At 52.0% G+C, this 142,936-nt stretch overlaps 1 non-coding gene and 1 pseudogene across 2 annotated transcripts; both read right to left on the bottom strand.

The window, feature by feature from the left end:
* Positions 1–12,311: 12,311 nt before the first annotated feature.
* On the bottom strand, positions 12,312–101,865 carry LOC140898046 (C-type lectin domain family 2 member E-like; annotated as a pseudogene). Its single transcript, XR_013634598.1, has 7 exons — positions 101,847–101,865; positions 91,624–91,787; positions 89,595–89,844; positions 88,942–89,040; positions 86,215–86,400; positions 85,365–85,468; positions 12,312–12,465 (listed from the first exon to the last, which is right to left on the bottom strand). The product of XR_013634598.1 is annotated as a C-type lectin domain family 2 member E-like (transcript).
* TRNAN-GUU (transfer RNA asparagine (anticodon GUU)) lies at positions 79,935–80,008 on the bottom strand. Its single transcript has one exon. It is a non-coding gene; the product is annotated as a tRNA-Asn (tRNA).
* Positions 101,866–142,936: the final 41,071 nt, after the last annotated feature.

Consider the following 142,936-nt stretch of genomic DNA (forward strand, 5'->3'; position numbering starts at 1 on the left):
CCTCAAAAGCAATGGTCCCCCAAAACCATGCTCACATGAGGATGGAGGGCACAGAGGGTGGGGTCAGAACTACAGAGTTGGCCAGGGCCCTCCCCCCTCCCCCAGATCCTGCCACTCGCACAAGGGACAGGCACACATGGGAAGTTTTAGGGAAACAGGCTCAGAACCCTCAAGGACAGGCCAAGGCCTTCCAGCTCCCAGATCCCATGGGGGTGTCAGCCATATATGGGCTGGGAGGTGCCAGATCATGGCCCACACACCTCTGCTCCTATTCTCCCCCAGTCCCCATCCCACACCCCCACTCCTCCCTTCTCAGTGCCCCACTTCACCTAGCCCCCAACCTCAACCCCTCTCTGCCCCTATTCCCAGCCACTCTTCCGTCCTTCTCACCCTCCGCTCCCAGCAAGCATTTGCATGTGGAATTCATTGTCATTTCAAAGACAGAGTTAGCACCTTCTGAGTATTCTGCTGTATTTGGATTAAGTTTCCCCCAAAAAAAACCCTTGGAGAGAGGCAGATTAGAGCAAGATGCCTCCTTTTTTTAAGATACAGATTTCCTACCAAGGCTTGGATTTGAACTCCTAAGAGCATAAGACTTCCCACACTGGGTCAGCCCAAAGGCCCATCCAGCCCAGTGTCCTGTCTTCCAACAGTGGCCAGGGCCAGGTGCCCCAGAGGGAATGAATAGAACAGGGAATCATCAAGTGATCCATTCCCTCTTGCCCATTCCCAGCATCTGGCAGAGGCTAGGGACACCATCCCTGCCCATCTTGGCTCATACCCATGGATGGACCTGTTCTGCATGAATTCATGGTGCCCACTGCGGTTCAATGGCTGGACCATTCCCCCTGGGGTCATAACTAGTTTTCAAGCTCCTTCCCCTCTCTCCCTGCACGGGCACAGTGTGATTTGCTTGGCGTGTGAGTCTCACACCGGCTCAGCAGCCGGCCAACCTAGAATCAAAGTGGTTCATAACGTGGTCATTTGATCTCCCCGAAAGGGCTGGGGGATGCCCTGCACTCTGCTGGGAGAACTCTCAGCCGTCTAAAAAAAGAACAGGAGGACTTGTGGCACCTTAGAGACGAACACATTTATCTGAGCATAAGCTTTCAGGAGCTACAGCTCACTGTGTCGGATGCATTTAAAACCCTGGTGCACTGATCTCAGCCCTGGCTGTAAGGAAAGCAGGTCAACTTTAGCTGGTTGGGGGCTTTGTTTGGGGGAGGAGGGGATCTCAGAAATCCCTTGTCCAAATGGCCCTGTGGGCCCCCACCCCGAGGCACACAAACTGTCAAGGCTCCAAGTCAGTGGATGGATTTCAGAGCAGGCAGGAGATCGGTGCTTCAGGCAGAGAGCTGGCGCTTTGCTAGAATAAAATCTCTTTAGCTGCCCTCCACTAAGATCCCGTCCTTCAGCGCCTCATCCCCAGGGCTCACTTGGGACCCCAAGTGAGGGTCAGCCCCAGACCCCCCCACATGGCGGGCTGAGACACGCGACGCTGCCAGGATGCAAGTTCAGAGGGGGTGTTAGGACTCTTTGGCCCATCAGTTAAAAGACAAAGAAACAAAGTCTGCCCTGGGGACCAACGGAGACGTCTTCCCTCATGACAGGGAAAAACCACTTCCCCTTCCACCCCAAAACAATCCGCGCTCATGATTTGCTGCCCAGCAGCGGAGTTCTTGTCTCGGGAGGCAACTTCAGCTCCTGCAGGTTACCCGCCTATTTTGCCCCCCTTTGTTGGATCATATTAAAGAAGTTCTGTATTAAAATCACAAATGAGTTTGATTCCCCAGAGTTTAAATTCCAGGGTATTACTAATTAAGAGGTCTCTTGGTTTTTGGTACTGTTTCTCTCCCTCTATGTGTGAAACTTGCAAGCTGCTAACTGTGTTAGTACATTCTAAGACAGAGTCTGTTCTCAAAGCAATTCACAGAGAGAGAGACTCAAAGCAATACTCTAACAACAGAAACAGCACCCAGAGACTCCCCTCCCTTTTGTTGTATTAACAATTGTGATTAAAATAGAGATAGAGGATGTATGTGGATGGATGCTTGGTGTGGATAATAACTGAATGATCAGGGAGGTGCCAGCCTAAGAATCCAGTGTCCATCAGCTGAAGAAGGCGTCAAGTGGAAATAACCAGAGGACCCCCCCGGAGGGCAGACTGGAATCCACCCAACAGCCTCAGGAATGGGAGAACCAAAGAACAAGATAACATCCTGGAGCTGTCAGGAATGTGCTATCTGCTGATTGATTCAGCAACAGCATGATGAAGCAATTCCCATAGACTGGCATAGGAAGAAATTCCTATAAAAATAGACTCTAAAAAGTGAGAACTTTGGGGGTCTGATTCTGCAAACCAACTTCCAGGAGCATCAGATGAGCATCTGACAAGGCCCTGCTCCCTCCTCATGTCCAGGCCACCTGGCCAGTGGCTTGGCATGAGCAACTCTAAGGCTGGTAACTATGATAACAACCTTGCAGAACCTGTGTGTGTGTGTGTTTGTATGAATGAATGTGTGAATAAATATGAGATTGAATGGAATGTTATAACTATAACTAACTGCTTACTATGATTCTTTCTGTATTCACAGTAAATGTGGTATTTTGCCTTTTTCCCTTTAATAAGATCCTGCTGGTTTTTATTTTATTGGTACAACATTTTGGTGGAGAATTGCGAAAGGGGGAATATTGGTAAAAAACCTCAGTTATTGTAAATATTGGTGTGCACACCGCCAGCTCTAGTGAGCTAGGCATTTCTATTAGGTTAACCAGACCTGCTGGCCTCCGAGAAGGTAGCAGGGGACCTGATGGCCTCCGAGAAGGTAGTAGGGAAAACAGATTAAACCAGACCTGCTGGCCTCCGAGAAGGTAGCAGGGAGAAATAGGTTAACTGGACCTGCTGGCCTCTGGGAAGGTAGTAGGGGACCTGCTGGCCTCCGGGAAGGTAGCAGGGGAAAAATGCATAGATTAAGCTATGATTTCAGAATCTAGGCTGTGTCACTTGCTAAGTAATACCAGCAGTGACAAAGAGATTGAAATATCCATGTTAAGATGTTTAAAAGAAAACAGGGTAAGCCAGTACCAGAGGGAGGAATGGAGTCAGAAGGAACTGCAACCTCACCTTTTGTTAAAGAAATTACACCTTGTAAACAAATCCTTCAAAAATTTGGGCACAGTCCTTGGACTAAACAAGCCCTAGCTGATGTCTGCACTATTTCGGACCTAGAGGATAGATTGGCTCAGTATATCCTCATATACAAACCTTCTAGTGCTGCCAAAAGAGATGCAGCAGCAATTTGGTTGTTGTGGGAGGCATGTAAGGATTCTTCCCTCCGCTTGTCTTCATGTAAAGAGGAAAAGGCACAAATGGAAAAGGGAGCAGACAATTGGAAGGTGCTGGCTACAAATACCCAAAGCCAGCTGAAAATAGTGAAAGAGGCACTCCAGGAATACAAAAAGAGTGAAAAAGTTAACTCTGCAGAGGCTGGAGGGACACAGGTAAAGGGGGAGAAGGCCCTATGTACGGTACCCCCAGGCATAATTACAAAGAGAAAAGAGAGTTTAAAAAAAAAAGTTAACTCTGCTGAGGCTGGAGGGAATTAAGCAGCTAAACTTTATGAAAATGTTAAAAAGGAAAAGTGTTAGAGAAAGAGCATTCTTGGTTGCAGCCATTCTGAAAGAAAAATGGGCCCTTTTCCAAAGGAATGTCTGTAAATTAGCCAGGCAAAAATAAACTATCTGATTAAAATCATTTGACTGGACAATTTAGTCAAATTTGCTAAAAGAACATAAGAGGGTTCTATTGGAACTTAACTGCCTCAAATGTATAAAGGGAATGTAAGATGTAAAAAACAGAGCAGTGTGGAAGGGATGTTAAGGAAAAGAAAACGTGTATGTATCTGTCTGTGTGTGTGTAAATATGTAAAGTTCTAAGGACCAGTTAGTTTTGTTTTTGTTTTAAATAATGCCACTAAAAATCCATTTGACTCTTTAATTCAAAGTTGCAAAACTGACAGACCTTTTTGCTAGACACAGGTAATTAGTGTTGTTTGGCTTTGGGATTTGGCATTTAACCCTTAAAAGGTAACTCAATGCTTTACAAAATTTAAAATGTTTTAAAGTTGTGGCTGCAGCAGGGCAGTCAAAATCAGGAGAATATAAAAAAAAAATTTGGATTCTTTTTGTTTGTTTGTTTTTTGTTTGTTTGTTTTTGTAACAAAATAGCAGATGAGAGTTGTAGTAAAAAAAAATTAAAAAAAGACAGTGCCTCTCTGAAGCAACAGCAGGGGTGAGGTGCACAAAACAAAAAGAAGCAATGTTAGAAACACTGAGTCTTAAAATGGCTCTGAGTAATCAGACTGTCACTTTGATAAAGGTACATGAAAACTCTGTAAGCAAAAAAAGAAATAGTGACACCTTATGTAAAAATGGATCTGGATAATGTTATAGAAGTTAAACTATGGAAGGAATGTGCATTTGCCCCAGAACATGTGCAGGGTATATTGTAGAAGGGGCAAAAGAAATGCAAACATACCATGCTACTTAATTAAAATGCTATTAGGGCTCCAAAGGGAGCCACAATAGGTTGGGTTTTCTTTTTCAGATTGCTGTGTGTTTTGGAAGCAGAAGTTAAAAGTAATCAAAACTCTGGTGAAAGTTGATTGTGTCCCTTTTAAGATAGAGTCTCTGAGCTGCTGATGGCTTTAAATCCAAAAGCAGGAAGTTTCTGTGAAAATGCAAATTACCTAAATGATAAAGGAAGGAAAGAACTAGCAGCACAAAGGAGCTGCAGATAAAGGACATACCTGGTCAGCAAACAAATTGTCTAAATAAAAGGCATGGGATAACAAGATAATTTTAATAAATTTAATGATAATAAGTATCCCTGTAACAACGTATAGTGTGTATGATTTTTGGAAAAATCCTTTAAGGTCGTATGGTAATGATGCTTCTCAGTTATTACCTGTAAATAAAACTTAAAGCTTAACACAGCAAGAAAAACATTATAAACTTGGTCTGCTGTATAAGAAGGAAAACTCAGGGATTTAATGACTAAACAGTCGGATAATTTCCCCATAACCCTTAAAAGATAAAAGCCATTGAAACCTGGCCTGCCTATAGAACAAAAACAGGAAAATATGGGGGCAATTTCTCTGTTTTGTCTGCAATCAGCAAGGGTATTTGTAAAAGAAATATTTTAAGCAATAATCTGCCACCCCAAAAGGGGTAGAAACATGTTCTTTTTGTCTTTCAGAAAATCAGGAAAAGCTGATGCCAGCTGAAAAGCAACCCAATACCATGAATCTACTGTCACAATAGAAATTGTGTTCTGTGTTCTATGTTTTGTCTTGTGTTTTGTCTTGTTGCTAGCACTGTTGTGTGTTTAAAAAAAGAATGCTGAAGACCTGCAGGAACTTAAAAATAAATTAAGCTTTCTGTCCCAGCTACAGGACAGCCTGATACAAAAACAAGTACATGCCAATGTAGACTTGGTCCAAATTGGTCTGGGTAACCTAAAAGGCCGATGGAATCTTTAGTAATGGCTTAATACTACCACATGGCTTATCCATAAGAAAAAAAAATATTAGAAATAGGAAACTACACAGCCATAGCTATGGGATGCACTGAAATGCAGATACTTGCACTAGCTACTTTGGAACACAAAATGTTCTGGGTCATATTGGGAAATATTAAGGGTTTGATGCATTTGTTAAAAAAGAAAGAGATCATTGTTTGACACTTATCAATATGAATGGATGCAATATGTTTCCAGTATTGTAAACCAGACTTGTTAATGGGAGAAATTGTTGTCAAAATTGCACACCAACAGTCCCTGGAGGCAAAGGTATTGAAGGTTAACCCACTCCCCATATTACACATGGGATCCTTTTGGCTACCCTGGACCTTGAGCCAGTGGGCTGGGGAGGGAGGGAAGCTATTGGACACTAGAGGTTGTACCGAATGGACTCCTCAAAAGTGGGTGTGCCTCACCTTGCCTGTTGCCCCAGAACCTTGTAGTAAAGATACATCACTAGGATCATGTATGTGGCATGAATTGGAATCACAAACTCAAATTGCCTCACAGTACTTTCTCTTGAATAGGCTACATAGAAAGTGACACTGACGATTATAAATCTTAGTGTCAAAAGGGGGATTATGTTGGATCATATTAAAGAAGTTCTGTATTAAAATCACAAATGAGTTTGATTCCCCAGAGTTTAAATTCCAGGGTATTACTAATTAAGAGGTCTCTTGGTTTTTGGTACTGTTTCTCTCCCTCTATGTGTGAAACTTGCAAGCTGCTAACTGTGTTAGTACATTCTAAGACAGAGTCTGTTCTCAAAGCAATTCACAGAGAGAGAGACTCAAAGCAATACTCTAACAACAGAAACAGCAACCAGAGACTCCCCGCCCTTTTGTTGTATTAACAATTGTGATTAAAATACAGATAGAGGATGTATGTGGATGGATGCTTGGTGTGGATAATAACTGAATGATCAGGGAGGTGCCAGCCTAAGAATCCAGTGTCCATCAGCTGAAGAAGGCGTCAAGTGGAAATAACCAGAGGACCCCCAGAGGGCAGACTGGAATCCACCCAACAGCCTCAAGAATGGGAGAACCAAAGAACAAGATAACATCTTGGAGCCGTCAGGAATGTGCTATCTGCTGATTGATTCAGCAACAGCATGATGAAGCAATTCCCATAGACTGGCATAGGAAGAAATTCCTGTAAAAATAGACTCTAAAAAGTGAGAACTTTGGGGGTCTGATTCTGCAAACCAACTTCCAGGAGCATCAGATGAGCATCTGACAAGGCCCTGCTCCCTCCTCATGTCCAGGCCACCTGGCCAGTGGTGCAACTCTAAGGCTGGTAACTGAGCAATTACCATGAGCAACTCTAAGGCTGGTAACTATGATAACAACCTTGCAGAACCTGTGTGTGTGTGTGTGTGTGTTTGTATGAATGAATGTGTGAATAAATATGAGATTGAATGGAATGTTATAACTATAACTAACTGCTTACTATGATTCTTTCTGTATTCACAGTAAATGTGGTATTTTGCCTTTTTCCCTTTAATAAGATCCTGCTGGTTTTTATTTTATTGGTACAACAACGCACCCAGCTGTCTGCCCCCGGGGAGCGGGCGAAGAGCAGAGGCTCCAGCCGCTCAGGATCCCGCAGCACTCCCTGCTCTTGTGTCGCCGCCTCCCGGGCTTATGGCTATCCCTACCCCCTCAAAGCAGGTCCGCGTCCCTGGGTGGGCTCGAACCACCAGCCGAATGCGCTAACCGATTGTGCCACAGAGACTGGGCAGCCAGGCCCCAGGCAGGGAGCAAGCGGCCATAGCCAGCTGCTGGGGAGAGCCTGGCTGGGGAGGGGCGGCAGCCCAGTCCCCCCCACACTCGGCTTTCCGGGGCAGTGGAAGTACTTAAAAGTGTGTGTGTTGGGGGGTGGGGGGGGAGCACTGATGCCCGAACCGGGGCCCCGCCCCCTGCACCACCCTTTCCCCTGAGGCCCTGCCCCCTCTCTCCTCCCCCCCCCCACACCTTACAATGTGGAAGTGGGAATACAGGCGCTGGGAGGGGTGTGTGTCTGTCTGTCTGTCTCCTTCTCTCCCCAGCTTGCGGAGAGGCTCTGACCCACCCCATCCCTTCCTCTCCCTCCCCCCAAGTTGTCTTTTGCCCCCTCCCCCAATACTAAAACAGACAAGTTCTTATAATAAAAAAAGGGACTAGGGGCCCCCCCCTTGAGCTGCTGGGGGCCCCAAGCAATTGCTTAGGCTGAGCCTCTCTGTGTATACCCAGGGCTCTGAGTGTAGGTAGCCCAGCCCGGCACATGTGCCTCAGTCTCCCCGTACCCTGCACCACCACCTCCAGCTGTCAAAACTGAACTCACCTGGGCCTGGGCCCCCCTGCCGCCCTGCCCCGGAACTGTACACCCTTCTCTGCCCCGGCCCTGCTGGCTCCCCCTGGGGACGACACTACTCTTCCTGGTTCCACACTGGCTGGGCCATGGAGCTGCCCCCACAAGAGTACCCCCACCCCAAGATCAGGAAAGACTGTGACCAGTGAGGATCTCTGGGCGCTGACCCCGCTGAGCTGAGCCCTGGCCGGTGCAGCTTGCCCGGCACTGTGCGGATCCCCCGATGGGTCTCCGGGGGCACAAAGGAGCCAGGCAGGGGGCACATTAGTGTGTGCAATGGGGGTGGGCTGAGGCTGCGGCTGGACTTGGGGAGAAATGTGGGGAGGGGGGTTCCCTGGTACATTTAACAAGAGGTTAACATGTGTCCAACTTTTTTTGAGGGAAAATTTTGCTCTGGGCGAAGGATTTGGGCTGTAGCTACGTAACCCCTCTTCCAGGTGGTGTCGGCAGCAACAAGGACGTGGTTTAGTTTCCAGGGGTTTCCCTTAACAACTCAAAACAGAACCGGCTCAAGCCCCCAGCCAGTAATCTGAGAAAACTAAACACTCCCGGGGGCACATCTATGAGGCAACACTTTCCCCCTCACCAGCACAGAGTCTGTGTAGTAGAACAAAAATACCCTGACTTCTATTAAAAGTTCTCACCTCTTCCTGAAGGGGAGAGTTAACCACAAAGGAAAGGAGCACAGGAGACGTGCACGGCAAAGCAGAGCACGGAGAGGAGCAAAGGAATCCTTTGCAAAGGGATTTCCTGTCTTGCACCCACCCAACCATCACAAAAGTTCTCTTGCTCGACCCTGTTCCATTGGGGTTGGGCTTCCCTCCCCTCCAGGTTAGGTGACCCAGAGCTGGGAGGCAGAAGCAGAGTATAATCCACGTTACACCAGGAGGGCGCGGGACTCAGATACACCTCCAACACACAGTTCCTCGTCTGCTTCCTTCTGACTTCTAGGGAGTTGCACTTTCTCTAAACCAGCTGTAACTTACTGCCCATTCTCCCCTTATATGGCTCATGATATCTGGTGTTTTTCTTAAAACCCCAGCTCCTAGAGTCCTGTCAGCAGGCCAGAATCTCAGTTCTCATGGTTTTCTTAGGGAGGGCAGACAAAACAAAGTCTTTAATCCTTGCAGAGCATGCTAGAAACCATGACCGCCAAAGGCTCGCAAACCAGGAAATAAAAAACTCTGCATTTAGTATTTTAAGTCTCATGATTTTTAAGTGGGTCTCACAGTTTTGAGGCCCGACTCATTTTGAACTCTTGCGTTTATCAATACAGAAATTATCTAACCCCTCTCTCTCTCTCTCTCTCTCTGTCACACACACGCGCATCACTTAGTCTTGCACACCTGCTGTGGGCGCTGACTCCCTGGGCACAGGAAGAGGGGGCGCGAGGGTGAGGCCTTGGGGGAAGGGGCAGAGTGGGGATGGGGCCATGGGACAAATCAAACTTCCCAAGAGCCTGTCTGTGCCCAATATAGTTTTAAGGGGCTCCTACCTCCCCTCTCCTGCCATGGCTCTTAAAACCAACTGAGTATCTGAACCGTCTGCTGCCTAAGGCCCTGTGGTGAGCGGAGCTAATGCCAACCCCAGTATGGCCTGATACGGCCTGCACCCTATTTGTGAGACTAAGGGTGAGAATTTTCACCGGGAGTGGGCTCAAGACACTGCTGGGTAGCAGGCCCGGTACAGCCAACCAGAAATGCCCCCTATCATCACTGGGGTTGGGTCCAGGCGAGCAAGGAAAAGAGAGACGTCTGGTGCACCCCCCTCCTTGCATTGCAGGCTGACATACGCGGTGGAGTGTGAACTACCGCCCTGCACCGCCTCACATACTTGATTTGCCACGGCTTTCATGGGACGGTGGAGGTTGATGCTTCCCTAAACCCTCGGGATACAACTTTCCGACTCTCTTTTCCCCTCCCGCAGCCACTCACACGCTAAACCCCCTGAAAGTAGCAAACACTGAAAACCCATCGCAGGCAGCCTAGCTCCGGGCAAGCAGCAGGAATGGGACGGAAGGGCAGAAGCTCACGAGTTCTCCTCGCCCCTGGCAGAATGCCTTGTGCGGGTTGTACCTGGGGGGTGCAGGGGTGGAATGAGCCGGGGACGTGTGCCCGTTTGAGCGATTCATAGCAGGCAAACGAGGCACCTTTGGGGGAGCCTTGTCCAGGCCTGCCATGGGTCAGCTCTCTCAAACCACCACCCCTGGCAGGGCAGGCCTGACCTTCCAGCCCCCTGCAGGCCTCGCTCTCTGTGTACAGGTTTGCGATCGACACCCCCAAAGCCTCTGAGCGTCCCTCGGGAGTGCTCAGCCCGTTCCACTGAGCACACGCAGAACTGTGACTCTATTCCCTCAGGCGCGGTCCACAGCAGCTTGTAAGATTCAATTCAGGCCAACCACTCTATTGAGAACCCAGCACTTAGATATACAGAAAACAGGAACGAGTTTATCATCAAAGAACAGAGATGCAAGCGAGAGTGAATAAATACTGGAAAGTAATGGTTACATAGAAAACCAAATCCTCACACTTTCTAGAGCCGGGGTTCTCACAAATTTTTGGCAGCCTCAGCATGCGGCTCTGACAATACTTAACTAACTGTAGGGAAAACAAACAAATAAATTACATGTGCATATTTACATAGGGATTTTTTGCAGACTCAATAATAAATATAAGGTACAGTTGTGTCCTATCTTTACTGGACCTAAACACAGAACAAACCAGTGCTTTGCGCAGTCTTGTCTTTTTTGTTGTTCTTTTGCTTTTTTGGTCAAAGGTGGAGGGCTGTACAACAATTCTGAACTAAATTTAAAAATCCTTTACATAAGAGAAGTCCAAATAATAATGAGAGAATGTATCTGCCAATATGTCCAAAATTTCTTTCACAGACAAAAAAACCCAATCCACCTAGCCCAGTAATAATAATAATGATAATAGGAACAACAAAATCTGAGCCGTTGCTGTTGTCTTTTCAGCTTGGTTTTTGCATCATTTAACAGCTTGCGCCTCTGAAACTCACCGTGGTAATTTGGTTCAACTTCCCTTGCACGAGTGCTGTAGGGACGTTGCACGACATACGTTTCAATTTGATGAATTTCTCTCGCACACTGCAACTTGCTCAGAAACGGAATCGGGTGGCTTCAGAAACACAGGAAACTGCCTTTCCCCCTGGTGCTGAAGTGTTCCTTTTTCTTTCTATGTTTTGTTTTTCTTCGCAGAAGGTCCCAGAGGAGCCACCTGCTGTCACATTCAAGGTCATGTTCTGGCACTAGATTATTTGAAATACTTTCTGATACCTAGTCACATTTTTAACTCTTTCACCTCCCCCCCGCCCATGAACAATCGCAACCTACCCAAACACCACACTGAGATGGCCCATAGCCACTTACAGAGCTACAGTAACATGAGATGTAAACACAGTGGTTAGAGGTCTATAAAATCATGAGTGGTGAGGAGAAAGTGACTAAGGAAAAGCTATTTACTTGTTTCCATAACACAAGAACTAGGGGCCACCAAATGAAATTAATGGGCACCAGGTTTAAAACAAATAAAAGGAAGTTCTTCTTTACACAGCGCACAGCCAACCTGTGGAACTCCTTGCCTGAGGAGGTTGTGAAGGCTAGGACTATAACAGGGTTTAAAAGAGAACTGGATAAACTCATGGAAGTTAAGTCCATGAATGGCCATTAGCCAGGATGGGTAAGGAATGGTGCCCCTAGCCTCTGTCAGAGGGTGGAGATGGATGGCAGGAGAGAGATCACTTGATCATTGCCTGTTAGGTTCACTCCCTCTGGGGCACCTGGCGTTGGCCGCTGTCGGCAGACAGGATACTGGGCTGGATGGACCTTTGCTCTGACCCAGTCTGGCCCTTCTTATGTTCTTAGCCAAAGAATACACTTTGCGACTTCGAAGAAAACCACACCGATGTAGCACAGCTCCGCCAGCATGGTACTATGTAAAAGGGAGCGCGCATTAGGATTTATGGCATTTAGAAGGCACCTTTAATACCTAACATCTCAGCGATTGTTGGGGCACTTTGGAGGCTCTTGTGGCTGCAAAACAATCAGCTGGTGGCTGCATTTGAGAAATGCTGTTCTGGAGTCTAAACGAACAAGGCCTTCCCTTCTCTCATTTCCCCAGCGTGTGGCTGAGACTCCTTCTCATGAGATCACTCCCTCTCAGCTGCAGAGAAAAGCTTGACAATGTGACCCTGAGTTTAAAGGTTCAAAAGCAGAAGGCACATACGAAGAATCCACAGTTTAAACGAGACACACTTAATGCTTGAGGGCCCCGCTGCCTGATTTTGAGATCCTGGCCAGGCTGACGAATGGGGACTTGGCTCGTTCAAGTAGGTGTGAGTTGAATCAGTGTCACTTCTAGGAGTCTCATTTCGAGCCCCCTTCCAGTGCAGTCTCTTTTCCCATCACATACACCTCAGGTTTGCTACAGATCCACCGTCTTTCCATGTAGCACCGTGAGCTGCTGACCCCTTTCTCCTCGTTCAGATACGCGCAGTCACCTCCTCCTCTTATCTGAAACCTGCAACACAGAAGCCAGGGAGCTGCAGTCAGGCAGAGGCCAGGCATTTCACACCAGTCCCAGCCAGGGGAGCCGTTCTCCACAGTGCAGGCCTGAGTGCGGAGCAGCTACTCTCCCAGCCCCTCAGGAGCAGAGCTCAGGACAGCGGGGACTTTGCAGAACCACTGATTGTTTGTGACCCTCTATGCTGAGCAGCCCACAGGGGTACTGGAGAATGGAAAGTCCCCAGCAGGATGGAGAGAATTTCTTAGACTGATTGTCAAAAGGGACCGGTCCTCTAACAAGAGGGGTAGACCATCACCAGAATCAGACGACCGAGCAGGAAAAGCGGGGGGCAGGAGGAATCTCCCCTCCTTGAAACACACGGAGCAGAACCAAGATGACACTGAAAGAGGAAATTGCATTCAGGGGTTTCCTTTTCCATTGATCTATAACTCCTGAGCTTTCCATTGGGGATGGGGGAAAAAGAGAGTGTTGAAGAAGTTCCTTTGTGAAAGCATGTGTGCCCTGTTTGTAACCCTCCCGTGACCCTCCCAGAGTTCCTCTGGAGTGGAGGGTGGAGCTCTAGGGACAACATGCCTCTTGGGAGGTTTGGGAGGGTTCAGACCTGGTTTTGGGTCCTACAGCAGCTGATCTGCAGGGTCCCACCTCCTAAGGAGGGAACCAGACAGGGAGTCTGTACCCCAGGAGAGGGCCACAGAGGCCCGAACTCAGGACAGTGTCTGGTGGCTATTCAGACCCAGTGAGGCTGGAAGCAGGTGGGATCCAAAGGTTGGGTCCAATACAGCAGAATGGGGACTGTCCATTGGGGAGCCCTGACCCAGCGCCATAACAGCCTGAGTTTTCAAAGTACTGAAGTAAACCAGACCAGGGAAGTGGGGGGTCTCCATCCCCCTCTAATGGCTGGCCTGCATAAGAGCTTTATCAATCAGGGGGGGTTTCAGTTAAAGAAGTGGATTCTTTCGCTCCTATGGCAGAGGCTCATGCTTCTAGTGCTGAATTCCGGGGTTCAAACCCTGCTCCAGGCTCAAGGTTTTGTGATCACACTTGGAGCCCACTGAAACCCATTGCGGGGTGTTGGCTGGGCAGCCATCACTACTGTACCCCATTCCAGTGGGAGCCCCAGGCGTCCAGCACCTGTGAACCGCAGGCTCCTTTAACATCGGTGCCTTGCTGCGGATTCAGAGGCCTCACCAGCCAAGTCACTCAAACCTGCCGGCTGCAATCCCCAGCGGGACCTGCACCTGCCATGCACTGCTCGGCATGCTGCCCTCTCTAGCAGCCACTGTTAACCTGAGCTCCCTGCTGCCTCCTTTCCCCGGGGGGGGTCAGACACCCCAGGGACCTTGCTGAAGAGGGCTGGGGGAGAACAGCGAGTGTCCCAGCTGAAATCCCAGCGTGCTGCGAGGGCACCTCTGGCTATGGCGGGCTCTGTCTCCGGCCCAGCACCGTGCTGCGGGGAGGAGCCGAGAGTTCAGGGACACGCCGGCTCCCATCGGTCTCCGATACACGCAGGACGCGAACGGACCAGGGTCGTGTCTGGTGGTTTCACTAGCACTGAATGGTGGATCTACCTGAGCTCAAACCGCTCAGACACCAGAATCCCCAAGCCCAGGGAATTAGTCCAGAGGGGTGAGAGAGACTCACAGGTGGTTGAATTTGGTGCTGTTGGCCCATGTCCAGGGCTGACCCTGCTCCCTCCGGAGGCCGATCCAGTGGTCATAGACACCCTTATGGCTCAGCAGGAACGCCTTAAAGAAAGCCGAGGGACAGCAGGTATCAGCCCCAGCTCCCATGCTCCCCCCACCGCCCCTCCAGGGCTCTGTGCTGCAGAGAATCCCAGTCGCATATTGAAGGGCGCTCAGTTTATTTTCGGGGGGGATTTTCCCCTCCCTCTTGCAAAGCACAAGACCACCCGGGCAGTCTTAACGTTCCCACCGCACACAGCAGCCCGGCCCCAGTGCTCCCAGTCACCCACACCCCAAGTCCCCCTGGGCTGGGGGCAGCTGCTGGGTCTGAACTCTCTGCAGAGACGTCTCTTCTCACAGAGCAGCCCCCACTCACCACAGCAGGGTAGGAGGAGGGAGCAAGTCAAGCTAAAGTGGGAGGGGTCAATGTGACAGGTTCCCACCCCCACCCCACCCCACCCCCCACAGCCTCACCTGGCTGCTCTTTTCCCTTCCCCCAAACAGGAGCACTGGCTGGGTTCTCAGTCCCACTCCCGCAGCCAGTAGATGCCTGAGCCAGCCCTGCCCTAGAGAGGGGCTGTCTCCCTATTTGGGGAGGGGGAAGCTGAGAATGGCCAATCCTCGTGATCACACACAGACAGTAGGGCCCTGGGCCCAGCCAGGGCTGGCGTTCAGCCGCTGGAAGTTCATTCACTCTGGCCTCCCAGCACGGGAGGGGGCAGAGCCCAGGTCCTACTGTAGCAGCCGCCGCTGAGCCAAGGCCAGTGTCTGGCAATTCGAGAGTCTCTCACCATTTCCTGCTCACTGTCGATCCCAGCCAGGGAGGCACCCGGTGCAGAGCAGGGCTCTGGCTGTCGGTCCAGCTCCCTTCCCTCTCGGAGAAATAGTAGCGTTTCCCTCGGTATCCCACCCAGCTGTTTGGGCACGAGGGTCCAGCAGGGGGGCACAGATCAGCTGATGAAAGCTTAGATGCCAGCACTGAGAATGAGACAGTCACATGGAGGGTAAGAGTTGCACCTAGAACTGGGCATTTGACTGGTACCTCAAATGTGTCATAAAAAAAACCAATGGTCAAATATTTTAAAATACCAATTTATCAGAACAGTAACAAAAAAAGAGCAAGACGTCATTGTCTCCAGTAGGTTTAGCTTAAGGTAGATACTTATGCCTAATTTTTAAAAAAATTATTGAACTGAGTTATTTTAACTCAGATTAAAAAGTGAAACATTGAAACCAAGTTCTGAAAAACACAAGTGAGGCTGCAAGACGCAATCAAAAATCATGCTGCCTCCTACCCCCAGGGCTCTTGCTGGAGTATTTGACATTATTTGACTGAGGTCAAACAGGCAGTCAATTGACCGGCCTGCCAAGCCTACTGGGACCTCCAGCTGGGGCTGGTCCACGGCAATCAGACGCAGGGTGAGGGAGATGTTTGTCACAGTAAATTTGCCTGGCAAGAAGGCTTCCAGGGACACTCCCAGCCTGGGAGGGACTGACACAGCTCAGAGCATTTCACCCCAGGCACAAGATCAACAGCTGGATGTTCAACCTCGCAACAAACAGCAGGTGAACAACTGAGAAGAAGGTGGGAACTTTCACTCAGGGACATGAAAGCCACAAGGGGGCGCCAGACACCACAGCCACAGGAAGTGACCTGTTGTACTGTGGGCCAGGAATGATGGAACTTAATTCACCTCTGTATCCGAGCAATCTGCACCCGTATAATCACAGTGACGCAGTGACATCAGGGCAAACACCTCCTGGAGATGCGCTGGAGCACTGCGGCTCGCTCTGGTAACTTCCTGCAGCGAACTGCACCAAGGCAAGCTGCTTTGTGCACCAGTGCGATGCGTCTCCTTTAGCGGTTTGCCCCAATTCAACGGCACGGATGTCATGACATCGGCACAGAGGATTCCTAATGCAGACAGACCTGGATTCAATCCCCTCTGCCAGCTGCTAAACCCTCCTGGGGCCCAGTGATCGGATCCCAGGGCAGTAGAGAAATCCCACCCCCAACAGCCTCCAGCACGCCCTGCCCCAGACGACGGGGGGATACAGCAGGGTTCATGTTCACGGCAAACAGAAGCCCTCTGCACGAGCACACGCTGTCTGGGCAGCCCGGGGGAGTGAATGGTGCTAAGGGACCCTTCATGGCCAAGCTCAGCGATTGGTGGGTTTTCACACTGCGCTGGTGGAGGGGTCTAGACTGAGCTCTACGGCTCCTTTCAATAACACGGCAGCACCTGCCGCCCGGCCACAGGCGTGACCTGAAGATCCAGGAAGGCCAGGCTGGTAACCTCAGAGCAACACAGGGAAGGCAAAGGGCTCAGGGTTGCACTGCACCCTGTCCCACTGGACACCCTGGTCAGGGACTGCTTCACGGCGCGTGGCAAAGGTGACTTGGACCCAAAGTGCTCAGAGATGGGCTGGGAGGAGGGGGGGGGGGGGCTAATGTCAGTCAGATCGTCCCGACACAGAGAGTGCCCAGGTGCAGGGGTCTGGGAGGGAGCAGGAGGAGGGTCGGGGAGGAACATCCCCCAGGAATCCTCTGTCCCAGGGGCAGAAGCCAGACAGGCCGGGAGGAGAGAGGGACCGTGGCAGGTCACGGGGAATGGGATGCACGGAGATTGTAGATGGAGGGGAAGGGAGCAGGGCGGAAGCTGGGAACTCACCTGCCAGAGCAATGATGGCAGCGATCAAAGCAGACGATACAACTCTCAGTGCAACCACAACTCCACAGGTTGGGCTTTTCTTGCAGTTACAATGAGGTTCTGAAACAGAAAGACCCGTCAAGCAGGGCTGGGAGGACACGTCTCACTGACAGCACCAGGGCTGGAGCTGCCCTGGAACATGCACCGTTCTTGTCTAGTTTTTGTAAAGCTGTCCAACACCACTTTCTACAAACCATTACCCTCTGATCCCACTGAGGGTTTCCAAAAGTTAGTGCCTGTCTCACCCCCTCAACTTGCAAGGTCTCGTGCCAGCAAAGGGAAGCTGCTCCCAGATCTGGAGCTGCATTCGCATGTGCTGAGGGCTGTCCTGCACCATGGTCACCATGGGCAGGTAGGTCATCAACCTCCATCTCTGTCCCAGATGCAGGATGGCCTTTGGTTCCTGCTCCCTCAGGCACCTGGAGATGCTTAAATAGGGGTGGGGTTGGCAGAACAGGAGAATACCCCATGAGGTTAAAAAATGGCAGTGAGAGCCTTTTCCCGCCCTGGGAGATTACGGTGTCCCTCTGTGGGGACTCCCTTCCTGGCAGGCGCTAGTGAGCTATTGAAAGAGCTCAGCCTGTTTAGATTATAAAAAAGATCGGGAGGTGACATCATTGAAGTGTTGAAGTGACTTCATGGAGAGAAAATATCGGGTATTAAAGGGCTCATTAATCTAGCAGAGAAAAGCATAACAAGACCCAGTGGCTGGAAACTCAAAAGAGACCAATTCATATGAGAAAGAGGGCACACATATTCAACCGTGAGGATGAATCACCAAAAGAACAAACTAGAAAGGGAAGTGGTGGGAATTCCCCAGCTCTTGATGTCTTCTAATGAAGACTAGATGCCTTTCTGGAAGGTGTGTAGTCAAAAACTAGCTCCTATGCTCTACAGAAGGCATGTGATATGCAGGGGGTCAGAAGACATGCTCTAATTGTCTCTTCTGTCCATAAAGTCTGCTAATTTATGAAAAACTGAGCGTAGCACAGGGAGAAGTTTTACTTCTGATGTTTTACTGTGTTCGGCTTGAGCCCACAATGAACGCTCATTGAGAGGGGTGATCCAGGGGAAGCAGCTCAAACATCCAATGTGGCTGGACAGGGGCAGGACATCAGCACTGCAGCAGCAGGGTGGGTGTGGCAGTGACATCACAAGGGCCTTTGGCAGGACCTCAGCCTATTGGACAAAGGTGGTGGGGAGGCGATGACCTCACAGAGAGATCTTGACATCAGCCAGGCAGGACAGGGGAGCAGGACAGGGGCAACCTCGGAGATCCCTGTGGCTTTGCTTCAGCACGTCTCCTTCTCGAGGTCTCTCCTGGAGGACTGAGAGAGAATTCACTTGCACGTACGTGAGCGCAAGGAGGACCCTCTTCGGAGTTTTCTCCTTTTCTTTTTGTGGTTTTGCTCGAAAACAGACCTCCCTGTAGAGAAGGTAAGAGCCTCGGAGAGGTTTGGAACCTGTTCAGTCTGATCCATCAGGTGCCGGCTGATTTTTAGGAAAGGAAAACATTAGCTTGTGGGGGCAGTATTTTATTTCCGACCTAGGACTTTGTCCCTTAGAATTACTGGGGACATTGGGGTTTCTCCTTTTTGTTTTCCCTTTTCCTCTGTCCCTCCTACCTTTCTCTTCTTGCTTCCTTTCTCCTTTTCCTCTGTTCTCCTCCCACCACCAGGAGCTCTGTGTGTGGAGAGGAGGCTGGGGGGGGGGGGTTGTGGGAGGCCCTCACAGAGAGGTGAGACTGGACTAGTGCTCCGAGAGTGATCCCCTTGGTGGTGACCAGGGCCATTCTTTGGGCTATTTGATGAGAACCCTTAGCCTCCCACCCCTCAAAGTCCCAACCTTGATTGGCTGAGGAGGGGGCTATTGACAGGGAGGAAACTCTGGTCTTTGTTGTTCTCTTTTATGACCAAGCAAATAAGTCACAACCAGTTAGATGTCTGACCAATGTTGACGCTGCTCTCCATTCATTGTCTCGGAGCAGTTCATGATCCTCTCGAACATTCCAATTCTTCTGAAATAATTGCTGAATAATTACTAGGAACAATTGTTGGTCTGTAGCTCATTTGAGAGCAACTCTGCTACTGACTGGTTGCATCAGCTAAGACAAGTCACTGTTCCTTTCTCAGCCTTCGTTTCTCCTTCTGTCAAGTACAAATAACAATCCTCTCCCACCTACCTCACCATGGGTGGATGCTGGGGATGCACTGAAGAGTGTCACTTGGAGCAGTGCAGACTAGGGGGTGTCCTATCACACTGAGCCATAGCAGATTATGACCTAATATTCAATCTCATTTCTATTTTATTGTTTTGAAATTGTGAAGAGCAGCAACTACTTAGCTCAGACTGAAGCATCTCATCTAATTTTCTAGAGCATAGTGTCTCCCCTTTGTGTACGACGAGACAGTTTAATGCACTGGGACGGAGAGGAGATGCTCTTGTTTTGCAAACAAATATTTTTGCAGAGAATTTTCATCCTACTTGTTATGCTTTCAAGAAACAAAGTGGTTTCGTCTGAATGGATTTTCTGACAGAAAACGGTTTCCATGCAAATGTTCACACCTTATTTCCTGGACTTTATCACTGCCTCCGGGGGGGTTGTTGTCTGTTAGAACAGGAGTCAAGACTGTTGTGATCTCTTTCTGGCTCCGTGACCGCTTTGCTGTGTGACACCTTGGGTAGGTCCAATGGGAACAGGGTCAATTCTCTAACTCCAGGCAGCAGGGAGCCTGGGTGAGATAAGGGATGTTAAGGCCATCTGCGAAGGAGAAAGGAATGTTTCCAGGTGCTGAATGTCAAGAACTCTAAACTTTGCTAAAATGGCTAGTCTCAAGAAACAAGAACTAGTTGGGGCCAAACTTTAACCATTGTCTTTTTTAAAGCCCATTCAGGGATGTGAGTCCCAGAGAGCCATAGAGAGGGGGAGCAACTTGCCCAAAGTCCCACAGATCAAGAGGCAGCAATGGAAGCAGGAGTGACCCTCCCTCTCAAAGTCAGGGGGACCAGCCATTAGGGCCTGGTTGCAATTGCCAGCTGTGGGAGGGAGTGTGCGGCAGTGGTTAGTGAAGGGGTCCATCCATGGCTCTGACACTCAATGTGACCCTGAGCTGGTAGGTGACGCCCGTTTGCTATCAGTCGGGTTGAGGTCCCATCGCTACAGCCCAGCAGGGTTGGGAGGCTCCAGGAAGGTGGGTAAAGTGCTGGGATGTCAGGATCCTGGAGGCGCTGTCACCTCCGCCCTAGGGCCGTGTTCGGCACCCCCCTGCTGCTGGCTGAGTTTCTCCGTCCCTTGGCAATAAGACAGACTCTTGTTTTTACAGCCAGTCGATCGCCCTCGTGTCATCACCCTGCCTGCTGGCTGGGCAGGGAAACTCCTGAGGTCACCACCCTCTCCAGCCTGCCTTGGGCTTGGAGAGTGAGGAGGAGGGCGACGGACGTCTGCTGACCCTGAACATCCGCCATCCATCATACCATCACTGAGAGCAAGTGAGTGGCATTCAGGTTCCTCGGTGTCTTCCCCTGTCTGTCTGGGGAGAGGCAGAAACAGGGGGAGAGACTATCTCCAAAGGGGGATTTCATTTGCAAACAGCCCCCAAGAGCCCCTCACTCTTAGGCCAGGCAGGGGCTTCTTCAGAGCCGTCTCCAGTGTGTTTGGAAAGGTTCCAGCAAAGGGGCTCCCAGCCCTTCCCTTGTGGGACACTGTTCCCCAGGCTGAGGGTCTCTGAGCTGGGCCAGACCCTGTGAGCTGCTGAGCCTGGAAATCAATGGGGAACGAGGAGGGCTCTGGTCTTCCTGTGCTTACGGTCTTTGTGACTTTGATGTGGAGAATGGTTTCTCAGGAGAAGTCCGGGCTCCTGGGTTCTGTTCCTTCTCTAGCCTGGGCGGGAGAGTGGCCTGGGACGACAGGAGGGGGCTGCTTGTCCAGAGTAACCAATGGTCTTTGGGACTGACCCCATTGCTGGAAAAGGATGACACTTCCTGGCTATTGCAGGAGCAGGGATTACGAGGGGGAACGTTGGGAGCAGATCATGCAATGAACTCCTGCCCGTGTGTGTAGATGGCACTCCCTAACACTGCTGTGGGGGCAGAGGGTGCGGCTGTGGTTGGAGCAGGGAGGAGGAGGGACGGAAAAGGCCCAGGAGTGAAAGGCTGCCTTGAGCCCAGACTCACCCCTGCTCCCCGCTCGGTTCCAGGATGGCCAGGCTCCTGCGGATGTTGCGGAGGAAGGCTCTGCAGGTGGCCCCAGAGCCTGATGGAAGCAGCTGCCGTCTTCCCAAGGGGCAGAGCAAGCCCTGCGTCCCCGCTGGCGGGGAAGCAGGTCCCGTCCAGGCCAGACGGCGGAAGTGCCCGGCCTTCTGGAAAAGGACCCCGGCTCCCGGCGCAGGCGCCGAGCTGGGAGAGGCCCCGACCAGGCCCCAATGGAGCTGGCCCAGGCTGCGGTTTGGCAGACAGGACCCAGCCCAGGAGGGGCGCCGGGCAGGGTGGCTCTGGGGCTTGTTGTGTGGGCAGCAGCGGCCCCAGGAGCCCAGCCCTCCTTCCCATCAGGAGGCCTCGCCCTGCCCGGTCTCTGAGGACCTTCCAGCCCCCGCCGGCCAGGAGGGGGAAGGTCCCTGTCCCAGCACCGGCAGCTCAGCCTGGGACAGCGGCAGCACCTGGGCCTCTGGCAGCAGCCAGGCCGACGGGCGCCACTGCTTTGTTCCAGGTGAGGAGCCGGGCTGGGCTCCGGGAGGGCTGAGGACGGGATGTGAACACCCTGGGCCCAGATGCTCTCCCAGGGGTACGGGGGGTCCCCAGCCCAGATGTCTGGCCTGAGCCGCGCGAACCCCACGGACAGCAGCAGCCGTCACACAGCTGCCCCTTCCGCACGGGGACCTGGGGGTGGGGGCGTGAAGAGCTGCTGCCACTCTGGTCCTTGCTGCTCCGGGCGGGGGGAACAGGCACCTCCCCTGGAGTCCTGGGCAGGGGAGGGGGGCTCTGCTGTGGGCTTCTGCAACTGTTGGGGGCTGAAGGCATCCCTGAGAGGGAGGTTTGGGGCCCGATCTGCCCTGGGGGCCTGAGGTGGGAAGGGGGGTCTTGAATCCTGCTCTGCCCACCACTCCCCTGTCCTTCCCTCCCTGGTGCAGGGACCCCCCTGGATTCGGAGCAGGAGGAAGGGGTGGACGTGGCCAAAGATGAAGCTGCTCTCAAGGTCATCCGAGAGCAGCTCCAGTGCAGAGATAAGGTACAAATATTCCCCACCTGGGCTGGAACCAAGATTGCCCTGTTCCTTCCCAGCATCCCCACCCCCTGCCGAGGGTCTTGTCCCTCCTGATCCACCACCCCTAATGGGGCCCTTTTACATCCATTATGTGGGACCCCCAAGATGGGGGTGTTTATCCCACAACAGCTGAGGTCGTCTCCCCCGACAGGCACTGTCCCAGTTCCTGATCCTGCTTGTGTAGGAGTGGTGGGGGATTTGGACAATCGGCGGGTCCCCACAATCCCCCATTGAGGCCTGAGCCCTGGAGCTGGTGTGGGTAGGGCAGGAAGGTCCCTCGCTAACAGGTTCTCTCTCGCTATACCCCACTCCTGGTGGGTCCAGGATGAGGGGCAGCAGCTCCTGTTCCTTCAGGCCATCTACCCCGCATGTCTGGCTGCACGGGAGAGAGGGGAGGACACGCTGGAGCCGCGCTGCTGCAAGGCGGCTGTGGTGAAGAGGATCGTGGTGAGTGAGACACTCCATACGGCAACTGGAGGGAGGGGGGGAATTGTGGGGCTGAGGGGCAGCTGAGAGTGGGGGACAAGGAATCACATGGTCCCAGCTTGGTCGTCGGGATGGGGCTGAATGGGTGCAGTTTTGACAGGGAGGAGGAGAGAAGGGGATTGGGAGTGAGCTGGGCAGGAATCCTGGAAGGGGGCAAGTCGGATGGGCAGGAAGGAATCGTAGGAGCGGGAGGTGGTGGGGGATCCTTCTGGCCATGTGGGGCACTGGCTGTGTCATCTCCTCCCTGGGAGGTGTCCGTCGGGCCTGAATCTCACATGCTCCTTTGTGTCCTTCGCGTCTCACAGGAGCTCATCGAGGAGCTACCCGATGACTCGTCACCCAGCGCCGTCCTCGCCCACTCCCTGGCTGCAGTGGGCAACCTCTGGTACCGAAACAGCCCCACCCCCCCACCCTGCCGGCTCCCCTCACCCCAGTGCTGCTCAGGCCCAAGGCTGGGAGTCACCGTCACTGTCCCTCCCAGAAAGAAAAGGAGTACTTGTGGCACCTTAGAGACTAACCAATTTATTTGAGCATAAGCTTTCGTGAGCTACAGCTCACTTCATCGGATGCATGCCGTGGAAACTGCAGCAGACTTTATTTATACACAGAGAATATGAAAAAATACCTCCTCCCACCCCACTGTTCTGCTGGTAATAGCTTATCTAAAGTGATCATCAGTTGGGCCATTTCCAGCACAAATCCAGGTTTTCTCACCCTCCACCCCCTCACACAAATTCACTCTCCTGCTGGTGATAGCCCATCCAAAGTGACAACTCTTTACACAATGTGCATGATAATAAAGTTGGGCCATTTCCTGCACAAATCCAGGTTCTCTCACCCCCTCACCCCCCTCCCAAAAACCAAACACACAAACTCTGGTGCCTGGTGCCTCTGGCAGAGATGGTGGGGTGGGAAGGGTCACTCTCTCCTGGTGGGGCTCTTCTTTTCACTCCCATAACATGACAGGGGCCTTGGGGAGGGGCTCACTCCCGGGCTCAGATACAGGAGGGGCAGCAGGCTCCAGAGAACAGGAGCTATTCCTGTCCTGCCACTGTTTGTCTGGGACGCCTTGGCCTTGTCATTCTCAAGCTCAGTGCCTCAGTTCCCATTCTCGCCAGCCTGTGCCTCTATCCCTGTGGGTTGGTGTCCTTGTTGGAGACAGTCCCACCCCCATACTGCACAGTCTAATACCAGCTCCTCTCTCTTGCCAGCACCATGAAACCTGCCCTGGAGCCAGCCCTAGAGACCCACCTCTTGCGAGCTGCCCTTCACTCCGTCTTCACCCTGGGCACAGAGAAGGACACCACCGACATCCAGGTACCTCCTCCTCCTCCATCCTCTTACTTTTCCAGAGTGGTCCTTGGTCCCTGCTCCCTTGATTAGCTGGAGCTCCAGATTTAGGGGTGGGGTAGCGGAGATGGAACAAGCTGCAGGGTTGAATCCTTGCCTCCAGCAGGAAAGAGATTGCCCCTCCCTGGGGGATTTCTTTCTTTCTTTCTTTCTTTCTTTCTTTCTTTCTTTCTTTCTTTCTTTCTTTCTTTCTTTCTTTCTTTCATAAGCCCTGTTTTGCCCAGAAGCCCAGCTTCCATCCATAGCAACTTGGCTGTTTCATACTCTTCTGCCTACAAGGCCCTCTGCAAAGACCTGCTAAGCTCATGGATCAAAGGTCCAGGGGTCATCAATTCTTGCGAATTGCCTGCAGTGGGATGTGAAGGAGAGAGTCCAGGAGATGTGTTTGGGAGTCTCCCCAGTGCTTCCCAGAGACCCCTCTTCCCATCCTGTGTCAGGTGTAGGCCCAGGTTTCCTAACTCTGACCCATGCTTTGCAGGCTCTGCACAAAGTCATCCCAGAGGTCCTGGATGCCATGCTGGGGAACCTGCTGGCAGAGTCCCCAGACACAGACAGGCTCCACTTCATCTTGGAGGTGAGCCCCATTTCACCTGAACTCTTTGGAGGACTGGTAAGGAGAGACTGGAAGATCCATTTTCTACTGTGTCCTCCTAGCTGGGTCCCCAGTGGGCCGTCCTTGGTTGGGGAGGTCAGTGCAAGCAGTATCAGGTCCTTCCTTCTTGAGGAACAAAGGAAGGAGCTGGGACTTCAAGCCAGAGCTCTGCCTGGTTCTGCTGAGCACTAACCACACGGCTCCTGGCTGTCTTGGGGAGTGAGAGTCTGAAAACCCACCTTTCCCCCACCCCTCCAACACACACACCCCATGAGATTTGGGAGATGGTTCTCAGAGAAGAGGCACACGCTCCTTCCTAGAGAAACAGGAGGATCCCAGGGAATCAGCCCTTCCCTCTGATCTGCTCTGAAATTCCTGGGGGGATTGTGTTCTCAGTCACTCCCTCCATCCGCCCAAAGATTTTCGTAGCAGGGAAGGGCCGAGGGTTCAGTCTCCTTTCTGGTGAACTGTTCAGGAATCAGGAGTTCTGGGAGGAGGGGACCAGCCCCGACCCCGAACATTGTCCGAATCTAGAGAGACGCTGACAAGTTCTGACCTGCAGGGTACAAGCTGTGTCCTGGGGGAAAGAATCCCTTTCTAAAGCTATGCCATCAAGGCCTCAGATATTCCCCCCTGTGCAGAATGTCTCAGGCCCCTGGGGCTGGGAGCGTGGGGGGCTCATTTGCAAAGCAGGTGCACCTGGCCACTGAGTCTGACCTGCCTCCTTTCCCCACAGGATATCAACTTGTGGGTTGTGTCCAGGGTGTCGCAGGAGCGAGCCAGGGCCATCAGGAGCAGCACAGCCCTGCTGAGATACACAGTCACCCTCCCTGAGTTTGACGTAAGTGACCTCCAAACCCAGCTTGCTGGCTCCAGGCGGAGGCGGGCTGGCTCCAGCGGGCTGCAGGATCTGCTGCTCCCGGGGCTGTGGGTTAGGAGGGTTCTTCATGGGGAGGCAGAGTCAGAGCAGGGACTGAGCTAGGCTTGAGTCAAGTTCTTCTTGTCCTGGTTCAGTGTTGCCCCTGGGCCTTTAAGGGGCCCATGCTCCAGCCCCTGCTTGGCATCCCAAAGCAGCTCTGTGCTCCCTTGGCAGCAGAGCAAATGAAGGGTCGATCTCAAGCTCCTCTCCCCCAGCATCTCCTGCAGAGGAGCTAAGGGGAAGGAGCCCTCTGGCCCAGGGGAGCTGACAGGAACATGCTGATGGAGTCCCCTCTCCTCTCTCTTCCATTAGATCTCTGCCGAGTTCCCCAGGATGGGTCACCATGTGGCCCAGCTGGCTCTGTTTGTCAGCGATCCAGACAAGGACATCAGCCGGCAGGCCAGGGAGGGGACTTATCGGCTCTACCAGCTGCTGCTCCAACAGAGGGGTAAGGAACCCAGCTGGGACACAGAACCCAATAGGGGACTGAGAGTGACCACAGGTGGATAATGGGACCCCAGACCATTTCTCTCAGACTGACCCAGGCTGAAGGACAAGTCTCTCTCTGCCTCTGTTCTTCTCCACTCTACTGTGGAGCCACCAATGGGATTGGAAGGACACAGAAACTGCAACCAGAATGAGGAGAAAAGTCTCTCTCTCTCTCTTCCAGGCCTGACCATACATGATGCAGAAGATCTCTGGTGCTATGACTGGCACCAGGACAGAAGGCTCTTGGGCTACAAAAATACAGCCAGAGTGGGGGAGGTAAGGGCACTGTGCCAGGGCATGACACAGCTCAGGGAGTGTGGCTGGCTGGGTTCCCTGCAGTGGATGCCTCCTGGAGACAGGAAAAGAGCCCACTCCTTATTTCCAGCTCAGAGTTCCTCATCCAGCAACCAGTGGGACAGGCTGGTGCTAAAGGTCCCACATTGGAATCTCGCTAGTTGCCGTGATTTGAGTGTCTTACATGGCTGCATTGCTCCATGGCATAAGGAGGATCCCCGGGTGGGTGAGTTAATATAGGATTATGGCTTTGGGTGTCTCTCTGCTCCTTGTCCCCCTGGCTGATCCCCAAGTGTCTGAGAGGAGAGCCCTGAGTCAGTCAGTCACGATTGCTTGATCAGACCCTTGTTTAATTCCCTGCACCCTGTAGAAGCAGAGAAAGGAGGTGGGCTTTGCCCAATTCCATTGCCGGTCAGGAAGCAGAATGCCCCAACCTGGGAACTGGGTAGGGGACATAGTGAGCTCCAGAGCCAATATGAACCACATGCGCCCCCCTCATGTCTCCAGACCCGGCCAGGGAATGGCAGAGTATCTGGACCTCAGCCACTGTTCCAAAGAAGCACATTGTCACTGACCCAAGTTGCGGCTACTTGCTGCACAAGTAGAAAATCAAAGACACTCCCCTCCCGCCCCCGTCTCACAACTGTGGTGAGAATATCCAATCCTTCGAACACACTGTAACACAGTGTCCCCAGCCTGGAGTCAAAGGTGAAATGGGTGATTGCCACAACATCACAGAGGAGGCCCTGGAGCGGCTCCTGGATCGACAAGGGCATCGACAGAACGCTGCTCCACAGACGCCCCGTGAGAGAGACTGTGTGAGCTTGTCCCGCCTCCCACAAGCTGAATTGCTGTCGTGGAAGAAAAGTCTCCGAGGAGTGTCTGGGATGGGGACTGGGCCATGAGTTTCCTTGTCCTTGTCAGGCTGCAGGTTGGATTCCCTGTGAAGAAACCAAGGAGATGCAGAGGCCATTCCCAGCAACGAGAGAAATCACTAAGCTGCGGGGAAGAGACCTTTGGTCTGTCAGCTCCAACCCCCTCCCTACGTCCCCCCACATACACTCCTCTAGCCGCTGAGGTGCAGGAGATCTCTCTGCTGGAAGCAACACAGGGTCCCCTGTCGTCTCTGTTGCCCCTGCACAGCAGAGTGGGCCTGCTCACACACATTAGAGATCTATTTCCAGCCCATCCTGGCCCCTGCCATAAATTGCCTTCCGAAAGAGCCAATGGAGGCTTTGGTCCCTAAGCATCTGCGATCTTTTAATAAAGGGGCTTCCCTGAGCCCTGGGACCCTGAAAGCCTCCTGTGGAATGAACTGCCTTGGCCACAGCAGCTCTCTTCCCCGCCCTTTGGGGCACTAGACGCCATTGTACCGCCAGGACTTGGAGGCTGGCTCTGGCCAATCTGCTCGAGCCTCGTGTCCTCTTGGTTTTAGGTCTTTGGAAAATTCTTCTCCATTGGTCAGAAGAGATCCTTCCTGCAGACAGCAGTGCTGGCCATCCACGACCCCATGTTGCGTGTCAGCCAGGCTGGGCTGGTGCTCGTCTACTCCCTCCTGGGGGAAGCCCACCAACTGATGGGGGTCACGGTAAGCAGCTGCAATCGACTCAGGAGCTTGGGGTGGGGGCCAGGGCCTCATTCCCATCCTACCGCCATTCGCTGGCCCGTTCACCAGGGCTGCCATCCTGTGGCTTTAGCTTTTGTCACTGGGGTGACTTGGGGAAAAGTCTCAACCTCTCCCCATCCCACTTCACTGCTGCCAGAATCCCTTCTGCCCCCGCCACCCTGCTAGAGCCCCCTCCCTGCGCTACCTGGGTGGGGATGGAGGTAGGGGTGGAGGAGAGGGTTCTAGGAACTTGAGCAGTCTCCCCAGGTGGGTTGGAGGTGGAACAGCTGTCAGGGGCACGGATGGGGAGGTGGCAGGAGCCCACCCGACAAGGAGGGGGGTTGGTACTGGAGGTCACTGGAGAGGACAGCAAGCCTCCATCCTGGGCGTCAGGAGGGTGAATCCACCACTCAGACATGAGCAGTTGCTGGGTGGAAATGATGGTGCTGGTTCCAGGTGCCCTTAATTCTCCCTGATTCCTGGGGAGTGTCTCCGTCTCTGACATGATCTCGTTCCCCTGCAGCACGAGGATGTCACAGCCAAGATCATGTGCCAGCTTCACATCATCCGGCACTTGCACCAGATGCCTGAGGCGCTGCAAGGGCTGTGGCTCGTCTGATGCTCTTAAAGGTTCCCCTCCCTGTTCAGCAAGTCCCGCTCCCTGCTGCAGGTACTGCTCTGTTTCACTGTAAATGCGGGGCTAGTGGAAGCGGATATGGAGGCCACTAGCACTCACAGAAATTCTCTGCCCTCTCTGTGGAGCTAGTCCTTCCCTCGGCCCCCCAGATTCCTTCATCTGGGGCAGGAGCTCTTTCCCTCCCACCCATACCCCTCCCCTCTTTCCTTGATCTCACCCCCATCCCATTCCCCGTGCTCCCAGGCAGAGATCTTCCTGCCGCATATGGCGCAGAAGGACCTTTGGGTCAGGGCGACAGACTGTCTGCCCAACTGAAGCTCAGGAAGCTCCACATTTGCGGAGGTGAGGATGGGACAGAGGCTCAGGGCTAGCTTCATCTCCTGCCCTTTATTCTTCCTTTGGCCCCTCTATGGGCTCTCAGAGTCTGACATGAAGAGGAGCCTCCTCCCCCCGTGTCTTCTAGGCCCTGGGGTGTGTGACAGCCTCCCAGATGGGTGCAGTCAGAAGCTGAACCACCTCAGGGAGCAGTGGGGGCAGGTCCCTTGTCCAAGGAAACCAAGCAGTGGTAGTTCTCAAAGAGGCTGAGAGGGAAGACCCCATTCCCTCATGGAGGTAAGAGCCATTGACTTCTTTGGGCATCTGGGTTTCTTGGGGGAGAAATGGGATCCCTGCTGCATAGCCTGGCTGGGAGCTTCCCCCATCCTTGGGACAGAGACATCTCCATCAATGTGCCACCCTTGTTTTTTTCCTAGCAGGAGGCTCCCCAGAGAACTCCTCAAAGCTGTTCTCTGGGAGCGTTGCTGGGAGGAGGCTCCCATCCCTCAGTCTCCAACTCAATCATGCAGTCTCTTTCACCTAACATCTCCGCTCTCCAGCTCCACTTCCCGCAGCAGGACAAACGGACCTTCAGCTCCTAAAGAACAGACTCTGACCTCCTTCTGATCAGCAATAGGGTTTCACCATCCCCTCAGCAAACCTGTCAGCCGGGCTGGACCGGATTTGGAGTCCAGGGTAGGACTGGGTTCTCTCACCGTCCCTAAGGAAGGGGACACAGAAGACCATGGAAACCCAAGAAGGGCAGGCCGAGCCGAAATCAGGCTGAGGCAGAACTCCCCACGAGGGTGGAAGACCTTGTTTCTGTTCAAGACATTTTTGGACTTTGTTTGGAAGGAGCACGACCCAGGAAGGAGTGGAGTAAAGGCCAGTCATCTGGTTGGAGGGCTGAGTTCTCAGCCAACAAACTGCAAGAGTTAGTATCAGCGGGGTTGCTAGCCCAGCTAGAAAGCGGTGACACGAGGCCTGGCCAGCATCTAGCGGTGAGTGAACTCTGGTACGCACCTGCTTCCATTCTGGAAACAGCCTGGTATTGGAGAGTGGGTGGGGAGAGCAGGGAGGTGGGAGGGGTTCCTGAGGCTGGGGTGGGGAGGCAGCTGTGGGGCTGGCAGGGGAAGGACGCGGCCCAGCTTGTGGGAGGGATCCTGCTGGCTGTGTCTGGAGCCCTGTGTAGCCTCTTCTGTGGGAAGTTCCCATGGATCAGTGGGGCCTGAATCTCTCCTGCTCCTTTGGTCTCTTTGGGCTTCACAGGAGATGTCTGGTGAACTGCCCTTGGACTCTGGGCCCAGCACCGCTCAGAAATTATTCGCTACCTTCAGAGAGACAGGGCACAGCTCAGCCTGTTGGGTAGGCTGGAGACTCACACTTCACTCAAACACCCAACTCTGAGGTGCTTTGGGAAGCACAGTAACAAAGAAGAGATTTAAGTGAAACTAAGCAGGAGAAAGAGACAAATTTCAAACAGACAAAGAAAACAAAACATACTTTGTAGTGACTTAAACTGAACCTTAACAAGTCACAATCTTTGCCTTAGCAGTTTCCAGACTAACATCTCAGCTTTCCTATCAGACCTTCTTTGATGTCCCTGTAGGGTACAAAACCACTCTCTCGAATCCGCTGTTTTGATTGCTTCATCTTCTGGTTTCAGACCCTCTGTTCTTCTTCTGGGCTGCCTGGACCCTGACTGTAACATCTCTCTGGCCCAGCCTCTTACACAGATGTGTGCTGCAGCCAGCCCAGCGCACGGAGCAGTGGGGACAGAAGATCTCATCCGGTCAGACCAAGAAACAGGGGTCCCAGTGAGGCTTAGATGGAAGATCCCAGGCATGTCCTGGAGGTAAGAACTGTCCACTCTTCTGGGCACTTGGGGCTGTTGCAACAAAGAAGGGGCTCCTGTTCCATAGCCTATTTGTCCTTATGACTGTGTTTTTTTATTCTCAGAGGATGCGTCCGGGACCCTGGAGACTGTTTCGTGCAGGAGGTTTGAGCGGGGAGAGATCACTCACTGTCATGTACCATGGCTCATTAACCCGGGTGTGCAGGGTTCCTGGGAGCAGCCACCCTCCAGCACGCCACCTGGAAGCCTACGAAAAACTGCTTACCTAGGACTGACGAAGTCCAGACCCAGTTTGAGGCTCCTATTGGCAGAGTCCCAGAGCAGCTAATCGGCCCCCAGGACCTCCTTAAACCAACAGCAGGAACAAGAAGCTGTCTGAACACCCGAGCTCCTCCCTGCCCCCTCTGGACCGTGTGTTGGCTGTTCCTGCTCCCACTCCCCAGGCTTGATTTCCCGGCATCCGGACTCAGGGTGACTCATCTGACTTGAGGTGCTGAACACAATTTGGTCTTTTGCTTCTGCTCTTCCAGTGTCCTGACCCAGCTGACTCTCGACTCCTGTCTCGTGAGTGTGGACTCTGCCTCTGCCCACTAGATCTGGCTGCCCATGACTCGGCCATGACACTGACTTTTCTACAATTCCTCCAGTACCCTTTTCTGCTCTCCAGCTCTGCTCTCCCAGCAACACACACCGATCCCTTGGCTCCCAGAGTCCTGCTTGCCTGCTAGTCAAGGGCTCAGGGGGAGAGCTTGTCTTGCCCCCTCCCCCACCACAGCTGCTTTTCCTCAGGGACTCACTCTAGCGCAGAGGAGAATCCGTCCTGGCCGCAATTCAGGAAGTCACAGAACGGACGGTCTGCTCAGCTCCCTCTGCAATGCCACTGCCCGAGACCATTACGAGTGGGTGCCCAGTGACTGCGCCGGCAGCTCCTTGAAAGACTGCTGGGGGCAGGGTAGTCGTGTTTCCCGGTGACCGCGGGAAGCCATGCAAAGAGTGCGGCATTGAGGAGACTCTCCTGCTGTCCCAAAGGGTTTCTGTTCTCCTGCACGGTCAGACCGTGGGGCCGGCTGGCAGAATGGGGAAGAGCTGGTTGGTGATGAGTCGGAGGAATCACCATAGAGTTGGCAGCAGCTGCAGATCCTGGAGTCCCTGTGGTCGGGTTACCATGCGTCCGGATTTTCCCGGACATGTCCGGCTTTTTGGGTTTTAAATCGCCCTCCGGGAGGAATTTGTAAAACTCTCCAAAGGGCCGGGATTTCCCTCCCAATGCAGCACTCTGGGGGCAGGGGGTGGGGAGCTGCGCGCTCTGCGGGGGAGCGCGGCACTGTGTCTGGCTCCGCACCCCAGACACACTGCTCAGAGCAGCAGGGTACGGGGGCTGGGTGGCTGGAGAAGGGCATGGGGTCCCAAGGGGCAGTCAGGGGACAGGGAGCAGGAGGGGTTGGATGGGTCAGGGGTTCTGGGGGGAGCCTGTCAGGGGGTGGGCATATGGAGAGGGGTCGGGGGAGACAAGGGACAGGGAGCAGGGGGGTTAGATGGGTCGGGGGTTCTGTGGGGGCAGTCAGGGGACAGGGAGTGGTTGGATAGGTGTGGGAGACCCGGGGGTCTGTCAGGGGGCAGGGGTGCGGATAGGGGGCAGGGCAGTTAGGGGACAGGTGGGGGAAGTTCTAGGGCGGCAGTTAGAGTGGGGGGGTGTAAGGAGGGTGCAGTTGGAGACAGGGAGAAGTCAGGCTTGGATAGAGGGCGGGGTCCTGGGGGGGGCGATCAGGGGACAAGGAGCTGCGGGGGTTGGATGGGTTGGCAGTTCTGTGGGGGGCAGTCAGGGGGTAGGAAGTGGGAGGGAGTAGATAGGGGGCAGGGCTACAACTGCCCCCCCCCAGCCCCCAGAGTGTCCTCTTTTTTGAAAGTTCAAATATGGTAACCCTACCCTATGGGCCAAGCCTCCACTCCTGAGAGTTCAGGCGAACCTCCCCCTGTTCTCAGGGAGTCTTTGGACAGAGGACTCAGTGTTTCCATCAGGCTGCTCAGTTGCAAATGCAGCCACCCAAAGACGTGAAGAATGGAAGCGAAAGAGCAAAGCTGGACCCTCCGCTGCGCTCCTGCAATCAAGTGAGCCCAGCCTGGGAGAGGCGAGGTGTCTGCAGGGAGCCAGGGGAGGAGAAATAAATAGTTCATGATGAATCCTAAGGGCTTTGTCTTGTGTGGTGAAGGGTTTAAAATGGGTCTAATTACTATCACATTCAACTTTACAATGGCTGTGTCTGATTGAAGGGCAGGTCTGGAAAGGTCAGAGGTCACTCGAGGAGCTTCAAGTCTCCGATTCTGTCCCTATTGCCTGCTTTGACCAGCTGAGCTCAGCCCAACACATCCCTCAGCTGGTCGCAGTGATGAGCTCTTTCCTCCTTTTTCTGGATTAGCCGCCAGCATGGGGACAGGATACATGTGGCCAAGGAAATGGAGGGGCGTGGGGGTCTCTTGCAGAGGCATGCAGAGAACTTGCAGAGTTGCCTGTTTATGCAGCTCCTCTTGGGGGAGCACGGTAGGGTACCGTGCACGCAGGGGCACCATTTCAAATTTTGGTGGTGGGGGGGGAGGATAATTTCACCATGATTCAAAGGGCTACTTCGGCACCTGAAAACTCTAGTGTTTTGGCAGATAACTTAGCAAAGAGCTGACAGGAACACTTGCCAGACTGCTTTCCGGGGAAGACAGCTGTAAGAATGGATCCAGGGAATGGTTCTGCATCTCTGAGCTGTTTGGACAATTTCAGGGAACATTCCAGATGCAAGAGAGAGATTCCCCAAAGTTATCCTGGGTAACCCTGAGAGAAAACGATGGAAAACTAGCAGATACCTCATCTCTGCTGTCACTTTGCACTGATAAACTTGGACTGTCCCAACCTGTTCATGTATTTTACCTGCTTTCACCTCTCAATAACTTTCACAAATAAAAGAAAGAAAATTAAATAAATGACGTAGTGACACTGATATAGAGCCATAGCGCAAACCCGACCTCCGAGTTGTCCCATTGAAATGGAATTATTCACAGCAGTCATTAAAGTTAAACATGCAGGTTAAAGTGTTTCCAGGGCTGAGATTAAGGCCACAGCTTATGAGAGGGGCAGACGCAAGAAGAGAAGAGCGGTGCAAAAACTGAAATACCACGTGGAACGTGGCCCAAACAATGCATCATGAAAAATAAACTCATCTTGTTATACAGTAATAGAGCTGGTTCAAAATGGTTTTACACTGACAATGCAACCTTTGAACTAGAAATGCCACTTTGGATTACTTTGATCATTTGAAAAGAGTTCCCTTTTTAAAAAAAACATTTTGGATTTCTCTGCCCACTTGAGAGAGAACGTGGAGTTTTTCCCACCAAAACTAAACAGAAATTTGATCATTAAAAACATTTGCAAATAAGTCTGAAGAATATGGGGCGGGGGGGGAATTGGTTTCTTCTTCAATTTTCATGACCCTCCCCACCCCTGCTATTTTTGATCAGTTCTAATTATGAATAAATGTCTGTCTGTCCATGAATGATAAATATGTCTGCTCCTGAAACATTTACAACAATGGCTCTCATGAGGAGCACTGAGGTCACATTACGCAGAAAAACACCCAGGCCTGCAGGGTTCACATTCTCAAAGAGATAAACCGCCCCAGGACGGGAATGTAACAAACAACACAGCGTGACTGGCCCGTTTTGTTGTTGCTGGCAAATTGTGCTTTTTTGAGGTGGGGGGGAGTTCTATTTGAAATGAGTTCTTCATCCTCTCCCACTCTCATCCATGGGTACTGGAACAGGGGAGACCAGGGCCCACCAGTTTTTACTGGCCATAAGTGTGAGCGACTGGATGAGGGGGGAGAGAAGGAGCGGGAGGGGGGCGGTGTTTTGGGGGCAAGGGGCAGTGTGAAGTGGGAGCTCAGGGAGAAAGGCGGCATGAGGGGGGGCCTCGGAAAGGGACGTTTTGAGGGGGCCGGACTTCGAGGAGAAGGGGTGGCACAGGGGCTGGGCCACAGTTTGGGTGCCAGCAGCCCCCCCCACACTTTTAGGAAGCTTTTGCCCATCTTGCCCTCATCTCAAATCAATTTGTTACAGTAAGAAAACTTTGAGCAACGAGGAGACTCAGAGACCCACAATATAACCACTAAAATCCTCACCCGCCCCAAGAGATGGGCAAACAGAATTTTTTGGTCGCTGACAATTCCAAAAAAAGAGATGGAAAAAAACTGGTTTCAGGTTGAACAAAACTAAATTTTTTCCAAATTTTTGATGAACCAAAAAGCTTAAAAAAAACAAAAAAAAAACCACAGGAACATTTCAAGGGTTGTAACTTTTTGAATTTTTAAAATAAAACTGAAGGACATTTTTAAACAAAAGATTGTTTCAAACTGAAAAATCAAAATGGATTGTTTGGAAAGTGTCTAAACTAAATGCTTCGACTTTTTAAGAACTCGGGGGTGGGTCTGGACGTGAACAATTCAGCAGACCGGATATGAATTCGCAAACTGCTGAATCTAAAATAGGTTTAGATGAAAAGTTTTGCCTAGTCTAGTCCCCACCGTTGAGGGGCATCGTAAGAGGGATCAGCTCTTCTAGCTGGTTCCCCAGCCCAAGTCTGTCTCCATTTAATGGGTCCCTCCCCCACTCCGGTTTAGGGTTGCCAATTTTAATTGGACATATTCCTGAAGATTTTATCACATGACAATTAATCTTTAATTCCTGCAGTCTCCCGGTCATCCTGGAGGATTGGCAATGCTACTCCAGTTTCCTGGGCCACACCCGTGTCCCCACCTAATGGATCCCTTCCTCTGGGTTCCTGGATCAAGCATGTGTCCTCCATTAGCAGGTCTCCTTCCCCATTCTCCAGGGCTGGGTCTCGATTCCTGTTTCTGGTTCCCTGGGCCTGGTCCCCGTCCCTGTCACGCACTGCGGGGAGCTCAGATTCCTGTAAATCCTGCGGACTTCCAGGCTGCTGGGAGGGATGAGTCAGCAGCTTCTTGAAGATGAGTCGCGAGTAGGCAAACACTTTCCCTCTACCTTTCCAAAACCCACATTCGTATAGTGAGACTAGCACCCCCACCACTGCCACCACTCCACGCACCAGGAGACGATTCCAGGACGCTGGCTCTGAAACAAAAGAGAGAGAAAGGCCCCATGACTAAGGGAGTCGTTAAATCATCCCACTGCTGCCATGAGGCTCCCAGAAGATGAAGACGTTCCTGGGACACAGTAAGAGCTGAGTTGGGTCATGTGCACATGGTCACCACTCAGAGCAGCGGGAATGAGATCTCCAGGCTCATTGTCCTCAATGGCCAACGTGACGGAGGGAGAAAGGTGAGCCCGGCAAAGCAGCCCCTGTTCCAGAGTCTGGGAACTGTGATTTTTAAGATGCTCCGGGATGGGGTCCCTCAGGTCTTAAGGTTAGAGGGGACGATTAGGATCATCTACTCCAGCGTCTCCTGAAGCGTGGGGAAGGGCTAGCCATGGTGGGAAGGGTGGGGTTTGAAGATGTATACAAGAAAATGGGGGGTGGGGTCGCTAACACATTGCTGATGGGTGAGGGGCACGATTGGTTTCTTTGCCTTGAGGAGGGGGCTCAGCTTTTAAAAGTTTTGGGAAGAATAATTTAGTCTGAGCCCTGGCATAAACCAGGCAAGAGAACGTCGCCTACTGATTCCTGCACCCAGTCCAGTGATTTATGGCACTGACTTGGCATTGAGAGGGATTTTATCATATGCTGAAATCCAGCTGCAGAAGGGAAAGGGCATTAGAAGCTGAAAGACCCCAGAAGTGGCTCTGGTTTTCTACTCAAAATAACCACCCAGGGCTGATTTTCCCCGGCCCAGCGCCTTGCAGTCATGCACCCAGCGCCTACTGAGTGTGGTGTGCAGGCAGGCTCCCAAATCCAGACAGCGGCACTTCACATCCCCATTGCCCTGGCGTCAGGGACTGCCCTGAGCGCCCATCCTGCAAACACATACGCAACTGAGCCCTCCCACTGCCATCCAAGGCTACTCCTACGGATGGAGTTAAACATGTGGCTAAAGCATTTGCAGAGGTTCCAAAGAGCTGAGGCTCTGTGCAAAAGGAACATTACTCCAGTTATTCCAAACTTGGGTTTATGAAATGCTCCTGCCCGCCCCCTCCCTTCACAGCTGAGTCTCCCACCCAGTGGAATTCTCCAAGGAACTTCGCACTCCAAGAGACAGAGGTGCCTGAAGTGGCCATTAGCCTCTTAAGTCCCTTTGGGAATCCAGCCCTAATCAGGACAAGTCCTCAGCTCCCTGCAGCTCTTCCGTTACCCAGGCCGCACGGTGCAGGTTTCCTCTCACCCATTAGACTTCGTTTTTAAAGGAAAGCTGAGATGCAGGAGATCAAGGTGGTGCTTCCAGTGAACAAGTACTAGGTCACCCACCCCATGGGATTCAGCCTCGTATGGTCCTTGCTCCAGACCCCCAACTCTGTGGGTCTCAAGCAGGGGTACATGTATCCCTGGGGTACACAGAGCTCTTCCGAGGAGTAGGTCAACTCATCTAGATATTGGCCTAGTTTTACAACGGGCTACATAAAAAGCACTAGCGAAGTCAGTGCAAACTAAAATTTCAGAGAGACACTGACTTGTTCATACTGTTCTGTACGCCACACACGGACATGTAAGTACAATACTTATTTCCAATGGGTTTATTTTATAATTATTTGGTACAAATGAGTCAGCAATTTTTCAGCAATAGTGGCGGTGGCAACATTTGTATTTTCATGTTGGATTTTCTAAGCAAGTCCTTTTTAAGTCAGGAGAAACTTGGGGTACGCAAGACAAATCAGACTCCTGAAAGGGGTGCAGTGGTCTGGAAAGGTTGAGAGCCACTGCCCTAACTCACCTCACAGCCTGGGACGTCTTCTCGACTCACGCTCCGCAGGGAAGTTAGAGATGAAGGACAACACCAAAGCCCAGCTTCCCACTATGGGGAGGGGGAAGAAAGACTCACCCCTGGGCCTTTCCTTGTTACACAGACCCACAATGACACAGACTCTCTCTCACTCTGCAGCTTCTCAGGCTCTGCTGCCGGGAGCAGCTGCGGGTGGATAAAAGGCAGCACGGTTCTGTCTGAGACGCGTGCCGCGGAGCTCAAATGGATCTGCCAGAAAGAAGCGGCCGTGATAGAAACAGTGCAACTGAGGATCCATATCTGTGTATCTGTAATGTGAAGTACCCCCTGTTTAGTCTTCTGGGTAGGACCCTACCAAATTCACCCATCCAGTTTGGTAAATGTCATGGTCATGAGATTTTTAAAAGTCCTTTAAATTTCACAGTTTTAGCTATTTCAATCTGAAATATCACCCTGTTCTAACTGTGTGGATCCCATCCCAGAAGAGGGTCAAGGGGCGGGGTCTCAAGGCTATTGGGCGAGGGGTGTCACGGTATTGCGACCCTGACTTCGGCACTGCTCCTGGCAGTGGTGCTACCTTCAGAGCTGGGCTCCCGGCCGGCAGCCACGGAGCTTTCTGCTGCTGGGGGAGGTTCCTGGCGGTGTCTCTGATCTGGCCCTGGGAGCAGCCCATGCAGGGGACGAGGTCCTGTTCTTCCCCAGCCCAGCCCGAACTTGCAGCTAGAGCCTGGCACACGGTAGGAGCCCCTGCCCGGGACGCTTCCAGCCCTGCCCCTCCCCCATTCCAGAGTCCAGCACTCAGAGGTTAAAAGGGCCTGGAACTGGCGGGTGGTGGGGTTCCCTCCTGACCACTGCGCTCGGGGCAGTTGCCCACATCACCCACCCGTAAGATCCGCCCTTCCCCTCCACCTCTCCCACCATGCCACCCTCACTTGTGCACTGTTGCTGGCAGCAGCGCTGCCTTCAGAGCTGGGCACCAGACCAGCAGCTGCTGCTCTCTGGCCGCCCAGCTCTGAAGGCAGCGTAGACGTAAGGGGGGCAGTACTGGGACATATTCCCCCCCTCCCCCGCCGAGCCAGATTTCACAGGCTGTGATGCATTTTTCATGGTCATGAATTTGGTAAAGCCCTACTCACGGGGCGGGACTGGGGCTTTAGGCAGAGCAGAACTCTGGGCGGTGCTGGGACTCAGGTGCCCCACGCAGTCACAGTTCCTCTCCTCGGTCCTCCTCACTGGGCTGGGGCCTTGGGGTGTAATTTTTAACTGCCCCAAACCTGCAGTAAGTTAATACCCTGCAATACTTCCCAGGGTACCCAGGGCTGGGAGGCACCTCGCCACCACCTGCCCTTTGCCTGAGGGAGCCTTTTCTGTGCCTGCCAGGGGTCAGCTCCAACTCCACTGGCCACACGCACTCGCTGCTGGGCCTGCCGTCACTGCAGGGTAGCAATAGGCCCACTCTGCCCTCAAGCCCTATGAGCATCTCTCTGGAGCGTCCAGTCCCTGGTCCCCTGGGCACTGGCAGGATTCACAGATTCACTATTTCCAAAGGAACAGTAACATCCTCGGCCCCAGCTTACCAGGTCCAGCTCAGATCACTGCTCCACTTAACACACAGCGCTGCCATAGGCTCACAGCGAAATCACCCCTCAGTTCAACAAAGCCAAGCGTCAAGTAGAAGTGTTGGAAACAAATGGTTACATATAACAAAGTCATAACATGTGTTCTAGAGCCTAGAGCAAACTAACAAGGTATTCTCCTGTCTAACCAAGTACAGCTCACCCGAAATCCTTGCAGCACTTCACAGCCAGGCAGGTTTGGACCCTTCTTTCATGAGACATGCGTACGGTCAGTTTGTCTCCGAGGGGATGGATCCAGTAGGTCTCTGCACACCGAGAGAGATCAGACCGATCCTTTGTCTTTATGCTTAAACACCACAGATGGACACACACACAGCCCCCTGCTGTAAGTTTCTTCCTGTAGATTTCCCTTTTTTGTGGATTTTGCAATCTAATTTTGCACCTGGCTTACTGCGCAAAGAGACATCCAACATCAGGCACACAATACACAGATGGTCAGACAGGGAGGTAACTTCAGTTGTCTCCTGTCTGAAAGGAGCATCTGGGGTACATCACCTCCTGTGACCTGCCTTAACTCCGAGACCTTAAGGGCATCATTGTCCGTCTTGAGACACAGCTTCTTATATAGTATCTGTACAGAGGTCTTGCTCCGATTATGGTGACCATTGGGCTACTGGCTCTTGACACAGAGCTGGCAAACCCGCTTTGTGAACTATTCTGTAGACCACTGTGACTATCAGGCATCTCAACCAGGGGAACATGTACTCCTGGCCATATGCAGAGACCTTCCAGGTGATACATCAACTCATCCAGATATTTACCTAGTTTTAAAACAGGCTACATAAAAAGCACTAGCGAAGTCAGTACAAACTAAAATTTCAGATCGTGACTTGTTTACACTGCTCCTGAAAGAGGTACAGTCATCTGGAAAGGTTTAAAACGACTGATGTAAAGATCAGACCCAGGGGATTCCTGGAAAACCTTCTGTGCTGCCTGCCACTTGGCACCAAGGGGTCCCTGGGTCACATGCATCTTTCCCCCAAACTCCATCTCTGGGCAGGCTCAGCTTCTCTCTCCTGCAAGGAGGGAACTGGAGCCAAGGCCGTGCAATAGCGCTGTCTGCAGTGTCTTGAGAGAGTGCGCGCCAACCTCAGGGCAGACTGCTGGGAACCAGGGCACAAATCCAAACTGGCTGAGAATTCTAGACCTAAATTTCACCAACCAAACATGCAGGGTAACCTTCCCCGGCATTCTAACAGCCTAGCCATGCAGTCCCCTTGGGTTCTCCGATCTGTCTCGCAACCCAGGTGAGCCTGCCTTTGAGAGACAGATGATCTCTCACACTCAGAATCACAACAGTATTCAGGTTACTCCCAGTCCCACAGGCCCAGGCATCCCAGGTGAACTGCACCTTAGATGTCACACCAAAGACTGAGCACGTAGCCAGTCTTATTATAGGACAATTTATTAAAAAGGAAATAAGATTTATTTACAAGGCTAAAGCAGGTGAACATACATACCTTTTGAAACTTTGTAGCTTAGTTGTGTAACAGAAGCATCTATAGCAGACATGGGGACTTTGGCATGACCTGGCACCTGGTCTGTCTGTGTGACACCTACCCCCTCCCTGCCCTTTTCAAACCCACTGGGCTTCAGGAAGGGAGAGAACAGACATTTTTCCTCTTACTCCTACGTTCCAGGCCCTAGGTGTCCCACGAGGAGTGTAACAGGGGTCCTACTCCCTTGGCAGGTGCAGCGCTCTTAAAACTAAAAATGGAAAATTAAATTAAAGTTTAAAATGTTCATTCTTTCATCCAAAGCAATATCTGGCAACAAAAACCAGGAACTGGTGGTGTAAACCTGCAAACTTCAAAATCAGTTGGGTTTTCAAAACACCCCAAAAACTGACCATAAAAAAATCTTGTTAAAAAGTTGCTGGGGGGGGGGCGGGAATGGAGAACATCCCCCCTCAGCTCTATTCCAGACCATAAAATGGGAATGATGAATATTTTTAAAAGATTCCATAGATAATTTTCTGTAGTAAAAGGCTTCTGTGGGGGAATGTCAGGGCAGTGAAAGCTGAGGCTGGTGCCTTGCCTCAGTTAGGCAGAGCTCCTGGTCCAGCTGAGGAGGGGTAGGAAAGGCTGGATTTGAGCCGTTCCACTGGCGGAAAAAGAGACGGCACGGGTTGGGGGACAAGATGTGCAAATAGCATCTCTGGTTTTCACCTGAGTCCACAGTGCTCTGCCCAGTGATGCGCAGAGCATTCCCCGATATTCTGGAAGTGCTCAGATGTGATGGTCACAAGAAATCACAGTCAGGCTTTTCCAGGGCTAGATTCTAGAATACTCTTGTTACCAGCCCCCGTCCATGGCAGCCTCCTGTGCCTGTGTAAATGCATCGGGTTTGGTGCAGATCCAGGGTCTCTCACTGGTGCATCGCAAGCTGCTGACCGCACTCAGACCGTTTAGATACGCGCAGTCTCCTCCTCCTCCGATCGGAAACCTGCAAGACAGAAGCCAGGGAGCTGGTGTCAGGTAGGAGTTGGACATTTCCCACCAGTCACAGGCAGGGAGAGACGCTCTCGCACAGTGCAGGGAGCTGCTGCACTCACAGCCCCTCACGATTCCCCTTCCTGCACCTGCTACAGGCCCCAGCTAGAAAGGGGGCAGTGGGGCAGCAAGGCCAGGAAAGGTTCGAAGATCAACAGACCTCCATGGAGCATTTATGCCGGGTGGGTATTAATCCAGTTCCTACTCTCCTCCCGCCCCCCCCCCCCACCGCACACCCAGCTGGGTCTGGATGGGCCCCTGCAGGCCCAACCCACCCAAACTGCCCTGGGCGCAGGTTCCAGGTGACTCTCAGCGTGGCGAGGAGCAGCAGTAACGCCGCACAGAAGAGCTGGGTCCAGCGCTCCCTGGACAGTTTACATCAGCTCTCGGGCCAGAAGACTGTCAGGACAGGCTGTATTGCAGGGGGCGGCTGGAGTGAAATGCCAGCAGCACAAACCCAGCGGCCATGGGGTGACCCCAGCCACTCACACAGAGCTTCCCGTGAGAGCTGGAGGCCAGCGCTTCCCACCTGGGAACAGGGTGGGATCAAGGCCCACAGGCAAATCCTCCCCCATGGTCCCATCCTGGCTACTCACAGTAGTCATGTGCTGGGCTGGGAGGAGGCCCAGCACTACCCTTTGGGCAGGCCGGGATCTCCCTGCCCTCAGGCCACCAGCCTCTGGCTCGGGGTGAGATCTGTCCCAGAGAAGGGAGAACCCAGCTCACAGCCACCTGAGCAGATGGCTGTGGGTGGCTCCCCCACCAGCATCACCCCAGACGAGCTCTGATGTGATCTCCCTCACATGCTCTGTGTGTATATCAATTTACTCACTGTTATTTTCCACTGAATGCATCCGATGAAGTGAGCTGTAGCTTACGAAAGCTTCTGCTCAACTAAATTGGTTAGTCTCTAAGGTGCCACAAGTCCTCCTTTTCTCTTTGCGAATACAGACTAACAGGGCTGCTGCTCTGAAACCTGTCACAATTAAATGAATAGGCAGCAGGTCTGACACAAACAAAAGGAAGTATTTCTTCACACAACATACAGTCAACCTGTGGAGCTTGTTGCCAGGGGATATTGTGAAGGCCAATAGTATAACTCTGTTCAAACAAGAAGTAGATAAGTTCACAGAGGATAGCTGGACCAGTTCCTATCAGCCAGGATGGTCAGGGATGCAACCCCATGCTCTGAGTGTCCATAAACATCTGACTGCCAGAAGCTGGGTGTGAATGGGATGGATCACTCGATACTGACCCTGTTCTGTTCATTCCCTCTGAAGCACCTACCGCTGGCCAGTATCGGAGGAAAGGACACTGGGCTAGATGGGCCATTGGTCTGACCCAGTCTTAGGTACTTACAGCTGAATGGCATTTTTAAAAAAGCCCTTTGCGATTGATGGGAAGCTGGAAAATGTGCCCAGAGGAGGCTTAGAAAACAAGTCAGTTGATGACCTGTTGTTTGATCCCAGTCAGATATTTTCACATATTCGAGCAAGGATGCCCTGATGTCAGCAGCAGTCTGTCTTTGTGATTGCCTCATGAGCCCATCTGTTAGCAGGCCTGTTTGGGGTCTGTCCACACCGCAGCTGGCACCATGCCATTGCAGAGAAACTAAATGAATTCTTTGCAGCAGTCTTCACGGCTGAGCATGTGAGGGAGATTCCCAAACCTGAGCCGTCCTTTTTAGGTGACAAATCTGAGGAACTGTCCCAGATGGAGGTGTCATTAGAGGAGGTTTTGGAACAAATTGAGAAACTAAACAGTAACAAGTCACCAGGACCAGGAACTCAAATGTGAAATGGCAGGACTGTGAACTGTAGTCTGTAACCTATCATTTAAATCCGCTTCTGTACCCGATGACTGGAGGATAGCTAATGTGACGCCAATTTACCAAACTGCATAAACAGGCATCTCAGTGGGGTGTTAACCCTGAAATCTGCCACCCTGCGGGCGCCCACCCCAGCAGAAGGCTCTGGGTGCATCATTGCCATCCCCTCAGAGCTCTTCCAGGGTGATGCTGGTGGGGGAGCCACCCACAGCCATCTGCTCAGGTGGCTGTGAGCTGGGTTCTCCCTTCTCTGGGACAGATCTCACCCCGAGCCAGAGGCTGGTGGCCTGAGGGCAGGGAGATCCCGGCCTGCCCAAAGAGTAGTGCTGGGCCTCCTCCCAGCCCAGCACATGACTACTGTGAGTAGCCAGGATGGGACCATGGGGGAGGATTTGCCTGTGGGCCTTGATCCCACCCTGTTCCCAGGTGGGAAGCGCTGGCCTCCAGCTCTCACGGGAAGCTCTGTGTGAGTGGCTGGGGTCACCCCATGGCCGCTGGGTTTGTGCTGCTGGCATTTCACCCCGGCCACAATACAATACAATACAATACAATGCAATACAGCCTGTCCTGACAGTCTTCTGGCCCGAGAGCTGATGTAAACTGTCCAGGGAGCTCTGGACCCAGCTCTTCTGTGCGGCGTTACTGCTGCTCCTCGCCATGCTGAGAGTCACCTGGAACCTGCGCCCGGGGCAGTTTGGGTGGGTTGGGCCTGCAGGGGCCCATCCAGACCCAGCTGGGTGTGCGGGGCTGGGAGGGGACGGAGTAGGAACTGGGTTAATACCCACCCGGCACATATGCTCTATGGAGATCTGTTGATCTTCGAACCTTTCCTGGCCTTGCTGCCCCACTGCCCGCTTTCTAGTTGGGGCCTGTGGCAGGTGCAGGAAGGGGAATCGTGAGGGGCTGTGAGTGCAGCAGCTCCCTGCACTGTGCGAGAGCGTCTCTCCCTGCCTGTGACTGAAGGGAAATGTCCAACTCTGACCTGACACCAGCTCCCTGGCTTCTGTCTTGCAGGTTTCCGATAGGAGGAGGAGGAGACTGTGCGTATCTGAATGATGTGCATGGGGACAGCAGCTTGCGATGCACCAGTGAGAGACCCTGTATCTGCACCAAACCCGATGCATTTACACAGGCACAGGAGGCTGCCGTGGTAGGGGGCTCGTAAGGAGAGTACTGTGGAATTAGTCCCAGAAAAGCTGGACTGATCTCTTTACAAGATCACATCTGGGCACTTCCAGAATATCGGGGAATGCTCTGCGCATCACTGGGCAGAGCACTGTGGACTCAGGTGAAAACCAGAGATGCTATTTGCACATCTTGTCCCCCAACCCGTGCCGTCTCTTTTTCCGCCAGTGGAACGGCTCAAATCCAGCCTTTCCAACTTCCCTCAGCTGGACCAGGAGCTCTGCCTAACTGAGGCAAGGCACCAGCCTCAGCTTTCACTGCCCTGACATTCCCCCACAGAAGCTTTTCACTACAGAAAATTATCTATGGAATCTTTGAAAAATATTCATCATTCCCATTTGGTGGTCTGGAATAGAGCTGAGGGGGGATGTTCTACATTCCCGCGTGCCTTCCCCCCCCCCCCCCCAGGAACTTTTTAACAAAGTTTTTTTATGGGTCAGTTTTTGGGGTCTTTTGGAAACCCAATTGATTTTGAAGTTTACAGGTTTACACCTCCAGTTCCTTTTTGTTGTTGTTGTTTCCAGATATTGCTTTGGATAAAAGCATGAATGTTTTAAACTGGTTTTAATTTTCCATTTTTAGTTTTAAGAGCGCTGCACCTGCCAAGGGAGTAGACCCCCGTTACACTCCTCATGTGACACCTAGGGCCTGGAACGTACGCGTAAGAGGAGAAATGTCTGTTCTCTCCCTTCCTGGAGCCCAGTGGGTTTGAAAAGGGCAGGGAGGTGATCAGTGTGACACAGACAGACCAGGTGCCAGGTCATGCTAAAGTCCCCATGTCTCAAGGGGACCCTGAGAAATACACAGCTGGGATCAGGCTGGCTCATCTGTGTGTTAAGATAGGTATTAGCGTTATAAGAATGTGTGTTGAGCCTTTATTGAACGCTTGTGAGCTGCTGCAGCATTAATCTCATTTCTTCTGACCTCTGTATCCCACCTTGTGAGGTAATATTGGAGCGTTTGTTTTGGGAGCCTCTGTGACTGTGTAAATCAGCAGACAGGAGAGCGAATTAAGGCATTCAGGAGTGTGAAGTGCTGATCTCCAGCAGCTCAGAGCACAGGGGAGGAGGTGGGATACAAGAAGGAACTGCATCTAGCTTGTTGATGCTGGGGGCAGGGTTTTCTAGGCATAAGCAAGAGATCCCCAGCTGCTTAGCCTGGGTTAGCCCTAAAGGACAGAGTTTATAATGGACCAGTGATACACAGACTGCGGCTCATGAGCTGCAAGTGACTCTTTAATGAGTCTTCTGTCGCTCTTTTTAGCACCTGATATTAAAACACTGTGATTTCATTGTTAACCAGTCAGGATGCTTTTACTATGTTATTAGCCACTAAGTTATTTGCTGCGATCATTTATATAAAAACCTAAATATTTCCCCTGCCCTTCTGTTTAAATATGAGTAATACTATAGTAAATGAAACAATGAATTCCTGCTACTGTGGCTCTTTTGGGTAAGGCTGATCACTAATTTCGCTCCTGAACCACCGAGCTCAGAGCATCACTGCTATAGATGCTTCTGTTACCTTTTGAAACTTTGTAGCTTCGTTGCGTATGTATGTTCACCCGCTTTAGCCTTGTAAAGAAATCTTATTTCCTTTTTAATAAATTGTCCTATAATAAGACTGGCTACGTGCGTGGTCTTTGGTGTGATGTCTAAGGTGCAGTTCACCTGCGGTGCCTGGGCCTGTGGGACTGGGAGTAACCTGAATACTGTTGTGATTCTGAGTGTGAGAGACCATCTGTCTCTCAAAGGCAGGCTCACCTGGGTTGCGAGACAGATCGGAGAACCCAAGGGGACTGCATGGCTAGGCTGTTAGGATGCCGGGGGAGGTAACCCTGCATGTTTGGTTGGTGAAATCTAGGTCTAGAATTCTCAGTCAGTTTGTATTTGTGCCCTGGTTCCCAGCAGTCTGCCCTGAGGTTGGCGCGCACTCTCTCAGGACACTGCAGACAGTGCTATTGCACGGCCTTGGCTCCAGTTCCCTCCTTGCAGGAGAGAGGAGCTGAGCCTGCCCAGAGATGGAGTTTGGGGGACCGATGTATGTGACCCAGGGACCCCTTGGTGCCAAGTGGCAGGCAGCACAGAAGGTTTTCCAGGAATCCCCTGGGCGTGATCTTTACATCAGTCGTTTTAAACCTTTCCAGATGACTGTACCTCTTTCAGGAGCAGTGTAAATAAGTCACAATCTGAATTTTTAGTTTCTACTGACTTCGCTCATGCTTTTTGTGTTCCCCTGGTTCCCCTGGTTTTGTGTTCCCCATGTTCCCCTGGTTGAGAACCAGTGGTCTACAGAATAGTTCACCAAAGGGGGCATGTGAGGTCTGTATCAAGGGCCAGTAGCCCAATGGTCACCATAATCGGAGCAAGACCTCTTTACGGATACTATGTAAGGAGCTGTGTCTCCAGACGGACAATGGTGCCCTTAAGGTCTTGGAGTCAAGGCAGGTCACGGGAGGTGATGTACCCCAGATGCTCCTTTCAGACAGGAGACAACTGAAGTTACCTCCCTGTCTGGCCCTCTGTGTATTGTGTGCCTGATGTTGGATGTCTCTTTGCGCACTGAGCCAGGTGCAAAATTAGATTGCAAAATCCACAAAAAAGGGAAATCTACAGGAAGAAACTAACAGCAGGGGGCTGTGTGTGTGTCTGTCTGTGGTGTTTAAGCATAAAGACAAAGGATCGGCCTGATCTCTCTCGGTGTGCAGAGACCTACTGGATCCGTCCCCTCGGAGACGAACTGACAGTACGCATGTCTCAAGAAAGAAGGGTCCGAGGCTGCCTGGCTATGAAGTGCTGCAAGGATTTCGGGTGAGCTGTACTTGGTTAGACAGGAGAATACCTTGTTAGTTTGCTCTAGGCTCTAGAACGCATGTTATGACTTTGTTATATGTAACCATTTGTTTCCAACACTTCCACTTGACTCTTGGCTTTGTTGAACTGAGGTGTGATTTCGCTGTGAGCCTATGGCAGCGCTGTGTGTTAAGTGGAGCAGTGATCTGAGCTGGACCTGGTAAACTGGGGCCGAGGATGTTACTGTTCCTTTGGAAATAGTGAATCTGTGAATCCTGCCAGGGGACCAGGGACTGGACGCTCCAGAGAGATGCTCATAGGGCTTGAGGGCAGAGTGGGCCTATTGCTACCCTGCAGTGACGGCAGGCCCAGCAGCGAGTGCGTGTGGCCAGTGGAGTTGGAGCTGACCCCTGGCAGGCACAGAAAAGGCTCCCTCAGGCAAAGGGCAGGTGGTGGCGAGGTGCCTCCCAGCCCTGGGTACCCTGGGAAGCATTGCAGGGTATTAACTTACTGCAGGTTTGGGGCAGTTAAAAATTACACCCCAAGGCCCCAGCCCAGTGAGGAGGACCGAGGAGAGGAACTGTGACTGCGTGGGGCACCTGAGTCCCAGCACCGCCCAGAGTTCTGCTCTGCCTAAAGCCCCAGTCCCGCCCCGTGAGTAGGGCTTTACCAAATTCATGACCATGAAAAATGCATCACAGACTGTGAAATCTGGTCTCCCCCGTGAAATCTGGCTGCGGGGGGAGGGAGAGATATGTCCCAGTACTGCCCCCCTTACGTCTACGCTGCCTTCAGAGCTGGGCGGCCAGAGAGCAGCAGCTGCTGGTCTGGTGCCCAGCTCTGAAGGCAGCGCTGCTGCCAGCAACAGTGCAGAATTGAGGGTGGCATGGTGGGGGAGGGGGAGGGGAAGGGCCGATCTTACGGGTGGGTGATGTGGGCAACTGCCCCGAGCGCGGTGGTCAGGAGAGAACCCTGCCACCCGCCAGCTCCAGGCCCTTTTAACCTCTGAGTGCTGGACCCTGAAACGGGGGAGGGGCAGGGCTGGGAGCGTCCTGGGCAGGTGCTCCTACCCTGTGCCAGGCTCTAGCTGCAAGTTCGGGCTGGGCTGGGGAGGAACCGGACCTCGTCCCCTGCATGGACTGCTCCCAGGGCCAGATCAGAGCCACCTCCAGGAACCTCCCCCAGCAGCAGAAAGCACCGTGGCTGCCGGCCGGGAGCCCAGCTCTGAAGGTAGCTCCACTGCCAGGAGCAGTGCCGAAGTCAGGGTCACAATACCGTGACACCCCTCCCCCAATAGCCTTGAGACCCCCCCCCCCCCCTTGACCCTCTTCTGGGATGGGATCCACACAGTTACAACAGGGTGATATTTCAGATTGAAATAGCTAAAACTGTGAAATTTAAAGGACTTTTAAAAATCTCATGACCATGACATTTACCAAACTGGATGGGTGAATTTGGTAGGGCTCTACCCAGGAGACTAAACAGGGGGTACTTCACGTTACAGCTACACAAATGTGGATCCTCAGTTGCACTGTTTCTATCACGGCCGCTTCTTTCTGGCAGATCCATTTGAGCTCCGCGGCACGCGTCTCAGACAGAACCTGGCTGCCTTTTATCCACCTGCAGCTGTTCCCATCAGCAGAGCCTGAGAAGCTGCAGAGTGAGAGAGAGTCCGTGTCACTGTGGGTCCCTGTAACAAGGAAAGGCCCAGGGGTGAGTCTTTCTTTCCCCTCCCCGTAGTGGGAAGCTGGGCTCTGGTGTTGTCCTTCATCTCTAACTTCCCTGCGGAGCGTGAGTCGAGAAGACATCCCAGGCTGTGAGGTGAGTTAGGGCAGTGGCTCTCAACCTTTCCAGACCACTGCACCCCTTTCAGGAGTCTGATTTGTCTTGCGTACCCCAAGTTTCTCCTGACTTAAAAAGGACTTGCTTAGAAAATCCGACATGAAAATACAAATGTTGCCACAGCCACTATTGCTGAAAAATTGCTGACTCATTTGTACCAAATAATTATAAAATAAACCCATTGGAAATAAGTATTGTACTTACATGTCCGTGTGTGGCGTACAGAACAGTATGAACAAGTCAGTGTCTGTCTGAAATTTTAGTTTGCACTGACTTCGCTAGTGCTTTTTATGTAGCCCGTTGTAAAACTAGGCCAATATCTAGATGAGTTGACCTACTCCTCGGAAAAGCTCTGTGTGCCCCAGGCATACATGTACCCCTGCTTGAGACCCACAGAGTTGGGGGTCTGGAGCAAGGACCATACGAGGCTGAATCCCATGGGGTGGGTGACCTGGTACTTGTTCATTGGAAGCACCACCTTGATCTCCTGCATCTCAACTTTCCTTTAAAAACGAAGTCTGATGGGTGAGAGGAAACCTGCACCGTGCGGCCTGGGTAACGGAAGAGCTGCAGGGAGCTGAGGACTTGTCCTGATTAGGGCTGGATTCCCAAAGGGACTTAAGAGGCTAATGGCCACTTCAGGCACCCCTGTCTCTTGGAGTGCGAAGTTCCTTGGAGAATTCCACTGGGTGGGAGACTCAGCTGTGAAGGGAGGGGGAGGGCAGGAGCATCTCCTCAACCCAAGATTGGAATAACTGAAGTAATGTTCCTTTTGCACAGAGCCTCAGCTCTTTGGAACCTCTGCAAACGCTTTAGCCACGTGTTTAATTCCATCCGCAGGAGTAGCCTTGGATGGCAGTGGGAGGGCTCAGGTGTGTATGTGTTTGCAGGACGGGCGCTCAGGGCCTGCCTGCACACCACACTCACTAGGCGCTGGGTGCATGACTGCAAGGTGCTGGGCTGGGGAAAATCAGCCCTGGGTGGTTATTTTGAGTAGAAAACCAGAGCCACTTCTGGGGTCTTTCAGCTTCTAATGCCCTTTCCCTTCTGCAGCTGGATTTCAGCATATGATAAAATCCCTCTCAATGCCAAGTCAGTGCCATAAATCACTGGACTGGGTGCAGAAATCAGTAGGCGATGTTCTCTTGCCTGGGTTATGCCAGGGCTCAGACTAAATTATTCTTCCCAAAACTTTTAAAAGCTGAGCCCCCTCCTCAAGGCAAAGAAACCAATCGTGCCCCTCACCCGTCAGCAATGTGTTAGCGACCCCACCCCCCATTTTCTTGTATACATCTTCAAACCCCACCCTTCCCACCATGGCAAGCCCTTCTCCACGCTTCAGGAGACGCTGGAGTAAATGATCCTAACCGTCCCCTCTAACCTTAAGACCTGAGGGACCCCGTCCTGGAGCATCTTAAAAATCACAGTTCCCAGACTTTGGAACAGGGGCTGCTTTGCCGGGCTCACCTTTCTCCCTCCGTCACGTTGGCCGTTGAGGATAATGAGCCTGGAGATCTCATTCCCGCTGCTCTGAGTGGTGACCATGTGCACACGACCCAACTCAGCTCTTACTGTGTCCCAGGAACGTCTTCATCTTCTGGGAGAATCATGGCAGCAGTGGGATGATTTAACGGAGTCCCTTAGTCATGGGGCCTTTCTCTCTCTCTTTAGTTTCAGAGCCAGCATCCTGGAATCGTCTCACGGTGCGTGGAGTGGTGGCAGTGGTGGGGGTGCTGGTCTCACTATACGAATGTGGGCTTTGGAAAGGTAGAGGGAAAGTGTTTGCCTACTCGCGACTCGTCTTCAGGAAGCTGCTGACTCATCCCTCCCAGCAGCCTAGAAGTCCGCAGGATTCACAGGAATCTGAGCTCCCCGCAGTGCGTGACAGGGATGGGGACCAGGCCCAGGGAACCAGAAACAGGAATCGAGACCCAGCCCTGGAGAATGGGGAGGGAGACCTGCTAATGGAGGACAGACGCTTGACCCAGGAACCCAGAGAAAGGGATCCATTAGGTGGGGACACGGGTGTGGCCCAGGAAACTGGAGTAGCATTGCCAATCCTCCAGGATGACCGGGAGACTGCAGGAATTAAAGATTAATTGTCATGTGATAAAATCTTCAGGAATATGTCCAATTAAAATTGGCAACCCTAAACCGGAGTGGGGGGAGGGACCCATTAAATGGAGACAGACTTGGGCTGGGGAACCAGCTAGAAGAGCTGATCCCTCTTACGATGCCCCTCAACAGTGGGGACTAGACTAGGCAAAACTTTTCATCTAAACCTATTTTAGATTCAGCAGTTTGCGAATTCATATCCGGTCTGCTGAATTGTTCATGTCCAGACCCTCCCCCGAGTTCTTAAAAAGTCGAAGCATTTAGTTTAGACACTTTCCAAACAATCCATTTTGATTTTTCAGTTTGAAACAATCTTTTGTTAAAAAGTGTCCTTCAGTTTTATTTTAAAAATTCAAAAAGTTACAACCCTTGAAATGTTCCTGTGTTTTTTTTTGTTTTTTGTTTTTGTTTTTTCTTTAAAGCTTTTTGGTTCATCAAAAATTTGGAAAAAAATTAGTTTTGTTCAACCTGAAACCAGTTTTTTTCCATCTCTTTTTTTGGAATTGTCAGCGACCAAAACATTCTGTTTGCCCAGCTCTTGGGGCGGGTGAGGATTTTAGTGGTTATATTGTGGGTCTCTGAGTCTCCTTGTTGCTCAAAGTTTTCTTACTGTAACAAATTGATTTGAGATGAGGGCAAGATGGACAAAAGCTTCCTAAAAGTGTGGGAGGGCTGCTGGCACCCAAACTGTGGCCCAGCCCCTGTGCCACCCCTTCTCCTCGAAGTCCGGCCCCCTCAAAACGTCCCTTTCCGAGGCCCCCCTTCATGCCGCCTTTCTCCCTGAGCTCCCACTTCACACTGCCCCTTGCCCCCAAAACACCGCCCCCCTCCCGCTCCTTCTCTCCCCCCTCATCCAGTCGCTCACAGTTATGGCCAGTAAAAACTGGTGGGCCCTGGTCTCCCCTGTTCCAGCACCCCTGGATGAGAGTGGGAGAGGATGAAGAACTCATTTCAAATATAACTCCCCCCCACCTCAAAAAAGCACAATTTGCCAGCAACAACAAAACGGGCCAGTCACGCTGTGTGGTGTGTTACATTCCCGTCCTGGGGCGGTTTATCTCTTTGAGAATGTGAACCCTGCAGGCCTGGGTGTTTTTCTGCGTAATGTGACCTCAGTGCTCCTCAGGAGAGCCATTGTTTGTAAATGTTTCAGGAGCAGACATATTTATCATTCATGGACAGACGGACATTTATTCATAATTAGAACTGGTCAAAAATAGCAGGGGTGGGGAGGGTCATGAAAATTGAAGAAGAAACCAGTTCCCCCCCGCCCCATATTCTTCAAACTTATTTGCAAATGTTTTTAATGATCACATTTCTGTTTAGTTTTGGTGGGAAAACCTCCACGTTCTCTCTCAAGTGGGCAGGGAAATCCAAAATGTTTTTTTTAAAAAGGGAACTCTTTTCAAATGATCAATGTAATCCAAAGTGGCATTTTTAATTCAAAGGTTGCATTGTGAGTGTTAAACCGTTTTGAACCAGCTCTACTACTATATAACAAGATGAGTTTATTTTTCATGATGCATTGTTTGGGCCACGTTCCACGTGCTATTTCAGTTTTTGCACCGCTCTTCTCTTCTTGCGTCTGCCCCTCTCATAAGCTGTGGCCTTAATCTCAGCCCTGGATACACTTTAACCTGCATGTTTAACTTTAATGACTGCTGTGAATAATTCCATTTCAATGGGACAACTCGGAGGTCGGGTTTGCGCTACGGCTCTATATCAGTGTCACTACGTCATTTATTTAATTTTCTTTCTTTTATTTGTGAAAGTTATTGAGAGGTGAAAGCAGGAAAAATACATGAACAGGTTGGGACAGTCCAAGTTTAGAGTGCAAAGTGACAGCAGAGATGAGGTATCTGCTAGTTTTCCATAAGTCTCTCAGGGTTACCCAGGATAACTTTGGGGATCTCTGTCTTGCATCTGGAATGTTCCCTGGAAGTGTCCAAACAGCTCAGAGATGCAGAACCATTTCCTGGATCCATTCTTACAGCTGTCTTCCCCGGAAAGCAGTCTGGCAAGAGTTCCTGTCAGCTCTTTGCTAAGTTATCGCCAAAACACTAGAGTTTTCAGGTGCCGAAGTAGCCCTTTGAATCATGGTGAAATTATCCTCCCAGCCACCACCAAAATTTGAAATGGTGCCCCTGCGTGCACGGTACCCTACCGTGCTCCCCCAAGAGGAGCTGCATAAACAGGCAACTCTGCAAGTTCTCTGCATGCCTCTGCAAGAGACCCCCACGCCCCTCCATTTCCTTGGCCACATGTATCCTGTCCCCATGTTGGTGGCTAATCCAGAAAAAGGGGGAAAGAGCTCATCACTGCAACCACCTGAGGGATGTGTTGGGCTGAGCTCAGCTGGTCAAAGCAGGCAATAGGGACAGAATCGGAGACTTGAAGCTCCTCGAGTGACCTCTGACCTTTCCAGATCTGCCCTTCAATCAGACACAGCCATTGTAAAGTTTAATGTGATAGTAACTAGACCCATTTTAAACCCTTCACCACACAAGACAAAGCCTGTAGGATTCATCATGCGCAATTTATTTCTCCTCCCCTGGATTCCTGCAGACACCTTGGAGCTTTCCCTCCTCTCTCCCAGGCTGGGCTCACTTGATTGCAAGAGCTCAGCGGAGGGTCCAGCTTTGCTCTTTCGCTTCCATTCTTCACACCTTTGGATGGCTGCATTTGCAACTGAGCAGCCTGATGGAAACACTGAGTCCTCTGTCCAAAGACTCCCTGAGAACAGGGGGAGGTTCGCCTGAACTCTCAGGAGTGGAGGCTTGGCCCATAGGGCAGGGTTACCATGTTTGAACTTTCAAAAAAGAGGACACTCTGGGGGCGGGGGGGGGAGTTGTAGCCCTGCCCCCTATCTACTCCCTCCCACTTCCTGCCCCCTGACTGCCCCCCACAGAACTGCCAACCCATCCAACCCCCGCAGCTCCTTGTCCCCTGATCGCCCCCCACAGGACCCTGCTCTCCATCTAAGCCTTCCTTCTCCCTGTCTCCAACTGCCCCCTCCTTAGACCTCCCCCACCCTAAATGCCCCCCTAGAACTTCCCCCCCAACTGGCCCCTGACTGCTCCAACCCCTATCCGCACCCCCGCCCCCTGACAGACCCCTGGGTCTCCCACACCTATCCAACCACTCCCTGTCCCCTGACTGCCCCCACAGAACCCCCGACCCATCTAACCCCTCTGCTCCCTGTCCCTTGTCTCCCCGACCCCTCTCCATATGCCCACCCCCTGACAGGCTCCCCCCAGAACCCCTGACCCATCCAACCCCTCCTGCTCCCTGTCCCCTGACTGCCCCTTGGGACCCCATGCCCTTCTCCAGCCCCCCGGCCCCCTTACCCTGCTGCTCAGAGCAGTGTGTTTGGGGTGCGGAGCCAGACACAGTGCCGTGCTCCCCCGCAGAGCGCACAGCTCCCCAACCCCTGCCCCCAGAGTGCTGCATTGGGAGGGAAATCCCGGCCCTCTGGAGAGTTTTACAAATTCCTCCCGGAGGGCGATTTAAAACCCAAAAAGCCGGACATGTCCGGGAAAATCCGGACGCATGGTAACCCGACCACAGGGACTCCAGAATTTGCAGCTGCTGCCAACTCTATGGTGAATCCTCCAACTCATCACCAACCATCTCTTACCCATTCTGCCACCCGGCCCCACGGTCTGACCGTGCAGGAGAACAGAAACCCTTTGGGACAGCAGGAGAGTCTCCTCAATGCCGCACTCTTTGCATGGCTTCCCGCGGTCACCGGGAAACACGACTACCCTGCCCCCAGGAGTCTCTCAAGGAGCTGCCGGCGCAGTCACTGGGCACCCACTCGTAATGGTCTCGGGCAGTGGCATTGCAGAGGGAGCTGAGCAGACCGTCCCTTCCGTGACTTCCTGAATTGCGGCCAGGACGGATTCTCCTCTGCGCTAGAGTGAGTCCCTGAGGAAAAGCAGCTGTGGTGGGGGAGGGGGCAAGACAAGCTCTCCCCCTGAGCCCTTGATTAGCAGGTAAGCAGGACTCTGGGAGCCAAGGAATCAGTGTGTCTTGCTGGGAGAGCAGAGCTGGAGAGCAGAAAAGGGTACTGGAGGAATTGTAGAAAAGTCAGTGTCATGGCCGAGTCATGGGCAGCCAGATCTAGTGGGCAGAGGCAGAGTCCACACTCACGAGACAGGAGTCGAGAGTCAGCTGGGTCAGGACACTGGAAGAGCAGAAGCAAAAGACCAAATTGTGTTCAGCACCTCAAGTCAGATGAGTCACCCCGAGTCCGGATGCCAGGAAATCAAGCCTGGGGAGTGGGAGCAGGAACAGCCAACACACGGTCCAGAGGGGGCGGGGAGGAGCTCGGGTGTTCAGACAGCTTCTTGTTCCTGCTGCTGGTTTAAGGAGGTCCTGGGGGCCGATTAGCTGCTCTGGGACTCTGCCAATAGGAGCCTCAAACTGGGTCTGGACTTCGTCAGTCCTAGGTAAGCAGTTTTTCGTAGGTTTCCAGGTGGCGTGCTGGAGGGTGGCTGCTCCCAGGAACCCTGCACACCCGGGTTAATGAGCCATGGGTCATGACATTGACTGATCTCTCCCCGCTCAAACCTCCTGCATGAAACAGTCTCCAGGGTCCCGGACGCATCCTCTGAGAATAAAAAAACACAGTCATGAGGACAAATAGGCTATGGAACAGGAGCCCCCTCTTTGTTGCAACAACCCCAAGTGCCCAAAAGAGTGGACGGTTCTTACCTCCAGGAGATGCCTGGGATCTTCCATCTAAGCCTCAGTGGGACCCCTGTTTCTTGGTCTGACATGATGAGATCATCTGTCCCCACTGCTCCCTGCGCTGTTCTGGCTGCAGCACACATCTGTGTAAGAGGCTGGGCCAGAGAGATGTTACAGTCAGGGTCCAGGCAGCCCAGAAGGAGAACAGAGGGTCTGAAACCAGAAGACGAAGCAATCAAAACAGCGGATTCGAGAGAGTGGTTTTGTACCCTACAGGGACATCAAAGAAGGTCTGTAAGGAAAGCTGAGATGTTAGTCTGGAAACTGCTAAGGCAAAGATTGTGACTTGTTAAGGTTCAGTTTAAGTCACTACAAAGTATGTTTTGTTTTCTTTGTCTGTTTGAAATTTGTCTCTTTCTCTTGCTTAGTTTCACTTAAATCTCTTCTTTGTTACTGTGCTTCCCAAAGCACCTCAGCGCTGGGTGTTCGAGTGAAGTGTGAGTCTCCAGCCTACCCAACAGGCTGAGCTGTGCCCTGTCTCTCTGAAGGTAGCAAAAAATTTCTGAGTGGTGCTGGGCCCAGAGTCCAAGGGCAGTTCACCAGACATCTCCTGTGAAGCCCAAAGAGACCAAAGGAGCAGGAGAGATTCAGGCCCCACTGATCCATGGGAACTTCCCACAGAAGAGGCTACACAGGGCTCCAGACACAGCCAGCAGGATCCCTCCCACAAGCTGGGCCGTGTCCTTCCCCTGCCAGCCCCACAGCTGCCTCCCCACCCCAGCCTCAGGAAGCCCTCCCACCTCCCTGCTCTCCCCACCCACTCTCCAATACCAGGCTGTTTCCAGAATGGAAGCAGGTGCGTACCAGAGTTCACTCACCGCTAGATGCTGGCCAGGCCTCGTGTCACCGCTTTCTAGCTGGGCTAGCAACCCCGCTGATACTCACTCTTGCAGTTTGTTGGCTGAGAACTCAGCCCTCCAACCAGATGACTGGCCTTTACTCCACTCCTTCCTGGGTCGTGCTCCTTCCAAACAAAGTCCAAAAATGTCTTGAACAGAAACAAGGTCTTCCACCCTCGTGGGGAGTTCTGCCTCAGCCTGATTTCGGCTCGGCCTGCCCTTCTTGGGTTTCCATGGTCTTCTGTGTCCCCTTCCTTAGGGACGGTGAGAGAACCCAGTCCTACCCTGGACTCCAAATCCGGTCCAGCCCGCTGACAGGTTTGCTGAGGGGATGGTGAAACCCTATTGCTGATCAGAAGGAGGTCAGAGTCTGTTCTTTAGGAGCTGAAGGTCCGTTTGTCCTGCTGCAGGAAGTGGAGCTGGAGAGCGGAGATGTTAGGTGAAAGAGACTGCATGATTGAGTTGGAGACTGAGGGAAGGGAGTCTCCTCCCAGAAACGGTCCCAGAGAACAGCTTTGAGGAGTTCTCTGGGGAGCCTCCTGCTAGGAAAAAAACAAGGGTGGCACATTGATGGAGATGTCTCTGTCCCAGGGATGGGGGAAGCTCCCAGCCAGGCTATGCAGCAGGGATCCCATTTCTCCCCCAAGAAACCCAGATGCCCAAAGAAGTCAATGGCTCTTACCTCCATGAGGGAATGGGGTCTTCCCTCTCAGCCTCTTTGAGAACTACCACTGCTTGGTTTCCTCGGACAAGGGACCTGCCCCCACTGCTCCCTGAGGTGGTTCAGCTTCTGACTGCACCCATCTGGGAGGCTGTCACACACCCCAGGGCCTAGGAGACACGGGGGGAGGAGGCTCCTCTTCATGTCAGACTCTGAGAGCCCATAGAGGGGCCAAAGGAAGAAAAAAGGGCAGGAGATGAAGCTAGCCCTGAGCCTCTGTCCCATCCTCACCTCCGCAAATGTGGAGCTTCCTGAGCTTCAGTTGGGCAGACAGTCTGTCGCCCTGACCCAAAGGTCCTTCTGTGCCATATGGGGCAGGAAGATCTCTGCCTGGGAGCACGGGCAATGGGATTGGGGTGAGATCAAGGAAAGAGGGGAGGGGTATGGGTGGGAGGGAAAGAGCTCCTGCCCCAGATGAAGGAATTTCGGGGGCCGAGGGAAGGACCAGCTCCACAGAGAGGGCAGAGAATTTCTGTGAGTGCCAGGGGCCTCCATATCCGCTTCGACTAGCCCCGCATTTACAATGAGACAGAACAGTACCTGCAGCAGGGAGCGGGACTTGCTGAACAGGGAGGGGAACCTTTAAGAGCATCAGATGAGCCACAGCCCTTGCAGCGCCTCGGGCATCTGGTGCAAGTGCCTGATGATGTGAAGCTGGCCCATGACCTTGGCTGTGACATCCTCGTGCTGCAGGGGAACGAGAACATGTCAGAGACAGAGACACTCCCCAGGAATCAGGGAAAATTAAGGGCACCTGGAACCAGCACCATCATTTCCACCCAGCAACTGCTCATGTCTGAGTGGTGGATTCACCCTCCTGACGCCCAGGATGGAGGCTTGCTGTCCTCTCTAGTGACCTCCAGTACCAACCCCCCTCCTTGTCGGGTGGGCTCCTGCCACCGCCCCATCGGTGCCCCTGACAGCTGTTCCACCTCCAACCCACCTCGGGAGACTGCTCAAGTTCCTAGAACCCTCTTCTCCACCCCTACCTCCATCCCCACCCAGGTAGGGCAGGGAGGGGGCTCTAGCAGGGTGGCGGGGGGCAGAAGGGATTCTGGCAGCAGTGAAGTGGGATGGGGAGAGGTTGAGACCTTTCCCCAAGTAACCCCAGGGACAAAAGCTAAAGCCACAGGATGGCAGCCCTGCTGAACGGGCCAGTGAATGGCAATAGGATGGGAATGAGGCCCTGGCCCCCACCCCAAGCTCCTGAGCCGATTGCAGTTGCTTACCGTGACCCCCATCAGTCGCTGCGCTTCCCCCAGGAGGGAGTAGACGAGCATCAGCCCAGCCTGGCTGACACGCAACAGGGGGTCGTGGATGGACAGCACTGCTGTCTGCAGGAAGGATCTCTTCTGACCAATGGAGAAGAATTTTCCAAAGACCTAAAACCAAGAGGACACGGGACTCGAGCAGATTGCCCAGAGCCAGCCTCCAAGTCCTGGCGGTACAATGGCATCTAGTGCCCCAAAGGGCGGGGAAGAGAGCTGCTGTGGCCAAGGCAGTTCATTCCCCAGGAGGCTTTCAGGGTCCCAGGGCTCAGGGAAGCCCCTTTATTAAAAGGTCGCAGATGCTGAGGGACCAAAGCCTCCAGTGGCTCTTTCAGAAGGGCAATTTCTGGCAGGGGCCAGGATAGGCTGGAAATGGATCTCTAATGTGTGTGAGCAGGCCCACTCTGCTGTGCAGGGCACAGAGACGACAAGGGACCCTGTGTTGCTTCCAGCAGAGAGATCTCCTGCATCTCAGCGGCTAGAGGAGTGTATATGGGGGGAGATAGGGAGGGAGTTGGAGCTGAGAGACCAAAGGTCTCTTCCCCGCAGCTTAGTGATTTCTCTCGTTGCTGGGAATGGCCTCTGCATCTCCTTGGTTTCTTCACAGGGAATCCAACCTGCAGCCTGACAAGGACAAGTAGACTCATGGCCCAGTCCCCATCCCAGACACTCCTCGGAGACTTTTCTTCCGCGACAGCAATTCAGCTTGTGGGAGGCGGGACAAGCTCACACAGTCTCTCTCACGGGGCGTCTGTGGAGCAGCGTTCTGTCGATGCCCTTGTCGATCCAGGAGCCGCTCCAGGGCCTCCTCTGTGATGTTGTGGCAATCACCCATTTCACCTTTGACTCCAGGCTGGGGGCACTGTGTTACGGTGTGTTGGAAGGTTTGGATATTCTCACCACAGTTGTGAGACGGGGGCGGGGGGGTGTCTTTGATTTTCTACTTGTGCAGCAAGTAGCCGCAACTTGGGTCAGTGACAATGTGCTTCTTTGGAACAGTGGCTGAGGTCCAGATACTCTGCCATTCCCTGGCCGGGTCTGGAGACATGAGGGGCGCATGTGGTCCATATTGGCTCTGGAGCTCACTATGTCCCCTACCCAGTTCCCAGGTTGGGGCATTCGGCTTCCTGACCTGCAATGGAATTGGGCAAAGCCCACCTCCTTTCTCTGCTTCTACAGGGTGCAGGGAATTAAACAAGGGTCTGATCAAGCAATCCTGACTGACTGACTCAGGGCTCTCCTCTCAGACACTTGGGGATCAGCCAGCGGGACAAGGAGCAGAGAGACACCCAAAGCCATAATCCTATATTAACTCACCCACCCGGGGATCCTCCTTATGCCACGGAGCAATGCAGCCATGTAAGACACTCAAATCACGGCAACTAGCGAGGTTCCAATGTGGGACCTTTAGCACCAGCCTGTCCCACTGGTTGCTGGATGAGGAACTCTGAGCTGGAAATAAGGTGTGGGCTCTTTTCCTGTCTCCAGGAGGCATCCACTGCAGGGAACCCAGCCAGCCACATTCCCTGAGCTGTGTCATGCCCTGGCACAGTGCCCTTACCTCCCCGACTCTGGCTGTATTCTTGTAGCCTAAGAGCCTTCTGTCCTGGTGCCAGTCATAGCACCAGAGATCTTCTGCATCATGTATGGTCAGGCCTGGAAGAGAGAGACAGAGAGAGAGACTTTTCTCCTCATTCTGGTTGCAGTTTCTGTGTCCTTCCAATCCCATTGGTGGCTCCACAGTGGAGTGGAGAAGAACAGAGGCAGAGAGAGACTTGTCCTTCAGCCTGGGTGAGTCTGAGAGAAATGGTCTGGGGTCCCATTATCCACCTGTGGTCACTCTCAGTCCCCTATTGGGTTCTGTGTCCCAGCTGGGTTCCTTACCCCTCTGTTGGAGCAGCAGCTGGTAGAGCCGGTAAGTCCCCTCCCTGGCCTGCCGGCTGATGTCCTTGTCTGGATCGCTGACAAACAGAGCCAGCTGGGCCACATGGTGACCCATCCTGGGGAACTCGGCAGAGATCTAATGGAAGAGAGAGGAGAGGGGACTCCATCAGCATTTTCCTGTCAGCTCCCCTGGGCCAGAGGGCTCCTTCCCCTTAGTTCCTCTGCAGGAGATGCTGGGGGAGAGGAGCTTGAGATCGACCCTTCATTTTCTCTGCTGCCAAGGGAGCACGGAGCTGCTTTGGGATGCCAAGCAGGGACTGGAGCATGGGCCCCTTAAAGGCCCAGGGGCAACACTGAACCAGGACAAGAAGAACTTGAGTCAAGCCTAGCTCAGTCCCTGCTCTGACTCTGCCTCCCCATGAAGAACCCTCCTAACCCACAGCCCCGGCAGCAGCAGATCCTGCAGCCCGCTGGAGCCAGCCCGCCACCAGCTGGAGCCAGCAAGCTGGGGTCGGAGCTCACTTACGTCAAACTCAGGGAGGGTGACTGTGTATCTCAGCAGGGCTGTGCTGCTCCTGATGGCCCTGGCTCGCTCCTGCGACACCCTGGACACGACCCACAAGTTGATATTCTGCGGGGAAAGGAGGCAGGTCAGACTCAGTGGCCAGGTGCACCTGCTTTGAAAATGAGCTCCCCACGCCCCCAGCTCCAGGGGCCTCAGACATTCTGTGCAGGGGGGAATATCTGAGGCCTTGGTGGCAGAGCTTTAGAAGGGGATTATTTCACCCAGGATGCAGCTTGTACCCTGCAGGTCACAACTTGTCAGCGTCTCTCTAGATTGGGACAATGTTCGGGGTCGGGGCTGGTTCCCTCCTCCCAGAACTCCTGATTCCTGAACAGTTCACCAGAAAGGAGACTGAACCCTCGGCCCTTCCCTGCTACGAAAATCCTTGCGGGGATGTAGGGAGTGACTGAGAACACAATCCCCCCAGGAATTTCAGAGCAGATCAGAGGGAAGGGCTGATTCCCTGGGATCCTCCTGTTTCTCTAGGAAGGAGCGTGTGCCTCTTCTCTGAGAACCATCTCCCAAATCTCATGGGGTGTGTGTGTTGCAGGGGTGAGGGAAAGGTGGGTTTTCAGACTCTCACTCCCCAAGACAGCCAGGAGCCGTGTGGTTAGTGCTCAGCAGAACCAGGCAGTGCTCTGGCTTTAAGTCCCAGCTCCTTCCTCTGTCCCTCAAGAAGGAAGGACCTGATACTGCTTGCACTGACCTCCCCAACCAAGGACGGCCCACTGGGGACCCAGCTAGGAGGACACAGTAGAAAATGGATCTTCCAGTCTCTCCTTACCAGTCCTCCAAAGAGTTCAGGTGAAATGGGGCTCACCTCCAAGATGAAGTGGAGCCTGTCTGTGCCTGGGGACTCTGCCAGCAGGTTCCCCAGCATGGCATCCAGGACCTCTGGGATGACTTTGTGCAGAGCCTGCAAAGCATGGGTCAGAGTTAGGGAACCTGGGCCTACACGTGCCACAGGATGGGAAGAGGGGTCTCTGGGAAACAATGGGGAGACTCCCAAACACATCTCCTGGCCTCTCTCCTTCACATCCCACTGCAGGCAATTCGCAAGAATTGATGACCCCTGGACCTTTGATCCATGAGCTTAGCAGGTCTCTGCAGAGTGCCTTGTAGGCAGAAGAGTATAAAACAGCCAAGTTGCTATGGATGGAAGCTGGGCTTCTGGATAAAACAGGGCTTATGAAAGAAAGAAAGAAAGAAAGAAAGAAAGAAAGAAAGAAAGAAAGAAAGAAAGAAAGAAAGAAAGAAAGAAATCCCCCAGGGAGGGGCAATCTCTAACCTGCTGGAGGCAAGGATCCAACCCTGCAGTTTCTTCCATCTCTGCTACCCCACCCCTAAATCTGGAGCTCCAGTGAATCAAGGGAGCAGGGACCAAGGACCACTCTGGAAAAGTAAGAGGATGGAGGAGGAGGAGGTACCTGGATGTCGGTGGTGTCCTTCTCCGTGCCCAGGGTGAAGACGGAGTGAAGGGCAGCTCGCAAGAGGTGGGTCTCTAGGGCTGGCTCCAGGGCAGGTTTCATGGTGCTGGCAAGAGAGAGGAGCTGGTATTAGACTGTGCAGTACTGGGTGGGACTGTCGCCAACACAGACACCAACCCACAGGGATAGAGGCACAGGCTGGCGAGAATGGAAACTGAGGCACTTCGCTAGGGAATGACAAGGCCAAGGTGTCCCAGACAGACAGTGGCAGGACAGGAATAGCTCCTGTTCCCTGGAGCCTGCTGCCCCTCCTGTATCTGAGCCCGGGAATGAGCCCCTCCCCAAGGCCCCTGTCATGTTATGGGAGTGAAAAGAAGAGCCCCACCAGGAGAGAGTGACCCTTCCCACCCCACCATCTCTGCCAGAGGCGCCACTCTTGGGAGGTGACCTGGGAGGGACAGTGACGGTGACTCCCAGCCTTGGGCCTGAGCAGCACTGGGGTGAGGGGAGCTGGCGGGGTGGGGGGGTGGGGCTGTTTCGGTACCAGAGGTTGCCCACTGCAGCCAGGGAGTGGGCGAGGACGGCGCTGGGTGACGAGTCATCGGGAAGCTCCTCGATGAGCTCCTGTGAGACGCAAAGGAGACAAAGGAGCATGTGAGATTCAGGCCCGACTGACACCTCCCAGGGAGGAGATGACACAGCCAGTGCCCCACATGGCCAGAAGGATCCCCCACCACCTCCCGCTCCCCCGATTCCTTCCTGCCCATCCAACTTGCCCCCTTCCCGGATTCCTGCCCAGCTCACTCCCAATCCCCTTCTCTCCTCCTCCCTGTCAAAACTGCCCCCATTCAGCCCCATCCCGACGACCAAGCTGGGACCATGTGATTCCTTGTCCCCCACTCTCAGCTGCCCCCCAGCCCCACAATTCCCCCCCTCCCTCCAGTTGCCGTATGGAGTGTCTCACTCACCACGATCCTCTTCACCACAGCCGCCTTGCAGCAGCGCGGCTCCAGCGTGTCCTCCCCTCTCTCCCGTGCAGCCAGACATGCGGGGTAGATGGCCTGAAGGAACAGGAGCTGCTGCCCCTCATCCTGGACCCACCAGGAGTGGGGTATAGCGAGAGAGAACCTGTTAGCGAGGGACCTTCCTGCCCCACCCACACCAGCTCCAGGGCTCAGGCCTCAATGGGGGATTGTGGGGACCCGCCGATTGTCCAAATCCCCCACCACTCCTACGCAAGCAGGATCAGGAACTGGGACAGTGCCTGTCGGGGGAGACGACCTCGGCTCTTGTGGGATAAACACCCCCATCTTGGGGGTCCCACATAATGGATGTAAAAGGGCCCCATTAGGGGTGGTGGATCAGGAGGGACAAGACCCTCGGCAGGGGGTGGGGATGCTGGGAAGGAACAGGGCAATCTTGGTTGCAGCCCAGGTGGGGAACATTTGTACCTTATCTCTGCACTGGAGCTGCTCTCGGATGACCTTGAGAGCAGCTTCATCTTTGGACATGTCCACCCCTTCCTCCTGCTCCGAATCCAGGGGGGTCCCTGCACCAGGGAGGGAAGGACAGGGGAGTGGTGGGCAGAGCAGGATTCAAGACCCCCCTTCCCACCTTAGGCCCCAAGGGCAGATCAGGCCCCAAACCCCCCTCTCAGGGATGCCTTCAGCCCCCAACAGTTGCAGAAGCCCACAGCAGAGCCCCCCTCCCCTGCCCAGGACTCCAGGGGAGGTGCCTGTTCCCCCCGCCCGGAGCAGCAAGGACCAGAGTGGCAGCAGCTCTTCACGCCCCCACCCCCAGGTCCCCGTGCGGAAGGGGCAGCTGTGTGACAGCTGCTGCTGTCCGTGGGGTTCGCAGGGCTCAGGCCAGACATCTGGGCTGGGGACCCCCCATATCCGTGGGAGAGCGTCTGGGCCCAGGGTGTTCACATCCCGTCCTCAGCCCTCCCGGAGCCCAGCCCGGCTCCTCACCTGGAACAAAGCAGTGGCGCCCGTCGGCCTGGCTGCTGCCAGAGGCCCAGGTGCTGCTGCTGTCCCAGGCTGAGCTGCCGGTGCTGGGACAGGGACCTTCCCCCTCCTGGCCGGCGGGGGCTGGAAGGGCCTCAGAGACCGGGCAGGGCGAGGCCTCCTGATGGGAAGGAGGGCTGGGCTCCTGGGGCCGCTGCTGTCCACACAACAAGCCCCAGAGCCACCCTGCCCGGCGCCCCTCCTGGGCTGGGTCCTGCCTGCAAAACCGCAGCCTGGGCCAGCTCCACTGGGGCCTGGTCGGGGCCTCTCCCAGCTCGGCGCCGGAGCCGGGAGCCGGGGTCCTTTTCCAGAAGGCCGGGCACTTCCGCCGTCTGGCCTGGACGGGAGCTGCTTCCCCGCCAGCGGGGACGCAGGGCTTGCTCTGCCCCTTGGGAAGACGGCAGCTGCTTCCCTCAGGCTCTGGGGCCACGTGCAGAGCCTTCCTCCGCAACATCCGCAGGAGCCTGGCCATCCTGGAATTGAGCGGAAAGCAGGTGTGAGTCTGGGCTCAAGGTATCCTTTCACTCCTGGGCCTTTTCCGTCCCTCCTCCTCCCTGCTCCAACCACAGCCGCACCCTCTGCCCCCACAGGAGTGCAGGGAGTGCCATCTACACACACGGGCAGGAGTTCATTGCATGATCTGCTCCCAACCTTTCCCCTCATAATCCCTGCTGCTGCAATAGCCAGGAAGTCTCATCCTTTTCCAGCAATGGCGTAAGTCCCAAAGACCATCGGTTACTCTGGACAAGCAGCCCCCTCCTGACGTCCCAGGCCACTCTCCCGCCCAGGCTAGAGAAGGAACAGAAGCCAGGAGTCCGGACTTCTCCTGGGAAACCATTCCCCATGTCAAAGTCACAGAGACCCTAAGCACAGGAAGACCAGGGCCCTCCTCGTTCCCCCTTGATTTCCAGACTCAGCAGCTCACAGGGTCTGGCCCAGCTCAGAGACTCTCAGCCTGGGGACCAGTGTCCCACAAGGGAAGGGCTGGGAGCCCCATTGCTGGAACCTTTCCAAACACACTGGAGACGGCTCTGGAGAAGCCCCTGCCTGGTCTAAGAGAGAGGAGCTCTTGGGGGCTGTTTGCAAATGAAATCCCCCTTTGGAGATATTCTCTTCCCTTCTTTCTGCCTCTCCCCACACAGACGGGAAGACACCGAGGAATCCGAATGCCACTCACTTGCTCTCAGTGATGGGATGATGGATGGCGGATGTTCAGGGTCAGCAGACGTCCCTCGCCCTCCTCCTCACTCTCCAAGCCCAAGGCAGGCTGGAGAGGGTGGTGACCTCAGGAGTTACCCTGCCCAGCCAGCAGGCAGGGTGATGACACGAGGGCGATCGACTGGCTGTAAAAACAAGAATTTGTCTTATTGCCAAGGGACGGAGAAACTCAGCCAGCAGCAGGGGGGTGCAGAACACGGCCCTAGGGCAGAGGTGACAGCGCCTCCAGGATCCTGACATCCCAGCACTTTACACATCTTCCTGGAGCCTCCCAACCCCGCTGGGCTGTAGCGATGGGACCCCAACCCTACTCTAGGCAAACGGGCCTCAGCTACCAGCTCAGGGTCACATTGAGTGTCAGAGCCATGGATGGACCCCTTCACTAACCACTGCCGCACACTCCCTCCCACAGCTGGCAATTGGAACCAGGCCCTAACGTCTGGTCCTCCTGCCTTTGAGAGGGGGTGTCACTCCTGCTTCCACTGCTGCCTATTGATCTGTGGGACTTTGGGCAAGTTGCTCCCCCGCTCTAGGCTCTCTGGGACTCACATCCCTGAATGGGCTTTAAAAAAGACAATGGTTAAAGTTTGGCCCCAACTAGTTCTTGTTTCTCTTGACTAGCCATTTTAGCAAAGTTTAGAATTCTTGACATTCAGCACCTGGAAACATCCCTTTCTCCTTCGCAGACGGCCTTAACATTCCTTATCTCACCCAGGCTCCCTGCTGCCTGGAGTTAGAGAATTGACCCTGTTCCCATTGGACCTACCCAAGGTGTCACACAGCAAAATGGGGACGGAGCCAGAAAGAGAAGACAACAGTCCTAACTCCTGGTCTAACTAACAGTAAACAACCCCCCCCCCCCCCCGGAGGCAGGGATAAAGCCCAGGAAATCAGGTGTGAACATTTGCATGGAAACCGTTTTCTGTCAGAAAATCCATTCAGACGAAACCACTTTGTTTCTTGAAATCGTAACAAGTAGGATGAAAATTCTTTGCAAAAATATTTGTTTGCAAAACAAGAGCATCTCCTGTCCGTCACAGTGCATTAAACTGTCTCATCGTACACAAAGGGGAGACACTATGCTCTAGAAAATTAGATGAGATGCTTCAGTCTGAGCTAAGTAGTTGCTGCTCTTCACAATTTCAAAACAATAAAATACAAATGAGATTGAATATTAGGTCATAATGTGCTATGGCTCAGTGTGATAGGACACCCCCTAGTCTGCACTGCTCCGAGTGACACTCTTCAGTGGATCCCCAGCATCCACCCATGGCGAGGCAGGTGGGAGAGGATTGTTATTCGTACTTGACAGAAGGAGAAACGAAGGCTGAGAAAGGAGCGGGGACTTTTCTTAGCTGATGCAGCCAGTCAGTAGCAGAGTTGCTCTCAAATGAGCTACAGACCAACAATTGTTCCTAGTAATTATTCAGCAATTATTTCAGAAGAATTGGAATGTTCGAGAGGATCATGAACTGCTCCGAGACAATGAATGGAGAGCAGCGTCAACATTGGTCAAACAGATAACTGGTTGTGACTTATTTGCTTGATCATAAAAGAGAACAACAAAGACCAGAGTTTCCTCCCTGTCAATAGCCCCCTCCTCAGCCAATCAAGGTTGGGACTTTGAGGGGTGGGAGGCTAAGGGTTCTCATCAAATAGCCCAAAGAATGGCCCTGGTCACCACCGAGGGGATCACTCTCGGAGCACTAGTCCAGTCTCACCTCTCTGTGAGGGCCTCCCACAACCCCCCCCCGGCCCCCGCTCCACCCACAGAGCTCCTGGTGGTGGGAGGAGAGCAGAGGAAAAGGACAAAGGAAGCAAGAAGAGAAAGGTAGGAGGGACAGAGGAAAAGGGAAAACAAAAAGGAGAAACCCCAATGTCCCCAGTAATTCTAAGGGACAAAGTCCTAGGTCGGAAATAAAATACTGCCCCCACAATCTTATGTTTTACTTTCCTAAAAATCAGCCAGCACCTGATGGATCAGACTGAACAGGTTCCAAACCTCTCCGAGTCTCTTACCTTCTCTACAGGGACGTCTCTTTTCAAGAAAAACCACTAAAAGAAAAGGAGAAAACTTCGAAGAGGGTCCTCCTTGCGCTCACGTACGTGCAAGTGAATGCTCTCTCAGTCCTCCAGGAGAGACCTCGAGAAGGAGACGTGCTGAAGCAAAGCCACAGGGATCTCCGAGGTTGCCCCTGTCCTGCACCCCTGTCCTGCCTGGCTGATGTCAAGATCTCTCTGTGAGGTCATCGCCTCCCCACCACCTTTGTCCAATAGGCTGAGGTCCTGCCAAAGGCCCTTGTGATGTCACTGCCACACCCACCCCTCCCCTGCAGTGCTGATGTCCTGCCCCTGTCCAGCTACATTGGATGTTTGAGCTGCTTCCCCTGGATCACCCCACTCAATGACACTTCTTTGTGGGGTGACACCGACTACACAGTAGAACACAGAGGTTCTTCCCCAGGCCACAATTAGGTTTCACAAGTTAGTCGACTTTATGGCCAGAAGGAACCGTTCGAGCATTTAATCTGATCCCCTGTGTATCCTAAGGCTTCCTGTATGTCAGAAGAGCTGGGCTTTTCTTTTACTCAAACCTTTTCCAGAAAGGCATCTCGTCTTTATTCGAAGAGATCAAGAGATGGAGAAGCCATCATTTCTCTTGGTTCTTTGTGCCAATGACGAACCACCCTCTTACAAATCTGGGTCTTATTGTCATTATACTTTTTCTGATTTCTGCTTCCATCCATGGGGTCTTGTCATGCCTTTCTCTGCGACATAAAAGAGCCCTTTTATACTCAACATTTTCTCTCCATGAAGTCAAGCAACTCACTTCTCATTCTTCTCTTGTATATACTAAACAGATTGAGGTTTTTCAATGTCTCATTATAGGGCATCATCGCCATCACTCAGTTATGAATCTTTTCTGCACCCTCTCCAATTGTTTTAACATAATATTCAAAATGTGGACACAAGAACTGGATTCAACGTTCCAACATCAGTCTCACCAATGCTCTTCACTTCCCTTTCCATCCTCACTACTCTATCCAGCCAAGAATGGCTTTAACCTTTTTTAACACAGTTTCACATTGACAGCTCATGTTGAGCAGCTCGTCCACTATGGCCCCAAAATCCTTTTCAGGGTCACTGCTTTCCAGCGGATTGTCCCCAATTCTGTAGGGTGCCGCCTGACTCCTTTGTTACTGGAGGTATGGGGTTGCATTTGACTTTATTGAAACCTAATTATTTAGTAAGTATTTTAGAAGAACTAGCCCATTAGAGAGAGAATCGTGAATTACTCAAAGACAATGAATGGAGAAAAGCGGCAAGAGCAATCAAATACATATTTGGTTGTGGCCTATTTCCTTGGTCTTAAAAGAGGGTAACAAGGACCTGAGCCTCCTCCCTCACAATAGCCCCAAGCTCCCCCAATCAGCATTGAGACTCTGAGAAGCAGAAAGCTGAGAGTTCTCACCAGATGTCCCGGTCACCACCTGAGGGAGTCACTCTTAGAGCACCATTCCAGCCACATGTCTTTGGGAGGGCCTCCCGCAATGAGAGTTGGAGTGCAACCCCCCCCCCCCCGCCCGTCCCCAACTCCAGACGCACAGACAGGTCCTGGTTGGTGAAAGGAAAGCAGGGGAAAAGGACAAAGATGCAAGAGAAGACGAGAAAGGAGGGAGAGACAGGAAAGGGAAAACAAAAAGGAGAAACCCCAATGTCCCCAGTAATTCTAAGGGACAAAGTCCTAGGTCGGAAATAAAATGCTGCCCCCACAATCTAGTATTTTCCATTGCTAAAAATCAGCCGGCACCTCATGGATCAGACTGAACAGGTTCCAAATCTCTCCGAGGCTCTTACCTTCTCTACAGGGACGTCTCTTTTCAAGCAAAACCACTAAAAGAAAAGGAGAAAACTCCGAAAAGAATCCTCCTTGCGCTCACGAATGTGAAAGTGAATGCTCTCTCAGTCCTCCAGGAGAGACCTCGAGAAGGAGACGTGCTGAAGCAAAGCCACAGGGATCTCCGAGGTTGCCCCTGTCCTGCACCCCTGTCCTGCCTGGCTGATGTCAAGATCTCTCTGTGAGGTCATCGCCTCCCCACCACCTTTGTCCAATAGGCTGAGGTCCTGCCAAAGGCCCTTGTGATGTCACTGCCACACCCACCCCTCCCCTGCAGTGCTGATGTCCTGCCCCTGTCCAGCTACATTGGATGTTTGAGCTGCTTCCCCTTGATCACCCCTCTCAATGAGCGTTCATTGTGGGCTCAAGCCGAACACAGTAAAACATCAGAGGCTTCTCCCCATGCTACGCTCATTTTTTCATAAATTAGCAGACTTTATGGACAGAAGAGACAATTAGAGCGTGTCATCTGACCCCCTGCATATCACATGCTTTCTGTAGAGCATAGGAGCTAGTTTTTGACTACACACCTTCCAGAAAGGCATCTAGTCTTCATTAGAAGACATCAAGAAGTGGGGAATTCCCACCACTTCCCTTTCTACTTTGTTCCTTTGGTGATTCATCCTCACGGTTGAATATGTGTGCCCTCTTTCGAATACGAATTGGTCTCTTTTGAGTTTCCAGCCACTGGGTCTTGTTATGCTTTTCTCTGCTAGATAAATGAGCCCTTTAATACCCGATATTTTCTCTCCATGAAGTCACTTCAACACTTCAATGACATCACCTCCCGATCTTTTTTATCATCTAAACAGGCTGAGCTCTTTCAATAGCTCATTCGCAGGCATTTTTCTCCAGCCCTCAAAACGTTTCGTTGCTTTTTGCTGCCCCATCTCCAATATTTCAAAATCTTTTTTCAAAGGTGGACGCCAAAACTGGATTCAGGATTCCGTGATCAGTCTTCCTCATGGTGTGTCACCTCCCTCTGCGCCTCACTGCTCTTTTCATACATCTAATGATGGCTTTAGCCCCGTTCACCACAGCATCACCCTGGGTGCTCATGTTGAATGGCTTGCCCAGCATGGCCCCGAAATCCTCTTCACAGTCAGTGCTTTCCTGGATACACTTCCCCACTCTGTAGGTGTGGCCTGCATGCTTTGTTGCTAGCTCTAGGACCCTTCCTTTGGTTATTTTCAAACTTGTTTTCTTTGAATGGGTCCAGCTTATCAAGGGATCCGATTTCTCTGTGTCACTGCCCTGTCCTCATCATTAGTTACCACTCTGCTACTATTTTATCACCCACCAATGTTAGCAGCAGTGATTTTTTATTTGGGTTGCAGTTCATTGATATTGATTTTCAAGAATTAGTCCTTGAGAGCCTCTTCATATCCCTAGTGCCTAGAACCTGCTCCACACAGCACAGTGAGAAAAGGCCGCCCGGCCCAGCTGTGCCATAGGGGCTAAGCACAGAACAACCTTAGCAGCTTGTGTCAGGTTTCCAGTTTCAGGCTGTCCCAGGGTGAGATGGCCATGAAAGGGGTAGTAGCGCAACTGAACCTATCCCCAGGTGAAGGGACTAAGTGCAGGGGCAGAAGAGAGGCCCCGAGTTAGGACAGATTCTTCTGCTGGGCTAAGAGTATAGTTGGATGCACTTCACTTCACTTCATCGGATGCATTCAGTGGAAAATACAGTGAGGAGATTTATATACACACAGAACGTGAAAAAATGGGTGTTATCATACACACTCACTTCAGATGAGCTATTACCAGCGGGGGGCGGGGGGGGGAAGAAATCCTTTTGTAGTGATAATCAAGGTGGGCTATTTCCAGCAGTTAACAAGAACGTCTGAGGAATAGTGGGGGGTGGGGGTGGGGGAATAAACATGGGGAAATAGTTTTACTTTGTGTAATGACTCATCCATTCCCAGTCTTCATTCAAGCCTAAATTAATTGTATGCAGTTTGCAAATTAGCTCCAATTCAGCAGTCTCTCGTTGGAGTCTGTTTTTGAAGTCATTTTGTTGTAATATAGCAACTTTTAGGTCAGAGATCGAGTGACCAGAGAGATTGAAGTGTTCTCCGACTGGTTTATGAACGTTATAATTCTTGACATCTGATTTGTGTCCATTTATTCTTTTACGTAGACACTGTCCGGTTTGGCCAATGTACATGGCAGGGGGCATTGCTGGCACATGATGGCATATATCACATTGGTAGATGTGGAGGTGAATGAGCCTCTGATAGTGTGGCTGATGTGATTAGGCCCTATGATGGTGTCCCCTGAATAGATATGTGGACACAGTTGGCAACGGGCTTTGTTGCAAGGATAGGTTCCTGGGTTAGTGGTTCTGTTGTGTGGTGTGTGGTTGCTGGTGAGTATTTGCTTCAGGTTGGGGGGCTGTCTGTAGTCAAGTACTGGCCTGTCTCCCAAGATTTGTGAGAGTGAAATGGCCCACCTTGATAATAGCTGGTAATAGCTCATCTGAAGTGAGTGTGTATGATAACACCCATTTTTTCACGTTCTGTGTGTATATAAATCTCCTCGCTGTATTTTCCACTGAATGCATCCGATGAAGTGAGCTGTAGCTCACGAAAGCTTATGCTCAACTAAATTGGTTAGTCTCTAAGGTGCCACAAGTCCTCCTTTTCTTTTTGCTTAGATGAATGGGTCTGTAGTTGCCTGGATCACTTTTTTCCCTCTTGCTTTACTATCATCGGACACTAGATGAGGAGGAAGAGCCTCACCAGCTCTATAAAACCAGCTGGGGGAAGGCTGGGAGCAACAGGTATCAGAATAAGCTGGACCCGGGCTTCTCAAACTTTTGGTTTTGCTGGCCTCACTTTGAAAGTATTTCAGGGTATGACAACCCCCGACCCCCAAACAGTCATAGCAAGTTACTGTACGGACTCATAGAAACATACGCATGGTATTGCCACCCTTACTTCTGGGCTGCTACGGGCGGGGCACTGCCCTCAGAGCTGGGCAGCTGGAGAGGGGCAGCTGTTGCAGCCCTCTTCCCCTCCTGCCCCCCTCCCCTGAGAATATTTTTGTGATCTCTTGACCCCTCCCTCCCCCCGCCAAAGCCTTGCAACCCCCTTTTGGGTCAGGACTCCCAGTTGGACAAATGCCGAGCTAGACAATCTCAAACCATGAACTAGTTCCCAGGCGTCTCTGGGCCGATTCACAGAGGAGGCAGCTCCCAGAATCAGGCCCTTGATGGCTCTCCCAGTGCAACAGGCCCTGGGTGCAGCGATCTGTTTGAAACAGGAACCCCTGCAAGATGCTCTCTACCTTCGGTTCCTGACCCCTCCAGGAGCCGAGTGCATCTCCCCCAGCCTCAGGCAGAGCTCAGAGCAGAGTCAGCAGCAGCAGCCCCTCCCCGGCGAGAGCTCCAAGCGAAGGCAGGGGCCTGGCAGAGAGAGGAGAGGGGCACAGGCAGGTCAGCGGAGGGGTGGAAGGTGGATCCCACCCCAGGAGATTTAACAGAGAGAGGAAAGCGGGGCTGTGAGAGCGCAGAACAGAGACACCCCCCAGCAAATCCCCCCACCCCCAGACACCGAGATCCCGGCCTGGCAGAGGGGTTCGCTCCCCAACACTTACTCACGACAGCTGCAGCAAGGGGTCCCTGTGGGGCGGGGGGAGCTTCCACCCCGCTCCGGCTGGCTGGATCTGGAGAGAGAGAGAGAGAACAGGGAGAGGAGAGTGCGGTGAGGAGTTGGTGCCCAGGGGTCCCCCTGCCCCCTCTCCTAGCTCTGGACCCCCATTGCAGGGGTATCTGTGGGTGTGTTCAGGGAAGGGCCAGGGGCTCTGCTCCACCAGGGCTGAGAGCGTCAGAGCAAAGTAACTGTAACACTGCTGAGTATTTTCAATGTTGCCTCGTCCTGAATGTCACTGATCCCCCAGTTTATAATGCATCTCCCCGGCCGCTTCTCTTGCTAATTTGAACTTCAGGGAACACATCAAATCTCTCTCCTGTCCCCCACAGCTGCTGGGTATGGGCCACTGCCAGGGCCCTCTACACTGGGGTTAACATCTGGATCCTGGCCAAGCTGGTTCTAGCCCATGTGGCCAACCCCCAGTGAACAAAAATCACAAGTCAGAGCCCCCCAAAACCATCAGATTGGCTGAAACAAGATGAGATTTTGAAAACAACTTTGGGTTCTGTTCTTGATCTTCTGGTGGTGGAGCCTTTAGGGGTCACCTTTTCAAGCTTTTCTCCACAGCCAGGAGGGCTAGAACAAGAAAAACGTCCGACAAAAATGGTCAACCCCGCCAAAATCTTCAACCAGAATCAGAAAAAATTAGTCCAGAATGATTGAAAACAGAACAATTTTTGGTTTTTGAATTTTCCAGGAAGACAGTGAATGTTTTCTATTAAAGCCGACACTTTCCACAAAAACTTGCCTTTAATCAAACACTCAATTTTTCCTAAAAAAAAAGTCAATGGAACCATTTCAGTCCACTCGTTACAGCTGTTGTGAAATCCCTCATCCCACCCACCCCAGTTCCCACAACCTCCCCCGCAACTCCATCCCCTTCACCCATTGCACACACAGCTGCGCCCCCTGCCTGGCCATAGGGCCCCTTCCCTGCCCCCAAAGAGCAGCTGCAGCAGATCCCAATGGGGGGATCCGCACAGGGACCAGCCAGCTGCACCTGTTGCTGCTCAGCCCTGCAGGGTCGTGTTTAGCCTCTCCCTGTCCCTGTCCCGGGCAGAGAAGCGCGGTACCTGGGGCTGTGCCAGGCCCATCCCTGCCATGAAGATGCCCTGTGGGCTGCGGTGCCCCGGCAGAGGGAGAAGCTGCTGGATCCATCTGGGCTCCGGGCGAGCGCTGGGTTGGGATCAGGCCCCTCTGGAGTGGCTGGGCAGCTGGTTTGCAGGGCTGGTCACCTCCTGGCCCCATGCAGATTGTCTGAACGTGGCAAGCTTCTCTCTAAGGGGAGCTCGGACAGTTCCTCCCAGACCTGTCAGTCACGACATTGCCTTCATTGTTTAGAACCGGTTGTGGGGTCCCCATATCAGGATTCCCCCCTTATATCCCCTCACCATGCCCTGGAGGGACCAGATGGAGGGATCTCACTTCAGTCCTTGGCCTTGGCCTGCTGGGATCCCTCAGGCACGTGGTGACATTTACTCGTGTTCATCCACTCCCCACTTACAGGATTGTGACCAGTGGTATCTCTCCCAAGCACCCCTGTCCCAATGCCACCCCATTGGGCTCCGGAGCTGTTGCCGCTCCATTCCCCACCCAGTTCTCTGGCTTCATACCCTCGCCCATGCTCCTGGTGTCACGCCCCACAATCTGATTGGCTGAGAATTCATTCCCAGTGCTTCCAGCCCAGGGTCCTTGTCCCTCCCTTCCCCCTAGCCAGCCTGGGACAGGGGCAGCAGCTACCCCTGCAGCCCCACCAGCCGGAGCAAAACGGAGAACACGAGAAGCAAAAGCGCGTGCGTCTCCTTTTAGGGTTGTGCCTCCAGCCCAAGAACCAAATGGATTATCCAGTGGTTCTCCAACTTTTGTTCTGGTGACCCCTTCCACACAGCAAGCCTCTGAGTGCACCCCCCCCCGTTATAAATTGAAAACCACTTTAATATATTTAACACTGTTATAATGGCTGGGGATGAAGCAGGGTTTGGGGATGGAGGCTGACAGCTCGTGACCCCCACATAATAACCTCACGACCCCCAGTTTGAGGACCCCTGCACTACACTGAGCATGCACAGAAAGAGAGCCAGAGGGTTGAAAGGCTGCTGGGATGGACAAGTCTTGTGGGGCTCCAAGAGACTGTCCCCCCCCGCCACCCCGCAGCAGTGTGAATTCAGCTCCAACCAGGGGCAGGAATCTGAAATCAGTTAAACAGCAGAGACTTCATGCAGGCAGAGGTCCGGCTTGCCAGGCAGGGACAGCTCCTTCCCTTCCAGGACGTGGGCATCAGCAAAACTCAAGCATCAGAAACCTGGGAATTACAGAGTTACGGTCCATGCCCAGGCAACCTCAACTCTGCTCCCTGGAGCAGGCAATAGGCACTGGGATTATCGGCATGTACAGCGGCTGCACTCACTGTGGGACCTGTAGCTGTACTGAAGGGTGGGGCAGGTCGAGAGAGGTGATAGGCGTTAGTTTGAGGAGTGTCCGAGCTGTGACTGGGCTACGAGGAAACCAGGGGTTGCCCCCACCCCATCAAAGCGCAGGAAGCCTTGTACCTTGAGGCTCCAGTCTGCCTCATTTTGTTGCAAACTTGTGTATGTTGTCTCAGTAGCAAGGCACTGGGGGGTCTTGCCATGGGGATTGGCAGCAGTGAGGTGGGATGCCAGAGCAGGCTGTGGGTTGAATGGTGGGTAAGGGAAAGTCTAAGGTTAGATGGTATCCAGTGAGTGAGTGGGAAGTGGTTGGTACATTTCACATGTGCAGTATTGTGCAGGGATTATGCTTAGTGTTTGAGCACTCGGCAAGCGGAGGCAGCTCCTGCCCATGACAGTGAAAAGGCCGAGTGTGAGCGTATGATGGACCTGTTGGGACATCACTTAGAGGGCGCAGTTACGGCTACCTGGGCACGTACCTGTACTTCCTGGCTTTTAGGTGGTTGAGATTTGCTGAACTCGATATTCTGGAACTGCTCCATTCATGGCCGTGGATATTCTCATCCCCACTGCTGGAGAGCCTGGGATATGCACCAAGCGTGCCCGGACTCAGCTCCTCACCCTGGTGTCAGCGGTGTGTTCTTGGTGCATGCTCCCAGTATGCCTGTTCTCCGCTCCACACCCACAGTGGTAGGGCTTCCCCACATACTGGCTCACAGGGGGTGCAGGAAGAGGTGCTCAGACACCCCCAGAGGGGCAGGGACCCACAGAGCCCAGCTCACATGAGGGGGTTGAGGATCATTGGGAGGGAGGGGACTCAGGACCCTCCCTCAAAAGCAATGGTCCCCCAGAACCATGCTCACATGAGGATGGAGGGCACAGAGGGTGGGGTCAGAACTACAGAGTTGGCCAGGGCCCTCCCCCCTCCCCCAGATCCTGACACTTGCACAAGGGACAGGCACACATGGGAAGTTTTAGGGAAACAGGCTCAGACTCCACAAGAACAGGCCAAGGCCTTCCAGCTCCCAGGTCCCATGGGGGTGTCAGCCATATATGAGCTGGGAGGTGCCAGATCACGACCCACACACCCCTGCTCCTATTCTCCCCCAGTCCCCATCCCTCTCCCCCACTCCTCCCTTCTCAGTGCCCCACCCCACCTAGCCCCCAACCTCAACCCCTCTCTGCCCCTATTCCCAGCCACTCTTTCGTCCTTCTCACCCTCCGCTCCCAGCAAGCATTTGCATGTGGAATTCATTGTCATTTCAAAGACAGGGTTAGCACCTTCTGAGTATTCTGCTGTATTTGGATTAAGTTTCCCCAAAATAAATAATAATAATAATAAAAACCCTTGGAGAGAGGCAGATTAGAGCAAGATGCCTCCTTTTTTTAAGATACAGATTTCCTACCAAGGCTTGGATTTGAACTCCTAAGAGCATAAGACCTCCCACACTGGGTCAGCCCAAAGGTCCATCCAGCCCAGTGTCCTGTCTTCCAACAGTGGCCAGGGCCAGGTGCCCCAGAGGGAATGAATAGAACAGGGAATCATCAAGTGATCCATCCCCTCTTGCCCATTCCCAGCGTCTGGCAGAGGCTAGGGACACCATCCCTGCCCATCTTGGCTCATAGCCATGGATGGACCTGTTCTGCATGAATTCATGGTGCCCGCTGCGGTTCAATGGCTGGACCATTCCCCCTGGGGTCATAACTAGCTTTCAAGCTCCTTCCCCTCTCTCCCTGCATGGGCACAGCGTGATCTGCTTGGCGTGTGAGTCTCACACCGGCTCAGCAGCCGGCCAACCTAGAATCAAAGTGGTTCATAACATGGTCATTTGATCTCCCCGAAAGGGCTGGGGGATGCCCTGCACTCTGCTGGGAGAACTTTCAGCCATCTAAAAACAGAACAGGAGGACTTGTGGCACCTAGAGATGAACACATTTATCTGAGCACAAGCTTTCAGGAGCTACAGCTCACTGCATCGGATGCATTTAAAACCCTGGTGCACTGATCTCAGCCCTGGCTGTAAGGAAAGCAGGTCAACTTTAGCTGGTTGGGGGCTTTGTTTGGGGGAGGAAGGGATCTCAGAAATCCCTTGTCCAAATGGCCCTGTGGGCCCCCCCCCCCCCCCCCGAGGCACATAAACTGTCAAGGCTCCAAGTCAGTGGATGGATTTCAGAGCAGGCAGGAGATCGGTGCTTTAGGCAGGGAGCTGGCGCTTTGCTAGAATAACATCTCTTTAGCTGCCCTCCACTAAGATCCCGTCCTTCAGCGCCTCGTCCCCAGCGCTTGGGACCCCAGGTGAGGGTCAGCCCCAGACCCCCCCACATGGCGGGCTGAGACACTCGACGCTGCCAGGATGCAAGTTCAGAGGGGGTGTTAGGACACTTTGGCCCATCAGTTAAAAGACAAAGAAACAAAGTCTGCCCTGGGGACCAACGGAGACATCTTCTCTCACTGCAGAGAAAAATCATTTCCCCTTCCACCCCAAAACGATCCACGCTCGTGATTTGCTGCCCAGCAGCGGAGTTCTTGTCTCGGGAGGCAACTTCAGCTCCTGCAGGTTACCCGCCTATTTTGCCCCCCTTAACCCTCCTTCCATCTGGTCAGCGCACAGCCCCCTCCCCAATAGACCCTGCCCGATCAGCGCACAGCCCCCTCCCCAATAGACCCCGCCCGCCCCCATCCCCATCTGGTCAGCGCACAGCCCCCTCCCCAATACCGCCCCCCCCCGATCAGAGCACAGCCCCCTCCACAATGAACTCCTCCCGACCCCTCCCCCATCTGGTCAGCGCACAGCCCCCTCCCCAATAGACCCGGGGTTCCCCAGTGTGATCGATGCACCCGCCCAGGTCTTCTCCTCCCCGCCCAAGCCGGCACCTCCCTGCTCACCCCCTCCCCGATCCATGCACAACACCAGCCCCTCCTCACCTGCTGGTGGAGACCCCCAGCCCCTGATCGCTCCGTGGGCAGCTGGCGCCTGAATCCTGGCTCGCAGCTCGCCCAGGCTCGTGTCCCCTGGAGCGGGCTCAGAGTGAACCCGGCTGGCAGGCAGAGGGAGCAGCGAGGGGACGGGCTGCCCCGCCGGGAGCCGCCAGGCTCGGGGAGAGGGTTGCGCGGCTGCAGCCCCGCTCAGCTGGGCAGGTCAGCAACACCGAAGGGAAACGCACCCAGCTGTCTGTCCCCGGGGAGCAGGCGAAGAACAGAGGCTCCAGCTGGTCAGGATCCCGCAGCGCTCCCCGCTCTTTTGTGGCTGCCTCCCGGGCTTATGGCTCGGGCTGGGCGTGGGTGTCCTCCTTAAATACGCCGTGCCGCGAGATCGGGGGACACCGACATGGAATGATTCATATGAAGCGCATCGGGGAGCGGGATAGAGCCCCCCCCCTCCGATGCGGCTCAGTGCAGCGTAGCCAGCTGCCAGGGAGAGCGCCTGGCCTGAGGCTGCGGGGAAGTTGGCGAGTCTCCTGGGCCAGCAGCTCAGGGGCCGGGCAGGAGGGTCCCCTGGCCCACGGGCTGTAGTTTGACCACCCCCGCTATAGACTGTCGGCCAGTGATGTATGATACCATATTAGGCGCATCTTCCAGACATGTGGGTGGGAGAGGCGGGGCTGTGTCCTCCTGCTGCTCTGCCCCTCCCCCTGTTCATAGACTATCAGGGTTGGAAGGAACTTCAGCCGGTCATCTTGTCCAACCCCCTGCTCAAAGCAAGACCAATCCCCACTTTTTGCCCCAGATCCCAAATGGCCCCCTCAAGGATTGAACTCTCAACCTTGGGTTTAGCAGGCCAATGCTCAAACCACTGAGCTATCCCTACCCCCCCAAAGCAGATCTGCATCCCTGGGTGGGCTCGAACCACCAACCTTTCGGTTAACAGCCGAATGCGCTAACCGATTGCGCCACAGAGACTGGGCAGCCAGGCCCCAGGCAGGGAGCAAGTGGCCATAGCCAGCTGCTGGGCAGAGCCTGGCTGGGGAGGGGCGGCAGCAGCAGCCCGATCCCTGCCCAGGCTCGGCTTCCCGGCGAGCCGCAGCCCCTCCCCGGCAGGCCCTGTGTGCAGCAGCTGGCTGCAGAGGGGCGACAGCCCAGTCCCCCCACACTCGGCTTTCCGGGGCAGTGGAAGTACCTAAAAGTGTGTGTGCTGGTGGGGGGGGGGGGGGCGGGACCACTGGCGCCCGAACCGGGGCACTGCCCCCTGCACCACCCTTTCCCCTGAGGCCCCGCCCCCTCGCTCCTCCCCCCCACCTTACAATGTGGAAGTGGGAAGACAGGCGCTGGGGGTGTGTGTGTGTCTCTCTCTCTCTCTCCAGCTTGCGGAGAGGCTCTGACCCGCCCCATCCCGTCCTCTCCCTCCCCCCAAGTTGCCTTTTGGCCCCTCCCCCAATACTAAAACAGACAAGTTCTTATAATAAAAAAAGGGACTAGGGCCCCCCCCTTGAACTGCTGGGGGCCCCAAGCAATTGCTTAGGCTGAGTCTCTCTGTTTATACCCAGGGCTCTGAGTGTAGGTAGCCCAGCCCGGCACATGTGCCTCAGTCTCCCCGTACCCTGCACCACCACCTCCAGCTGTTGAAATTGAACTCGCCTGGGCCTGGGCCCCTCTGCCATGCCCGCCCCCCAGAACTGTACACCCTTCTCTGCCCTGGCCCCGCTGGCTCCCCCTGGGGACGACACTACTCTTCCTGGTTCCACACCATGACCGCCAAAGGCTCACAAACCAGCAGATAAAAAACTCTGCATTTAGTATTTTAAGTCTCATGATTTTTAAGTGGGTCTCACGGTTTTGAGGCCTGACTCATTTTGAACTCTTGCGTTTATCAATACAGAAATTATCTAACCCCTCTCTCTCTCTCTCTCTCTCTGTCACACACACGCGCATCACTTAGTCTTGCACACCTGCTGTGGGCGCTGACTCCCTGGGCGCAGGAAGAGGGGGCGCGAGGGTGAGGCCTTGGGGGAAGGGGCAGAGTGGGGATGGGGCCATGGGACAAATCAAACTTCTCAGGAGCCTGTCTGTGCCCAATATAGTTTTAAGGGGCTCCTACCTCCCCTCTCCTGCCATGGCTCTTAAAACCAACTGAGAATCTGAACCATCTGCTGCCCAGGGCCCTGGGGTGAGCGGAGCTAATGCCAACCCCAGTATGGCCTGATACGGCCTGCACCCTATTTGTGAGACGAAGGGTGAGAATTTTCACCGGGAGTGGGCTCAAGACACTGCTGGGTAGCAGGCCCGGTACAGCCAACCAGAAATCCCTCCTATCATCACTGGGGTTGGGTCCAGGCGAGCAAGGACAAGAGAGACGTCTGGTGCACCCCCCTCCTTGCATTGCAGGCTGACATACGCGGTGGAGTGTGAACTACCGCCCTGCACCGCCTCACATACTTGATTTGCCACGGCTTTCATGGGACGGTGGAGGTTGATGCTTCCCTAAACCCTCGGGATACAACTTTCCGACTTTCTTTTCAACTCCCGCAGCCACTCACACGCTAAACCCCCTGAAAGTAGCAAACACTGAAAACCCATCGCAGGCAGCCTAGCTCCGGGCAAGCAGCAGGAATGGGACAGAAGGGCAGAAGCTCACGAGTTCTCCTCGCCCCTGGCAGAATGCCTTGTGTGGGTTGTACCTGGGGGGTGCAGGGGTGGAATGAGGCAGGGACGTGTGCCCGTTTGAGCGATTCATAGCAGGCAAACGAGGCACCTTTGGGGGAGCCTTGTCCAGGCCTGCCATGGGTCAGCTCTCTCAAACCACCACCCCTGGCAGCGCAGGCCTGACCTTCCAGCCCCCTGCAGGCCTTGCTCTCTGTGTACAGGTTAGCGATCGACACCCCCAAAGCCTCTGAGCGTCCCTCGGGAGTGCTCAGCCCGTTCCACTGAGCACATGCAGAACTGTGACTCTATTCCCTCAGGCGCGGTCCACAGCAGCTTGTAAGATTCAATTCAGGCCAACCACTCTATTGAGAACCCAGCACTTAGATATACAGAAAACAGGAACGAGTTTATCATCAAAGAACAGAGATGCAAGCGAGAGTGAATAAATACTGGAAAGTAATGGTTACATAGAAAACCAAATCCTCACACTTTCTAGAGCTGGGGTTCTCACAAATTTTTGGCAGCCTCAGCATGCGGCTCTGACAATACTTAACTAACTGTAGGAAAAACAAACAAATAAATTACATGTGCATATTTACATAGGGATTTTTTGCAGACTCAATAATAAATATAAGGTACAGTTGTGTCCTATCTTTACTGGACCTAAACACAGAACAAACCAGTGCTTTGCAGAGTCTTGTCTTTTTTGTTGTTCTTTTGCTTTTTTGGTCAAAGGTGGAGGGCTGTACAACAATTCTGAATTAAATTTAAAAATGCTTTACATAATAGAAAGAATAATGACTAATAATGAAAGAATGTATCTGCCAATATGTCCAAAATTTCTTTCACAGACAAAAAAACCCAATCAACCTAGCCCAGTAATAATAATGATAATAGCAAAAACAAAATCTGAGCCATTGCTGTTGTCTTTTCAGCTTGGTTTTTGCATCATTTAACAGCTTGCGCCTCTGAAGCTCACCATGGTAATTTGGTTCAACTTCCCTTGCACGAGTGCTGTAGGGACGTTGCATGACATACGTTTCAATTTGATGAATTTCTCTCTCACCCTGCAACTTGCTCAGAAACGGAATCGGGTGGCTTCAGAAACATAGGAAACTGCCTTTCCCCCTGGTGCTGAAGTGTTCCTTTTTCTTTCTCTGTTTTGCTTTTCTTAGCAGAAGGTCCCAGAGGAGCCACCTGCTGTCACATTCAAGGTCATTTTCTGGCACTAGATTATTTGAAATACTTTCTGATACCCAGTCACATTTTTAACTCTTTCACCTCCCCCCCATGAACAATCACAACCTACCCAAACACCAAGCAGTGAGATGGCCCATAGCCACTTACAGAGCTACAGTAACATGAGATGTAAACAGTGATTAGAGGTCTATAAAATCATGAGTGGTGCGGAGAAAGTGACTAAGGAAAAGCTATTTACTTGTTCCCATAACACAAGAACTAGGGGCCACCAAATGAAATTAATGGGCACCAGGTTTAAAACAAATAAAAGGAAGTTCTTCTTTACACAGCGCACAGCCAACCTGTGGAACTCCTTGCCTGAGGAGGTTGTGAAGGCTGTGACTATAACAGGGTTTAAAAGAGAACTGGATAAACTCATGGAAGTTAAGTCCATGAATGGCCATTAGCCAGGATGGGTAAGGAATGGTGTCCCTAGCCTCTGTTTGTCAGAGGGTGAAGATGGATGGCAGGAGAGAGATCACTTGATCATTGCTTGTTAGGTTCACTCCCTCTGGGGCACCTGGCATTGGCCGCTGTCGGCAGACAGGATACTGGGCTGGATGGACCTTTGCTCTGACCCAGTCTGGCCCTTCTTATGTTCTTAGCCAAAGAATATACTTTGCGACTTCAAAGAAAACCACACCGATGTAGCTCAGCTCTGCTGGCATGGTACTATTTAAAAGGGAGCGCGCATTAGGATTTATGGCATTTAGAAGGCACCTTTATTACTTAACATCTCAGCGATTCTTGGGGCACTTTGGAGGCTCTTGTGGCTGCAAAACAATCAGCTGGTGGCTGCATTTGAGAAATGCTGTTCTGGAGTCTAAACGAACAAGGCCTTCCCTTCTCTCATTTCCCCAGCGTGTGGCTGAGACTCCTTCTCATGAGATCACTCTCTCTCAGCTGCAGAGAAAAGCTTGACAATGTGACCCTGAGTTTAAAGGTTCAAAAGCAGAAGGCACATACGAAGAATCCACAGTTTAAACGAGACACACTTAATGCTTGAGGGCCCTGCTGCCTGATTTTGAGATCCTGGCCAGGCTGACGAATGGGGACTTGGCTCGTTCAAGTAGGTGTGAGTTGGATCGACCAAGCAGGAAACGACCAAGCAGGAAAAGCGGGGGGCAGGAGGGATCTCACTTCCTTGAAACACACGGAGCAGAACCAAGATGACACTGAAAGAGGAAATTGCATTCAGGGGTTTCCTTTTCCATTGATCTATAACTTTTGAGCTTTCCATTGGGGATGGGGGAAAAAGAGAGTGTTGAAGAAGTTCCTTTGTGAAAGCATGTGAGCCTTGTTTGTAATCCTCACGTGACCCTCCCAGAGTTCATCTGGAGTGGAGGGTGGAGCTCTAGGGACAACATGCCTCTCGGGAGGTTTGGGAGGGTTCAGACCTGGTTTTGGGTCCTACAGCAGATGATCTGCAGGGTCCCACCTCCTAAGGAGGGAACCAGACAGGGAGTCTGTACCCCAGGAGAGGGCCATAGAGGCCCAAACTTGGGACAGTGTCTGGAGGCTATTCAGACCCAGGCTGGAAGCAGGTGGGATCCAAAGGTTGGGTCCAATACAGCAGAATGGGGACTGTCCATTGGGGAGCCCTGACCCAGCGCCATAACAGCCTGAGTTTTCAAAGTACTGAAGTAAACCAGACCAGGGAAGTGGGGGGTCTCCATCCCCCTCTAATGGCTGGCCTGCATAAGAGCTTTATCAATCGGGGGGGGGGGGGGGGGTTCATTTAAAGAAGTGGATTCTTTCGCTCCTATGGCAGAGGCTCATGCTTCTAGTGCTGAATTCCGGGGTTCAAACCCTGCTCCAGGCTCAAGGTTTTGTGATCACACTTGGAGCCCACTGAAACCCATCGCGGGGTGTTGGGCAGCCATCACTACTGTACCCCGTTCCCGTGGGAGCCCCAGGCGTCCAGCACCTGTGAACCGCAGGCTCCTTTAACATCGGTGCCTTGCTGCGGATTCAGAGGCCTCACCAGCCAAGTCACTCAAACCTGCCGGCTGCAATCCCCAGCGGGACCTGCACCTGCCATGCACTGCTCGGCATGCTGCCCTCTCTAGCAGCCACTGTTAACCTGAGCTCCCTGCTGCCTCCTTTCCCCAGGGGGGGTCAGACACCCCAGGGACCTTGCTGAAGAGGGCTGGGGGAGAACAGCGAGTGTCCCAGCTGAAATCCCAGCACGCTGCGAGGGCACCTCTGGCTATGGCGGGCTCTGTCTCCGGCCCAGCACCGTGCTGCGGGGAGGAGCCGAGAGTTCAGGGACACGCTGGCTCCCATCGGTCTCCAATACACGCAGGACGCGAACGGACCAGGGTCGTGTCTGGTGGTTTCACTAGCACTGAATGGTGGATCTACCCGAGCTCAAACCGCTCAGACACCAGAATCCCCAAGCCCAGGGAATTAGTCCAGTGGGGTGAGAGAGACTCACAGGTCCCTGAATTTGGTGCCATTGGTCCATTTCCAGGGCTGACCCTGCTCCCTCCAGAGGCCGATCCAATGGTCATAGACACCCTTATGGCGCAGCAGGAACGCCTTAAAGAAAGCCGAGGGACAGCAGGTATCAGCCCCAGCTCCCGTGCTCCCCCCACCGCCCCTCCAGGACTCTGTGCTGCAGAGAATCCCAGTCGCATATTGAAGGGCGCTCAGTTTATTTTTGGGGGGGGGAAATTTTCCCCTCCCTCTTGCAAAGCACAAGACCACCCGGGCAGTCTTAACCCTCCCACCGCACACAGCAGCCCGGCCCCAGTGCTCCCAGTCACCCACACCCCAAGTCCCCCTGGGCTGGGGGCAGCTGCTGGGTCTGAACTCTCTGCAGAGACGTCTCTTCTCACAGATCAGCCCCCGCTCACCACAGCAAGGCAGGAGGAGGGAGCGAGTCAAGCTGAAGTGGGAGGGGTCAATGTGAGAGGATCCCCTCCTCCCCCGCCTCCTCAGCTGGCTGCTCCTTTCCCATCCCCACAACAGGAGCACTGGCTGGGTTCTCGGTCCCTCTCCAGCAGCCAGCAGGCCAGGAGATGCCTGAGCCAGCCCTGCCCTAGGCAGAAGCTGTCTCCCTATTTGGGGAGCGGAGAATGGGCAATCCCTGTGATCACACACTGACAGTAGGGCCCTGGGCCCAGCCAGGGCTGGGATTCAGATCCTGGAAGTTCATTCACTCCGGCCTCCCAGCACGGGAGGGGTCAGAGCTGCTCCTCACCCCGCAGGGGCAGAGCCCAGGTCCTACTGCAGCAGCCGCCGCTGAGCCAAGGCCAGTGTCTGGCAATTCGAGAGTCTCTCACCATTTCCTGCTCACTGTCGATCCCAGCCAGGGAGGCACCCGGTGCAGAGCAGCGGCTCTGGCTGTCGGTCCAGCTCCCTTCCCTCTCGGAGAAATAGTAGCGTTTCCCTCGGTATCCGACCCAGCTGTCTGGGCACGAGGGTCCCAGGGGGGCACAGATCAGCTGATGAAAGCTTAGATGCCAGCACTGAGAATGAGACAGTCACACGGAGGGTAAGAGTTGCACCTAGAATTGGGCATTTGACTGGTACAAAAATTGGTCAATTGACCAGTCAAATGTGTCAGATAGTGGTCAGATATTTTAAAATACTAAATTTATCAGAACAGTAACTAAAAAGAGCAAGACGTCATTGTCTCCAGTAGGTTTAGCTTTAGATAGATACGGATCTACCTAATTTTTTTTAAAAAATGTACTTCACTAACAGCCGTGTTAGTCTGTATTCGCAAAAAGAAAAGGAGTACTTGTGGAATCTTAGAGACTAACCAATTTATTTGAGCATGAGCTTTCGTGAGCTACAGCTCACTTCATCGGATGCATATTCCACGGTATGCATCCGATGAAGTGAGCTGTAGCTCAGGAAAGCTCATGCTCAAATAAATTGGTTAGTCTCTAAGGTGCCACAAGTACTCCTGTACTTCATTGAGTTATTTTAACTCAGAAAAAAAAGGCAAAACACTGAAACCAAGTTCTGAAAAACACCAGTGAGGCTCCAAGGCGCAATCCGAAAGGCAGGCTTATTCCTACCCCCAGGGCTCTCGCTGGAGCATTTGATTGCGGCCAAACAGGCAGTCAATTGACCGGCTTGCCAAGCCTACTGGGATCCCCAGCTGGGGCTGGTCCAGGGCAATCAGACACAGGGGGACAGAGGCATTTGTCACAATAAATTTGCCTGGCAAGAAGGATTCCAGGGACACTCCCAGCCTGGGAGGGACTGACACAGCTCAGAGCATTTCACCCCAGGTACAAGATCAACAGCTGGACCTTCAACCTCGCAACAAACAGCAGGTGAACAACTGAGAAGAACGTGGGAACTTTCACTCAGGGACATGAAAGCCACAAGGGGGTGCCGGAAACCACAGCCACGGGAAGTGACCTGTTGCACTGTGGGCCAGGAATGATATAACTTTATTCACCTCCTACCTGCAGACTTTTCTTTCCCCAAACACAGCAGCAAGAAAGGCACTTTCTGGAAGCCCTCACGGCAGTGGAACCCTTTCAGAGCCATGAAAGAGCAGCAGGGGGGTCACCCATAAGTGACACCAAAGAGGATTTGAAAGGCCTGTCTAGTTGAGAGGAGTCGGACTCAAACCCCTCCAGACATTTTTGACCACATCACTTTTCTTTGCACCACAGTAACTCGGTAGCTGGTTTGCAAGCCTTCCCATGTGGTTGGCGCTCAGCGTGGAACAGACACTCTGAGTCGGGAAGAGTTAGGAAACGTGGCAGCGGTGATCAGAAAACGAGCATGTGTTCAACTCACTCACAAGGCATGTCTGACCCTGTAGATTTAACTGTCCAGTGCACGGTAACCCACACCCCTCCCCTACTGAACTGAGCAGAGAAGTCAGTGACTAACAGTTGATGGCACAGGCTGTCTCCACCATCCATCTCCAGGTCAGATGCCACATGTTCTGCAGAGCTCCCTGCACCTGCAGGTGTGTAACCAACCCTAAGCTCACAGATTCCCACCTTACACAGTGAGAGCCAATGCTGCCCATTGCAACAGCCTGCCATTACAGCAGGGAGCTGGGATTCAGGGCCCATCTGTATCCGAGCAATCTGCACCAGTATAATCACAGTGACGCAGTGACATCAGGGCAAACACCTCCTGAAGATGCGCTGGAGCAGTGCGGCTCGCTCTGGTAACTTCCTGCAGCGAACTGCACCAAGGCAAGCTGCTTTGTGCACCAGTGCGGTGCGTCTCCTTTAGCGGTTTGCCCCAATTCAACTGCACGGATGTCATGACATCGGCACAGAGGATTCCTAATGCAGACAGACCTGGATTCAATCCCCTCTGCCAGCTGCTAAACCCTCCTCGGGCCCAGTGATCAGATCCCAGGGCAGTAGAGAAATCCCACCCCCGACAGTCTCCAGCACCCCCTGCCCCAGACGACGGGGGGATACAGCAGGGTTCATGTTCACGGCAAACAGAAGCCCTCTGCATGAGCACACACTGTCTGTGCAGCCGGGGGGAGTGAATGGTGCTACGGGAGCCTTCATGGCCACGCTCAGCGATTGGTGGGTTTCCACACTGCGCTGGTGGAGGGGTCTAGACTGAGTTCTCCGGCTCATTTCAATAACACGGCAGCACCTGCCGCCCGGCCACAGGCGTGACCTGAAGATCCAGGAAGGCCAGGCTGGTAACCTCAGAGCAACACAGGGAAGGCAAAGGGCTCAGCATTGCACTGCACCCTGTCCCACTGGACACCCTGGTCAGGGACTGCTTCACGGCGCGTGGCAAAGATGACTTGGACCCAAAGTGCTCAGAGATGGGCTGGGGGGGCTAATGTCAGTCAGATCGTCCCGACACAGAGAGTGCCCAGGTGCAGGGGTCTGGGAGGGAGCAGGAGGAGGGTCATGGAGGAACATCCCCCAGGAATCCTCTGTCCCAGGGGCAGAAGCCAGACAGGCCGGGAGGAGAGATCGAGCGTGGCAGGTCACGGGGAATGGGATGCACGGAGATTGTAGATGGAGGGGAAGGGAGCAGGGCGTAAGCTGGGAACTCACCTGCCAGAGCAATGATGGCAGCGATCAAAGCAGACGATACAACTCTCAGTGCAACCACAACTCCACAGGTTGGACTTTTCTGGCAGTTACAAGGAGGGTCTGAAACAGAAAGACCCGTCAGGCAGGGGTGGGAGGACACGTCTCACTGACAGCACCGGGGCTGGAGCTGCCCTGGAACATGCACGGTTCTGTCGATTGCTCCTTCCCTCAGACGCTCTGGGAGAGGAGCCCGGAGGGTCAGGCAGACCTCCCCCACCCCCAACGGCAGATGGAGGGTCCATGGCTCCCCAGAGCTGCCCTGGGGCTGTTACCAAGATCCGGCTCTGTCTGGGTAGCAGGGCCTCAGAGCAGCAGCCGGGCCATGATAAGAGCCGCAGCTGTGGGGAACTACAGACCCTCCCCCTGCTCTGGGCAGGGAGCCTGGGGGGAGGGATACGGACAAGTGGAGGCAAGTGGAGGGTCATCCACGGCTCCCTGCAACTGCCTGGACTCCAGCTGCCAGCCAGAGGCGGGGTGGGGGGGACCTCAGGGGGAAGAGAAGGGGGAGGGGCAGGGCCAGTGACAAAAAGTGGGAGGGCCATGCCCCCTTCCAGCACCCCGGGCAGTCTCAGTGTCTCTCTCCAGCCTGCCCCCAGGCAGAGATGCCCCATTACCTGGGTTCCCTCCAGTCTCCAGGTGTCCATTGCCATTAACACACAACTCCTGCAGCGGCTCTTCGCTCTCAGCAACCCAGCTGCTGGCCCCACCGTCTCTCTCAGCGACACTCAGGCCACAGACGCTGCAGCAGGTGCTGGGCTGGGGTCGGCTCCTCTCGGTCTGAGTGAGTCTGATTTGACAGCAGCAAAGCCGAGGCACAGGTCCTGGCCCTGGCTCCCCGTCCCTGCTCCAGGCTCTCCAGCCGATCTGAAACCGAGACGGACCAAGCAGGACAGGTCAGGGGTGGGGGAGGCCATTTGTGGTTTCTCGTTCCCTGCCCAGCAGCCCAACCCCCTGCCAGAGGCGGTGCCATGATGATTAAAAACCCTTCACTCCCATCGGCCCCTCCGCCCCCCAGGGCCTCAGAGACCTGATCTGCTACAGGCCCCGCTCACCCGTGACAGGCACTCAGTTGGGGGGTGGGGGAGAAGACCCTCCTCACACACACAATCCTCCTGGAAGTAAGTGTGAGTCGGATATCAGAAGGGGAGGGGAAGGGGCTCAAAACAGCCCTGTCCCTGGCCCAGCCCCCTCCTTGAAGGACAGGACTTGAACCAGTGTCCTGCACTCCTCTGCCCAGCCCCTCCTTTCCCTTCCGGGGGGTGCTCTCCCGAACCCCCCCCGCCCTTCGGCCCGGGGCCCGCCCCCCAAATCACCCCCCTTTGGCACAGAATCCGCGCCCTTCGGCCAAGGACCAGCCGCCGCGCTGCCCTCCCCATGCGGTCCCCAGGCACCGCTCGAGCCCCGCCCCCCATTCGGAGCCCCGCCTCGATTTGGTCCCCAGCCCCTGCCCGAGCTCGGCCCCCATTCGGAGCCCCGCCCCCCATGCGGTCCCCAGCCCCGAGCCCGAGCCCCGCCACCCATTCGGGCCCCAGCCCCTCCCCCTCCAGTCCCCAGCCCCTCCCCCTCCAGTCCCCAGCCCTGAGCCCCGCTCCCCATTCAGGCTCTGGCCCCGAGCCCTCCCCATTCGGTCCCTTCCCCCTCTGGGCCTCCAGCCCCTCCCCATTTGGTCCCCAGCCCCTCCCCCTCCGGGTCCCCGGCCCGCCCCCTCCCCATTCGGGCCCACGGTCCCCCCTCGTCCCAGCCCGGCTGTGGCTGGAACCAGCCCGCAAACCCCGCCGCGCAGCGAGCGAGCCACCGCCGAGCAGCCAGCAGCACCCACCGGCCCGGGGACCGGGAGCGTCTCACTCCGCGGGAAGAGCGCCCGGCGCCGAAGCAGGGGGAAGGAGCTGAGGTCCCACCAGCCAGGCTCGACCCCGTTACCCACTAAGTTTGCAGCCAATCAGAGCCGACCTAAGAGAACAGCTGAGCCTTCGGTTCCCAAGTTTCATCACAACAAGGGCCAGTCCCCGCCCTCAGTCCCGCCTCCATTTAACCCGGCTCCCCCTTCTCTATTGCATCCGACACAAACTGCTTGTCTTCGCTTTCAAGGCCCTTCCCGTACTGTCCTCTCCCAACCGGACATCTCTCATTCACCGTCCCAAGGTGTTGACTCCCACCTCCAAAACTGTATCTATGGAAACTGAGGCACCTATCCTCCTTTCAGGTATTTTGTTCATCCCTTGACTGGTGACACATGTGAACCTCCCCCCCGCACCCTTCGGCCCGGGGCCCGCCCCCCGAATCACCCCCCTTTTGCCCAGAATCCCCACCCTTCGGCCACAAACCGGGCCCCGCCGCCGCGCTGCCCTCCCCCCCGCCCGAGCCCCGCCCCGCATTCGGCCCCAGCCCCGAGCCCCAGCCCTCCGGTCCCGAGCCCTCCCCCTGCCCATTCTGTCCCCAGCCCTTCCCCCTCCGGGCTCCCACCCGAGGCCCCCCCACTTCCCCCCCGCATTTGGGCCCGCGGTCCCCCCTCGCCCCAGCCCGGCTGTGGCTGGAACCGGCCCGCAAATCCCACCGCGCAGAGAGCGAGCCACCGCCGAGCAGCCAGCAGCACCCACCCACCCGCGGCCGGGGCAGGGACCCCTGGGACCCAGAGCATCTCACCCACGGGAACAGCACCTGGCGCTGCAGCCGGGGGAAGGAGCTGAGGTCCCACCAGCCAGGCGGGCTCGCAGCCGGATCGCGCCGGGTGAGTTCGCAGCCACAGAGCGGCCGAAGAGCGACCGGCTTCCCTGTGACCCCCGCGCCAGCTTCGTTTCCACGTGGGTCTGAACAGCGGAAACGTCCGTGCCCGGGTGTCACCACAACAGCGCCCGATCGCCGCCCTCAGCCCCCCCTCCATTTAACCCCTCGACTCCCGGCCGCTCCACTCCCCACAAACCTTCCCCCTCTCTCCCGGGCTGGCCTGGTGCCCGAGCGGCGTCCCGCCTGGCCCCTGGGCAAAGCTCTGATCGGGGCTCAGTCCTCGCCCTCCCTGGCCTGCCCACCCTGCCAGCCCTCCTCCTGAAACCTTGTCCTCCCTCTGCCCTCCCCTGCTCCCCCCACCCCCGACCCCTCTGATCGCTGCTTCCCCCTCCTTCCAGCTCTCCGGGGCCCTTCCACAGGCTCTGTCCTTGGTCCCCTGGGGCTGACCAAATAGTATATAAACACATGGGGTGGGGAGGGTCCTTACTGGTTTGTTTCGGTGTAACAGTGTGTGACAAGGAGGGGGGAGGTCTTGAGAAAAATAAACAAACAAACCAGTAAATGTGACATGGTTTATGGCCAGCCTCCCTCTTCTGTTCTCTTCTCCCTCTGCCCCTCCTCTCTGGGTTGTCTCCTCTGTAAACACAAATTCAACTCCCCTCTCCATGCTGACAACTCACCCATTTGCCTCTCTGCACCAGCCCCATCTCCTGCTGGCCAAATGAACACCTCAGCCTGTCTCTGGGACATCTCCTTGTGCCTACCTAGCTGTCAGCTCAAGCCCAACATGGCTAAAGCAGAGCTCTCTGTCTCTCCCCTCCTGTCCAAGCCTCTCTGTTACCTCCTTTCTCCATTGCTGTGGACAATGCCAGCATCCTGCCTGTCACTCAGGCCCATAACCTGTCATATTCCACTACACCTCTCTCTAGGTCAGGGGTGGGCAAACTTTTTGGCCCAAGGGCCACATCGGGGTTGCAAAATGGCATGGGGGGCTGGGTAGGGAAGGCTGTGACTCCCCAAGTAGCCTGGCCCCCACCCCCTATCCGCCCCCTCCCACTTCCCACCCCCTGACTGACCCCCATCCCTAACCGCCCCCTCTGGGACCCCAACCCCTAACCAACCCCTGTCCCCTGAGTGCCCCGACCCCTCTCCACACCCCTGCTCCCTGACAGCCCCCACCGGGAATCCCACACCTATCCAACCCCCCATTCCCCATCCCCTGACCGCCCACCCCGAAACTCCACCCCATCCAACTGCCCCCTGTCGCCTGACTGCCCCTTATCCACCCCCCCCACCCCCTTACCACGCTGCTCAGAGCAGCAGGAGCTCGCAGCCCCACCGCCCGGTAGCAGCAGCGGGCCAGAGTGCTGGCGGCGCAGTGAGGTGAGGCTGCAGGGGCGGGGGGACAGCAGGGGAGGGACCGGGGGCTAGCCTCCCCTGCCGGGAGCTCAGGGGCCGGGCAGGACAGTCCCGCAGGCCGGATGTGGCCCACGGGCCATTCTTTGCCCACCTCTGCTCTAGGTCCTCACATCCAGGGCTGTGCTTAAGTCTTGTGGAGTTTTCCTGCATAACATCTCTAAGATACAGCCTTTCCTCTCCATCCTCACAGCTAAAATTCCCATCGAGGCTCTGATCACATCACATCTCAGTTACCTCCACATGCTTCTCTTCTCCCTCTTGCCCAGCTCAGATCCATTCAGAATATTGCTGCAAGCTGCAAAGATCATTCTCCTAGTCCATTGCTTTCACCATGTCACCCCTCTTTGCATCCCTCCACTGCCTCCCCCTTCTCTATTGCATCAAACAGAAGCTGCTTGTCTTCGCTTTCAAGGCCCTTCACGTACTGTCCTCTCCCAGCCTGACATCTCTCGTTCACTCTACCAAGGGGTTGACTCCCACCTCCAATTGGTCCATGCTGCCAGCAACACCCACTTGTTAAATTTTCAGACAACCCCATTCGTGCTTTCTGCCACATGCCCTTCATGCTCGGGAGGAGAGCCCCTTAAACATTTGCAAACCTACCTCATTATCCATCTCCAATTCCCAAATCAAAGCTCTTCTTTGCCCTGAGGTCTACCAAAAATTCAACAGCCTGTCTCCTGGGGTGCTGAGACCACTGCCTATCATACCGACTAATACAGTCTCATTATTTCCTTCCACTCCCCTGTCTGTCTGTCTGTCTCCATCTGTCTCTTGTCTTATACTTAGATTGTCAACTCTTTGGGGCAGGGACTGTCTTTTGTACTATTTTGTACAGCACCTAGCACAATCGGGTCCTGATCCATGACTGGGGCTTCTATGTGCTACAGTAATACAAATAACACAGGCTAGAGAATGTCACTATTATGGCTTCAGTGCCCTCCCCCCCCCACCACCAAAAAGCAGCAAAACAAAAACAAAAAAATCAGCCTCCCAGCTCAAAAAGTATGTGTTTACACTCAGCTGGCGAACTCAATGTAAAGTACTAGTAGAGGTGAGGGAGAGGTGTCTTTTACCTTGATGTAGCTAGTCCAGGAATGCTATACGCTCAGCCTGGAATTTACCTGGACAAGTGACACAGAGGTTAAAGCCACCAGTGCCTTGTCTCCACTAGGATTGTACATCAAGTTAGCTATCTTCGTGTAAACACACTTTTGCAGTGAAGACCATGCCTGGGAGACTCCGACCTCAAGCCCCTAACTTCTGGTTGAGCTAGACATTATTTGCAACCTTTAAGAGCCCACTGATTGAAAGAGGTTAAACACACACAACATTTCTCCATTTTATCCTTGTGCAACTGACCGCACTCTGCAGTGTCGTCAGTTTCACTGCTTCCCCCAGAGAAGCATTCACCAAATCTTTGGAAGCTGTGCACTGCTTCAGGACAATACAATCAGTCATGTCTCTGTCCCCCCCCACACACACCCTCCACATGTGTGTTCCTAAAGACCTAATCCTCTTTATTTATACCTCTTCTGTACCCCTCTAACGAGTGCTTCATACACATCCCCAGGGGAAGGGGAGGGCAAATGAGTGCACCCCACACTCAGAGAGACACTGACCTGGGAGCGATTTCTAGACATGGTTGGAAATCTTTTCCAAAGGAAGGATTGTCTGTAGAAAAGGGACTATTGTTGGAATGCAAGGGTTTTTCGTGAAAGATTGTCAAGACTATAGGAATTTCCTGGTTTCACAATATTGTTCTGACACTTTTAAAATCAATCTTTTGTTCACTACATACTCTCTTCCATGCTCCACCCCCTTTAACCCAAAACCTGAGTTTGTTCTAAGTGAAAAAATGCAACTAAAAATGTTTGCAAAAACGTTGATATACATTTAAACATTTGATGAGTCCCACCCGAGAGATGGCTGCATTTCGGCATTGGATGAGCGATCGCTGCGCATTGTTACTATATGGCTGTCAACCAGCTGCTGCACCCAACCCCAGAGGCAGTTATATTTCAGTACTTGGCAAGCAATCCCTGGGCAACGTTGCTGCACGGCTATTGCCAGCTGCCCCAACCCAGAGGTGGCTGCATTTCATGCACTGGGGCTGTGATATACCATAGGGATTAGGCAAGCTGAGGACTCAAGAAGTAGACCTAAAAAACCTGTATCTATGGAAACTGAGGCAGTAACACACCTATCCTCCTTTCAGGTATTTTGTTCATCCCTTTCCTGGTGACACATGTGAAACTGGATCATACCAGCTTCAGGGTAGAGACCATGCAGTTCTAACTAAGTGTCTCTACAGCACCTAGCACAGCTCTTCAGTGCAGAGACAGTCTCTTACTACATACAGATACAGCACCGAGCACAATGGGACTCTGTTCTGCTGGGGACCATAAATCACTGAACATTAAATCCCACCAAATGAGGGTAAATCCATCCTCATCATCGTATCCGCTCATTATACTCCACACCTGAACATAGCCATTATATGAATAATATACCCCCATATCTCAATGTTTGTACTTTGACCCGTTAAGCTTTTACCCCCAATCGGGGACATTGCAGATTATGTATTTCTTACGCCAACTGTTCCTAAACCGAATTTCGCACCCCTTGATAATCTGTACCTTATTCCCTGATAACCAGAAATTTCTATGCTTAAACTCTGTACCGTTTTCTTTTTACTTCAACATCATCTTAATAAAATTATTAAATCTGCAAATAATAGTACATCATTCATGTGTCCTGGGAGGCCCTTTAGCCCACCTTTGGGGGCTGTAAAAACAACAATAGGGCTGCTGCAATATCAGGGTCTCCCAAATAACCTCTGATCTCCACCCAAGCCCGTGTCCCCCTTTGCAGAGCAGGGGGTTGGGAGTCAGTTTCACAAGCCACTGCTACGTAGGAAGATCACAGCTTACCTCGTGCAGGGACTCCATGGCTGCAGCACTCCTTGCAGGTCAGGTCCCTGCTCCATGTCCCCCTCTCTGTGCATTAGCAGAGGGGGGAGCCCGAACTCCCCTCTTCACACACATCATGTCTTCCCCCATTGCTAGTGCAAGGAAAAACCCTTGAAAAAAGCCAGCCACAAGGGGACTGCAATATACACAGGGGCGTGGCCATATACTATATTAGCATACTGATCCTGGATTGGACAAGGCACCAAGAGCCGTAACTACATCCGCTGTTGAAATGAATGAAACTTTACCGTCGTGGCGGGACATTTGTAATGACACTGATCAGATTAGCACAAAGCGCGCCAAATCCCTTAAAGGGGACCGAGCTCTTTAGTTTACCCCTCCGACGTGTGCAGCAGGGAACAGACAGCATGGGCCATTGCAGTGTCTAACAACCTGCCACGGCAGTAAAGGACCCAGGGGGTCAAGCACGTGATTTAGAGCCATGATAGGAGCCTCCTGGCTCATGGCCACTTCTTGCTTGCTGGTTGCCAGAAGCCAAAGAGGACCAGAGCATGCAGATTATACACAGCAGTCAGGCAATGACCAAAACCTGCTGGATTATGCAGGGCCCATGGCTGGCTGGCTGCAGGGCTGGGACAAAGACCCAGGATGGGCTTACAGCCGCGTTGCAGCCACTTGACCTAGGGGGCAGTGTGTGGGGAGCGGGGGAGCGAGAGAGGCTGCTTGGGCTTGGAGGCTGAGGCCCTGATTCCAGGCAGATGTGGGGCGCTGGTTTAGGTTACATGGTGCATGGAGGGGGGCTAGGCTGAAGGGTGCAATCTGACCCTCCAGCCACCCATCAGTGTTTCACCTCTCAGAGGTGCACATTGATTCCAGGGGCCGTGACTGCGGAGTTCATTCCCAGCTCTGGGGTTTCTTTATCGCAGTCGCTGGGGGCTGCTCCCACCTTCCCTCCCTGATTCTTTCGGTTTTTCTTCTTCTCCCTCCTCTCTTCTCTCTCTTTCCTTCTCCAGTTCCTGCTTCTACCCCAGTTCTTTCTCTCCTCCGTCCCCTTCCTGTGTTTCTCCTGTTCCCCCTTTTCTCAATCCTCCCTCCTTCCTTTCCTCACCTCAATTTCAATCTCTCTCCTCCCCCCTCCCGTGTTCTCCCCAAACCCTTTCCTGAGTCTGCTCTGCATGCAGCCCATTCTCTGGGTGTGGGGATAGGAGGCTTTCAAGGGGAACCCTGCTCTCTGTGGTAAGCAATGCGCTCTCCTTTGGTTTCCAGTGGACATTTTGTGCTATGGTTGTTACAGCCAGAAACCTTCCCTAATACTCTGTTTACATGGCTATCAACGCCACACCACCTTCCCCTCCTCCTCCTCCTGTGCCCCCCGGCCCTGAGCTGGGAGGGACCCCAGATCCCACCCAGAAATGGCGGTTACAGGGTTTGAGTTTTCTCACGCTGTTTTCAAAGATCAGTCTGACTCCACTTCATGAATTGTCCATTTCCCTCCCCCGCCCACAGGAGGAACTGAATTGAAACAAGAAACAAACAAAAAAACAGGAGGACTTGTGGCACCTTAGAGACTAACCAATTTATTTGAGCATGAGCTTTCGTGAGCTACAGCTCACTTCATCAGAGTGTAACTCACGAAAGCTTATGCTCAAATAAATTGGTTAGTCTCTAAGGTGCCACAAGTCCTCCTTTTCTTTTTGCGAATACAGACTAACACGGCTGCTACTCTAAAAGAAACAAAGAGGATCAATCAGCTCCACACGCTGCCAACTCATTTGCGGAGGGGTTTGGAGGCAAGGGGACCCGCTCCCCAGCCTGGCATAAGGGGCCCCTGATCTCGAGCGGGGGATGGGACTGTCTCTCACTGTGTCTCTGGGCAGCGCTCAGTACAAGGCAGCCCCGACCTCAAGAGCTGAGCTCTAGGTGCTGCCATAACACTCACAGTCATTTATAAGTGACCCAACTGCGTCTCCTTCAAGGCCCGGAAAGGGTTAAATTTCAGACACTGATTTTGAGTCTCTCTCTTGTTTAATCTGTCTCCTCCCGCGAGAAACAAGCCCCCCCCCCCCTTAAATAAACGGTGAATCCCGTTCTAGCAGTGTCTGGAGTTAGTGTCTAACAGTCTGGGGCATGCAGTTCTTGTGGCACCACACCACATGCCCACTGCCTGCCACTGAGTGAAAATCACAGCACTTTTCCAAGCCATTCACCTCCCTTTGAATACCCACAGGTTCATTCTGAAAGTTTTTTTTTTAGAATTTGTTTAATGAAGCCATCACAGTCTCTTTAGCACATTAATAAGCCTGATATTTCCCAGCTGCTTAGGAGAGAATCTGATCAGACTTTTCTGCCCCCCTATTTATTATTATTATGATTTTGTATTACATCAGCTCTTAGGAGCCCCATGCATGGACCAGGGTTGTGCTAGGTGCTGTACAAACCCAGAACACAAAGCCAGTCCCTGCCCCTTGTGCAAGAGTGGCACTGTTAGCCCCATGCGGGATTGATGGTAGGAATCATTCCCTTTGAGGTGGGTGAGACTGGAGGAGGAAGGTAGCTGGGTCCATAAGCGTGTGCCATGAACACAGCTGTGCAGGAAAGGAACAAACCGTGGATCAGGGTTTTAAAAATCAGTGTAGAATAAAGGATTAGATGAAAAGCAGATGATGCTATAAAAGGAAATGCTCTGCTACATAATGCATAATTGACCTGCGGAACTCATTGCCCAAGGATGTTGTTGAGGCCAAGAACTTGGCAAGATTCCCAGAATAATTTTATTTGGATGAGGTGAGTATCCAGAGTTAGATACTAAAGGTTGTTTTGTAATCACTAAAAAAATTGGGAAGGGCTATAAACCCTCATGCTTCAGGGCACGATCCAACCTAACAAGGGTCAGGAAGGAACTTGCCTTGGGAGGACTTTTCAGAATTTGTTCATGCTCTGGGAGCAGCAAGACTGGTTCTCTCTTTAGGCAGCAGGAGTGTGGGAGGGTGGGGCCAAAAACTGGCTTTACCCAGCAAGATCCAACTTACACTTGCTCCCAGGAGGGAGGAAATTCCTACCTGCTATGAGGCCACAGTTAAAGAAAACATGGATGCAGTTGCAAGAATATGAAATCAGGTCACGTAGAATATCAAGGTTGGAAGGGACCTCATCTAGTCCAACCCCCTGCTCAAAGAAGGACCAATCCCCAATTTTTGCCCCAGATCTGTAAATGGCCCCCTCAAGGATTGAACTCACAACTCTGGGTTTAGCAGGCCAATGCTCAAACCACTGACCTATCCCTCCCACCCACTCTCCTTCTGCTGACACACATGCACTCTACATGCCTGTCTATAGAAATCTGGGGTCCATCATGTTTGCTGGAACCCCACCCCTTCCATTCCACCCCAGTTACAGATGTTTTGAGCTCCGGGTCCCGGTACAAGTGTCACACCTGTCCCCATCTCTCATCAGCCTCACACACTCCACTCTCTAGGCTCCTCCTGGTCCCCTCTCTCCCAGGCCCAGATCAACAAGGTATTTGGGCTCCTGACCTCTACTGATATTATGGGACCCTGTCGCTCCCCCAGGGATGCAGAGCTGCCTGGCCTGCATCCCTAGGCTACCTTCTAGCCTGGCCTGGCTCCTGGTGGAGTTAGTCCCTCCCTAGCAGAAGGGGCCGCGGCCAGGCTGGCACTGAGCCCGTCGTCACAGTGGTGGAGCGGCCCACGAGGCTAGGGCCGCGACTGCGGGCGGTGCTCGGCGCTGCTAGGGAGCCGGGCCCAGCTTGTTGTAAATGCTTTAGTAGGACATGAGGATGTTTGAATGGTTCTGTCAGCCAGGGAGTGCGCACTTTCCCCGAGAAAGAGACTGGAGTATTAATGGAAAAGCTGATTTTAAATTGCTCTTAGCGAGTGGGGCTGATTTGATCCTGGGAGCGGCTCCTAGGGAGCTGGAGGCGACGTTACGGACCGCGCCGATCGCCCTGGGATCGTTGACCCGACAGAGCCAGCTGCGAGAGCAGCCCAGCGGGCTTCAGCCGAAGCCGGGCTCCTGGCGGGACTCGCTTTTAGCCCGCTTCAAGGGCCCCGATCCTGTGCGAGCCGGGCTCTGTTGGTCTAGGCTCGGGCTGCTTTGGCACTCCGGCGGCAGATGGAGCCATCGGCTTCTCCCCCTGCCCAGGCAACGCAGCCCGCGGGGCTTCCTCATGGCAGCAGAGCCAGGCCCAGTGTCACTGGGGGGAGGTTTTCGCCTCCCTGCTCCTGCCCGTGCGAGCAGCACAAGTCTCTGTGCGCTCTGCCTTCTCCCCTGGCCGTGCTCTGCCTTTGGATTGCACCTGCTGCGGTGTTAAGGGGAGGTGCTGCTGGGGGTCAATGTGGGGCAGCAGCCGGTCACGGGGCCAGTGCCCCAGCGAAGCCCGAGCTCCAGGAGGACCCCGACAGCAGCAACGTGAAGGAGGTGGAGGAGATGGGGGGAGGGGAGGAGGAGGAGAAGGAGGTGGAGGAGAGGGGGGGACAGAAGGAGGAGGAGATTCAGACGTGGGGATTCCTGGCCCAACCAACACCCTCCACAACCTCCCAAGGCGGGCTCCTGACCCATGAAGCCAGAGAAGGCACTTCTGGTGAGCGAACCTTTGTAAATACAATAAGGGTTTAAAAGCAAGTGTGTTTAGTGATTCATTTGCCCTGAAGACTTGGGATGCATTCGCGGCCAGTACAGCTACTGGAAAAGTCTGTTCATGTGTCTGGGGACGGAGCGGGAATCCTCCAGGGACAGCTCAGTGAAGCTCTGCTGGAGCTACTCTGAAAGCCTTTGCAGAAGGTTTCTGGGTGGGGCAGCCTTATTCCGTCCTCCACGGTAGGACACTTTACCACGCCAAGCCAGTAGCAAGTCGTCTGGAATCACTGCAGCACAGAGCATGGCAGCGAATGCTCCTGGGTTTTGGGTGCATTCAAGCAACATTTGTCATTTATCTCTCTGTGTTAGCCTCAGGAGAGCGATATCATTCAGGGTCACCTGGTTGAAATAGGGGAATTTGTTCAAGGGGACATTCAGAGGTGCCCGTTCTTGCTGAGCTGTTTGGGTGTGGCTAATGATAGCCATGCGGTGGGGCGAGGGGTGAAGCGATCATCCCAGAGAATTGGGTTGAGGGGGGGTGTGTTGTGTTGCACATCCACCTGAAAACTGCAGCCTCTCCTTTTAAATGGCCAACCCACCAGGCATTGCTTGGTATGGGAAAGGAGGGCACCGCAGTTCGAAAGCATTCCCACATGTTATGAAGGCGGAAGAAGCCAAACTCCGCATGCCCCTTGGGATTACTAGGGCTACCTGCAAGCCAAATTCTGGTGCCCAGCCGCGTGTGATGTCTCACGCCGAACCAGCAGGCACTCACTAAAAAAGGCAAAACGTGACCTTGTATCGAAAGAACATGTGCTGTGTGGTTTGAATCGCTTGATTCACTCTGAAAGAGTCTCCCCTTTGTTCTCTAAAATGTATCTTTTTTAATTCTGCTCTCCCTTTTTTTCCTCCCACAGGTGCAAATGTTTCTACGCTCCCCCTATCATCTCCATCCCAGAGGCCATGTCCTTAATGATGTCTGATGGCATGGGAAGGATTCACTTTTAGATTCAGGCCTTTTGGAGCAGATTAGCGTATGGCATTTGGGAGAGGTTAACACTAATCAGAAAAAAGCCACTCTTATACCAGCATAAGAGAATCTGTCCAGGGCGCTGGTCTTGGGATAACTATACCTCTATACCTCATAAAACTTTCCTGTGTAGAAGTGGACTCAGATGGCTGCCTGGGGCTTACCTGGATCCCTGTAGGTCATGCTGGTTAACATTTTTCAAGGGAAAAGTGTTTTCATTAAAAATGGTTTTTATTTTTCAAAAATAAGATTTTTCCTTTGTGGTAAAGGGAAAAGGACTCTAACCATTCTGATGTTTTCTTTCGTTTTCTTTCTTTTTCTTTTTTTTTTTGGTAAAAATACAAGGGAAAAAAATCATGAGAGTTGGGTGAATTGCAAACACTGTGAAACAAAATTAACTTCTCCATCCGTGGAGCTGAGGTGGAGCCTGGCAGCTGAGCCAGGGCCAGGTAAACTTTGCATAGCTTGTCCTCACAGGATTTATATTTCCAAGGGTATCGTGGCCTCACGGTCGGTCTGGGGCCATTTCTAACGCAGCACTGGATACCGCGGTACATTCACTTTTCCATTGCTCCTGTTGGCTAAAAAGAATGTTCCAACTCGGATTAGCCCCAGCTTTCTCTCTGTCCCAGACCTCGAAACCAGCCTGTCCTAACAACCTCAAATTGGGTCAGAACATTCCCACTGGATACAGACCTCCCATTCTAAAGCTGCAAGGATGTCTCCTGGGGATTGTTGTAGCAGGGCCTGAGTTGGCCTTATAAAGGAAAGCAAACCCTGACTGTAACTATTATGCAGCTACTACGGCTCCCTAGTATACTGCACGGACCTGTTGCATTCAGATGGGAGTATGGGTTCCTTGGCCACGTAAGACTTTCATTAACTGTTCTGTGCTTGTACAATACCTAGCTCAGTGGGACCCTGATCCCTGCCTGGCATTTCTAAGTGCTACAGATATTAACAATTATTATTTAGAAAGGTTATACACCTAGCGATCTGATGAGCAGGAAGAGTTACATGCTGTCCTAGAGACTGGATGACGCCCGTCCTTCTAGCTACAACTGGCTTTTGTAGTTCCCCTCAGATGTCTATTAGCAATGACAAAACCAGCCGTTGGTCTCATGTTACAATGTACTAGTCTCTCACTGTTCTTCACCAGCTGCAGCTGTACACTAATGGTGTGCTGGGTAAAGGAGGCTGCAGCACCTCTCCTGTTATTGCTCTTTGTGGGTGGAGAAAGATGCTTATCAGTGGGGTGCGGATATAAACACGAGAAGGGGTGCACCTGGCCTTTGTAGCTCCCTACAGGAGGCCCTGTGGTTCCACTGCATCTCGCCCCTGGAAGTGGCGCTGTGTGAGGAATGGAGCAGTGAAGGTGGATCCTCCAGGCTTGCCTAGAGAGGCCTCTCCAGAGCTGTCATCTTGGAAACTACAGAGCCCTGGTCCTCCAAGGGCTAGGAGGGCTAGTGACAGCCAATCAGAGCCCAGTGAGCTCAGCTAAAAGGAGCTGTGGGCCCTGGGTGGGATCAGGGGCAGGGAGGGGAGCTCCTCTCTGGCCAAGGGAGTCTGAGCACTAAACAGGGTTAGCTCTGGCTCCACGGGCACAGTGGGGTTCACATGGAGAGAGGGGCCTGAGCCTCTGGCCCTAAGCGAAGGGTGAAGACAGAGGGGCAGGTGGGAAGAGGCCCAGGGAAGTAGCAGCAAAGGATTTCAGGGAGCTGTGTGCGGCTGCTGGGCATGGGGTCCCTGGGTTGGAGCCCAGGGCAGTGAATGGGCCCGAGTTCCCTGCCGGCCACTGTCAAAATGGGGTAAATCCCGTGAAATGGGGAGAAGCCTAACCTAAGCCCCAAGAAGGGGACTGGGCTGGTTTGGATGCCTGAGCAAAGGACTGCATTTAAAGGTCCCCGAGCAGGGGCTGGAGACGCTGGTGAGGACACACAGACTGTGCATTTGTTGGACTCTTTGCCACCCTGGAAGAGGTTCACTGTGACTGGCTGGGGGGGGGGTCAAGCCACTGAAGTCGTGCCCAGCAAGGTCGACAACCTACTGGGGGCACCAGGAGCCAGAAAAGGACTGCAGCACTGCACCCGGCCACAAGGAAGCGCTCATGGTGAGTGTCCCCCTTCACGAGCCTGGTTTGGATATGATCATAGCCCTCCCCCTCCATGAGGCGACTATACAGATACAGGTGGTGGGCCAGTCTCTAACCTTGTGTAGCTGCACGGCAGTTACCCGGGGATTGAGATTACCCCTTCATCCCCTTGCTACCACCTGGTCTTTTGCACCGATTGCCCATTGTTTGAGCAGGTGCCTCACAACCAGCCATCTCACCACTGGCTATTTACCCTCGCCCTGGTGGCTTTTGTTATGCCTGAGTGCACACTTTTGGGAATGAAAGATGAGTAGCATGGAGGAGAGAAGTTGAAGAGGCGACCCTGCGAGCTGCAGCCCCTTGGGATTGTTTTCAAAGCCACTCAGCAAAATTAAAGAGTGGGATAGTGAGAAGAAAAGGCCTTTTCATTCAGCAATCGGCAGCCGCCCAGAGATAATCACTGTGGTCACTGTGGGCCCATTGAAGCCAGTGGAAAAGCTCCCAGGGGCTTTAGATCAGGTTCTAAATCTAGGGAAGAAAATACACCCTAGTAAAGGACACAGCAGTAACTGGCTTGGTGGCATAAGATGCCATGAACACATTGTCCCCACACTCTGCTGTTTGCAGTGGCTCAATAGAGAGTCCAATTCAAGGCCTCCATCTTGATATTGAAAACCTTGCATTGGATTGGCCCAGGCTACTTGAGAGATTGATGGCCTTTCCTTGACAATGGCCTCCTGTGATGGCTCTATTCTACTGGAACAATGAAACTGCCCACCTACAGGAAGAGGCTTGGGTCTTTGGGAGACTGAATTTACACAGGAGATGGACTTAGACTGTGGAACTCACCACTACAAGATGGGAAAGACCCAGGAATTAGAGACCTTCAATGCAAAACATTGATTCAGCTTAGTTTTCCCTCCACATATTCTTCCCCCTCACCCATGGATACAGACTCATATGCGCTCATGCACACACACACACACACACACACAGAAGCACACAGAACACTCCCACTCACTCCCACAAACATAAATGAGCAAACAAAACTCTATGAACTGTCCAAACTAATTCTCCTTTAGGCTGGGAAGAAAGAGAGAAATTGCATTAATATCTAGTCTGTAGATTGTGCTGAACTGCTGCCATTGCTAACCTAGTCTGGATTTGAACCGAGTGCCTAGACAGAAAAAAAGATTTCCATTGGCCGGTCCTGATCACTTGAGCCCCTTCCTCTCACCAGTGCCCACTCTGGGGAGCTACATCAGGGCCCTCCCTTGGGGGCAGGGATAGCTCAGTGGTTTGAGCATTGGCCTGCTAAACACAGGGTTGTGAGTTCAATCCTTAAGGGGGCCATTTGGGGCAAAAATTGGGGATTGGTCCTGCTTTGAGCAGGGGGTTGGACTAGATGACCTCCTGAGGTCCCTTCCAATCCTGAGATTCGATGATCATAGCTTAACAGTTCTGTTGTTTCAGTCCCCAAATGAGTGTGTAAACTCTCTAGCCTCTCTATAAAGGGGCAAAAACTCCCCAGGCAGAGTAAGCAGCTAGGCAAATCCCCCTTTATGGCCCTGTTTCACCTCAGCCCCATGCCCTGACACCATTGCTCACAGCCTGACCCTGAAACCTCAACTACCTTGGGCTGTCCTGCTCCCACATTCTTCCTTCCAGCCACAAGAGGGCACCAGCATGTCAAGAAATCTTTCACCTGTTTCACTTGTTCTTTCCCTTGCTTTATGTTGGGCGTCTCTGCATGTCTTGGCCCAGGGCAGGTTTTAGGATCTGAGAAGCATTTCCTGCATGGCTGCATTTGATCTTCTATTTCATCATCCACTGATGTGTTATAGAAATGGCCACAATAAAACGCCAAAGGGCTGCCAACTGAGTGGCCGTTCAATTGGGATGTGCCTGCGTAGCTTGTTAGGCTATAATAATAATAATTAATAATAGCTTCCTTCTCCTCCTAACCAAGGCCTGTTTGCATGCACACAATTAAGGCTTGCATAATGATTTCAACTTAATGAGATCCTCAGCCGCACATCCGCGGGGCAGCTATTTCAGAGGTAATAACACTCAGGGCTGTAGGCGCTGGGTCCAAATTTCTGGTGGGACACAGCTTTGGCATGCTACGGTGTAACAGGCGGAGACAATGCGGCCGTGTTTGTTGCTTTGAATTGGGCTGAGGGTTGCAACAAGAAGGTTATTTCCTTGCCTCAAATAAAGCACAACAGTGTTTCAATGCTGGAATAGCTCTGCAGGCGAACATGTGCATATGCCCATGATTGTGAGTGTGAATGCATGTGTGCACACACGTGAATATAAGTGCGTGGGTTTGCGTGTGTGTTTATGCACGTCCGTATGCGTGTGTGGGCATGTGAGAGTGTGTGCATGTGTGAAAGCGCTGTGGGACCATTAATAGCCAGGAGCGTTTCAGGCCTGCACTTCGCCTGGGATCTGAACATGGACAGCAACCCCTGCAGCAGCACCATGGACCCAAGGGAGGGGAGTGTCATTCTCCTGATAATGGGAATGACATGAGAGTGGGGCCATTTCCTGGGGATAAATAACCCTCCCTCGGCTCAGCCCCAGGCCATCAGCCCAAGGCAGCCGGTCATTAATCCCCAGGAAATGCTCTGCAGCTTGACCATGAACCTTGATTAGTGCAGATACACAGCACTTAACTCGATTGCTAAGAGATTAGCTTGGAAGCAAGGCGCAGGGAGGTCGTTACCCTTCTGGTAATTGGGTTTCTCCTGCAGCTCTGATTTGGTTATCTGACTCCAGACATCTCCTGGTCTGGTGAATTTCTCCTGTAGCTACATCCTCGTTAGCAGCAGCTGCTCTCCTGCCCTGTGCTGAGGGTTGGAGTGAATGACTTCTCAGGCCCAGAAGGGGGCCCTTTCTCTAACAGGCTGGTGCTGGATATTCAGTTCTAATCAACGCCAACCCCTCTTTAAATGCCATGTGATGTTTTCCCAGATGCGTTTTTTTCCTTCTCACTCCCCTGCCCTCAGACGTCTCAAGCAAAGAGCTGATCCGGCAAGGGCTGGGATGTCACAAGTGCCGTACTCAAGCCCCAATGTTTTAATTTCCAGTTGGTGTGCCCTGCAGCAGGCATGAAGTCTAATGTAATCTCACACCAGCCCTGTGTATCAGCTGATCAATCTATCTATCTCCATACCCACCCTCCCCGCCATACATTTATCTATCTCAGCATGTATGCCATGGCATCATAGTATCGACAGGTATGGAGGAACACATGGTTTGATCCGACACATCCCTTAGGGGAGGATTTATTAAAGAGGATATTCTATACCCTAGTAAAGAGGAGAGGATGGAAGCTGATAAAGCACAGGTAGGAACTGAAGAGAGACAGCCAAACAAAAAAGAGTCCCATTCAATTACATCACATGAAGGCAGACAACTAAATATTGACAAATTGTGTAAGTGCTTGTATACAAATGCTAGAAGTCTAAATAGTAAGAAGTCTAAATGAGTGCCTGGAATTAAATGAGGATATTGATATAATAGGCACCACAGAAACTTAGTGGAACGATGATAATTGATGGACATGGTAATACCAGGCCACAAAATATATAGGAATGACAGAGTAGGTCATACTGGTGGGGGAGTGGCACTATCTGGGAAAGAAAGCATAGAGTCAAGTACAGTAAAAATCTTAAATGAATCGAACTATCTCTATGGATAGAAATTCCATGCATGAATAATACAATTCTAGCAGTAGGAATATATTGCTGAGCACCTGATCGGGATGGTGATGGTGACTGTGAAATGCTCAGGGAGATTAGAGAGGCTACAAAAACAGAAAACCCAATAATAATGGGAGATTTCAATGACCCCATATTCACTGGGGACATGACACCTCAGGATGGGATGCAGAGATAAAATTTGTAGACACCATTAACGACTGCTTCTTGGAGCAGCTAGTCCTGGAACCCACACAGGGAGAGGCAATTCTCGATTTAGTCCTAAGTGGGAGCACAGGATCTGGTCCCAGAGGTGAATGTAGCTGAACCTCTCAGTAATGGTTACCAGAATGTAATTAAATTTAATTGGGGAGGAAAATACCAAAGAAGCCCACCACCGTAGCATTTCATTTCAAAAAGGGGAGCTACACAAAAGTGAGGAGGCTGGTTAAATGTAAAAGGAACAATCACAAGAGTGAAATGCCTGCGAGCTGCAAGGAAACTTTTATGAAAACACCATAATAGAGGTGCAGACTATGTGGATACCCCAAATTAAAAAAAAAAGTAAGGGGATCAAAAATAAATAAATGAAGCCATCATGGCTAAACAACTGAGTAAAAGAGATGGTTAAAGACAAACAGATGGCCTTTAAAAATTGGAAGTCAAATCCTACTGAGGAAAACGGAAAGGAGAATAAACTCTGGCAAGTCAAATGTAAAAGTATAATTAAGCAGGCCAAAAAGAGAATGTGAAGAGCAACTAGCAAAAGACACAAAAACTGACAGCCAAATTTGTTTAACTACGTCAGAAGCAAGAAGCCTGCCAAACAACTGGGGGGACCACTGGACAATTGAGGTGCTAAAGGAGCACTCAGGGACAAGGCCGTTGAGGAGGAGTTAAATACATTCTTTGCATCAGTCTTCACTGCAGGGGATGTGAGGGAGATTCCCACAGCTGAGCCATTCTTTTTAGGTGACTAAGTTGAGGAATTCAGAGTAGCAGCCGTGTTAGTCTGTATTCGCAAAAAGAAAAGGATCTGTGTGTATAAAAACATCCTCACTGCATTTTCCACTTTTATGCATCCGATGAAGTGAGCTGTAGCTCACAAAAGCTTGTGCTCAAATAAATTGGTTAATCTCTAAAGTGCCACAAGTACTCCTTTTCTTTTTGCGAAATTTGAGGAACTGTCCCAGATTGAGGTGTCAGTAGAAGAGATTTTGAAATTGATAATTAAACAGTAATAAGTCACCAGGACCAGATGGTATTCACCCAAGAGTTCTGAAAGTACTCAGATATGAAATTGCAGAGCTACTAACTGTAGTATGTAACCTACTGCTTAAATCAACCTCTGTACCAGGTGCCAGATGGATACCTAATGTGACACCGATTTAAAAAAAAAGGACTCCATAGGCAATCCTGGCAATTACAGGCCTGTAAATCTAACCTCAGTACCAGGCAAATTGATTGGAACTATAGTAAAGAACAGAATTATCAGACACATAGATGAACATGATATGTTGGGGAAGAGTCAACATGGCTTTTATGAAGGGAAATCATGCCTCATCAATCTATTAGAATTCTTTGAGGGTGTCAAAAAAACATGTGGACAAGAGTGAATATAGTGAACCTGAACTTTCAGAAAGCCTTTGACAAAATCCCTCACCAAAGGCTCTTAAGCAAAGTAAGGAGTCATGGGATAAGAGGGAAGATCCTGTCATGGATCAGTAACTGATTTAAAGGAAACAAATGATAGGTATAAATCACCATTTTTCACAGTGGAGAGAGGTAAATAGTGGGGTCCCCCAGGGATCTGTACTGGGACAAGTGTTGTTCAACATATTCACAAATGATCTGGAAAAAGGGGTAAACAAAGTTTGCAGACCATACAAAATTACTCAAGATAGTTAAGTCCAAAACAGACTGAAAAGTTACAAAGGGATCTCACAAAACTAAGTGACTGGAGAAGAAAATAGCAGATGAAATTCATAGAATTTCAAGAGGTTTTCTAGTCCAGTCCCCTGCACCCATGGCAGGACTAAGTATTATCTAGACCATTATTCAGTGTTGATAAATGCAATGTAAACACAGTGGAAAATATAATACCAATTACACATACGAAAAGATGGGTCTAAATGAGCTGTTACCACTCAAGAAAAAGATCTTGGGGTCATCGTGGAGAGTCCTCTGAAAACATCTGCTCATTGTGCAGCAGCAATCAAAAAAGCGAACAGAATGTTAGGTACCATTAAGAAGTAAGACAGAAATTATCATAATGCTGTTATATAAATCCATGGTACGCCCACACCTTGGACACTGCGTTCAGTTCTGGTCATCCTATCTCAAAAAAGATATATTAGAATTAGAAAAAGTACAGAGAAGGGCAACAAAACTGATTAGGGGTATGGAACAGCTTCCGTACGAGGAGAGATTAAAAAGACTGGGACTTTTCAGCTTGGAAAAGAAACCACTGAGGGGGAATGTGATAGAGGTCTATAAAATCATGACTGGTGTGGAGAAAGTGAATAAGGAAATGTTATTTACCCCTTCACATAATACATGAATCAGGGGTCACCCAATGAAAATGATAGTCCGCAGGTTTAACACAAACCAAAGGCAGTACTTCTTCACACAATGTACAGTTAACCTGTGGAACTTGTTGCCAGTGGATGTTGTGATGGCCAAAAGTGTAACTGGGTTAAAAAAAAATTAGATAAATTCATGGAGGACAGGTCCATCAATGGTTATTAGATGGTCAGGGATGCGACCCCATGCTCTGGGTGTCGCTAAACCTCTGACTGCCAGAAGTTGGGAGTGGAAGACGGGATGGATGACTTGATAATTGCCCTTTTCTGTTCATTCCCTCTGTAGTATCTAGCAGTGGCCATTGTCAGAAGAGAGGACACTGAGCTAGATGGACCATTGGTCTGACCTCGTACGGACATTCTTATGTTCTCATCTGCCCCTCACCACCCCGTACATTTTGTCGGCAGTTGCACCTATATTCATAATCTGGGGGCTGGCGAAGTTCTGTGCCATTGCACCAGCAGCCTTGTCCTTGGTGAGAAGGATCTGCCCCCATCCTGCATGTGGCATAAGGAATCTCGTGTCAGGGCCAGAGTAGCCAGACCATCCTGCAGCGATGTCCCTCCGAAAGGTGGGAGCAACACAAATCAGGGTGCACCTGCTGTCCTTTCCTGAAGGCATTAAAGCCCCACATCACCATGGCTCCCCACTCTGTCTGGTGCTAGGAGAGATAAGCCAGGTGGGTTTTACTAGCCCTCTGCAACTCCTGGACCCGCCCGTCATACTAAAGGCCTTTTGTGGAAGTGTCACTTGCATTGGTGGGTAAGCCTTTTGTACCTGGCTTGGGGCTGACTTGAGCTGGAAAAGGGATAAAAGATTCAGAGCTAGGGATGGAAGTGCTGGGAGACACTGAGCTACTGTGCTGCAGTAATAGCCCATTTGAGCCAGCCATGTCCCCTGGCTGGTGCGGATGTACCAGCCAGTCTTGCTCAGAAGATAACTCGTGAGGTCTTAGAGTGTAATGAGCAGCCAGCCCTGTAGGTGGCATCAGTGCCGCTCTTTAAAACATCTGATGAAGTGAGCTGTAGCTCACGAAAGCTCATGCTCAAATAAATTGGTTAGTCTCTAAGGTGCCACAAGTACTCCTTTTCTTTTTGCGAATACAGACTAACACGGCTGTTCCTCTGAAACCGCTCTTTAATCTGAGTTGGCAGAGGATGCTTAGGGTAGGTTTTAGCAGTGTGAATTCATCTCCCAGCAGTCACTCACACACAGTTGACTCCCCACCTCTTTACCCCATCTCCCTCCATCTCTTCTTCCTACTGCTCCCTTTGATTGTTCCCTCTCCTTCTTTTCTCCTCCCACCCCTTCCTTCTCCATGCTCCTTTCCTTGCACACATCCAGTGATTCCCATAGTGTGAGGCATGTGTCGGGGGGCCTGAAGGACTAGCAGGGAGAAGGGGGTGGAGGGCAGATAGGCCTAGCAGCCACAGTTTGACACAACAAAGTCTCTAGCTGTTAAGATTACAGAAAAAACCTGGGAAATGGGACCCGAGTGTAACTGAGGTAGAAAAGTCTCCCTGAGTTTGCAGAGGCTGAGCCAGTATCTCCGAGGTGTGACCTGCTGTGTTGAGGTCAGTGGGCATTAGCTCAGTGGCCAGTGATGGTACTTTAAATGTTGACATTTCTCAGCTCATCATGGAGGGTTGGACTGTGACAATCTGCACTGGCATTTCCCAAAGGGGAGGCCCTGAAGGACCAGCTAAGGGACTAGGGAAGGAGGATGTGTTCAGATGGTCCAGTCTTTAAGCACACAGGGCAGGACTGCAGGGGGCATGGCTTGTTTTGTTTTTCTGAAGGGGAGCTGAGCTTTCAGACGCTTTCGAGACACAGCAGCAAGTGCTGAATGCAGCAGCACCAACCTCGACTGTGCAAACGTCAGGAGTCAGGCCCCCCACAATCATGAGATTAGCACAAAAATAACAAGATTTTAACAAATAATGATAAATGTTGGGTTCTTATTTGCCTCCTGTTTTCTGAGCCTTTAGGGCTGTGTTTTCCTACTCGTCTCTGAAACAGCCAGGACTAGAAACTTGATTTTTGTTTTAAAAGGAAGCTGAGATTCTCATGTGACTCCAGGAGCTGGGGCTTTAAGAGATACCCCCAAATACTGCAGGACTCATGGTAAAGTTGTGAGAGTTGGTGACACTGTTTAAAGAACAGCTGGGACTAAAGATTGCCTCTCATATAGTAGCAGAAGGCTGGGGTGCCTGGGGAGCCATTGCTATGGACACCCAAGGATGCCCCTCCTCCTCCAGACCCAGCCTTCTTCAGGGTCAGAGTGAGTTGGGGGTGTAGGCGGATGGAGTAAAACAAGCAAAAGCCTCAGGTTCCAGCTGCATTAGCAAAGCCCCTTGCTTACTCTGCTGAGGCTGGGCCCAGCGTGTGCTGGGAGTGATGCAATCAGCAGCTGGTACCATTGCCACTGGGCCGTGTTTGTTTTGGCAGACTGAGGTGCCCTGGCCCTGCTGCCATCAGTGTAAGCTGCTGGGCAGTTTGCAGAGCACTGACTGCGATCTCTGCTGCCCCTTGGCGAACTCATGGCTGGCACAGAGAAGAGAATGTCAGTGATTTACTGCCCGAGGTAGAGAGGCTGCAGAAGTGCCTGCAGGTACGGAAGCAGGAGTGGCTCGGGATGGGTTCGTTCCTCAGGGCTCTCCATCTGGCACCTTTCCCCAGCTCACTGTCCAAGTTCAGAACAGCAGTGGGTGTGTGTGGAGTGCCATGCTGTACAGGACCAGAGGAGATCGGCACCTGCAAGAGACAAGGTGTCTTGGGCACGTGTGATTTAGCTGGCTTGGCTGGCGGTGGGTGCATTTGCTAGCAGGACAGGACAGGATCCTCAGCGAGATAACAGCTGTGCTGCTAATAGATGGTAATGGCCGCGTAATGCATGCTTAGCAGCAGGAGGTGGCAGATGACAGAGGTGGGAATTGCCCGATGTCCAGGAGTGCTTGCTGGCGAGACACAGAGCAAGCTCCATTAGGAGCCGGGCTTTGGGAGCCAGAGCTCCATCAGAGTTAAACCTCTGCCCATGAATAATTGAGCAGGAGGCTCCCAGCACTCTTCTCCTCCCCCGCCAGGCCCAGCAGCATCGCCCTTTTGTAGCTAATGTGAGTAATTCATCATTTGCTTAATGAAACATTTCCCAGGGCGGGGGTGGAGCAGGGCGAGATCAGGAGGGGCCAGGAGGCCCTCGAAGCCCCTCAAAGCTGTCTAGTGGCCACTGGGGAAGTGCTGCCCCAAATGAGTTGTGCTTTGGGGAGAGATTCTGCTCTGAGATCCAGCACTCGCTGACGTCATCGGGCGCTTTCTCCTGGGGCGTTGGGATCAGGAGCTAAGATACATTTGTCTTCACTGCAGAGGTAGCCACAGTGATTGGCCCCTGGCTCTGAGCCCCTGGGTTAGCCTAGCCTGGGTGTGAGGAGCAGCCACACTGCAAAGCCCTGCCCCAGTTACTGAGTCCTCACTGGTGCTGCGCTTCCCTATGAGGGTCACTAGGACTTCTCGGGCCGCATCTCGTGGTTCTTCATGCTGCAGCGAGATGAGATTACTTTCCAGTGAATCGTGGGGAGAGGGGTAGCTCAGTGGTTTGAGCATTGGCCTGCTAAACCCAGGGTTGTGAGCTCAATCCTTGAGGGGGGCATTTAGGGATCTGGGGCGAAAATTGGGGAGTGGTCCTGCTTTGAGCAGGGGGTTGGACTAGATGACCTCCTGAGGTCCCTTCCCACCCTGATATTCTATGATTCTATGACCTCCTGAGGTCCCTTCTAGCCCTGGTGTTCTATGATTGGCTGTGCTTCTGGGCATGCAGGTGGGAATGATGGGAAGGCTTCAGGGGACTCTCAGCACTCAAGTGATTTAACCTGCAACATTGGTGGGTTACCAGCTTCCCTTGGGCTTTAGCATACTGGCCCATCACAGACCAGCTAGCCACACTGAAAGCCCCACTAACCTCAGCTGAGAGGGTTTTGTGTGCGGACAGGAGTTGTGCAGGGCTTAATTTGTAATGAAAGAAGTGCTGGGGCTCAAGCAATTTTTATTTACTTTCCTAACTGACGTGGCAAGTCCAGAGGTGGCAGGGCTCTGAACTGCTAAGCCGAGAGGTCCCGAGGCAGGGCTCAGTCCTGGCACAGATTAAGCACCGGAGTTGCGTTGGGGTAACACCTGGGTAGGAGCCTGGGTTAACTCTGCAGTGAAAACTTTTAGAGTGACTTCACTGGAATTGCTCAGCTCAAACCCCTGTGGTTTTGCGAGCACAAAGTAGCCCTTGCTAAGTGTGTATGACATACAGTCCAGTAATGATGCGATGGGCACCCTCTACAGAATGACCACAACGGCTGGGTAGGAAACGTTATCTTTTCCTGCAACGTTTTTCATTTGAAAACAATCTGTATTTTTCATTAGTGTAAAAAAAAAGGCAGTGGAGATTTGGGGGTTTTGTGACAAAATTGAAATTACTTTGGTTTGCAGCCACCGACATTTTTTAGTTCGCTGACAAAAACCTCGTAATTTCACTCCAAACAAAAAAAGTCATGCGAGCTTTTTGTGTTGGACAAAGTCCCATTTTTCAGCAAAAAAAGCATTTTGTCGGAAATTTTTTGACGCAGTCTAATTTATGACTCTGATAGCGACCACTAGTGCCCCGGGGCTCTTCTCAGTCCTGGGAGCCGGGGCCTAGCATCTGGCTCTGGCTCCTTCAACGTGCACAGCTGCTACAGGGGGCTCTGATACTCTCTCACACCCATTTCACATGCCTGGAATTCCACTGGCTTCAGGGGAGTTACCGCACTGGCGTGAGTGAGAGAACAGGCCACTACATCCACGTGCCCAGCACCCGGCACGATTCTCTGGTGATAGATTATTATACCCTCTGGCTGACCCTGGTGTCCCGTGCACTGGTGTAAATCAAAAATATCACTGTTATTATTTAATTGTGGTGGCACTCAAGGCCTCCAGCTGGGACAGGGGCTCCATTGTGCAGGCAGCTCTCAGCCACTGTGGGCAACGGTGGGGACCTGAAGCTCTGCGCCAGTGGCCACAGAGCTCCAAGCCGCTGCCGCCGGCGGGGGGACCCCGGAGCTCTCAGCCACCGCAGGCAGCGGGGGGAACCCTGGAGCTCTCAGCCACTGCAGGTGGCAAGTACTGAAACCCCCGCCCTGCAGCAGGGCTTGGGCTCTTATCCCCCCCATTCTGTCACATTTATTTTTAGTAAAAGTCAGGGACAGGTCACGGGCTTCTGTGAATATTTGTTTCTTGCCCGGGACCTGTCCCTGAATTTTACTAAAAATAACCATGATAAAATCTTAACCTGAGCCATAAGCCATTGCTAGAATGGAGAGAGACTCCAGAATACAGCACTAAGCCCCGGCAATGTGCAGACCCCTGAGGTCAACAGTGGCTTCATTTTCAAGCTTGCCAGCATCTCAACCTCAAGCACATGAATGAGTCAGTGGGTGAGGTGCCAGTATTGGAGGATGGATCAGCTCCATAGGCCCTGGACGTACAACTCAGTGTGCACTTCCCCGTCCTGCCCCCCAGCCAAGCCTGAGCCACAGAGGATATAACAAGTCTGCTGCAAGGACTGGCCTTTTCACTCAAGCTCTAGGGGCTCAGGCTCTTAGCTCTGAAGGTCCCTGGTTCAATCCCTGGTTATGATGACCCAGCTAGCAGTTGTCACACATGTACTACCCTTCACCCCTATGCCCACAAACTTTGCATTTACTTTTCAATGGGCAGCAATTGGCTTCTGGCTAGCGCTATTGGGCTGGTCCATTTGGATCCCAGCCAGGGCTAAGAGAGGCTGCTTCTGCTCACTAATGGACACTGAGAACATCCTCTGGGCTCTGTTCAGCTGGCAAGAGCCTTCGCTGTGACCAGACATTGCCAGAAGGAAGGTTCGACTTGACACGCCAATGATGCATCGCTGTACCAGCTCTCAGGGGAGGAGGGATAGCTCAGTGGCTTGAGGATTGGCCTGCTAAACCCAGGGTTGTGAGTTCAATCCTTGAGGGGGCCATTTGGGATCTGGGGCAAAAATTGGGGATTGGTTCTGCTTTGAGCAGGGGGCTGGACTAGATGACCTCCTGAGGTCCCTTCCAGCCCTGGTATTCTGTGATTCTATGACTGTGATTGGGGTTGTCCATGCGGCTGAGACCCCCTGTGTGGTCCTGGCAGAATAACTCTGGCTGGGCTGTCTCTCTGGGAGGGAGCATGGATGCAAGTAAATAGGATGAAATTCAGTAAGGACAAATGCAAAGTGCTCCACTTAGGAAGGAACAATCAGTTGCACACGTACACAATGGGAAATGACTGCCTAGGAAGGAGGACTGCGGAAAGGGATCTGGGGCTCATAGTGGATCACAAGCTAAATGTGAGTCAACTGTGTAATGCTGTTGCAAAAAAAGCAAACATCATTCTGGGATGCATTAGCAGGAGTATTGTTAGCAAGCATGAGAAGTAATTCTTCCACTCTACTCCACGCTGATTAGTCCTCAACTGGAGTATTGTGTCCAGTTCTGGGTGCCACACTTCAGGAGAGATGTGGACAAATTGGAGAAAGTCCAGAGAAGAGCAACAAAAATGATTAAAGGTCTAGAAAACATGACCTATGAGGGAAGATTGAAAAAACTGTGTTTGTTTAGTCTGGAGAAGAGAAGACTGAGGGGAACATGATAACAGTTTTCAAGTACATAAAAGGTTGTTACAAGGAGGAGGGAGAAAAATTGTTCTTCTTAACCTCTGAGGATAGGACAAGAAACAATGGGGTTAAATTGCAGCAGGGGCGGTTTAGGTTGGACATTAGGAAAAAACTTCCTAACTGTCAGGGTGGTGAAGCACTGGAATAAATAACCTAGGGAGGTTGTGGAATCTCCATCACTGGGGATTTTTAAGAGCAGGTTAGACAAACACCTGTCAGGGATGGTCTAGATAATACTTAGTTCCGCCATGAGTGCAGGGGACTGGACTTGTCGACCTCTCGAGGTCCCTTCCCGTTCTATGAGTCTGTGTGCTGCCCCCAGCCATGGAGCTGGCCCGCCCACAGGGCTCCTGTTTAAATCAGCAGGCCTGCTTCCACTCTCACTTACAGCGGTTTGCCCCAGTGCATATGCACTGGTGTCACTCCTGGCGTGCAGCAGCATGTGTCAGAGCAGCCGTGGGGCTAGGCTCACAGTTTGGAAATGACTGACAGTTCTCTGCTGGGAGCTGCTGCCCAGATCTCCACTGCTGTGTAGAGCCCCATTGAGGGTCTGTGGGGCAGGATCCCAACCCTGGAGCTCTGTACATGTCTCTAAGTAAGGCCTCCATCACCCTAGTATCATAGAAATGTAAGGTGAGGAGGGACCTCAAGGGGTCATCTAGTCCAGCCCCCTGCGCTCAGACAGGACCGAGTACACCTGTCTGAGCATCTCACCACTTTTAATGCATTTATCTTCACAGCTCCCCTGTGGCGCAGGGCAGTCCAATTACCACATCATACAGAGGGGAAACTGAGGCACAGAGAGACTTGCCCCAGGTTACATGAGAAGATGGCAGCAGAGCCAGCCCAGGTCTCTTGTGTCCCACGCTAGCGCCCTAAACACTGCACCAGCCTTCCTTTGTGCCTTAATGCACTGCAGTCAATGAGGCCTAGCAGAGAAGAACACTGAGGCACAGGAAGGAGAAGGGAAGGGGTTCCAGATTTAGAGGGAGCCGGGGGTTAAGAGTGGAGACAAAGGGGTGAGCTTGGAGGATGTGGTCTGAGTGAAGGGTGGATCCAAGAGCGATGAGAGCAGAGAAGTGGACTAGGTGGCAGGAGGGGAGTATAATGTAGTGTGGTACTGTCTCTTTAAAATTAGACATGCTTAATCACCTTAAGGTCTGGGAGCCATGCAAGGGGTCTCTCCCATGAGGCACTGTCTGCTTGTTCTGAGTCTGCAGGAGCTGCCATGCTATGTGTCTAATAAAGAGAGCTCTGCATTAAACATGATATCCCTCGCCTCACTCTGCATTCCTGAAGTGCATGCTGTGGCATGCTCAACAGGGAGGCGCTCTCAGCTGCCTGACCATGCTAGAAAGCACAGGCAGGGAGGAGAAGGAGCTGGGATCCGAAGTGGTGAGGAAAGGAAGTCCCAGTAAGATGCCCAAGGGCCATCTGTATTCTAACACTGCCATTGGGCCAGGGCTGGCAATCCACAGAGCCAAGCAACACAAGCCAACATGTTTCAGAGTAACAGCCGTGTTAGTCTGTATTCGCAAAAAGAAAAGGAGGACTTGTGGCACCTTAGAGACTAACCAATTTATTAGAGCATGAGCTTTCGTGAGCTACAGCTCACTTCCTCAGATGCATATCGTGGAAACTGCAGCAGGCTTTATATATACACAGAGAATATGAAACAATACCTATTCCCACCCCACTGTCCTGCTGGTAGAGATCTGGGATCCAAAGGAAACTCACTTCAGGTATCTGGGTGTATTAGGCCTCAGTTTCTTCCCCTGGACTCTAGCAGGAAGCCGTTCTGTGATGACTAGGGTGTGCTGTGACTTGATGGACTCATCTGTACATCAGGCCCTGCATTATCACCCTCGTCACTGACTGCTCAGCAAACAACCAGAGCTGGTCCATTGCAGGGTGATGACTGTGTGTCAACATGGTGTCACTAGAGGAAATCCAGCTGCAGTATGCTTCAGTGACCACTATTCCTAAATTGTAGGTGGGAAACTAAGGCACAGAGACTGAAATGAATTGCAAGTCAGTGGCAAAGCTGATCTCTTGGCTCCCAGTCTCTTGCTCTTCCCTCCCTCCCACAATCCCTACTCAGACAATCAGGAGAAAGGTTTAAATGCTAAGATCAGTGTGCTTTGCTCACAAGAGAATTGTTGTGTTCATGGCGTACACACAGAGAAGTTAAATAAAAGACATAAATACTCCTGCTCGAAGGTTGCAGCGTAGCACAACCTTATTTCTTATAATTCAGAACAATAACACACAAGAAGCCCAATTTGAGGACTTCAATAGCTCAGACATAGGTGAGAGGTTTTTTGCAGGAGTGGGTGGGTGAGATTCTGTGGCCTGCGTTGTGCAGGAGATCGGTCTAGATGATCATAATGGTCCCTTCTGACCTTAATATCTATAAATCTATGAACCCCAAAACAGAGAGAGTCAAAGCAGGCTGCTCCCTAAAGCAGAGAGGCACAAGTCAGCTCCCAGACTACTGCACTGGGCAGCACAGCATGGGGAGGAGGTGGCCAGCCCTCTGTGAAGGAAGAAGTGGTTCGGGACTATTTAGAAAAACTGGACGTGCACAAGTCCATGGGGCCGGATGCGTTGCATCCGAGAGTGCTAAAGGAATTGGCGGATGTGATTGCAGAGCCATTGGCCATTATCTTTGAAAACTCATGGTGATCGGGGGAAGTCCCGGAAGACTGGAAAAAGGCTAAAGTAGTGCCAATCTTCAAAAAAGGGAAGAAGGAGGATCCTGGGAACTACAGGCCGGTCAGCCTCACCTCAGTCCCCGGAAAAATCATGGAGCATGTCCTCAAGGAATCAATTCTGAAGCACTTAGATGAGAGGAAAGTGATCAGGAACAGTCAGCATGGATTCACCAAGGGAAAGTCATGCCTGACTAACCTAATTGCCTTCTATGATGAGATAACTGGTTCTGTGAATGAAGGGAAAGCAGTGGACGTGTTATTCCTTGACTTTAGCAAAGCTTTTGACACGGTCTCCCACAGTATTCTTGTCAGCAAGTTAAAGAAGTATGGGCTGGATGGATGAACTACAAGGTGGGTAGAAAGTTGGCTAGATTGTCGGGCTCAATGGGTAGTGATCAATGGCTCCATGTCTAGTTGGCAGCTGGTATCTAGCGGAGTGCCCCAAGGGTCGGTCCTGGGGCCGGTTTTGTTCAATATCTTCATTAATGATCTGGAGGATGGTGTGGATTGCACCCTCAGCAAGTTTGCGTATGACACTAAACTGGGAGGAGTGTTAGATACACTGGAGAGTATGGATAGGATACAGAGTGACCTAGACAAATTGGAGGATTGGGCCAAAAGAAATCTGATGAGGTTCAACAAGGACAAGTGCAGAGTCCTGCACTTAGGATGGAAGAATCCAATGCACCTCTACAGACAAGGGACTGAATGGCTCGGTAGCAGTTCTGCAGAGAAGGACCTAGGGTTGACCGTGGACGAGAAGCTGGATATGAGTCAACAGTGTGCCCTTGTTGCCAAGAAGGCCAATGGCATTTTGGGCTGTATAAGTAGGGGCATTGCCAGCAGATCGAGGGACGTGATCATTCCCCTCTGTTCGACATTGGTGAGGCTTCATCTGGAGTAGTGTGTCCAGTTTTGGGCACCACACTACAAGAAAGATGTGGAGAAATTGGAGAGAGTCCAGTAAAGGGCAACAAAAATGATTAGGGGTCTGGAACACATGACTTATGAGGAGAGGCTGAGGGAACTGGGATTGTTTAGTCTACGGAAGAGAAGAATGAGGGGGGGATTTGATAGCTGCTTTTAACTACCTGAAAGGTGGATCCAAAGAGGATGGATCTAGGCTATTCTCAGTGATAGCAGATGACAGGAGAAGGAGTAATGGTCTCAAGTTGCAGTGTGGGAGATTTAGGTTGGATATTAGGAAAAACTTTTTCACTAGGAGGGTGGTGAAATACTGGAATGCGTTACCTAGGGAGGTGGTGGAATCCCCTTCCTTAGAAGTTTTTAAGGTCAGGCTTGACAAAGCCCTGCCTGGGATGATTTAGTTGGGATTGGTCCTGCTCTGGGCAGGTGGTTGGACTAGATGACCTCCAGAGGTCCCTTCCAACCCTGATATTCTATGATTCTATGATTCTATGAACTCACCCCACCTGGTTCTAGGCTGGTTGCTCTTGGGACTAGTGGGGGCAGAGGCTTCAAAAATCAGGTATGTCAGACCCATAACCAGTAAACAGACTCATTGTCCCCAAATTCTCAACTAAAATGATGTTTTGTTATCTGTCTAGTGCTGGGTGTGTTCAGGGCACTAGACAGACAACTAAAAAGCAACAATCTATGGGGCAGGAAAGATCTTGTTGTTCTGTCTGTAGTACCTAGTACAATGAAACCGTGGTCCATGACTTGGCATCCTTAGTGCTACCACAGTACAAATAGTAACTAATAATAATCATTCAGCATTATACAACAGGGGAGGCAATGAGCCAGGGTGCAGGGCGGGTCAGAAAGGGAGGGATCACCAGATAACCTGATTGGGTTATGTCCTGTTAGTGTCATTTGTTCTTTTAATGTTTTATATGGGGTTTTAGGGCCAGATCCTGATCTCCGTCCCACCAGTGTAAATCTGGAGTGACTCTGATGTCATGGGAGTTACTCTGGGTTTGCGGGTGTAATATATGGTGGAGGTGGCTGTGACTGTGGGATCAGCCTTCGTTTTCTGGATGCTGGGGTTTACAATTCGTATCTCTTTGCTTGGAGCCGCGACAGTAGCTGATTCATTCTCTGGGTGGCTGCAGCTCGGTGCAGAGGAGGTGCCTGCCCTGCCTTCTCTCTCATGGGGACTTCACTGCTGCTTTTAGGAGCTGTGGTGAGACACCACAGGCATTTGGGACCCTAAGTTCATGTTTTGCTCCTTGGGCCTGGGAAGCTGACATCCCTGAGAGCAGATCTGGTCCAGGTGCCCTGAGTGAAGGGCAGGCAGAGAGTAACGGTGAAAGGCTAACTGCAAAAGTGAGATCTGAAGAGAGGTTGACATAAATACATTAAAGATGGTGAGTGTTCAGCTACTCTGCTGACAGGGGCCAGATGAGCACCTAATGAGATGGGAGGATGCTCCAGGTACAGGGGACAGTGTGAGAAGAGGGTATGGAGTTGGCTGGTGGCAGCTTGATATCCTTCCCCAGTGGTTGTCAGGTTGTGCTACAGAATCCAAGCATTCAGTACGAAATATTAACTCGCTAGCCCTGGTGGGTGTGATGATAACTTCCAAACATAAAAGAGAGCCGTGCTGCCTGACAGAGGGCATGGTGTGACCGCCACAATGTGCACACGGCCCCATTCTGCGTCAGCTGGGCATTAACTCTGAAACCTAATAGTGGCAATTAAAATGTCAGCCTTGTTAACTGTTTCACTGCTGAGCCAAACACCCAATTTAAACAAGGGATTGGGCTTATTACGAAGTTTTCTATAATGTGCTGTGATTGGTTTCCGACTCTGGTGTCATGAGTGGGTGGAGCTTGGGTTCTGGGTGGGACTTGGGCAGAGGGCATGGTTTAGGAAAATTCTAGCTTCTTATTGTTTGCCCATTTGAACTCCATGTTAGAAAAAGTTCAGAGCTGCTTGGAGTGGGGAAAGAGACAAAGGGAGAATCAGAGCCAGAATCTGGGGCTGGACGACAGGGGATAGATCACTCGATAATTGCCCAGTTCTGTTCACTCCCTCTAATGCACCTGGCACTGGCTACGGTCAGAAGACAGGATACTGGGCTAGATGGACCCAGTATGGCTGTTCTTATGTTCTGGAGCATGTGGTACAAGCTTGGAATGAAACTGTGAAATGAGCCCATGGTTGGAGAGGACCTTCCATCATCTTCCATAGGATGACTATGAGCCTCCAATGTGATATGGCCGTGAAAAAAGCTACTGCAGTCTTGGGATGCATCAGGAAAGATATTTCCAGTAGGGATAAGGTGGTTTTAGTACCGTTATACAAGGCACTGGTGAGACCTCACCTGGAATACTATGTGCAGTTCTGGTCTCCCATGTTTAAGAAGGATGAATACAAACTGGAACAGGTACAGAGAAGGGCTACTAGGATGATACGAGGAATGGAAAACTTGTCTTATGAAAGGAGACTCAAGGAGCTTGGCTTGTTTAGCCTAACTAAAAGAAGGTTGAGGGGAGATATGATGGCTCTCTATAAATATATCAGAGGGATAAATACCGGAGAGGGAGAGGAATTATTTAAGCTCAGTACCAATGTGGACACAAGAACAAATGGATATAAACTGGTCATTGGGAAGTTTAGACTTGAAATTAGACGAAGGTTTCTAACCATCAGAGGAGAGAAGTTTTGGAATAGCCTTCCAAGGGAAGCAGTGGGGGCAAAAGATCCATCTGGCTTTAAGATTAAACTCGATAAGTTTATGGAGGAGATGGTATGATGGGATAACATGATTTTGGTAATTAATTGATCTTTAAATATTCATGGTAAATAGGCCTAATGGCCTGTGAAGGGATGTTAGATGGGGTGGGATCTGAGTTGCCCAGGAAAGAATTTTCTGTAGTATCTGGCTGGCGAATCTTGCCCATATGCTCAGGGTTTAGCTGAGCGCCATATTTGGGGTCGGGAAGGAATTTTCCTCCAGGGCAGATTGGAAGAGGCTCTGGAGGTTTTTTGCCTTCCTCTGTAGCATGGGGCACGGGTCACTTGCTGGAGGATTCTCTGCTCCTTGAAGTCTTTAAACCACGATTTGAGGACTTCAATAGCTCAGACATAGGTGAGAGGTTTTTCGCAGGAGTGGGAGGGTGAGATTCTCTGGCCTGCATTGTGCAGGAGGTCGGACTAGATGATCATAATGGTCCCTTCTGACCTTAGAATCTATGACTCTATGAATCTGCACAAGTTGGCATCCTCATTTCCTGGAGAATGGGCTGCTTGTGGCCAGTGGGGTGTGGGTTAACCGGATCTGGGGGTTAAACGAGAACGTCATTGCACACCGATACCTGCCTGTTTGTTTAGCAGCAGTACACACCCGGCTGTTCCGCAGCCTTCTCTCCACCCCGATCCAGGAAAGTCTTAGCTCTCACCCTCTGTTCCAGACTGCTCCCTGCTGAGCGCAGCTTGAACTGAATGCAGCTGGGCCGAGGAATTCATGCACCAGCAGGGTCTGTGGCAAGGACTCTGCTTTGTAGGGAGAGAGGTGAAAGGGGGGTGGAGTTCCAAGCACCAAAGGGACTTAGGGGCCGTCCAAAACTTACTATATTGCACATGACAGGGTGGGTAGCTCTTAATTTTGAGTGTTAGTTTCAGTGTGACAGCGTGTTACAAGGGCCTGGGTGGGTCTTGAAAACCACCCAAAATGTGTTCTATAATTTATGGACAGCCGCTTAGCAGCACATGTCCCAGTGACTTTCAATTGGGTTGTGCTCCTAAGAGTCAACCATTGTATTTAGCTGTGACATGGTCAGTACCTTTCCCAGACCTGAGGAAAAGCTCTATCTCTCTCTCACCAGCAGATGGGGGTCCAGTAAAAGCTCGTATCCCACCCGCCTTGTCTCTTTAAGTCACCTAGGCACTTTTGAAAATGCCACCCAAATGCATGTGGGAAGCCACTGACCCTGCAGGGAAATGGCACAGAGCTTGGGAGCTGAAAGTGGGGGATTGGCATCAGACCATGGCCGGTGCCCCCTTACCTCAGAGTGGAACATCACCATGGTGCTAGGATGCCACAGTGTCTGGTTCGCTGCATTGTGTGATGGCGCAAGGCCAGGGAATGGCACTGCACCAGCTGCAAGGCCAGACTGGGTCCTTGTCAGGATTTGGGTGCCTCCTTTCAGCCTCTGTAGCTAGAGGCTTTCAGACTTGGCTCTAAATACACATGTCTTCTGCTGGCTTCACTCAAGCTCCATTTGGCTCTCAGGGCAAGACTGTAACACACCACTCGGCCCAGAAAGGGGTGGCCCGGAGCACTGTTCCCTCTAAGCTGGGATCGTGCGCGTGCACACACAGATCCTAAAGCCCACGCTCACAACGAAACACCGCGCGCACAAAAATGTGCCCAGAAGCACAACAATTTGCACAGAAGAAATTTTTTGTGCACATGGCCTGTCAAAAATTAGAGGGAACATTGGACGGAAGGTGTGCTGCCTTGGGAGCAAGAGCTGAGAGGGAACTGTGACTCCCTTTGCAGAGAGGGGGATAACTTACTTCACCCCTCTGCAGAGCAGCTGCCTCCTCCCTGTGCCACAGGCCCCGCTACTCTGGCAGGCAAGGAAGGGGGGCAGATCTGGGGTCCCTCTCACTCCTTGCAATGGGAAGCATGAGGCGAGGAACTCCTGGTCTGACTGCTGTCCCTGCAGCTGCAATCTGAGTGGGTGAGGGAGCAGCGCCGACTTGCCCGGGGGCTGAGTGAGGGCCCCCCAAGGGAGTGAGCTCGCCTCCAGAGTACATTGGTGTGAGTGACCTTACAGAGCTCTGGGGATTAACATGCCATTGAGATACCAGGGGCAGGATCGAGGCCCCGAGTAACTGGTCCATCATAACCTGAAACAGACCGGGCATATTTGGAATCCCACTGGGCACTTGTGCCCAGAGAGCCATGGGGAGCACCCACCATGCATGGTACATCTGCAGTGCTTGGTTAGGATTCACAATCTGTGGGGCCTGGGCAGCCCCCGATGAGTGTCACAGTCAGATGATCCTCAGAATCCAACGGCTGGGAAGCATCTGACAAATCTAATTTACTGAGATAAGTGCTCAGCACTGGGGTCAAAACCAAATCTGCAAGTAAATCACCCATCCACTGGGACCTCACAATGGCTGCTACTCCGATTGACTCGGCTGGTTCTGCCACCATGACGTCTGGTGCCTCCTGATTCCTTTTGCTCCTTTGAACGTTGCCTGGCAGGTTGCTGGCTTTGTTAGGTCTTGGCTGCCTGCCTCCTGGAGCGTAGATGGTGCAAAGTGCAGCTTGTGTGCTATTGGCTGGGCTTCAGGTGTAATTTAGAGCTTTTTATGGGAAAGACTTCCTGGAAGTCTTGGGGGAGATTTAGGTTGGATATTAGGAAAAACTTTTTCACTAGGAGGGTGGTGAAACACTGGAATGTGTTACCTAGGGAGGTGGTGGAATCCCCTTCCCTTGGAAGTTTTTAAGGTCAGGCTTGACAAAGCCCTGGCTGGGATGATTTAGTTGGGATTGGTCCTGCTCTGGGCAGGGGGTTGGACTAGATGGCCTCCAGAGGTCCCTTCCAACTCTGTTATTCTATGATTCTATGAATACAGCTTGGGAAGGGCTTGGCCAATTCCTGTTTATCCATATGGAGCCATTGGACTAGATTAAGGACACACTGTGCTTAAACCTAGTGCTGCACAACAAGGTGGGTTTGTATTCATGATTGCTTCCAGTTACCCAGGTAGCAGCGAGACCCAAGGGGGAGTGTTTACACCTGTGTTTGGCAAGGATACTCTGATCTTTCCTTTAGGAGCAGGCCTCACTCCTGTTACCCAAGCCCTTTTCACCCCTAGCCTGGGTCACTGCACCATGCTCTAGGTGGGACTGTGCCGATGGACTGCTCCTGACTGTCCACTCATGCAGAATGTGCTTTAAAACTCCCCAGGCATTGCTTTGCCAGGTGCAGAATAAACGTGAGCTGTTTGGAGCAGGGTTCTGTGTTCATACAGCGCCTAGCACGATGGGGTCCTGGGCCATGACTGGGGCTTCTAGGTGCTCCTGCACTACAAATATACTGCTGCTCCCAATTAATTAATTAATTAATGTTGGTGGAATGGTTGGTCTTGCATCCAAACAGGGAGCAATTTGCATTTTCACTGGCTCGGCTAGGAAAACATATCACCATCCAGGCAAAACTGAAGTGCAGAATTTGAACATTTGGAGGAGTGTGATCAGAATATGATGACTGAGTCCATTGATGAATGACAGTGAGCTCCGAAGGGGAGCTGTCTGGGAGGAAACCCCTGGACTGTCACATCATAAGACTGTTTACATGGATCTTTGCTGAAATATGTAAGCCGCCACATCAAAGGTTTTTCTGTCTGTTTCTTCTGCTCTTTTTTAATCTGTCCCCTACTCCTGTTCCCTTCCGTAGCATTTGGAAATCAAGTCTCTTCACTCTGAAGCTCCATGAGGTAGAACATAAACATGTCATCTGATGAAATGAGCTGTAGCTCACAAAAGCTTATGCTCAAATGAATTTGTTGGTCTCTAAGGTGCCACAAGTACTCCTTTTTGCGAATACAGACTAACACGGCTGCTACTCTGAAATAAACATGTCAGTTTTCCTGAAGTTGCTGTGACTACATACTGCATTGTCCTAGAGAACGTTACCTACTTTACTTGTGTAAGTATTGAAATGCAGAGCTATGTTAGGGGACGAAGTCCTGGTCGTGTGGCCCAGTGGTAGGTCACTAGCATGGGAACCAGGGGACATGTGTTCTCTACCCAGCTCTGCTACGGCCCTGCTGCGTGTCCTTGACCAAGTTGCTTCACCTCTGCTTGTGTCAGTTTCCCAGCTGTAAAATAGGGGTATCAATAAAACAGCTGTGAAAGTGACAGGAGCTGTATCAGTGCCAAGGATCATTAGATGGGCTCTTTGTTACTCCCTAATGGTTCTGCATAGTCCTTGTTTTCAGCTTTGCATGTTACTGCTGCTGCATGGGGCTAGTTCCTGGGAGTGCCTCGAGCTCTCATCCCAGAAGCGGCCGACATTGCCCATCCACACAGATGACTCTGTGATCCCAATTTGCATAACATGGAAAAAGCATGTGTAAGATGTATATGAGAGAACAGCATGCCGCCCAAAGGCATCCCCTTCTCCCTGCGTCAAGCCATCCTGCAGACAGAGACAGGGAAAGGTTCAAACCGGTCTCCGGAAGAAAGGGCAGCAGTGTGCACAGAGGGCGGCTCCCACTTGGTTGTTGCACACTGAAACATCCGCAGTTCATTTAAACCCAGACCGTCACGCACAGCTCCCCTCTGTTTGGTGGTACCAGTAGAACAGGTCTGCCCGGATGCTGAACTCTGTCAATGCCCAAGTGCGGTGGCTGCTAGGAAAAGTAGAATACCCAGAGCTAGAATCTCTGGAATCCTTTGTATTGCTTAGATTTGCTTGTAGGAGGATTTGCCTCCCATGGAAAAGTGCCCGCCCCAGTGACCATTTGGTGGGGGCAGGTCTACTTATCCTCACTGTGTGATGTCTGAACACCCATCGTCATCTGATGTCATGGGGCAAGCAAGGGGCTGAGCTACTTGGAAAGGGCGTTCTTTGAGCTCGGCAGGTAGTTAGTGTTTGTATTTGCCATGTGCACTGAGCATGATTGACACACAGCAGCTCCAAACGGGGCAGGGGGTGGTTTTGTGGAAAACAGGCCTAGGAATGACCAGCTAGTGCCTCATGCGTGGGATCTAACGACAAGGACTGGAGATGGAGTTGTCCCTTTTTGGCCAACTTTACCCCAGTGTGGCAACAATCTGTCCAGCTTTATGGCTCCCTTTCCCCTGGCATTTGAGGTCCTCGTGGCTGAGCCAAAGCACAGGATCTCCTTCTATGGCATTAATGGGCTTTGGATCCGTGAGTGCATCTAGTGAATGCAAGGGTTAAATCCAGACTCACAAGGTTAGCATGGCCCCTCTCTGGCAACCACCAGAAGCCACAGGATGAGTGAAGCTCAGGATTTGCATGGCATTTGGACACAGGCTGCACTGGTGGACTTCTAGTCAAGCCCAGAAACATGGATGGATGAGCTATAGAGCGAGAACTGAGAAGACTGTGTGTCTTCACCCTCTCCATATATGTTGGCTCCAATGCCCCACCCATCCTGGGCACTGACCCACTCAGGGCCAGTGCGAGAGCTGCTGGTAGTAGCGATTGAGGGCCTCTGTCGAATGTTTATCCACAGCCTCAGCAGTGTTCTAGGTGTGGGACAGCGCAGAGTGCAGAGAGGTGGGGGGTCCCGGCCATGAGGAATTTGCAGTCCATGGCGTGGACCCTCTTGCCAGATCTGTTAGTGCAGCCCCTGTGCCAAAATCCCCATGCTACTCCACAGCTGTCCCACCAGCTCCGAGCAAAGGATACTTGGCAGGTGCGTTTCCTATGTCCAAGTCCCAGCAGAGCTCCATGTGGGCACAGGGGGCTGCCCTAGGGGATCCAGCTGAAAGACAGGGACAGTAGCAGAGAATGGAGAGAGGAACAGTGGGCTAAGTGGCTAATGGGCAGTGGTTAGATCCCCTCAGAACATGGCTGTCCTTTATTTCATATTTTCTGTCAGTTCTGGATAAAAACATGTACATGATAAAAACATGCTCTTCTGCTCATCTCAGCCCACCCCCTCGTCTCTCTCACTTACCCAGTTCTCCTATCCCTTCCCTCTTCTCGCCTCTCCTCCACCCCCAGCCTTCTCCTGATTCTTCTGTCCCTCAGTGCTGGAGCCTGGGTGGCAGCAGTGGGTTGGAGCATGTTATTTACACAGTCACACACAAGCTGCCGCCTCTGCTTTTTTTATTACCCTCTTACTGGCGGGACAACTTCTGTTGTGTGGGCAGAGCCACCAGCACTAGGTTACACCACAATCTTTGATATTCTGTGACAAAGACACCAGGGTTTGAAATGACTGGTCAGAACGTTTAATAAATAAATAAATCCAGAGGGCATGACACTGCAATGCCTTCCAAAGAGGACACAGCAACCGTGGCTTTGTTACACAGACAGAGACACACACACACACACAGCAGCGTTTAATGCTCTGACTCCCTGATTGCTGGTTCCTTTCTGGCTCCAGGATTTTGTTTGGTGGATGCTCCCATTCCTACATGGTGAAAGGGCAGTGGGGGCTGTGATTACCAAGCTCATGGCTGTAAGATCAGACAGCGAGTGTTGCTGGGATTGAAATGACAGCTGCCCTGAAGCTGTCAGGCAAAAGGGCCAGGTGTGCCTGTGATGGGAGCTGAGAAGGAAGTCAGATGAGAGCGAAAACAGGGCAATGCTTCCTGGACAATTATGTGGCTACAGGGGACACCGTGGAAGACACTTCTGAGATCCCTATCAGCCCTCCTGGGGCCTCTGGCAACAGCGGCAGGTCTCCAGGGCGCCATAGGAACTAGAGATAGGAAAAACCATCTGGCCCATCCTCTGGAGCCAGGACAGGGGTATTTCCTCCAGCTCAGTATTAAATGTCTGGCTGGAGCTCCGGGGGCGGGGAAAGTCAGGTACAGAAAGGGCTACACCCCTTGTTATTTATATAGTAATGCAGTCGGCAATGCAGTGTCCAAACCTGCAGTCCCTGTGCAGGCAACGCCCCCATGGCAGCCCATAGGATTGTTCTCAGGAAGGGGAAGCAGGGGACCCTGCGATATAAGGCCTGCATCAATTACACTCAGCTGCAAAATGGGACCCCTTGCTAAGCTTGACCTCTGTTGCTGATGCTCCTCCAAATATCTCCTTTCCCAACAGAAGCATGAAGGGGAATGCCAAACCAGAAGCGAAGCTTGGCTGGGCCTCCCAGCACGTCTGTGTATTTACTGTAGAGCAGAGACAAAGAGGGGAGTTTTGTCTGAGCAGGTGGGGTGTGCGTGCAATAGGCTATGCGTGCAATAGGCTATGCGCACAAAGGCTCTTCCCTGAGGCCTGCTCAGGTTCCAGAAAAGCACTGCCCTGAAATACCCTTGTCTTCCTTATTGCTTTATAATGTCAAATCCAGTGATGGCGCATCCGTCCTCCCAACCTTATACAGGGCTCTCCAGGCCCCCTTTTCCCCCTTTATACACCCCTTCTCTCAAGGCCCGGGAGCATGGAGACTTTCCTTGGATGAGGAGGGAAGGAAGGGGTTTCCCCCCTCAAAGCTGTCCTGCCTTGGCCACTGTAGCGGGGAGGTGGGATGTTCCTTTCACAATGTTCCAGCCTTCCTGGGGCTGGCAAGAGCCTGGGATTGGAGTGGGTCTCTCTCCCTCTCTCTGGCAATAGTTAGTTTTTACAGTTCAGTTTCCTTCTCTAGCCGGGTGATTTTCTCACAGTTAATTGCCACCCCCTGGTTACACCTGGGCAGCTTAGTGGTACTCCGGGCACAACTCTCACCTTTATATCTATAGTCCATCTGGAAATCCCAAACTATGTTCAAAGAACATTTGGTTGCAAAGTCATGTGCTCCAAAGGTGGGAACTGCCAGATTTACTGCTGCTTATGCGACCTTGAGCCAATCCCCTGGTGCACATGCCTTATGGTACAGTCGCTAATTCCATGATCACATGCTAGAAGTTCAGAACTTGGACACATTTGGGTGAATTTTCACAGGAGCAGCCAAAAGCAGGTCCCTGACATGAAGGTCACCCCCCCGCCAAAGTTCGAGTCCCTGCTCCAAGAGTCTGGGGCGCCAGAGCTCCCAAACCAAACGGTTGTCAGCATTTTTTTAATATGGGCAAAACAATGCATTCTCCCCTAGCTTCGCTCTCAGAAATGGCTGAACTATTTGAGCTGAAACTTTCCAAAAACAGTCAGCCTGGGGCAGACACCCAGCATGGAAGATTTCAGCTCAAACAGTTAAACTCTGGCAACTGTCAGCAGGGTCTTAAAATGGGAAGGGTTGGACAACCTTAACAAGAGACGTCACTACCTGCGCTGCATGTAATAGAAAAAGTTGTTAAAGTGAGTCGAGTGCTATGTCAACAGCCTAGGAGAGCGAAGTCACCTGAGCTCTCCAGGTGCCGTCACCTCCTCTCCCCTGCTCCTACAGGATGTTTTTATTTTTAATCTGATGGGAAGATTTTTGTTTTGTTTCGTCACCAACTTGGCAGGTGAACAATGAAATTCTTGCCCAGGCCGGCAGAGCCCTTGCTGGGTGCTGCACCCTGCGAAGAGGTGGAACGCCGCTGCAGGGAATGCTGCGGGGTAGGGCTCACACCGTGTCCTACAAGTATATGAAATGCAAAAGACCCTGTTTTTCGTCATTTCTTCCTGAGGTCTGGGAGGCAGGTGGCGTGTGGGGTGAAAGAGAGGAGAAGCAGGCTTACCTCCGACACAAGGTCGTCACCTGGGTGTGGTAGGTCACCCTGAGTTTGCACTGCTACCCTAACCTCACTGTCTCTTTGGAGGCTCTTAACATTTCTGGGTAGCCCAGGGAGCAGAGGTATCCAGCCCACTTTCTACTCCAGGTTTCCTCCGCAGCAGCAAAAGATGCCAAATCTGAGCCAAGCAAGGAAAGAACTGACATGCAGGTGCCACTCGCTGCTCTTCTTTAGGTCTCTGCTCACTGGTGTCAGCCTGCAATGTTGGTATCACGTTGCACTTCCACAGGTCCCATCAGCTAAGTACTCCTTTTCTTTTAGGCTTCCATTAGGAAATCTAGAGTGCTAAACACATTGCGTCCTATGGAGTGCAGATTTCAGTGACCAAGTTAACTGGAAAGCCCTTTTCCATAGAGTTTATTGATATACATGAGTTCTCCCAACAAGAGAGTTGGCTAGATAGCTGGCCAGCACAGATAATGCAGGGAACATTTTCAGCCACTAATGCTCCTCTTGACTCAGTGTTTTTACATCGAGGTCTACACAACTGGCCCAGCTTGCCCTCTGGAAACCTGCCGGGGAGCTAGGACAAAAAAGTCCACAGAGGCTGAGAGCAGGCAGGGCCACTCAATGAGTGGTGGAGGAAAGACTTCAGTGCAATGTGCCTAGCACGTGCTGTTCAGCATGGAGGATGTGCAAACATAGTTCACGTTGGTTGAATGCTCAGGTTCAGAGAGGTTGTGAAGTGCATAGCATGGATCCACATGACTCTTTGTTGCATTTTTAGGGATTCATTTTCAGACGAATGCCTCGCTGAAGAGCAGACAATACGTGTTCCTCACTTATCTCCTTCTTCATTTTCTTGGTCACCTACATTTCTGATCTTTGGGCCTCTTCTGAAAAACAACCATAGGAATAGAGAATGAAAGGATGCATTGGTAACTCACCAAGTCCTACTGGAATCATGGGGCAGTTCGGAGATTTAAGAGCAACACAGGATTCAAGAAGAAGGAATGGATTCAAGCTATGATTGACCTACCCTACTCAAGAAGGGGTTTTTACAGTTAGGTACAGAAATGCTGGTCTAGAGTTCTTTCTGTGATGGTGAATAGATTTCCTGAGTGCCCATCAGTGCTGTTCTGTGGGTTAGTGAGGATATGCTGGGTGGCCATGTGGGAAAGCCAGGTTAATGTATGTGTGTGTGTGTGTGTGTGTGGCACCATTCACATTGTTAGTGATTACTAAAGCGGGTTAGAAAATGGGGATTTTTCCATGGAAATTTTGTGCTGCGGGTGAAAAATCAAAATCTTAAATATAGACATTTCCCATAAGGCACCACGGTCTCCTGTCTTGGTGAAGGAAGGCAGTGGATAATGGGAGATGAAGTCGGGCAGGGGAACCTGGCCCATAGAGGAGAATGGGAGCAGCAGGCACTATGGTGGCATTTCAGAATAAAAATATTTCATTTTGGGGTGGTCAGTTTTCAATGAAAAAAGCAATGTTGGGGGCAGAAACAGACACTTTTTGTGAAGAATTTAATTATTCAAAATCCCAATTTTCCATTTAAAGCAGCTTGGATGGAAAATGTCGGCCAGTCCCAGTGATTACCACCCTACCGTGTGGCTCCATGCACCAGCGAGAGAACAGATCCCAGTGTCAATGGTGGTGCATGGCGATTTTCCATCGGTGGGAGCTACGTGCCTGCAGAAGCTGTAGTCTAAGGGGGTCACTGCTGCAAAGTGGTAAGTGCACAGCCCTGGTCTAGTGAAGCACTTTAACACCTGCTTACCTTGAAGCAGAGACGTGGTCCTATTAACATTAACAGAACCACTCAGGTGCTTAAAGTTAAGCATGTGTTTAAATACTTCGCTGTGTCAGGGCCTGAGCGCTCAGCCTCTGCAGGACTGAGCCCTAACAGGGGAGGCCAGTAGAATTCCCAATGCTTTAAAAACTAACTGGGACAAATTCTGCTCTCTGTTACACTTCCTGGGACCGCCCAGCAACCCCACACCCAGCCACAAGGCGGTGCTGGCAGGTGAGTCACTCTGTGAATGTGGGGCTGGCTCTGGGGTGGGGCCCTATAACAAAGGGGCACAAGGGAGCTGTTACCTTAGAGCCAGCTTCATCCTCCTCCCCTCTCGCTCGCCTAAGGGGACAGCATGCTGGCCTCAACGTGCTGCCATTCTGACCTTGGCTGAGAGCCCCCTGGCATCTCCAGGGTGCTTGGCCCTTTTGGCCTTCCTCCTGAGCGCTGCCCCTGGCCGCTGTCCCCAGTGCCCTGGCTGGCATGGATGGCAGCTGGGGAGGGTCACAGACTCCATCCCTAGCGAGAAGAAGGCTACACAGGTCTGATGGCCTTTAGGTGACCTGGTGGCCAAGGGGTCATGTCCTTCTCACATCTAAGTGACCTGGGATGGAAAGGTCAAGTGTTCATGGGGGTGGGAGGTGTCTCTTGCACCAGCCGCCCATAATGAGGACATGTCCTGGACTGCAACACGCGCATGGTACTGCCTCGTGCTAGCCAGCGAGCCACCCGTTGTTAGACACACAGCAGCAACAGCCATTCTACCTGCAGTGTGGGAAGGGCTTTTGTCCCTCCACAGAGTGTCCCCTCAGGTCAACATGCCTGGCAGTCTAGTTAGCTCCCAGGGTGTTGGCTCTGGGGTGGTGTTGGCACAAGCCCACACAGAACAAGTTACACCCGGTAAACAGCTTTGGGTGGTGGCTTTTACTAACAAAGTGCTCAGCCAGGCTTCACCTGAAACAAAGCAGACAAGTGCGCGGCCTGATTAAAGCTCCCAGGGTAAAACAAGGTGGGGTCTCCTGGTTTATAAATAACAACAACGTCAAGCTAAAATTAATGACAGGCCCTTATCTGCAGTTGTATCAAGGCAACTCTCAAAGCAAGCAATCCCAGAAGCACGCAGGTGAAAATACCTCTTGAAACTTGATGACAGAGTAGATCATTGATCTGCTGGGCTGCAGTGTCATAGCAAGCTCATGGCTATAAAATTTGATAACTTACGTTGCAGCTTCCAAATTGCCCTTGTTCCACAGGCATGGGGAACAGCATGGCTGCTTTCCACGGGCACTACAAGTAACAGGGATAAATAAAAACCAAGGTGAAAACATCTGTAAGCAGTTACTGGTTCCTTTTTTGTAATAGCATCTGATTCAGAAAACCTCCTCGGTGGGGACAGGGACAGGGACAGCACCCCAGCAGCAATGCTTTTGTGGGTAGGAGACAGTGAAGCATCAAAACATTTTGAAAAATCTCCATTGAACGGGAGTGCCTGGGGAGCAGGGAATGATTTTCAGTTAGGGAACATCTGTAAACACTTCAGAGGGGCAGCATGGCTGAGTGCCTTGGACTTAGAAGACCCTACTTCACTCCCAGATCTGACCCTCACTGATGTGTCCTTGGTTCTTGTCGTTTTCCCTGTCTGTGCTTCTGGTTTCCCTTTGTCTGTTTCGATTGTGAGCTCTCTGGGGCAGAGACTGTCTCTCAGCAAGTGTCTGTTCAATGGGGCTCTCTGTTGTCACTGTAATAATACAGCTCGTTGTTCTGAGTCTGTACAGCATCCAGCACCATGGGGCCCTAGGCCAGAACAGGTGCTCCTGGAGCAACCACGACACAAATTAATAAAATAATAATAACTGTTACTGACAATGAATAGAAATTACCCTTTCCATCAGAAATTATTAAAAGGGACATTGTAATGTGTACACTGCACATAGATAGACTAATCTGCATACATGTCATTGTTTTTATTCTGCTTTAGATTCTGCTTGTGACCAGTGTTATAATGTCACCTGTAAATAGATTTAACGTCCTATACCAATGTTACTTAGATTTGCCCAGCTCTTTGGTGCAGGGACTGTCTTTGTTCTGGCTCCAGGTGGTCCCAGTCCTTTATGGGGCCCTGAGGTGTGACTGGAATACAAACAAATAATATAATTCCTGTCTTGTGCCTGTTTACACCGGGGCTAAATTTGCATCAGTATCTCTACAGCAATTAGAGAGCATCTCATAAGATTTTGAAAGCAAATTCTTCTAATTCTTAGCAAATTCTTGTAATGATTAGCCTCTTTTGCTCACACACTTTGAGGGTTCACACACCTAAATTAGCCATGTCCAAAGCATAAACACCTTTGCAAACTTGGGCCAATGCATTTCCTTAGCCTATGATTTTTCCCCCTTCAATATCTCTGTACCTAAAATTGGGATAAGATAGAATATAAGGTTGAAAGCAAGTTGGATTTTTATAAATGGATATTGTTTGGCTGTAAAATGTGTAAAATCATTGCTCTATATGTTCACCATTCATACTGTTATAATCACAAATGTGTTAAGTATAGTTAAGGTTAGGTTGTAAACGATGAACATTATATATATACAAAATTTAATAAAAATTGAAGTGGGAATTAAGAAAAAAACAAAACACCTTGACCAACTGTGCCATTTCAGGCAGACATTTAAATAAATGTGGAGTAGTTTGGAAAAGTTCAAAATTAAAAGAGGATAAACTCAAAGCAAAATTGTTGTGTGTTTTAAATTGTAAGAGCCAGGCATGTTTTGCTTCTATTCAGCATGAGTCATGGGCTTGGATAGAGTGCAGCAGGTGGATTCCTAGATTCCAAGGCCAGAAGGGACCATGGTGATCACCTGGTCTGACCTCCTGTATAACACAGGCCAGAGAAATTCCCCAAAAATATTCCTAAAGCAGATCTGTTAGAAAAACATCCAATCTTGATTTTAAAATTGTCAGTGCTGGAGAATCCACCACATCCCTTGGCAAGTTGTTCCGATGGTTAATTACTCTCACCATTAGAAATGTATGCCTTATTTCCAGTCTGAATTTCTATAGCTTGAATTTCCAGCCATTGGCTTTGTTATACCTTTCTCTGCTAGACTGACAAGCCCTTTAATCCCCATATAGGTAGTTATAGACTGTAACCAAGTTACAAACACTTTCTACCCCCTGGGAAGCTTTTACTGGTTCTACCACTATTCCCTATTATCTGGACTGAAAATATCTCTTCCAACTGGTCAAAGCTTTCAAACAGGTACAAACCATGTAAGTGTGAACGCACCAGTTAACCACATACAGTGCGTGTATAAGAGCAAACTGCAATTTGTTGATTCACCGAGTTAATTCCCATCATCTCTTTATGGCTGTTCTCCTTCACTGCACATATATGGCTGTTATTAGCATCAAAGAGGTGAACACCCTCCCCACCCCCCATTTGTTTAAATAGGCCATTTATATGGATGTTCCAAGTTTCCGTTGCTTAGCCTTTCACTAGAGCTGGTTTAAGCTTGTTGACTTTTCTTATTTGCACAAGTTGCAACTGCTGGTGGATGGTTGTTCCCTCAACATGCCCCATCTAGGAGCCAGGCTGTTCGAAGGGGATTCAGCTCCATAAGAACGTAAGAGTGGCCATACTGGGTCAGACCAAACATCCATCTAGCCTAGTGTCCTGTCTTCCGACAGTGGCCAATGCCAGGTGCCCCAGAGGGAATAAACAGAACAGGTAATCATCAAGTGATCCATCCTCTGTCGCCCACTCCCAGCTTCTTGCAAACAGAGGCTAGGGACACCATTCCTGCACATCCTGGCTAATAGCCATTGATGGACCTATCTTCCATGAACGTATCTAGTTCTTTTTTTAACCCTGTTATAGTCTTGGCCTTCACCACATCCTCTGGCAAAGCGTTCCACAGGTCGACTATATGTTGTGTGAAAAAATACTTCCTTTTGTTTGTTTTAAACATGCTGCCTATTAATTTCATGTTGTGACCCCTAGCTCTTGTTTTATGAGAAGGAGTAAATAACACTTCCTTATTTACTTTCTGCACACCAGTCATGATTTTATAGACCTCTATCATATTCCCCTTAGTCGTCTGTTTTCCAAGTTAAAAGTTCCAGTCTTTTTAAGCTCTCTTCCTGCGGAAGCCGTTCCATACCCCTAATCATTTTTGTTGCCCTTTTCTGAACCTTTTCCAATTCCAATATATCTTTTTTGAGATGGGGCGTCCACATCTGCACACAGTATTCAAGATGTGGGCATACCATGGATTTATATAAAATCAATATGATATTTTCTGTCTTAATATCCATCCCTTTCTTAATGATTTCCAACATTCTGTTCACTTTTTTGACTGCCACTGCACATTGAGTGGATGATTTCAGAGAACTATCCACAATGACTCCAAACTCTCTTTCTTGAATGGTAACAGCTAATTTAGACCCCATCATTTTATATGTATAGTTGGGATTATGTTTTTTAATGTGCATTACTTTGTATTTATCAACATTGAATTTCATCTGCCATTTTGTTGCCCAGTCACCCAGTTTTGAGAGATCCTTTTGCAGCTCTTTGCAGGCTGCCTGGGACTTAACTATCTTGAATAGTTTTGTATTATCTGCAAATTTTGCCATCTCACTGTGTACCCCTTTTTCCAGATCATTTATGAATATGTTGAATAAGACTGGGCCCAGTACAGACCCTTAGGGGACACCACTATTTACCTCTCTCCATTCTGAAAACTGACCATTTATTCCTACCCTTTGTTTCCTATCTTTTAATCAGTTACCGATCCATGAGAAGACCTTCCCTTTTATCCCATGACAGCTTACTTTGCTTAAGAGCCTTTGGTGAAGGACCTTGTGAAAGGCTTTCTGAAAATCTAAGTACACTATATCCACTGGATCCTCCTTCTCCACCTGCTTGTTGACCCTCTCAAAGCATTCTAATAGATCAGTGAGGCATGATTTCACTTTACAAAAACCATGTTGACTCTTCCCCAACAAATTATGTTCATCTATGTGTCTGACAGTTTTGTTCTTTACTATCTTTTCAACCAGTTTGCCCATTTTCAATTTACAATGTCATTTGAAGAACACGCAATGTAGAAATGGTCTGTCTCTCTGTCTGTCTGCTTGGAGTTCCTGCTCCCCAGACTCACTACAATCCTGCCGACATGTTAGAAAACATTTCCAACCCCGCTGTTAATTCATTCTAAAGCATCTTATAGATTAAAATTGCACCTAGTGGTGCTAAGTGCTATTATTTGTGGGAATGCCCAGTGGCTTTGGCAAGAACTATTGCCAGACTCAGTGGACTCTTCTGATAAACAGCTGTGTGAATGGCCATGTTTGACGTACCTTTCCGCTGGAAGGTTTGCCAGATGGATGATAGCGTGGGAAAGAACAGGCCCCTTCCCTGTGAGGGGTTTAGTGCTCTTCTGAAGTTGAGTAAAGCTTTCAGATATTTCCCAGCCGCTGGAATGTTGCTTCTCTAGCCTATAGGTACCATGTGTGCTTTCCCACAGTTGTAGGTGAGTTAAAAGCCTAGTTCCTTAAAGGGGACCTCAATGTTAAATGAGTACCAGAATATCCAGAAGATCAAGCTGAAGGCCAGCAGCAGTGCTCCTGAGTAAATAAAGAAGTCCCAGTAGTCCAGATTGGCAAAAATCCCCAAGAGGAGGATGATCAGTCCGGCCACGTCACATATAAAAGCAATGATGAATATTCCAGCACACCTGCCCATGTGTGTGGAGAGGACCATGGTGAAATCCGACCACTGGGAGACCTTCAGCAAGGACAACAGCTCAGCTGCAGCATTGTGGCTTATAGTCTCTCCCTTGCCTGCTCGCTCTCTGCCAGGAGGAAGTACAAAAGTCACAACACACCTTTAAGAACAATAGGGAGGTAATGCAAGATAATATTTTAGCCACGTCGTGGCTCTCTAATGACTCCACCCGTAAACACCTGGCACTAACATCACCTTTAACCTGCCAAAGTTCCAGGTGGGAACCCTGGGGCCCCTGTCAGCCGGGGCACCTTGTAATCAATCTGAGCACAGACTCCGAGAGTTTGGTTCTGAAATCCTCACTTAGTTCTCACTCCCATTGATTTCCAGAGGAGTTTTGTCAGAGTCAGGGCAGGACCCTAACAGCAAAGCTGAAGTGCAGATAAAATAATAATGCTTCACATATATATAGCACCTGCCATCTAAGGATCTCAGTGTAATTTACACCACACATGCTACTGAATTCGCTCTCACGGCGCCCCTGGGAGGTAGGGAAGCAATACTATTATCTTCTTTTTGCAGATAGAGAAACTGAGGCACCAGGTGGTTAAGGACAATGTGTTCAGAACTGATCACTAATATTAGGTGCTGATTCTTGGGTCTCCATGATAGCACCTCTGTAGGTATCTCCTGTTGGGCACCCAAAATGGAGGCATCCCATATTAATATTCAAATGTCCCAGCTCACAGGGAATGAATGGCAGAGCCAAAAATAGACTCTTGGAGTCCTGGCACCCAGACCTGTGGGCTGGCCTCCTCGGGCGGCAGCCTGGGCTAATGGGAAGGGCACCAAAGTGGGAGTTAGGAAACCTGGGGGGTCTAGTCCTAGCTCTACCTGGGAGTTGCTGCATGTCCTTGGCCAAGTCTGTTTCCCACTTCCATGCATTGTCTGCTGAGAGCAGAGGTGGGCAAACTACAGCCCGCAGGCCATATCTGGCCCGCAGGACCGTCCTGCCTGGCCCTTGAGCTCCCAGCCGGGGAGGCTAGCCCAGGCCCCTCCCCTGCTGTCCCCCTCCCCCGCAGCCTCAGCTTGCCGTGCTGCCAGCACTCTGTGCGGCGGGGCTGCGGGCTCCTGCCGGGCAGCGTGGCGGTGGGGCTGGCTCTGGCCAGGCAGTGCAGCTGCCATTCCTGGTGCTCTGAGTGACATGATAAGGGGGCGGGAGGTGGGGAGTGGTGGGGGCGGGAGGTTGGCTAAAGGGCAGAAGGTCCCCAGGGGCAGTCAGGGGACAGGGAGCAGGGGGCGGTTGGATAGGGCAGAGGTGCTGGGGGGAGCAGTCAGGGGACAGGGGGCGGGGTGTTTGATAGGGCGTGGGAGTCCTGGGGGCCTGTCAGGGGGCGGGGGTGTGGCTAGGGGTCGGGGCAGTCAGGGGACAGGGAGCAGAGGGGGTTGGATAGGGAGTAAGGTCCCAGCGGGGCGCTTAGGGGCAGGGGTTCCCGGGAGGGGGCGGTCAGGGGACAAGGAGCAGTGGGGGTTGGATGGGTTGGGGGCTCCGAGGGGGGTAGTCAGGGGGCGGGAAGTGGGAGGGGCGGGGGCCAGTCTGTTTGGGGAGGCACAGCCTTCCCTCCATACAATTTTGGAACCCCGATGTGGCCTTCAGGCCAAAAAGTTTGCCCACCCCTGGCTTAGACTGTCAGCTGGTTGGGGCAGGAATGGTCTCTCGCTGTGGGTGCATCTGCACTGGAGCTGGAAGAGGCGTAATCGACAGCTCGGGTACCTGTACCCGCGCTCCCACTGATCAAGGACAGGCTAAAATAGAAGGTAGCCTTGGCAGCGGGAGCAGTGGGCGGGGCTAGCCGCCCGAGTACATACCTAAGGATCATCCTCCAGGCAGCTTGCCCCACTGTGTCTACACTGCTACTTTTAGCATGTTAGCTGATCAGAGCTAGCACAGATGTGTCGTCTCCCCGAGAGGGAAAGCACACCTCCAGCTCCGGTGTAGACTTACCCTTAGTGAGCACACTGGGGCCCTGATCAAGTTTGAGGCCCTTAGGTGCTATTGTAACATACACAATGAATAACAATAATACCGATTGGGCAATAGTGTGTGTGTCAGGCTGCTCCCAAAGCCTGGATTGAACTGGAGTCTGTGGCAAGCAGATTGCCTGTTAGCTTTTTGATTTACTCACTTCTTGTAAGGTTAGCTACGCAGCAGTGCTCATGCTTCAAGCTGCAGCTCGCTAACCTCTTCTATCATGTGGCCAATTAACGCTGCCAAACCGAATTCTACTTTACATGCCTGTAGCATTATCTAGGATGCGGCCATCCAGACCCACTGTGCAGCCCAAGAGCAGAGGCTCCAGCACAGCTGTTAACTGGCTCTTACAAGCGAGTGTCTGATGCTGTTTCTCTCCCAGGGGTGTTTATACCCTGTGACCGCTCCCAGGGTCATGCTCTTCCATGCCCTGCATGATGTAAGTCACCCAAGGGCATTGATCATCGGATGCTCTGAGATGACTAACCAGAGTGTGGTGGAGGGTAGCAAGACATAAGTGATGGACACGACAGGAAGGGTCTGACTGGCTGATTGGGATTCCAGCTTGGCAGGGCTCTGGTATGACGCCCACGTACAGGACCAGCAGGGAAGGAGAAAAACAGGCCAACATGCTGATTCAGTGCTATGGCTGCTGCTGCTCGGGGAGAGACCTGGGTCTGAGCTCTCATCACAGGGGCTATCTCTGTCTGAAACCTCCAGTTTTCTCCCACACTTGATCAGTCATCATCTCCTAAAACACATATCAGATAGACACTCCTCAACTCACCCCTCTTTTTCCTGTCATTGCATCTGAAGAAGATACACCATTCACATCTCATCATTTTCAGCTTGTTTGTATTCCAGTAGAGCATAGAGCTGCCAGCCAAGATTGCACTGGGCACTGCACATACATATAGTGAGAGACAGTCCCTGCCCTGCAGAGGCTTCCAGTCTAAACTCACACGCCAAAGAGTGGAAGGAAAACTGAGGCAGAGAGAGCAACTTGTCCCAGATCACACGGCAGGTTGGCGGCAGAACCAAGAACAGATGACAGATCTCCTGACCTCTCAGGAGGACAAACGTGTCACCTTCACATTTTATTCCTGGTCTCCCCACAGGGTTTGTATTGATTCAACTATTTCTGTTTGGTGCGTGACTTTTCCACCAAAATAGTTAAATCCGCATAATCCCCTAGAATGGATGCAGTTGTACTGGGGTGGAGGTGCCTTTTCCAGTGCAGTTTAGTCTCCTAAATGCATGGAATAAGCTCTACAATCTAAGCACCTATATACCAGTATAACTGCAGCCACCCTAGGGCAGTGGTTTTCAACCTTTTTCATTTGTGGACCCCCTAAAATGGGGTGTGGCTCCCTTTGGAAATCTTAAATACAGTCTGTGGGCCCCCAGTGGTCAGCAGACCACAGGTCAAAAAGCACAGCTCCTGGGTGTTGGACCACTTTAGCCAGACCGGCTCCAAAGGGATCCAGCGAAAGTGGTGCAAAACCCACGCGAAGAGAAGCTTTAACAAACAATTCTTGAAAAGATTCTAACAGATTTTTTTAAAATCAACAGATGTTATTTTTGGAAAACACCAAATCCTG

The sequence above is a fragment of the Lepidochelys kempii genome, chromosome 14 (genome assembly GCF_965140285.1).
Source record: "Lepidochelys kempii isolate rLepKem1 chromosome 14, rLepKem1.hap1, whole genome shotgun sequence".
In the NCBI taxonomy this organism is placed as follows: Eukaryota; Metazoa; Chordata; order Testudines; family Cheloniidae; genus Lepidochelys; species Lepidochelys kempii.